Source organism: Telmatherina bonti (assembly GCF_933228915.1).
Source record: "Telmatherina bonti genome assembly, chromosome: 6".
Taxonomy (NCBI): domain Eukaryota; kingdom Metazoa; phylum Chordata; class Actinopteri; order Atheriniformes; family Telmatherinidae; genus Telmatherina; species Telmatherina bonti.
In genome coordinates, this window is record NC_136624.1 from 9,820,343 (window position 1) to 9,940,287 (window position 119,945).

The 119,945-nt window shown below is 41.0% G+C and overlaps 4 protein-coding genes across 4 annotated transcripts in view; all 4 read right to left on the minus strand.

The window, feature by feature from the left end:
- Positions 1-5,743: 5,743 nt before the first annotated feature.
- Positions 5,744-7,813, minus strand: golt1a (golgi transport 1A; the record flags this gene model as incomplete). The annotated part of the gene is made up of 5 exons (XM_079242860.1): positions 5,744-5,773; positions 5,851-5,914; positions 5,995-6,173; positions 7,152-7,243; positions 7,789-7,813. 5 exons carry the CDS (start codon positions 7,811-7,813, stop codon positions 5,744-5,746), a joined length of 390 nt encoding a protein of 129 aa, XP_079098986.1.
- A 6,642-nt stretch (positions 7,814-14,455) lies between these two features.
- On the minus strand, positions 14,456-83,882 carry plekha6 (pleckstrin homology domain containing, family A member 6; the record flags this gene model as incomplete). Its single annotated transcript, XM_079242861.1, has 26 exons — positions 14,456-14,553; positions 17,575-17,723; positions 19,700-19,833; positions 20,403-20,549; positions 20,661-20,813; positions 20,999-21,081; positions 23,669-23,735; positions 28,104-28,219; positions 28,294-28,405; positions 30,362-30,457; positions 30,547-30,696; positions 32,977-33,057; positions 33,988-34,059; positions 35,937-35,990; positions 36,417-36,503; positions 36,699-37,161; positions 37,263-37,736; positions 40,395-40,573; positions 55,921-56,021; positions 63,229-63,301; positions 67,032-67,136; positions 68,460-68,568; positions 69,089-69,206; positions 75,816-76,201; positions 80,446-80,529; positions 83,851-83,882. The coding sequence occupies 26 exons, from the start codon at positions 83,880-83,882 to the stop codon at positions 14,456-14,458; spliced, it is 3,723 nt and encodes a 1,240-aa protein (XP_079098987.1).
- Positions 83,883-109,959: 26,077 nt separating this feature from the next.
- Positions 109,960-111,126, minus strand: LOC306757736 (P2Y purinoceptor 1-like; the record flags this gene model as incomplete). Its single annotated transcript, XM_079242862.1, has 1 exon — positions 109,960-111,126. One exon carries the CDS (start codon positions 111,124-111,126, stop codon positions 109,960-109,962), a length of 1,167 nt encoding a protein of 388 aa, XP_079098988.1.
- A 2,506-nt stretch (positions 111,127-113,632) lies between these two features.
- Positions 113,633-119,945, minus strand: part of LOC306757309 (serine/threonine-protein kinase 35-like) — an 11,913-nt gene continuing 5,600 nt past the window's right edge. The window contains exon 3 of the mRNA XM_079242323.1: positions 113,633-114,595. The gene's annotated coding sequence lies outside the window, so the exon portion shown is untranslated. The remainder of the gene's footprint in view (positions 114,596-119,945) is intronic.

Here is a 119,945-nt window from a genome sequence, read left to right on the forward strand (position 1 = left end):
CAGCTTCTTCATGTACAGGAAATATTAGATAGAATTTACATATTATATATTTATTTATTACATAAATAAATAAATGAGTAGATGTACACACAGAAAGATATTTATGCTGAAAAACAGCAAACATCTATTTTTGTTTCAGCTGCTGAGTTTCTTCTCTCCGATCACAAACCTCATTTTATGTCTCCAAGCAAAGAACAAAAGTAATATCATCCCTCTGAATACCTACATGGATCAACCTGATTGGAATGTCACTCATCAAAACAAGAGGAGGATGAAGAGGAAGGCAATGTGAAGTGTGTGTGTGTGTGTGTGTGTGTGTGTGAACACTGCGTGGTGCGGCAGGGATGGTGACGCAAGCAATGTGAAGCTATAAATGATGCTGCTGTGGGGTCAGCAGCGTCATTCAGAGCATCACTTGGAGCTCAACATCAGCACAAAGGTAAGACCTGACTTCATGATCCAAAAACATCCCGCGTATCACTCGGTGTCGGTATCTGTAAGAGTTGGACCAAATCGGTATTTCGGATATTGGTAAAAACAGCCAATACAACCCATTGACGATCTGAGATTATATTTATTTGACTGTTTATCAACATATTTGAAAAGTTCATGCATTGGGTGGTCTCTGACCTTAGTACAAACCTGAATTCTCCACTTTTTAATGCCATGAAGTGAAATTAGAAAATGTTTGTGTCATTGAGCTGCAGTGGATTTTTTTCATTGGATTTCTGGATAGAAACTGTTTATTTATACTTTACATAAAGTTAAAAACATCTCCTGATCCAACAAATCACTGAAAACAGTTTTAATGGAAGGGTGTCTGTTATGCTACCTGGACTTTTCTGAGCGTTTCATAGTTTTATAGTGTTGTAGTGTGTTACAGTGTTGAACATTCATCAGAAATGTTTCTAATCACATAAACGCATGTTTTAGTTTTCCAGCACGTCTCGGTTGCCATGGTGCTGAAAAAGATTGTTTTTAGAGAGGTTTTTCTTCTTCGAGATTTTAGTGATGTCCCGGGGGCGGTGGACGGGACTCACTGATTGGTCATCTGCTCTAGGTTGTGCATGTTCACAAGGAGGGAGCCAAACCCACCTTCCCTGTAAGACGGAAACGGTGGGGGACACCAGGACATGTTGCAAAACTACATTTGTTCAGATTTCCGGATGAAACAACAAGAAGACATCAATGGATGGAGTTTGGGTTGGAAGCAGCCACAGCGTGGTGGGAACAGTGACTCCACCTGGAGAAACATCAGACATCTCCTCCCAGAAGACACCAGTCTGAAAACAGCAGGGTCCTCAAGCACCCTGGACTCTGGTAGAGGACCCGAGCTGGAGATGAGCAGCCCCCTCCCTGGCCAGAGGAGACGGGACTATATATGGCCAAGTCACATGTTTTTGGGTTGTTTTCAACAGTTTTGCCTCTTGCTCTTCTTTCTCTGGGAACACTGGTTGGACTCAGTTTTGAGATGATTGTTGTCTTTGGTCGGTCCTGTCCTCAGTCCTGCTGCTCTGATGTCCATCCACTTTCTGACAGATGTCTTTGGTGGTTCTAACAGGGTTTGAGACTTCTCTGTTGCTTAATTTAACACCCAGCATTTCATCATGCTGTGGTCCCAGTTCACCTGCATGCTCCTTACTGGGACACAGGCCTGAGTGGACCATCGGACCACCAGCCGACCACATCAGGGACTGGAAAACTGAGAGAAGCTGGAGACGTCTCAGTTTGAGTCTGAAAATACAAAACGCTTATCAGCTTTATCAGCTGATTCCCAGGAAACGAGGAGGAAACAACGGCGAAGACGTGCGCTGAAATATGAAAACAAGCTGAAAACTTTATTTACACATTTACTTCCACCCACTCGTTACCTAACTCCACCTTCCTCTCTCTGGTTGGGGTGGGGGTGGGTGGGCTGCTTTTCCTGCATTAGTGACACATGACATTTAACCTTGTTCTGATCTTTGTCTCTGTCTGCCTGCAGAGGAGTTCCAGTCGCCATCGTCTGTCATGATGTCCTCAGTCGTTGTTGCTCTGCTGATGGCTGCCGTGTCGGTGGGGGTCCACACCAGCAGCGCTTTAGAGTCCACCAGCTACAGTGAAGGTACGGTAAACCCTGACAAAGGAATTAAGATCTATAGCTATTGACCCTAAGTACGAATTGGAGGCTAAAACTGGCCCTTTAGAGGGTCCAGTCTAGATCTGAATCTGAATTTAGTTGTTTTTCCCCGGTAATCATGTTCCTCTGAAGAGTCATCACCACAGCGAATCATCGCACAGGTGAATCGTATTTTATGCCCTTCCTAACACAACCCTCTGCCTTTAGGCAGGCTTGGATCAGAGAACAACCATGCAGCAGCGTAGCGGAGCAGGACTCAAACCGGAGACCATCAGGTCACAAGACAAGCAGCTCCAACACCTGAACTACTGCCACCCTGAATCTAAATTCAGTAAATATCAAAATAATATAGTAAATCATATCTGTAATCTGCAATGAAAGTAACTTTAATTTCTTATTCATCCATTTTAGGTTTAAATATTTATTAATGTTTAAACCTAAAACATCTCCAAGGCAGGAGGATGACTAGTTCTATTATTCATGTCTTCTTACTGAAACGATCTGACTTTATTTTGTATTACATCCTGATTTCTATTATTAGACATAAAATTTCAAAAGTTGGGGCCATGACAGGAGTCTTTGTTCCTTTTCCTTTTTTTTCTTTTATTTATTCATTTATTTTTTAACTACAATTCAAAAATGTATTTATCTTAATAAGTAATGAGTACATTCAGGCCCACAACTGCATTTCTGCTTTTTTATTAGTTTCTCTGGTTGAATCATGATCTTATATGCTATTTTAAAGGTTTTCCATTAAATGAAACTTATGTTCCATTTAAATGAAAGGTTTTTTTTTATTTAAACTTTTGTTTTTCTCTCCTCCAGGCCATGTCACACACATAATATAAGTTTATAAGTTTTTTTTTTTTGTTTTTTTTTGCATGTTAATCTGATTTTGGTTCCAACATGATCTGACATGTCTGACGTGTCCAAACAGCAGTTGGAATTAGTGTGTTTAATTTTAACCACATTAGTTCAGTTTAATAGCCTGGTAAGCCGGACTCTTGCTGTACCAGCGTAGAGTCTGGGGACTCACTCGCATCAACGGATTTCTAGGGCTGGACACATAAACATGGAGTAAACCAATCAGAAAAATGGCGGACATGACAGCAGTAAAGTGGCTGCCTACAGTGTCCGGAAGTGTCCAGTAGAGCAAACGCAACATTAGAAAAAGAACATGGCGTGCAGTGCAGAAGACATAAATGACCTGTGTCGCTCTGTATTGAATATATAGAGCGCTCCAGTCTGGCGTGCTAGGCTTTCAGTTTCTGAATGTTTAACCGGTTCTGAAGGTCTGACAAGCTTTTAGTTGATCCTGATCTTTGGATCACATCATGCCAACATGAACAGAACAGCTTCTGCTTCAATCACATCAAGTCTCTGCGCCTTCAGGGAGATAAATGTTTGGGATGTATCTGAGCATTTTGGCCTGGAAATGATCCCGCTCTCCAGCCGCCACTTCACTCTCTCGCCTGCTGTGTTGTGGGAATATGACAGAGTGGGAGAAGACTCAGCGAGATATAAGTGACTCCTTTGGCCTTCCTGCAGTGTTGCAGGAACACTCAAAGCATCAAGCCTGTCACCCAGTGGAACGTGAAAAGGTTCAACAAAACAGAGTCGAAGTTGGATCCAAGTATATCTTCCCAAATAAGACTTTCCTTTCTGTCACTGGTTTTTCTGATTTGTTCTCCCAGATATTTGGAATAGGAAGTGGCTTTTTATGAATGAATTGGCGACAACATGAGGAAAAGTTTCCTTCTCCTTGTTTTTTGCTTTAGGTCACACCATACTAAAGGTCCTGCGAGAAATGAGCAATCAGTTCCCCTCAGCCGCGAAGTCGTGGAGTCCTCATGCAGGTGATGGAGGATGGTGGCTCGCCAAGATCTTCCCACAGACCAGGAACAAACGGCAACAAGTTTCCTCGTACAACCTCAACTCCTTTGGTCTACGTTATGGAAAATGACATGAGAGGGCCTTGGATGTTCCTGCTCTGTTGGACACAATGTGTCGTCCGCCTGGTTTTCTATGTTTATAGTTGAAGAAAAGCAAACTGTATTAAGAGTATTTTGTTTGTTTGTTGTAGAAACAAGTATCAAATATAGTAATAATATTTGTCAGGTCTTTGTTGCATCCTGTCTGAAATGATATCCCCAAAATACATAAAGCATATCTTCACAACTACAAGAGCAAGTGTGTGTAGTTGTGCTCTCAGTTGGTTACTGTGTCACTGGTAAATGGTCTGTTAGTTCAGTGGTTCCCAAACGTTTTCTGCAGGGCCCCCTTTTCATTGAAGTATACAAAGTCAAGCCCCCCCGCCTTGTTTGGCTTCAGAACATCTCATAATATTTTGACATGCCTGTCTTCATTACCTACTATTGATTGTTACTTGACCATTACCTGGTCAAGCCCAGGGACAGTTATGCTCCATCATACTTTCTCTCTGTAGCATTTCCTATTGGTGCTTTCACCAACTTGTCAGTGTCAAAACTCCATGTTTGTTTTACCTTGCTGTGCCACCCTGGGATAACTCTGGACCCCCCTCAGGGGCCCGCCCCCCAATTTGGGAACCACTGTGTTAGTTAATGCTGTTGATCCAAACGTGATGAAGTGAAAAGACGACATAAAGACAAGAAGGTGAACAAAAGAAAAACCTCTGAGAAATCCAACTACTGAAAAAAAGTTTGCTCTCAGTTAATGACCATCAAGTGCATGGAAACCTAATAAACGTGACCATTCTGTGGCACATGGCGTTTAGGACTTGGACAGCATAGCTGGGGGCTACCAGGTGTCAGATGAAACGTCTCTCACTTGCAGGTTTGTGGGACTTCTCTCCAAATCCATCCTGAGTTCCTCCATCAGCTCCAAATTCTGGGTAAGCCATATATTTAATGATTGTTTCCCAGTTCATCCCAAAAATATTCAGATGAGGGAGAAAAGCGAGTTCTCTGCGTCTCCTTCAATGATAAAACCGCAGTCAATGGCACACACACACAAACACACACACACTGTTTGCACGTCCTTCTGAACCATATGTTTCTATCAGCAACATTACTCTCAGGTTTGATAGATCAGATTGCAGGTGATAAATGAATTTTGTTACATTTTCTCCTCCCAACATACTCAGAACAGCGTGTGAATGTCCCATATTGCATATTCATTGTGGCAGATGTACTAAGTGGACGCAGACGGCTGTTCTGCACCCTCTTGTGTGTGCAGCGAGTTTCCGCACATTTTGGTACACACAAACCTTTAGTAGATCCAGGCTATGGAGTGTTGCTGCCTCCCCTCACACACACACACACATTAAGGACTTTTTCTGTATTTAAATATTTAATGAGTAAAAGTCTTTCTCTTAACAAGCTACTGGGACATTTAGATAGAAAATATTCAAACTGTTTTCAACACAGACTGGACCAGTCTTATCTGGAACATTATGGGGTGAGTCTATGTGTCTCCACCGCAGCAGTCTATAAGAACAAAAAGATGATGATGATGACGTTAGTTATAAAAAACACAACCAGAACCTCAGAGTTCTGTAGATGACCCGCTCGGTAAACACGTTAAATAGTCCACATCACAGCCTGCCACGTAGATGATGATGTTCTGCATCATCCGTCCGTCACCTCAGACCATGGACTGGCTGCTGGAGGCAAACTGACGGAAAAAACAACAAACATCACGTCTCTGAGCCCAAATCTGTGCTGTTCTTCAGGTTTCTGTAGCAAACTTACTGCACTGAGGAACGGGATGTTCACAGCAGACAGAACAAATCCTAAAGCCATGGGGAAGAAAGACCTGCAGAGGAAACAGGAATTGTTTTACACATATTGTTTGATATGACGCTGTGTTCTGCCGAGCTTCATCTCTCCTCTTACCTGAACAGAAGAACAAACCCATAACTCTCCACCAGCATTCCTATGATAGGCCAGCGACACAGAACCAGAGACACTCCTCCCAGAAAGAAGAAAGATCCGCGAAACTTGTGTCTCTGGAAGAAGAAGTGTGCCGTCCTCCTGAGGCCGATGATGAAGGTTAAACCAGCCAGGAAGAGAATCTGTACAGAGAGGAAATAAATCCTTCCTCTTCTGCTGCACAAAGTCTTCTCATATCACCGCGTTTTTACCAACATTAAAAGGATTTTTATCTCAGCATTTAACAAACCGTCAGCTCACCACAACAAGTTTCAGCGCGAGTTCTATCTGTAATCAGTGCTCATCAGGATACATCTGAAAATTAATGCTGGACAATGATGGAAATTTTAAATCACAATTAATCGCCATTCATCATTTTATATCATTTTAATTATTGCTTATTGTTTTACCCAAAATCCAGAAGAGAATCTAGAAAAATAGTGTATCGCACATAAATGTACTTATATGTGAGTTTAGCAAAATTTGTTTTTCAGACATTTTTCCTGCATGGGACAGTTCAGGAGATCTTTGACACAAATCGCTTGACTTAACGAACTGTTGAACACGTGCACAGGACAACTGGTCCATCATCTGAAAAAAACACATCTGTAATAATACTAATAAGAATAATTATTACATAAATTATACTATTTAGGTGTCGGTATGGTGTCGGTATGGAGGTTGTGAGGAGGGGTGTCAATCAGGACACACAGGACTCTCTGGGAAGGGCAACTCTCTTTACTTTCACTCAGAAACACAACATGAGGACAAATACAGTACCCTCCAGTGGTTTGTCTGGATGGATGGATGTGTAGATATGTGAGGTCTCTTAGCAACATAGTAGTGATATTTTTTCATGGTGAAAACATTATCATGGTTAAGTCCTTGTGGATTTACCATCTAGTCTGCGGTTGGATTGTAAACCTTCTGGACAGGATAAATACCTGGACAACCTCTTCAGATCACCTAAACTGCAAACTATCCATGACACTTTCCCCAAGTTAATGATGATTAAAGGGACTTTAAGGGTTCATTGTGTGTTAACATGACAAAAGCATGTTAGCAGACTCTGAGGAAAATATTCAGTCATGATATTGAAACCATGCAGTTAGAGAACTCACATTCCCAAAGGCCAGCAGGACGGAGTCGAAGTACAGCAGAACCCCAAAGAGCAGGAAAAACAGGCCGAATCCCATCAGACCCATACCAACCTCTGAAGGACAAAACAGACGGTGTCCTCACAAATTCAGCAAGAAGAAGAGTTATTTCTGCTCGTTTAGCTGAGCTATATATATATATGTATACATGTGTGTGTGTATGTATATATATATATGTACAGTGAGAAATTTTTAAAATCCCATTTTAAAATAAATTAGACTGAAATCTGCATAATAGAGACACTTAAAACTATCTTGTTACTGATGTGAAGCTCTGTCCATAAACCATTATTGAATGTATATTTTTAATTTTGCAATTTGAGAGGAGGGGTCTGTTTAACCCGGTTAGTTTGTGCGTGGTGTTGTGGACCTGTTACAGAAGTTATGAACACACGCAGCACAGCTCTCTGCTTTTTAACATTCGCCACATAGGTAGGAAACTTGATAAACTTTAATTACTGAGCTGACAGAAAACTTTGCTGTTAGGACTGTAAATCTGCCTCACAGAGGACGTTTAGCTTTCAGGCTCCCTGAAGGTAAACAGCTGCTCTGAACTCCACAAAGTGCTCGAGCAGAGAGAGGAACGATGTGAAAAACTTACTCTGGAAATCTGTGATGGTTGCCATGTTAGTTTCTCTGATCCTTTATTTGATGGAAGTGTTTCTTCCTGACAGTCAGGATTTCTTCCCTCCATGAACTGTGACCTTTGTGTGTTGACGTGATCATGTGTGAGGTGAACATTAACCAGAGCACCAGTCATTGTGTAAAAGGCGGAGTGTGCCAGCAAGATGCATGCTGGGAAGATCAACACCTCATGTATCCTTGCATTCAGGCAGATACTCTATTCTATTCTATTCTATTCTATTCTATTCTATTCTATTCTATTCTTTTCTACTGTGGCTTAGCAGATGCTAAGTTTCAGAACTGTGTTCCTCATCTATAAAACTCAAAGACTGTAAAGATGATGCGACGTTCTGTCTCTGTTTGTCAATGATAAAAAATATATAAATTGGCAAAAATAAAAGTTCACTAAAAGTGACTAAAGCCTGCAAGTTGGTAATTAACAACAGGATGTTGTGAGATAAACTCCCGATGGAGTGTAATCACGTTCAGCGAATCGGGGCCCAGTGGCCGTCACTCCCTACTGGACACTCAGGAGTTCACGCCGCCCGTTACGTGGCTTCTGGCTTCAATCATAACTAGAGTCATTTCTAACATCAACAACTAGATATGAACTTTGAAAACGAGCTAATTATAAAGTATTTTATCTGGCAGAGGAGGAAAGAAAGAAGAAAACTCTGTTGTGAGTTAAACATGGAGACGAAACCATCGCTGTTTTGGGGTTTTTATTGTCTTATGCAAGTATACTGCAGAAATCAACTGCAATGACAGAGGCAGAGGACTCTTAACGCCATTTTTGGAGTCCACTTCCTGTATTTTGTCCACTTGATACAGACTGAGACCTGGGTTTGTAGGCGGAACGAGTCCGCGTCTTTGGTCCGAATCAGAATTCATGTGGTGCAGTCACATTTCCCCAAACGAAACGGACTTTCCGAGCAAACGGACTCCGATTGGAATCAGAAAGGCTGATATGAATGTGTCCTAAACACACTGAAATATCAACCAGTAAACATGGGTGCAGCTGGAAACAACTAAGTGAAGAGGGATTCTGGTAACAACCCACCAACCTCTTGTCATCAATTCCACTCTAATCCGCACTGGATCCGGTTTGATGTGGAATAATCTGGGCTCTTTGCTTTCCACCTTTATTTGTTCAGTACAGTTTGGCAGAACAAAGGAAGCCTGTTATCTTACCTCAGGTCATTTGTGGCAGTGAAATTTATTACCAACAAGTGGATCTAAATGACAGGAGTCGAAACCATCGTTCCAGGCTGCAAGACATTACAAAAAAATGCATGGATTCATAAACATCTACACAAACACCTCATGTGAATACATTCTCTTTATTGCAAAATTATCTGAAAGCAGGCAAATCTTGCATAGTTCAAGCATTTAATTTAATGTGGCTTCCACGGAGTAGCAACAAATCTGATAGCAGAATGTGCTCCTGAAATGCAGATTATTATTTACACCCAACAAAGTCTATCATGTTTACAGCGGTGACTTCTTCATTCACACGTGCTACAGCGAGAACCACCACCTGCTAACTGATCTGTTTAACATCCATCCAACCATCCATCCAACCATCCAACCATCCATCCATCCATCCATCCATCCATCCATCCATCCAACCATCCATCCATCCATCCATCCATCCATCCAACCATCCATCCATCCATCCATCGAACCATCCAACCATCCATCCAATCTTATTAATCAATAAATGTTCAATGTATCATTTGCAGTAAAAATTGATCCCAAAACCGTTTTTTTTTCTGGATTCTGAACATTGAGTCTTGTAAAAACTAAACACCCTCCTCTTATCCTTCTGTGAAAAGACTTTGAAAGAAGAAAATAGAATTATTCTCCTAAATCCTTATTTTAATCGTCCACGATGGTGGCTTGAAAAACGGTTTTCATAAAAAGCTGCTTTCTGTGACACACTCTTTACACACACACACAGCTCACGTTGACATAAATAGCATACAGGAGACAACGGGGAGGCAGTTGTGGGCCATATGTCTGCTACATGGAGAGGGCACATCTGGAGAAACAAACTCCCATCGTGGAAGGCGTGAAACTCCAGATCAGACGGAGCGCGCTCACTGTGATTCGGATCCAGTTCCATTGTACATTTCAGGAATCTGCATCTGTAAATGGCGGGAAAACTTGGAAGACTTCTATAAAAAAAAAAAAGAAAAGGAGTTTCTACAGTTGTTCTGGCTTTCTGCGTCCACACTGTCTGACAGGGTTCTGCAGCATCTGGGTCTGTGGCCTGATGGTCTGCTGATGCTTCTGAACCTGCTACTGAGAACTAAACCTTTAGGCGAGTCTGCATCCAACTGAGCCCGTCTACTAACTGGACCACCTGTAGAGACAACCTAAAGCAGGTTTTTATGAATAACACAGTGTTCATAAAGTCTCTTTACAATTTAACGAATCTGTTAAAAAACATGTAAATAGATGGTTTTCTAATTAAAAAAAGAAGGAGCAGATATTTAAGTTTGTTTTGGTGCCATTTCATGGACCTCTACATCCACTCGTTCACTCCTCCTTTCATCCAACACCGTCCATGTCTGCGTACAGTTCTTGTGCCATGCACAAACTGAAGGACGTGATGGTGAATGTTGTCCACAGTTCCTCCTGACTGTGTGTATCCAGTTTAGTTTCCAACCTCTAAGGAGCAGCATGTTTCAGGGTTTTATCCAACAGAACCTGATAACCACTGAGTACATGGAAGTAATCCAATTAATACATCATCACTTGTCTTTGGGTTATGTCTTTAAATTATAAAGAGACTTTATGGACACATGGTATACTCTTTATTGATCCCTACTGGGAAATCAGTCTTTATTTAACTCTATTAGAGCTATGTGGGGGAGGGGGGGAGGGGGTTAAGGGCCTTTCTCAGGGCCACAACTCCCCCTTTATTTTCACTTCAGATGATCTGAGTAACCCGATGACATCCGAGAATTTTATCCTCCACAAACTTTGGAGAAAATAACAACAGAACCTTCTAACAGTGGAACACCCATGGTTGCCATGAGGACCGATTTGGAACTTGCATAATCAATAACTTTGTTCAATAAATATGTCTTGCTGGTTCCTGACTTTGCCTGAAAGCTTTTGTTGAAAGAAGTTTCAATGTTTAGAATGTAAAGCGTGAAGAACAGAGGAAATATGTTTATTTCTGCCCATTTCAGCCACAGGTGGTCATTTCCACCACTCAGGTCTGACTTTTAGCTTCCTGAGGGTCCGGATCAGACGACGTGGGAGATTTCTGTAAATGGCGTCATGCAGAGATTGTTGAATCTAAAACATACTGGATGCTGCAGCTTTCTGCAGCTGGAAGAGGAACGTCGTGCAGTTTGTGGATGAGAAACAGCCAGCAGGGCAGATGGAAAAAGGTGGACTGCAGCAGAGGTGCAGCAGACTCCTGATCGTAAATGTTCGTACCTTTATATAACTCTTGTCACTGACTTGTCACCTTGTCTGTTCTTTCTCACTTTATTCCACATTTGTTCATTTCCATTAATTACAGAAATATAGCCTGCATGAAGTGATATTTGTTTGTTTCTGTGATAAATTAAGCAACAATGTTTGCTTTATGGCTGATTTTGGAAAACACTCTATGATTATAATAAGTATTCTATTTGCTGATTATTTATGAAGGGAATGAACTGAAGAGGTCCGAATGGCTGCTGGTGGCCGTTTCAGTCTGAAAGGACAGACCCAATGGAGCAGGTCTGGATCATTGAGATCATTGAGACATTTTTACAGAGAATTAGTTGTGTTTACTTCAGGTTTACTGCACATTAAACACGTCCAGGTTTTAATGGCAACAGAACCGTAAAATCCCCACAACCTGTTTCCACCGGACCGGTTTCCAGTGACCAGGTGTTCCTCAGAACGGCGACTGAGTTCCCGCCTTTCAGTCTCTGTGTAACCTGTCTGGACCTTCCAGCAGTTCAGCTACCTGACTGAGGCATCATCAGAGGGACGATGATGACAACGACGACGATGATGATGGCCAACTTTGTGCTTCATGCATGAGTTACTGTAAACCATCACTGGTTAAATAATGGCTTTAAAATCAACTTTGATAACGCTTTCCATGTCTTTCTCCCATTCAGACACGCAGCATTCAAGGCGAAGATGAGGTATGGAGAGAATGGCATTCTGGGTAAACAGGCATCACAGTGAGTCCTTACAGTTGGACAGTGATGAGAGGTCAACCAGGTTCCTCTCTCCCATGAAGCTCATCTCTGGCAGGTTCACCATCTCCACTTCAGGAGTATCTGTGACTTAGTAGAACATGTCCTGAGTGAAATGAGACGGGAATATGACAAAGCGGGCCAGAAGGAGATCTGGAGCTTCCTTTGTGCTACAGGATTTACATCAGCAAGTGGTGATGATGATCTGGACTTTTGGCTGGTGAGTCCTCAGTTCTTAGCATCCACCCTTTGGCCTCCACCAGACAGCTGTGAGGGTTCCAGCCGCTTGAGATCAGCGGTTCCACAGAGCTCCAGCAATGATCAGATGTTCCCAAAGACCCTCAGAAAGAAGCTCCATCAAACTTCACAGCAGCCAGAGCCTGAACTGAGGAGGCAGACACAAAACAGTCAGTCAAACAGTTAAATACAGTCATCCATCCATCCATACATCCATCTGTCCATCCATCCTTCCATCCATCCGTCCATCCATACGTCCATCCGTCCATCCTTCCATCCATCCATCCGTCCATCCTTCCATCCATCCATCCATCCTTCCATCCATCCATCCATCCATACGTCCATCTGTCCATCCATCCTTCCATCCATCCATCCATCCATACGTCCATCTGTCCATCCATCCATACGTCCATCTGTCCATCCATCCTTCCATCCATCCGTCCATCCATCCATCCTTCCATCCATCCATCATCCATCCTTCCATCCATCCATCATCCATCCTTCCATCCATCCATCCATCCTTCCATCCATCCATCATCCATCCTTCCATCCATCCATCCATCCTTCCATCCATCCATCATCCATCCTTCCATCCATCCATCCATCCTTCCATCCATCCATCCATCCATCCATACGTCCATCTGTCCATCCATCCTTCCATCCATCCATCCATCCATACGTCCATCTGTCCATCCATCCTTCCATCCATCCGTCCATCCATCCATCCATCCATCCTTCCATCCATCCATCATCCATCCTTCCATCCATCCATCCATCCTTCCATCCATCCATCCATACATCCATCCATCAATACATCCAACCATCCATCCATCCATCCTTACATCCATCCTTCCATCCATCCATCCTTCCATCCATACATCCATCCATCCATCCTTACATCCTTCCATCCATCCATCTATCCATCCATCCATCCATCTGTCCATTCATCCATCCATCCATCCAACAATCCATCCATCCATCCTTCCATCCATCCATCCGTCCAACCATCCATCCATCCATCCATCCATCCATCCATCCATCCATCCATCCTGCATATCAGCGATCTCAGGCCGGCTGGGAGACAAAGTCCCTCTGGCATCCCATAAATCTTCTTTGGGTTCTCTTTCTGCTGGGATCTGGCTGGAACACCTAACCAGGGAGGCGTCTGGGAGGCATCCTAACCATATGCCTGAGTCTGGCTCCTCTGGGTGTGGAGGAGCAGCTGCTCTCCTCTGATCTCCTCCTGGAAGACCAAACTTCTCACCCTGTTTCTAAGGCTCAGTGCAGCCACACTGAGGATGAAACTCATTCATGATCTTGTTCTTTGGTCACTTCCGACAGCTGGTGGCCATAGATGAGGGAAGGTAGGAAGACTGACAGGCAAACTGCACCACGACAGACCATTGTAAAATCTGCATCACTGCACGATGGTGGAATCCCAGGTGCCAAAGCTTGGCCACCAGGTGCTCGGTAGTGATCCCCCCTCCCCTGGCCATCTCTGAGACGTTACCCCAGTTTTCATGTTATGGGTGAGCTATTAAATCTTTGTATCAACCCATTTAGTGTCTAAGAATCTTTCTTAGTCTGACCCCTTCCCTGAGCGTCCATGTTTCATCTGATCGGTCCCTCCACTGCTAGCCTGCAGACCCCTCCAGGTTCTCTTTCACGCTTCCTCTCACCATGAAACACCAGCAGTTTTACTGGTTAACCTTTTTTCTCCTCTTTTTACTTTCAGTCCTGGACGTATCTCACCAGTTTTCAAATCGAATCAAAGTTTATTTTAAAAAAGCACTTTTCATGCAAAAGCAACTCCAAGAGTTTCACATTATAAAACAAATTATGACTATATCTAAAACCTTCACACACTCAAGTATAAAACTTTCAAGTTCAAAACCTCACCTGATCATATTGTCATTGTCACACACACATCATCAGGCTCACAGCTACACAGCACACATATCCCCAACACACACACACACCCTTCTTTGCACAAACATAAGCTGTAACTTCTGAGATATAAACCGTTCTGTAATCCTTACACTGATTCTGTGTTTGGTGCTTTCTAAAAACTTACTTTTATTTGCCTTCAAGAAGAAAAAAAGCAAACCAGCTAGCTGTTTTTAATGTAGTGACATGTGGTCAGAGTGAGTGGACGGGAGCACGGGGAAAAGTGTGGGGTGGTGGACACTCACCTGGTCACACCTTCATGATGTGTGCAGAGTTGGGGAAGTCAGCAGAGGATGGTGGAGGGACCAGGCTGGTCGGGGACATGGGGGGACTGGAGGCACATTGGGCTGGGGGGAGAGGGAGTGTAGGGGTGGATAAAACAAAGAGTGAGAGGGAAAAGTTCAGTAAGAACGTGAGGAGGGAGTGGACTGTTTTCCTGAAAATACATGAAGGTCTTTTATGTCTAAGTTTCTTTTACATCTAAAAAATGTCTGAAATGTTTTATTTTTCTGCTTTTAGATCTCAGGATATGTATTTATGTCACTGAAAACCAAATGAGGAGGTCTCTTACGGATCACGAACACATATGGAGCCTTAATGGCTTTTTATGGATAAAAGACTTGCTGGACTACCTCTCTGGAATACCTTGATGATTGTTTTTGTAGCATCATCTGTTACTGTATCATTTGTTACATTTCACTCATGTGACCTTTACAAGCCAATCTGCTGCTGTTTGACACAACACAAATGTGAAACAGCTATGGTCAGTAAATCTGATCTAACTTTAACCTAATCTAGGCCGTATTAATTAGGATTCCATTTAAAATATTTATTACACTTTTACATTGTTCTCACATGGAAAATGTATTTTTTTTACATTTTAACCTTCCTTGACCTGCAGTGCAAACTACAGATAATTATGTTATTTATTAAAGACAGCCACAGCTCCACCTGGTCAGATATCGAGGCGCCGCTCATCTTAACACAAGATCGGTTGTGTTGCTTAAATCAACACTTCTCTGTTCTCTCAAGGCTGTTCCTGTATCAGACTTCAGACTTTTAGTCTTGCTATATGAGATGATTTGCTCTCAGTCTGAGAAAACTCATGTCCTTGCTGAGCCGTCGCGGAGCGTAGGGATGTGTGGAACATGCTTTGTCATCCCTTGTGTTTGTCACAACAAAGGGACATTAATCTGCATTGCAAGAATAATGACTGAGCCATTTTTAGTGTGGGGGTGTGAAATGAAAAGATGGTGCTGAACTATTCTAAGATCATGCAGTAGTAAATAAAAATATGGAGAGAAAATCAACTAAACTAGAAAGGAAGCATGTGCACACATGATTCCTGGAAACATGCAACAGCCTGAAACCTTGTGGTACTAGTAAACCGATCTGGGGGTGTAAGCGGTTTTGTCTGCGCATAGCAGGTGACTTGCAGACAGGTGTTTAATGATTTGTCTTTGCAGGCGTGTTTCAAACACAAAACTCTGATTTAAATTTGACATAGAAAGTAAACATTTGTGTTTTCAATATTAATGGGGACATGATCAAAAGTCACTTTTCTAATTCCTCAGAAGAATTTCCCGTGAGGTTTTATGTCACTAACAGACCAAAAACTCCATCTGGGATGCAATTAGGGTTAATTTCATGTCTTTGAAATGAAAATTTTCGAAAAGTCGACTAAAATTCTCCCCAGCTGCGACGTAGAAACTGCAGAAGTCCCTCCCCCTGCTTGACTTCAAGCTAACCCATGTTCGCACCAGCGTTAGGTTTAGGGTTAGCCAGCAGATAGCAGCAGGGACTGTGGCTAGCTGTACTGAACTCTGTAGTCCTGTAACCATGAACAGCTTGTTGGTGAAACCAAAACCTTCCATCATGAGGGTCCATACTGAAGTGTACAACTTGTTCTCATAGTTTTATATTTATTCTTAATGAACAGATCTTTTCCTGTTTTCTGTTCTCTGACTTCCAATAATAAAATCGGGTTGGCATATTATTCATGTGAAAGCGTTCATGCTAACAGCTAATGTTGATGCTAATAGCTAATGTCAATACTAGCAGTCTTTTAGTAAGTTATTACTCGGAACAGTTCATGCTACTGTTGCTTCAATTATTTTTAATTAGTGAGTTTTAGTTGAAAGTTTGAGTCTGAGAATCAGAAAACCTGCAGATGAAGAGAATATGAGTCCTATAATTCTCCCACTGCATGAATGCAGTGTTAGCAGCTTTGGTCAACTCAGCCCTAAGAGCGGTCAGTGTTAACCCGTAAAATCCCTAAAATGACTTTTGTTTTGTTTTACATTTGTATTATAAAACACAGAAGCAAATAATCATACTGATTATTACACAACAATGTTTAAAATCTTCTAATCCCTTCTATTTCAGGGCAATGAAGTTCTTCGCAGTGACCTGACTGAGAAGGAGGGTCTGAAGCGGAGCTTAGCTAGAAGCAGGTGGTGTGAAGCTTGATTGTATCGTCAGACTGTCACACTCGTATCCATAATAATATCACCTGCTGTACTACTGTTAGTGATAAAGTCCAAATTTCTGCAGCTGGATGTCTCTTGTTTACAATAAAATATGTTGAACAGGTTTGTTATTGAAAAGAGGACTGGTTTCACAAGGTGAATGTTTAAATGTATGAAACTTAACACAATGAATTTGATAACTGATAATGTCCGTAAACATGGCAGCTAAACGCTCTAAGCCTTTGCCTCTATGTGTTATAGCCTATGGCACAGATAAAATGACAGATTTTGGAGTTATACTCCAGGAGTGGCCTCATGCTTGGGGTCTGATTTGGGTTCATAAGGGTAGGGTTGCGGTGCAACGCGAGCTTGTTCATGGGCCATTTTCATGTGGCGCGTCGCTGTTAGTCAGGAGTAATAATGGAGGCAAAGTAAGGAGTAAAAGAGAAGGAGCCGTAAACTGTGTGAACCTTCTGTTAGGTTGTGTAACGAGAGGAATTTAGCAAAGCTGCTGCAACGTTCCACTATCTTTCAGTCTCCACGCCTTCAGACAGAACATAGCCTTGAGAAGTGCTCTCATGGGTTAGGTAAGAGCCTAAAGTATAAATTGAACTGATATATCAGATTGGGAAAAAAGTGCATTTTATGTCTCCTTTTATGTTTTTGCTATTTCTATTTGTTTCAAATTATTTTGTGTTATGTAATTTCTGGATATTTGTGTCTGCAAGAAGCTTAAAGGTATGGATAAAATAATTTACACGGCTTACAAGTCATGTATTCCACATGCACAGCAACATTGCATTGATTTTCTCTCCATATTGAATATCTTCATCTACATGCTGTGTGACCGAGATAGTGTCAGAGCAGATGTCCTGTCTGTGGTGTAGCCAGAGTCCTAACCAGACAGGAGGCGGCTCCGACGGGAGGCCTCAGCAGCCAGAGCGCAGGAGATCTCAATCCTCTTCTCCTGCTCCTGAAGCTGATGCTGGGAGCTGGCTGAAGCTCCACCCTCCACAGGACCGTCCAGGAGAGGAACCACGTTCTGCAAGCTGACACATGAAAATGGGGGTCAAAAATTACTTAACATCTCATTTGCTCTTTTTTAATTTCGTTTTAACAATAGCAGACCAATAACAGAACTTAACAAGACGGAGCAGGAAGCATTCAAAACCTGCAGGACAGCGGTTCTTGAGGACACCCTTAAACATGGAGAACCGTCCATCTATTTTCTGCTGCTTATCCGAGTCAGGTTGCAGAAGCAGCTGTCTAATCAAGGAAACCCAGACTTCCCTCTCCCAGCCACTTTCACCATCTCATCCTGGGGAATCCCAAGGCGTTCCCAGGACTGCCAACAGATATAATTCCTCCAGTGTGTCCTGGATCTTCCTACCAGAGGGACGTGCCTGGAGCACCTCATTAGGGAGACGTCCAGGAGGCATTCTAACCAGATGCCTGAACCATCTGGCTCTTCTTGATGTGGAGTACTCTGAGCCCCTCCCAGATAACTGAGCTTCTAAGCTTATCTCTAAGGGAGAGCCCGGCCACCTGAGCTGTGGCAGAGGAAACTCATTTCAGCCGCTTGTATTTGCAATCTTGTTCTTTTGGTCATCATCCACAGCTTGTGACCATAGATGGCAGTAGGAACGTAGAGCGTCCAATAAATCAAGACTTTGCCTTTTGGCTCAGCTCCTTCTTCGCTAAAGCTGAGTGACTGTGGAGTCCACACGACTGCAAAGGCTGCACCGGTCTGCTTCTCAATCTCCTGTTCCATCCCTCCCTCAAATGTGAAAAAGACCATGAGATACTTGAACTTCTCCACTTGTGGAAGGATTTTACTCCCAACCTGGAGAGGACACTCCACCCTTTTTCAGCATTTGCTCTTAGATTTGGAGGTGCTGATCCTCATCCCAACTGTTTTAATCTTGGTTGCAAATTGCTCAGGAAAACTGGAGATCATGGCCTGATGGAGCCAACAGATTCAGGTCAGTTGCAAAAAGCAGAGACCTGATCCTGAAGCCACCAAACCAGAAAACCTCAGAGCACCTAGAAATTCTGGTCATAAAAGTTATGAACCAAGCTCCGCAACAGGCCATACAGAGGCTGGAGAGCTCATAGAAGGAGTCCAGCACAGCTTGCTCACTGAGTACCTCCCACAGGAGTCGCTGGGGAACACAGCTGGATGCTCCTGGATCCAAGGTTCGACTAATCAGCTGAAAATTACTCAACACAAAACCATTACTGTTGATAGTTTTGCCACTTTTAAATATAGCATTAAAAGATTTTTTTTTTTGTATAAAGTCAAATAACTGAAGCCAATAGTGTTGTAACATGAATAAACTGCATTTCTCAGAAATACAAGTTTTTCTTTTTGTGCAATTTGTACATCAAAAATAGTTATTATTATGTCATTGGGAAGTTTATTATGTTAGGTTATGTTTTTGGTGCCTTCATCTGCCTGTCCGCTTGTTTGTTTGTTCTTTTGCAAATTTATGCAAAAATGACTTGGTGGATTTCTGTAATTTGCTTTCTACGAATGGGTCTTAGTCTAACTTAGATTCCTTACAATTTTATATGTGATCTGGAAGGAACTGTGGTCACCAGACTTTTTAAAATGATTCTTCACAATATGGGTGAAATTAGCTACATTGTGGAGGTCTTAGCTATCGAGTGCTTTTCTAGTATTATTTAAAATGTAAAAAGCTGTCAATTTATTGGCTTTATTGCATTTAAAATGACCAAAATGATCATTATGTTACAAAAATAATCAATTTTTGCATTTAAGAGGGACAATGTAAAATCCAAACTGTGATAAGACAGATCCAGCCAACGCAGACTGATGGCGATGATGAGATGTTCACCGTCCACAGATGACACTCGGAACATAACATTGGACCGATGGAGAGCGGGCCGTCACAGTAATGAACAACAAACGTGAATTGTGAGAACAGTTTTCAGAGGAGGCACCAGAACATCTCGTGATCCTGCAGAGACGAACTACAGGCGACACTAAGAGACCAAACCTTACTTGGATTTTGCAATTAGGGTCTTGATCCGGTCCAGTTTCTTCTGCTTCTCCTTCTGCTCCTCTGGGCTCAGCGGCGGCCTCTCCTCTGTTTCCAGGTAACGCTCTGGGATCACAACCTTTTCAGGGGCCATCAGCTGGAAAACATGAAACTCCTGTAAAGATGCTGGTCTGGAGGGCTGTAAAGGTTCAATCTAGTTTATTCCCTCATAATCTCAGGACACCACAACCAGTTCTGTCGTGCTTTTCTTCCCTTCCTGGTTTTATCAGCATTTAATAAATTCATGTATTATGTATTTTAATTTGTCACTGTAGCGTGGTTTCTGTGTGAAAACGTTTCTGGTTCCTGGCACTGAGAACCAACTGGTAGCTTTGTGAACTTTCTTTCTCTTTTCAAGAAAAATGGCCTCCATTGCAACAAGCATGTTTTATGGGAAGAGCAAAAGTGCATAAAACTTTTCTTTGTGCTGATTTTTACTTGAAATTTTGTAGTTATATTTTCATTGAATATCTTATAAACACATTAAATCGTTTCTTAGATAAATATAACTATATTTTACCACAGTATTTAAAAGTTTAAGCAATGTCCTCCGTAGTGGACATTTGTAGTTACACGTTTGTTTTCCTGGTAGTCAGGAGGAAATAAATAAACAACTCTTGCCTGAGTTTATGAGGAAATAAACCTGAATGTAATGTGACTTCCCACCTCTCTGCCGATGTCGTAGTGTTCTGGTTCCACCTGTAACCGTCTCAGACGAGCGATTTCTTCCCCTGGAGATTCCTGACCTTCACCCCGGACCGCTGCCTCCAAGTCTTTGATGTCAATTTCATGAGCTGTCAGCCGCCTGCGAACCTGCCCGCACACATGAGCGAAACTTACTGGTAAAACCAAGTTGTTCTGGTTTCCTCTCATCAGAAACCAGAACCAGGAACATGTGTGCCCATGGATCCAGATGGTTCGTACCACTTTGTAGTTGGCTGGAGACTGGCCAAGGTTCAGACTGCGCCTCTTGTCCCTCATGGAGCTACTCTGGTTCCTACGGATCCTCTCGTTCTGCTCCTCCACGCTCATCTTGGACTTGACCTCCGCAGTGAACACAGCACTCTTTGGACGCTCCTGTCAACACATTCGAGACACAAATCCTCCGTGATGGAAGCTACAGCCTGTTTCTGTCCAAACTCCAATCTGCCAATTCCGCTCTGGGTTCCCAGAGAGTACAACACACTCTTTTCGGTGTGTGTATGTTTGTGAGTGTGTGTGGTGTGTGTTAGTACCGTGAGGTGTGACTGGCTGGCACCTACCCTGGAGATGTGTCGGGAAGCTTCAGCAGAGTTTCTGGGAGACTCTTCGTTGGGGGATTTGGTTCTTGGAGGAACAATGCCAACTGATGTTGAAACAGAAAACAGAAGTTTGATCCAGAAGAGAAATCGTTCGCCTCAGAGAGGAAGATGAAGAAGCTTCAGTCGATCAATGATAAAAGCTCAGGAGCAGAAGTCAGCGACGCTAAACGATTAAAACGTCTGGACAAGCTCCGTTTTCTTCTGCCACCCGTCTAAAACGACACAACCTCAAAAAAACTTGAGTTTACCTTCAAAACTACAGGGAATGTGTGCGTAATATCGGCTTGAAAGAAAGATGACACATAGTGAGATCACCAGAGAAGCATCAGAGTCTGTCAGATTATATTCACATGGAACACAGGAGAAGATGTAAAGGTTATCGCCTCCTAACAGAAAACCACATTACTTTCAGTTAAACCCAGAAGATTGCAGCACAATTCGTCTCTGAATCAGTAAATTAATCCTAGGAATAAGTAGAGCATTCCTAGAAATGAATAGTTTTAGGAAAATGTAATGTAGTCCTTGGAATGACAAAAGTTGTCTTAAGAAATGGGAATGTAGTCCAAGTTGTTGTTAATGTAGTCCCTGGCATTGGAAACATAGACTTGGGAAGAAGGCCTATGAATTCTTTGGAACTGACCAAAGTATTGCTATAAAAACTGTAAAATGGTGCTAGGAATGTGTGGAACAGTCCAAGTCAGTAAGGAATCAGTAAGGAGTCTTAAGGCCTTTACACACTGGGACCAATGCAAACAAACAACATTAAAAATTGCAAATAACTCTGAAATAAATTATCAACGTTTCTGTCTGTGCAAACCAAGATGCGAAATTGCGAATAAATGATGAAAATTGCAAACTTGCAGCAGAAGAAAAGACAAAAAGAGGCACTGAGTTCATCCTGTTCTAGGAAAGAGAGGAGAACTTTGGGAGTTTCACTGTTTAATCCAGGATCTGAAGCTGGACCACGGCCGCTTCAGGTCGGACTTTAGGACGTCTCCAGGACAGTTGGAGGATCTGCTTTAGCAGCAGCTGCTCGCTTTAAGAAGCAGAGAAGAAATAATAAAGACGCTCGGCCATGATGATACAAAGTTTAAATAAAACAGCAGCCAAAGTGACAACTGTATCAGTCAACATGCCTTCTCTGATTGGTCGATTACATATCTGTGTGAATATTTAAAAAATCTCCCTAAGTTAAAAAAATAAAAAATCGCCAGACAGACTTTTGTTACTGATGTGACTTCACACTGATCCAATAAAAACCATTGCTGTACGAATCTTCAGACAAAATATTCGGAGTAGGTGTGTAAAGGCCTTTAGAGTTAGAAAAGTAGTCCGGCGAATTAGTAATGTCTCAAGAGGAACTAAAGGGAAAAAAGTGAACTGGAGCAGCTTTCCAGATGTTTTAACACACACTCTCAAAAATAGAGGTACAAGATAAGGACATTTCTGTACCTATAGGTACATTTTAAAGAAATGTTCTCTCAAAAGTACAATACTGGTCTTTAAGAGACCAGAAGCACCTTCAGAGTACGAAAAAGGGTTCAAAGTGACATAAAGTACAAATTTGTACCATTTCGACCATAAGGGAACCTGCAGCATTGAAAAATGTAATGTTAATGGCTGTAATGTTACAAACTAGAGCAGAGTTGAGTGATGACAGTAGTACTACTTAACAGTCATTTACTACACCAGACAATGAAGGTCAGATGCTGCAAACTAAGTGTATGTCTGGTCACTATTTTAGTTTTTGAAGATTATTTCTAGATTAAAGATAAGATAATATTGCTAAGTTGCATGGACCAGGTCTAATGCTGTGGAAAACATAAAAAACATAACTTGATAAGGTGAGGTTGAACTTGATAAGGTACAAAAATAGACCAGAACTGAAGGGTACAGAAATGTCTCTCAAAAGAGTACACCCCCAGCGACAAGCATTTGTACCTTTTTAGTTACAAGCTGGTACCTCTATTTTTGAGTGTGCAGGTAAAGATCACAGGAAGTTATCCAGCGACGCTGATGATGACCTCTACCTATTATCAGTCAGGTGGATGGAAGGACAGACCCTGAATTTACCCTGAAAAGCTCACGAGGATCCAGAAAGAAGTGAAGCTCAAGACAGTTCATGATGGAAAGATTAATACGTCATTATAAAACCCCTTCCCTTCATCTCCATGGAAACCACAGAGATCCTGATGATTCATTTAAAACAAAGTAAAAAGTTTAAAAAAAAAACTTTGGACCTCAAAAATATCAAAAGTAAAGCAGGATTTTGGATTCCTCCCTGCTACTTCACACAGTTTTTGTCTGACAGTGATGAGAGACATGTTTGGAATCTGCTTCCATGACATCTTGTTCGTGTGGTTTGCTTGAAGCTGAGAAATGATCAGAGGCTTTACATCGACAGTGTTGCTCATAGCTTTTTACATTCTCATGTAATAGATTAAGCTTTGGAGTGTGTTTGTCTTGGATGCCACTGGTCGGTGGAGTTTTTCCCGTCACTTAGAATACTACATGTTAGGATTGCTTCTCCTGGTGTTTGTACAACAATACTTCGTACTGCCCTCTCTATGGAGGGATGTTGTCAGTAAGGGGTTAAAAGCCTTATATAAGCTTCACATGAGGTGATGGTACCTTTATTTGTGTTGGACTGAAGCTGTTCCTGAACTTCTCTGGAGCTGCTCTGGTCTCCTCTCTTCATCTGTAAAACAGAAATATCATTTATCATGTCATGAAGCTGAAATCAAAGCTTAGCTGCTTCCTCACTTTATCTCTTTATGACGAAATCAGCTGCAGCTGCAAGCGCTGATAACAAGGTCCAAGCCTCTGAAGCTAAGCAACGGAAAGCCATTTTATCATTTTTTGCATTTTACAGCAGAAAATTTTAAATATTAGTTAAAAATACAAAGTTTACCTGAAAAAAAAAAAAAAAAAAAGAGTACAGATATTTCCCCTTGTTAGGGACTCCGTACGGAGTGCTGGGAATGTTTTGGCGCTCTTAAGATTGATATATATTTGGGAATCAAATTTTTAAAAAAAATTGATTATCTAGATTTTTTGCTTCACAATTTTATAATAAATGTTTTTCTTAAAAAAATCTATATTTTTCAAATAAAAAAAAAAATCCATTATTGAATTTTTGTTGGTTTTTTTATTGTTTTTATTGATGTTTTTTACTTGTCTTCTTGGGTTATAGCAGCAGAATGATGGTCTGGCTGCTGTGTTGTTTTTTTCCTGATTGAAATGAAGAAAAATGATGAGCAGAAACAGTTTTGTTTTTAATCTCTACAAAAATCAGCATTATCGAAGCATTGTGAGAATCGCAAATTAAATCGAATCGGTACCCCAGCCCTAATATTTACTAAATTAAAATCTGTAAATTTTTTGTGCATTTTATGACTCAAAAAAAAAAAAAAAAAAAATTTGAACAAGTTTGGTTCCAAAAGAGTAATCTGGTACGGAGAAGCACAAATTTACCTAATTTGCATTTTTCCTAAAGGAAGCGAAGTGTGAAGCATCTTGAGTTCCCGCTTGCTCCAAGACGTTCCTGCATTTATCTTTTGTTGTTGTTTTGGTTCAAACCTATTTTGCTAGTTTTAGCATCATAGTCAGATACCCATAACGTTGTAATAGAGCTAAATATTAAGATTTTAAAGGATAATTTGTTAAAGTAATGTCTATTTTTTCAGCTTAATTTTCACTATGACCGGGTGAAAGTCCTCAGACAGGTTAACGACAATATTTTGCTGTGTAAACCAGAAATATTTCTTCATAAACAAAGTCAATTAGAGCCATTTGAACTTGTGACTTTTGTTTTATGCCAAAACCTAAAGACTTTTGCCGTAGCGCCACCTCGTGGTTTACATGTGTGATTTTTTTTTCTGTGTGAGGTGCCATCCAGGTTTGGTTTCAGCCTTGTAGATGCTGTCTTCCATTCGCGTTTTGGCAGCACATATAGTTTTATGTACGGAAAAAAAATAACAAGAAGGGAAGAATAATAAAAAGCGGAGAAATGTTCCAGCACACCGGAGTGCTGAGAACTGCGATGTAGTGTATCACAGGGTCTTTACTTCTCCATGGGCTTGGACCACTAATAATCATCACTTTAATTCATCACAATACATAGTTACAGAGTTAATGGTACGTTACTTTCTTATTTTCTGTTTCTTTAATTAAAACAAAAAACAAAAAAAAAAAACACACACACACACAACCTAAGACATAACCCGGTTATGAATGTTGGACATGACACTGTCTCAACAAATCATTCATGTGAGAACTTTGTGAATGAAGATGAGCCACAAACATGGATCCCTTTCCAGCCACACCTGAACTCTGAGGTGATTTTCTAACTCATTCTTCATCTGCATGATGGTTTGAAAAATGGCCTACAAAACTTTCCAGCTTTAAAACTCTGCATTTCTGACTCATTTACTGACACAATGACATTTGTTGGGAACATATCTGGAGCCATCGCTGACCAGCAGCGACCCAAGGTCCAGAAACCAGACTGGACAACCTTTTCTTCCAGAGTGCAGCGTGACATTGCAGCTGGATTTAAATTATACCGATGAGGACAACAACATGGAGGGTGGGGTCATCATGATGACGGGAGAGCAGAAAGACCCAGATACCTTGTGTGTGATGTCTTCCTGGTCTGGGTAACCTTCATCCAAGCCCAAGCTGCGCAGCCATGCGGTGCTGTCTAAAGGCAGAGGGGGGATGGAGGGAGGGAAGGTGGTGGAGGGCTCCAAGGGGTAGTAGGACTTGGGGAGGGGGGGCCTTGGTGGTACACTTTCCTAGACCCCGGTTCGAGAGGCAGGAGGTGGGAAAGGAAGAGACGGAGAGAGAGAGAGGAAGGAAAAGCGTTCTGAACATCACAAGAAGAGCTGAGCAGTGGCTGTAACATGTAACCCGACACATACACCCCCACCAGACCGCTCACAACGTTTCATCAAGTTCCTGACCAGGGCTGTCAAACATGCAGCCAGAACAGAACCACCACAGGGTCCAGTCTGGCCAACAGGATGACTTTGGCAAATAGCAAGAAGATATTTATTGTAATCTGCGATGGAGTGGCGAGCTGTCCAGGATGTACCCTGCCTTTTGCCCAAAGACAGTTGGGATAGGCTCCAGCTTCCCTACGACCCTTCATTGGATTAAGCGGTTAGGAAAATTAATGAACGAATGACTGAATATTTATTGTAGTTTTCTAATAAAAATTACAAGAATTCCAAACTTGTCTACCGAAGGTTTTATATAAAAGTACAACATTTCCAAGGCAGGAGGACAGCTATCATTTCTCTCTGACTTAATAAATCTGACCAGTTTGTATGACGTGGATAGTGAGTTTAGATGGTCAGGATTACTACAACTGTGTGTGTATCTACACATATGTACATTTAAAATAACTTACTCTGATCATAATGTGAAATACCTCATTGTTCAATTCCACATATATGTGATGGAATATTTTGGGGTTTTGTTGATTCTGTAGATTGTAAAGCATGTGGAAATGAGTAAATATGTAAATGGTTAATGTTTAATATAAAATATGTAAATAAATATAAAAAAAATAAATACATTTAATTATCAATTAATATATCATTTTAAAAAACACACACCATTTTTATGGAGTTTATAAAAGTTATTCAAATAATTGTGATTTTTTTTTTTCAGTTTAGATTTATGAATAAAAATGTAACATAAAAAATGTATTTAATGCATATAAATAAAATTGAAATCAATAAATATAAATTGAAAAATACTTAAAAAGTTCTAAAAGTTTATTTTTAAAAGTATATAAATAGTATAGTATAGTATAGTATATAATTTATTAAATGTAAATTGTTTAATAATGGTGGTTAGCACTGTGGCCTCACAGCAAGAAGATTGCTGGTTAGGGCAGCATTTAAACTGTCTGTTTAGACTGTTTGCATGTTCTCCCTGTGTATGCGTGGGTTCTCTCCAGGTACTCTGGCTTCTTCCTACCATGTTAGGTTAATTAGTTTCTCTAAACTGCCCATAGGAGTGAGTTGTTGTTGTCTCTGTGTGGGCCTGCAATGGACTGGCGAGCTGTCCAGGGTGTACCCCGCCTTTCGCCTAAAGACTGCTGGGATAGGCTCCAGCTTCCCTGAAACCCTTCATCGGACTAAGCAGTTTGGATAATAAATGAGTGTAGGTCATTTTAGAAAAGGAAAAATGTGGATTTTTCATATTTATTGGCTTTTGTGCTGCTATTTTTCCAGAGTTTGACACCCCTCCTCTAACCTGTGATCAACCATCAGAACCAGAACGTACTGACACATCTGAGGATGGCAGGAAGGACAGGAAGGAAGAGGAACCAGAGGAGAGGTTGAATGACAGTACTGAACAGATCCAGCCTGATGCGAGTTGGTTCTCAGAATCTGAAAGTCGGGTTTGACTCAGCATGAAGACTTTCCCTGAATGCTGACTGGCCGAATCAAACTGGGATGTGACGTGGACCAGTGGGTCTGTGTTTTAGCTGTCTGAGCCACCAGACGGTGGAAGTAAATCTGTGCTGGACTCAGAATGGAAGAGGGAAACCAGTAGGCCACCACACCGGGTTTCAGGAGGTCTGGATGAAGGGAAGGAGGTTCTGGATCTGGGCTACATCATCTGTCCAGTCCTGAAGAAGGATCAGGGATTCAGGAAACGACCATCTGTCTCAGAACCTGACCAAGCCAGGACAAAACTGTTTTCTGACTCGGTGATGGTGACCAGCCATCTTCAAGGATGTTGGAACCAGTTTGGACTGGGTCAGGGGGGAGGACTGCATTAACAACCATGACACAGAAACCGATCTGTCCTGTTCTGGTCATGTCTGAATCTAGATTCTGATGGAGCTGTGAGCTGGCTCTGTCTGGATCCACCTCTGCATGGTCTGGCTAGAGACTCTGTGAGGACACACGCGCTCACAAACATAGCTGGGCTCAGGGTCCCAACTGGTTCTGGAGTCAGGGTTTTCATTTGGGTCAGACTGAAAGATCCACCTTCTACACACTGCAGGGGTTTCTGAGCCAGGTTCTGGGCAGAGTCCAGTTCTTACCTCTGGGCCCAGCTGCTTGGTGGGGGAGAAGGGGCTGAGCGGGCTAGTGAGGCTGATGGAGCTGAGGGGACTGGCAGGACTATTGGTGCTAAAGGAGCCCGAAGCAGCGCTGACCACTGTGGGAGGAGAGAGGTGCGGGTCAGATACGGCAGGAGCAGAACCAGAACCACGTCAGGACTCGGTGTGGTACCTCTGTGCTTGGCTGTGTCTGTGCCTCTGGATGAGTTGTTCTTGTGAAGACCCTCTAACACATCCTGGACTCTCCAGAACTCTTTCTGGATGTGTCGGCGGACTAATTCACTCTGAAAGGCAGAAGAAGACGGAGGAGGAGGAAGAGAGGTGAGAACAAACCCTCTGCACGGACATGACGGTGTTGTTGGTCCTCTGTCCTCCTACTCCCATCCCTCTGCAGGAACCTTGGGGTGATTTTTGACGGTATGTTTAAGTTTGACGAAACAAATCAGTTGTGACATTATGTAAAGCTTCTTTCAGATGAGACTTCTTTCAAAAATAAAGCCGTATCTCCCCTGGACTCTTTTTAAAAGAGCAATTCATAGTTTTGTCACAACACGACTAGTTTACAGTAACTTGCTTTACATCAGGTTGGACCAGGGTTCCCTCTAGTCCTTGCAGCATGTGCAGAATGCTGCAACCCACCTTTTAACAAAAACAAAGCAATGGGAGCCCATTACTCCTGTACTGGCCACCATTCACTGGCTCCCAGTGACTTTTAGAGTCCAATTTAAGGTTTTATGAATTGTTTTTGAATGTTTGAATTTTATGGCCCTGCCTTATTTAACTGAGCTTCGGCTGCCAAATGCTCCATCAAAAGCCCTAAGGTCTACAGAGCAGCTCCTGCTGGCAGTGCCTAAAACCAGGCTCAAAACTAGAGGAGACAGAGCTTTCTCAGTGGCAGCTCCTGTGGAACTGTGTATAAAGGCCAACTTCACTGCAGAAATAAACATGTTTACAGCCTGGTTCAAAAATCCATTTTAGGTTTATTAGGTCAGGTTTACCTTCATGACAACTGTGAGAGGAGTGAATTTTTTTTTCTAACTCGCCCGTTTAAAAGTAATTTAATCTCGAAATTTGGCACACTTCGGGGCGTGTCCTTTTGATTGACAGTTACCTGATCTCCCGCTTCAAGTAAGAAGAACGTAGAACAACCGCGGTTTTTAGCCGGTTAACAACGTGACTTAGCTTTAGCCCGCTTACCTCTATTAGCTGGTTAGCTCCTGTTAGCTCCGGGTTAGCTCAGTTAGCTCTTAGCTACAGGTGGCTCTGAGTTTGCTGATATCATCTACCTCCATGCTCACAACTCCCCTCTCAGCTCCACCTCTTTGCCCATATATGCCCATATATATACATATATATATATATATATATATATATATATATATATATATATATATATGTATATATATATATATATATATCTATATATATATATATAGATATATATATATATATATATATATATATATATATATATATATATATATATATATATATATATATATACATATATATATATATATATATATATATATATATATTTTCCTGGAGAAACGACACGCGTGACGTTGCCAAGATAGCGATGGTAGGAACTACCGAATGAGCTTGAATTCAGCTCTTCAGAAACCTAACGGTGACGTCAACGACGTGTCAACTATGGATGAGCTCGTCAGTAATAGTTCAGGAGGGAAGGAATACTTTGGCTCGCACATTTAGTGTCATGAACTGATGTACCATGATGAGTCAATCTGGTAATGGAAACACCAACAGTTCAGAAAACCTCTCAAATATCGGCAAAAAGTTTCTACGTACCCATGAGGTGCTTTTCCAGATGCTTCAAATTGAAGTATATTGCAAAAGCGTAACAATGGAAACACTTTTTACACATTTAAAGTCCCCCAGATGTAGCGTGTCGAATCAGGTGACCAGTTTATTTAAGGTAAAGATGGCGCAGTACTGATAAATGGAGGAGTAGACATTTTACATCCTCCATCTTTGACCGCAAACAGAAAGGGAAATGAGCACAAAAGCCTTGGAAAAGCCATGGCAAATTCTCCGCAGCAAGGGAAACTACGCAACACGGCTACGTGGTAAAAGCCACAATTCATCCCGCGGACGTTATTTTACAAGAATTGCAGCTTATCCACTAAACTCTATTCATTGTTAATACTTGTAAATTGCAACTGTAGCTTGTTGAAATTTTAGAAATATCACTTTAACTTTGCGAAAAACTAAAATATTACCTGTCCTCCAGCATTGAGCTGCTCCCACAGATCTCCGTGGATGGCATTGGCCTCGTCCTCCAGAGCTTCAAACTCCATCCGAATGGTGGTTAAAGCCTGACAGAGGAAAATATCCAGCAGTCTCACCCAGAGATGGATCTTAAAGATTTGTAAAGATGCAGTGCGAGCAGAAGAGAAATTCTTACACTGGAAGCCTGGGACAGCTCCCCTCTGATGTTGATGAGCTGGTTCTGCTGGGTCTCCTTCTTAAACTGCAGCTTCTCCAGGATTAAAGGCTGGTTGTGGTAGAGCTCCATCTCCTGATGAGTCGCTACCAGTGCCTCCTCTAGACTGTCCTGGAAGGAGTCAGAGCAGGAAGAAAGTGTTCACCTTTTTCTCAAACAAGGAAACATGTCGACAGATTCAGTTCAGCTGGTGTTGATTCATGTTTGGACTCAACAGATTTTACAACTTCATAAACTAATATTTTATTCACAACAGAAAATCCGTCGTATGATTAAAGGTACATATTTTCTCTTTAACTTTTAAAACTTGACACTATTTTCTGGTTATGGTTTGTTTCTACATATAAAAAGGCATGTGGAAACTCAGTATTACAGTATTTTTTCAGGACAACCTCGGCTGTGATGTAAAATAAATCTATCAACAGATAGATTCATTCATTCAAGCAACATAAAATTGAATAGATTTCAATTAGATTTTCAATTTTCAGTTTTTATTTTCACAATTAGCTGCTAACATGCTTCACTGTAAAAAGAACACCTTAGAAAGGCTGCCCCTTATAAAACACCACCACCCGGAGTTGTGTAGCTTTAGTTCAGCTTTATCAACAAACTAGTAATGTGATCAACCCAGTGTGAAGCTTCATATAATGGCTGTCTGTAAGTCAGGACTTGCGAAACATTTTAGCTCTCACAGAATAGTCACATATAAATATAAATTTTTTGAAAGTCCTAGCAGACATCTACGTACCCTTAGAGGAATACATATATGTAAATCTACCTGATGTGATAGTGTGTATCTTTCATGAATATGTCTTGATGAACTGTCATTTAGGGCAGCCCTACCTGCCACTCAGCAGAGCAAAGTCAACTTTGTACAAACACACCTGTTTGTACATTATCAGCTGATAAAAGACTTTCATGAATTTGGTTTCCATGCAGTTATTCCCTTACGTCACAAGTCATGAAATAGTACTGCTAATACTAATATTTTGTTATTTGTGCTATGAGTAACCTACTGTAACCTCCCCTGCGACACACACACACACACACACACACACACACACACCTGAACCATGCCAAGTCTCGTGGACTATACTGGTGTGAATGCACCCTTAGCAACACAATACTAATAGTGATCTTTTTTTATTCTAACAATGTGGTACATAATGCTGTTATCATGGATGATTGTAGATTTACTATACAGAGTCTCTGAATAAACTACTTTCTGCTGCTGGACTGTAAACGTTCTGATTTAAATACCTGGAAAAAATTCCCTTAATCATACAAAGACTAGATTATGCTTCACAATTTGCCCTACAGGCTGCACGGTGGCGCAGTGGTTAGCAATGTGGCCTCACAGCAAGAAGGTCACTTCGGTTCGATCCTTGGCTGTTTTGGTCAGTGGCCTTTCTGTGTGGAGTTTGCATGTTCTCCCCATGTATGCGTGGGTTCTCTCCGGGTACTCCGGCTTCCTCCCACCATCCAAAGACATGCATGATAGGTTAATTGGTCACTCTAAATTGCCCCTAGGAGTGAGTGTGAGCATGAGTGGTTGTTCATCTCTGTGTGTGTGGCCCTGCGATGGACTGGCAAGCTGTCCAGGGTGTACCCTGCCTGTCGCCCAAAGCCAGCTGGGATAGGCTCCAGCTTCCCCGCGACCCTGAATTGGAATAAGCGGTTCGGAAAATGAATGAATGAATGAATTTACCCTACACACTAGCTTTCCAGAGACTGTTAATGATAGAAGTGATGCCACTCAAGGGCAACGGAGACTTGTCGGAGTTTATAATATAAGATCAACTTGAAACATGTTTAATTGTAAACATTTGAAGGAACATGTTGCAGCTAATCCGGTTAATCATCAACAGCTCAGTAACATGAGCGGAGAGTCTCCTAGATGTATAGACGGTCAAAGACTCAGATATGTGGAAAATAAAAAAGGTTCCTGAATGTAAAAATCCTCATTTATCTACTGATTCAGTGAATCTGGATCTCTGAAGGGACAAAGGTTACCAGTTTAACTGGTTAGTAAGTTATATACTAGGAGTGTGACAATATGCTTTTGTCACAGTGTGACAACAAACTTTTTTTTTTTTTTGCTCATAAGTTTTCTTCATTTCAATGAGGAAAAAACAACACAGTAGCCAGACCATCATTCTGCTGCTATAATGCCCAAGCAAAAAAAATCAATAAAAGCAATAAAAATGACAAAAAAAATTTAGTGCATTGATTTTATTTATTTGAAAAAAATTGATTTTTTAACAAAAATATTGATTTTAAAATTGTGAAGAAAAAAATCCTGATTTCCAATTTTTTGATTTGATTTTCCCACCCCTATTAACTACACTGTAGTTCTGATCAGAGCTCTGCTGATACGGGCACATGACATACCTTGTCCATTCTCAGTCGATGAACCGCAGCCTCGTGGTCTTTCAAAGTTCGACTCTGCTCACACAGTCGCCCTAAAAGTTTCTGTATCAAACAACGATATGCGATCAGCTCATATGTTTTGGAAAACAACAGTATGACTAGATCCATGCAGAGTGAGACCAGGGGGATCTTAAGACCACCTGATGACTTCCTGAGTAAACCTCCACCTCCTTTGATGTTTTCATGCTTCATTTTGATGTAGCCACATGTTTAATACCACCTGTGTCACCATGGCAATCACCGAGACACAAAGGAAACTAACACATGGTGCCTACCCCTGCTGCTGAGATGAAGGCAGTTACATGGTGCTGCCATCACTGTGCCATGTAATTGGAATGATGCCACTAACCTAGTGAGAGACACCATCGTCCATGGACGACTTAGGCAAGTAGGTAGACACAAATGTTGGACTGTCGGACAAAAACATCAAAAGAACAAAGAAAACTAAAGTGGAAACACCAGAAAGATGGACAGACTGTCCTACTGAAACCAGACAACAGATACGACAGCGATGGTAAAACAACGTAAAGGACGTACTGATAACAGAACATGGAGAAGGTTTGGTGATCAGAAACCAAAAACCAGGTAACAGGAAGTAAATGATACAGAATCTACCGAAAGATAAACTGTCCTAAACAACAATAACACAGAAACAGACTCAACAGACAGAAATCTAACAAGAACTAAACCAAAGACAAGGAAGACCCCTTGACCGCGATACAGATCAAGGGGAGCCATCAGGATTTAGAAGGCCACATGTTTGGAGGATTCAGATTTCCCCTCAGTCTTAGTCCTGGTCCCAGGTGTTCTGGTGGAGCCGAAGTTGGTACCATCTCCAGTTCAGCAAAGTACTACTACACTGAGCTGGATGCTAAAACGTTGCCAAAGGGCTGTAGGAAGGGTGTGTTCAGATGGTAAACATATCTCTGGTCTTACTTTGCTGTGGAGGACAACATTTCTGAAGTTTCTTACACTAGTTTCAATCTCATTCAGCTTCAGGGTGGGATGTAGCTCTCTACTGTAGACGTCATGGAAGGGAGGAACCTGTGGAAGAAAGAAAACATCAATCAGACATTAATCGGACAAATAAGAGGCCAGCAACTTCACAGTTCGTTCCGTGTTCCAGACACGTTCCAAAGACCCAGCAGGTGCAGGACTAACTGAGTCCATGCTTTATGTAACTCCATTGGATCTTAAAGATCACAGAGTTGCAGATTTTCTTAACACATCACTCTCAGACTGCAGATTTATTAGTAGTTCCTAGAGGTTCTGAAAGTAAAATATCAGGAACCAGCTCCAGAGTTTTAGCTCATTGCTAACATTTATGTTAGCTGCTAACTAGTCAGTTAGCTTTATGAGATGATGAGTTTCTTCTTTGTCTGAAACTGAATCAGTCACAAATCAAGCGGCAACCTCCGGCAGTTAAAAGTGAAGCCTATGTGGAAGTGAAAAAATTGCAGTTCACCCCTCATCCACTAGGGACTACAAAACAGAGCAAATTTCTTTAGACTACCATGTTAAAAAGACCAACTTCACCATAAACATGTTTACAGCCTGGTACAAGAGATATTTTAGGTTTAATACGCCACGTTTATTTCATTAAACTGTGAAATTGCTGAATCTCAAAGCACAACCATGATCTTTAGCCAGCTGCTAATAACATGCATTAGTTTTAACCCGCCTACCTTGGTCAGCTGGTTAGCTTCTGTTAGCTCAAGGTTAGCTTAGTTAGCTCTAAGCTACAGTCAGGAAATAAATGATAGATGTCCATCATCGATCCCCTCTCAGCTCCACCTCTTTGCCTACTTTTGTATATTTTTGGGACCAATGGCACACATAACGCTGCCAAAATGGCGATAGTGGGAACTACCCAATGAGCTTCAATTTAGCCTTTCATAACCATATGGATAACATCACAAAGGTTTTTTCCATCTTTTTATATATAGTCTATGGTTACAACATGCTTCTTTTTAGGATGTTCGTGCATCGCCATCGTGCCGCCATAGAAGGAAAGTTCTACCTTACAGATTTTTTTGTAAAATTGCATTGAGGGTTGTGCCTTATGGATAATTTTGATCCATTCACAGCATTTTACAGCGTTTGTATCATGTTTGTTAAAAACCTTCAGGCTGACACAGGGTAGACTCAGGTAGGGTCTTTTCCAGCATGGTGCTGAACTGGGGGACTCTATGTGCTTTTGTTTCGGCTGACAGAAGAATGTGATTGTGTATAACATTGCTGCTTTGGTGTGTGTGTACTCAATGTTCTGGATGTGGACTAAATGTGCGTCTGGTTTTCAAAACGCATGTTGCCCACAAGGGAATTGCCATAATCCATGTCCAGACAGGCTTCCTGCAACAAGACCATTTCTGGCCCACAAAACACTTGCTGTAATCCACATCTAGGACAAAAACTGGCACCTGGAAAACATGTTGCCAACAAGAGACTTGCCATAATCCAAGCCAGGCTAGAAACTGACATCCGGTCCACTTTTGGCCCACACAACACTTGCCAGTGCCATAAAAGAGCCATAAGTGCCAAAAGTAGCCTGGACTCAGACCAAAAATCTCTCTGGGTTGTCTCATGTCATGTCAAGTGGTCAGACTGTAATGCACGCATGTTTTACATGGTTCACTTTGAAAGAAAGAAGACTGATACAAGCTTATCAATTCTACTGGTCCTCTTCTGGTCTTTCTTGGCTCCACAGAGCTTTAGTGATGAAAGTAAAGCTCAGAGACTGCTGATGTTTCCATAACTGGGTGACTTAACACCAACGTCACTGTTCAGTAAAGCTAACCAGATTCATTCACAGGTGAGGATAAACAACAAAGGACTTGATGATGAAGAGGTAAACAAGAAGGAGAGGATGGTCAGAGACACGCTGCTGGACAAACACGGCATGGCTGAAAGTGTCCTCCTACCTGCTGGTCAAGGTAGTCCAAATTTCGCTGGAGCTGAAGGTCCAACATGTCCTCCTGAACCAGCAGCATGGACAGACATGGAAATCACACAAATACAAACTGAACACACAGAAGACAACAGCTTCGCTGAAACACACACATTACACACTCCACTGACAGCTTCATCATTCATTCTTCGTCAGTCTTCCTGTCCGTAATCCAGGTCACATGATCACAGACTGGAGAAAAAGTCTCAGTCTACAGAAAGTAGGCTTACTGATGCTGCAGCTAACACATAAACAAGAACTGTCTGTCTGTCTGTCTGGATCCTGTATGTTGGTCCTGTCATCTTTTTTTCCATTCAGACCAACCAGCATTCTTCCACCTCACATGCACACACAGGTTGGGTTGGTACAGCTGTGAAAACGTGAACAGAGAAATGAAGGAGATCGTGTCCAGATGATGGTGGGGTCCACGGATCGGACGTGTGACAGAACGTACCGTTTTCATGTGGATGGAGGGGGACACGGGGTAACTGTGGTGGTAGAGTCCTTGACTGAAGGACCTCCTGTCACCAGGGTAGACATACTGAAAAGAGAAAGGAGCTCATGAGGAAAGGAGGAAGGGGCAAATGGAGGCAGGAATGAATGAAAGTTTGGAGATGAAGATTATTTTATTTGAAGAAACCAGAACATTTTCTTTTAATTTTCAGCTCCAGACTTTACGGATATTAATTTCAATGACAGTAAAGGACATTTCAAACAGTTTTTGACCTGGTCTAACCTTTGGAGAGCTGATGGACCTTCTAAGGCTATAGCTGAAGGGGTCTGCGTAGATGACATCCTCCCGCATCCGGCCAGGGAACCGCTCAAAGTATCCAGATGGAGAGCGAGCTGGAGAGGCAAAGCTGGGAGGGACTGGGGAGTAAGGTCCCCCTGACGACAAGGATGGTGACCTGGGCACCGACCTGGAGCGTGGCTGGATGGACAAGCGCCTCATTGACGTTTCCATCCCACCATATTGTGGTGGCCCCCATGGGTCCCTGAGCAACTGTGGCCCATCCCTCAGTGAGCGGCGCTCCACAGTCCAGTGTCGATCATAAGCCCCCACCGGAGAAATGGAGCAGATACTGTCCGGTCGCACTCCTGGGGGGTAGAGAGGAAACTCCTCCACATACTGGGAGCCACCGGAGTGCCTGTAGTAGTCGGATGGGGCCCCTCTGCTGACTGAGTAGTAATGAGCTGGGCTGGGGGAATAGGACACCAGGAGTGAGATATCACTTCCTGCTGTTTGACTGATTACTTCCTGTTGTCTGTTGTGTTACTGACTGCTGTCTGACTGACATACCTGTTGATGTCCTCCTGAGAGGCCGCACTCCTCCGCTGGTTGACCCACTGCTGCAGCTGAGCCATGGAGCTCTTCCTCTGGGCCACCCTCTCTGGTGTGGTCCTTGGTACGAACCCCCTCCTCAGCACCACATTCTCCTGCTGATCTTTGGGCCCATGTGACGAACCACGGTGCCCACTGGAGCTCCTGGAGGACGGTGCCTTGTCATTGTTGTTTTGGGCCTTGGTGCTTGGACCACCACAGCTACTCCAGTCGTCAGTATGGTGGTTAGGGTGGGGACTGTGGTCAGCTGAAGGGGCTCCTCTCTCATCTTCTGCAGCTCCTCCTGGCATATTATTACTCTTCTTTCCGTCCTGATGGGAGCTAAGGGTGTAGGCTGAACTCGTTTCAGAGCTCTCCACCCCGTTCAGATCGCTCGGTGGTTGGGGGTCGGGGCTCTTTGTCTCCACGCTGTGTGAGGCGTCTTCAGTGGTTCTGACATTAAAGAAAACAGAATATCTTAAGTTCTAGAAATGATTTTATTCCTTTTCTAAAGTTTTTTCTAACCAATGATGTGAGATAAATGTAAGGACCATGTTTCATCCACCTGTAATTTCCATTTTAATAGTGAGTAATAAACCCCCCGCCCAGCACCTCCAGTCCAACAGCCAACACACCCTCTCTGGCCCACAGCCTTCTGTCATCGTGCAGCTCAGTCATGAACATTAACACAGCCTCATCTCCTTTCACATGGGACATTAGTAAGACCTCTCAGTCTCTAGACAGTCTGTCTCCTGCAGTCAGGTGAAAAAGCAACTCAAGAGACTGAACCGGAACAAGGCTGCAGGCTCATTTGGTGTTGGCCCGAGAGTTCTGATGACCGACTCAGAACCACTATGTTAGGTTCTTCAGCACCTTTTCAAGACAAGTCTGAGTCAGAAGAGAGTCCTGTGTGTTTCTGAGATGGTGGTCAGCAGTGCAGCAGCACCACAACAAGGTCCACTTTCACCATTTCTCCACACACCTCAGACTTCCAAAACCTCTCTGAGTCCTGGCAAAGGCAGAAATACTCTGATTACTCTGCAGCTGTGAGGTATAGCAGAGATAGACAGGAAGCTTCGTAGAGAGAACCAGCCAGTCAGATGATATGGAGAGAAAACAATCATCTGATTTGTTTCTCTTCTTATTGCTCCTCAGGTGGCCCTGGCCATGCTTGTTGACCCTCTTTCCTGTCCTCTCCGAATCCAAACAGTCCAGGGAGATGACTGTCTGTCCTGGTTCTGGTGGAAGTTTTCTTCTCCACTGTCTCCTCTGGAGTGCACACAGTTATTATAAACTGACCTAATGTGGATCATATGGTTACAGTGAACTGGCTTGAACTGATTATGTCTACTGAAGTGCCTTGAGATGACTTTGTTTTGAACTTTACATATAAAAGTAGTGCATCCAATAACTGGAAGGTGAGTGGTTTGAATCCTGCGTGTTTGGGCGAGATACTTCAACCTCAGTGTTGCCACTGCCTGCATATGAATGTTTGGTGCACATGAAGCCAGTTTGAATGTATTGGGTGCCATGTCTTCATCTGTCTGCCCCAGTACAGCTGTAGTTATGCGTGTAGTTTACCATCACCATGTGAGCGAGGAGTGAATGAATAATGGATTCATTTTAAAGCATTTAGAGTATCTTGAAAAACGCTCTTTAAATATAATAACTTCCACCGAGGAAATGATGGAGATTATGTTTCTGGAGCCTTTAATCTGTTTGTTAGCAACTTTACTCAAAAGCTACTGGATGGAGTTTCACTTTTTTTTCTAAGAATGGGTCTTAGTCTAACTTAAGATTCCATCACAGTTTTGGACTGATCCAGGATCAGCATTTGGATCCAGGAAATTTTTGAAGGATTCTTCCTCATTGTCAGTATATCGACATTTAACTCCACAATAAATGGTGAGAAAATTCAGGAGAAGTTCCCAACAGGTTTTAAAAGATGTCAAAGACAGATGTTGATCAACATTCTGGATACTATCATCCAGAACAGGGAAAAGACGAGATCATTGGACTTTTCATGACAGAAAGAGAACAGATTGCAATATAGCCAACTTTATTTATAAAAGCACTTTCTGTCAAGCAAAGTGTTTCACATAAAATAACTTAGGTATTAAAACATTAAACAAGAAAATAAAATGAAACAATAAAACCAGTAATAACCAGTGAAAACAATAGAATGAAAACAACACAGCAATGAAAACAAACTCATACTGGGTAAAACGCTACTGAGAAGACGTGGGTCTTAAGAAGGGATTGGAAAGACACGGTGGATTCTCTATCAATGTATCTGGAATCTAATAGTGAATCCATATAAAATGAACGTAGGACTAGAACATCGGTTGGAAATCACTGCATGGTGGAAATGAGCTGCCTGGCGGAGATCTGCGCTCGCTGAGCGTTTTTGTAGATTATTATTATTTTTATTGAACTGGACTGTATCACTAAAGTACCCAGAATAGCTGTTGTTGTGAACTGGTGCCACACAGATAAGCTAGAAAAACTGGTCCAGAGGTTCTGGATCTGTTCTGGAGATTGATCTGTAACTCCTAGAGCTGATTGTTTAGAGAAGATCGCTGCACAAGCTGCAGATCATGATGGACAATTTTTCATATCCTCTACACAACACAGCGAGGAAGAAACAGACTGTGTTCAGTCAGAGACTTCTTCATGTCTACTGGAACACAGAAAGGTTCAGGAGATCATTCCTGCCAGAGGCATCGTCCTCTGGAACAAAGCATCATCCTTTAATGACCTAATATTAAAACTACCACAGCAATAGATTTCCTCTGGGATTTATTCTGTATTTTTCATTCATTTCATTTCCAGTCTTCATTCATACATTGTCATCAATGCTTATCAATAATCACATTGGAGTCTGGTTCACTCACTTCCTGTACCATAAACACACACAATGTTGTCATGATGTCATGTGGGTAAATTTTCCTGCTGACCTCACAGACGTGACATCATACAAGCAATGTTCATGTTCCACCACCAGATGGCAGCGGTGAGTCAGAGCACAGACACGCTATATTTGGGCAGCGATATGTGTGTGTGTGTGTGTGTGTGTGTGTGTGTGTGTGTGTGTGTGTGTGTGATGATCACCTCGGCGCTGTCTGGTCAGTGACCTCTGCAGCGTCACTCATAGCTCTGATCCAATCCTCCTGCTCCTCATGGCTGTCTGTGCTGAAGTAATACGTTCTGGTCCCGACGTGCTTGGCCTGCATGCAGAACACAAGAGGATCCTTCACCTCCCTTTCCTCCCCCTCTTCCTCCGAGCACACCTGCAAGTCAGACCAGTAGATCAGTGAGTTATCTTCATCATCATCAGCAGAGATGTCCATGTGATGCTACATGTACGCTGATCTACAACAGGGCTAACAAGACGGCCATGTTCCCAGAGCGGCGTTCCTAACAGACTGAAGAAAGGTGAGGTAACCCCTACCAACCCCCCCCCCCCCCCCCCCCCCAAATGGCTGAGCAACCTAAACACACTCAGACCAGGCTGAACTCGTCTCCAGGTAGCATGCAGACATGCAGCAGACATGCAGTAGAGCAGGAACTTCTCTACGTACCACCAGCAGACCAGCAGAGCTCATGGGGTGATGATGAGGAGGTCAGACGGTGAGGAAGGAGAGGGAGGATAAAACATCACTGCTGAGGTAGACTTTAATAACATCATAACATCAAACCATGATCCTGACACAGGCTGAGAATATACAGTGATGTCTCCAACGTCTGACAGAACTTTGTAGAAGTAACACACAGATGCACAGTGATCAAGCCTTTCCTCATCTGAGGAACAGAAACTTTACACATATTCACACTTTTTCCTCCTGCTGTTTAGGCTATTTACAGTTATTTAGGTTACTATTTACCCAATATCTTCAAAAAAAACACCTGAAGCTCAGCTGGTTTTTGGCGTCTTCTTGACTTTACTCCAGCCAGAGAGGACCATTATATTTGTTCTGTCCAGACACACACTGGACACTCTGCTCACTAGTTGGTCTTTGGCTGCTCCTGATTGGACATCCATCAATTTAAACTCTCTGATTGGTGGAAAGTTTGACAGGAATTAGTTTCATCGCCATTTCAGGTTGAAAATGGAGGTCTCCAGTAACATGATAGTGATAGCAATCTTTGTTATATGTCATCAGATTTCAATGTGAACAAAGTTTTAAGGGTTAAACTGCAGTGAATCTGAAGGAGGTTTTAGGAAATGTTTGTATTTGTTTGAAGTACAAATATCAAGTAGAAATAAAGCATTTTAAAATGTCTTTTAAAAAGAAAAAAAAAATCAATGACATGATGTTCACCTGTCTGATGAGATTTATCTACTTGGACTGGAATTTCATGAAAAGAAGCTTGTCGCTGACGATTTTATCTTCTGCTTTTCAGTAAAACTCTTAAACTGGTGGAGATAATAGATCAAACCCCCCATATGAGCAAATTCCATGTTTCATACCTAATTCTACTTCAATGGTAAATCCTGGAATTTCCTCCATGTTTTTTTTTTTTTTTATCACCCGAATCCATGTAGTTAAATCCACATGTTCCTGTGGAACATTTGACAGTAATAGATTCATCCTAATGAAAAACCACCCTATGAGCTGATCGTCTCCATCTCTAAGCAATATCTGGCTTGTCTGTGAAATCCTTAACCGTACTGGATTCCTGATGTTCGCCGCTCTTGTGAAGGCAGAATTTCCAACAATGCAACCAAAATGGTGATTAAAACATCTTTCTTTTCTCTGAGGAACAACTATGTGTGCCGACAGCAGTGATACACACAAGGACAACTCCTGAATGCAGATGACACTGAAATGTTGTTGTTTACAGGACTGATGAGAGAGACACAGACAGCTAAAACCATCATTTCTAAAATTATAGGTGATTAAATGCATGTTATGATGATGCATGCGTACTAAAACAAAGACAAAATGTGGAAATTTAATTTATTATAGGTCATTATTCTGTTATATTCCTGTTGAACTTGTAATAAATAGACTTGAGACACCCTGACATTATCCAACAAATGACTTCACCACTTCCAGATGCTTCAATTTTTAATCATATTCAGGATCGTCTCTGCAGCATCGGCCATCTGTCTGTCTGACCTGAATGAACTGGAGAGGGTCTGACTGATCCTGGATGATGTGGATCCACCTCTGGGATCATTGCTACTGAACGATGAGGAATTCAATCCTAAACACACCGTTCTGTGTATGTGTGAGAGGAAATGAGGTCACCGATAAACAAGAGTCACTTCCTTGCTAAGCTCCACCTCCAGCAGCTCTGGGAGACACTGTGATTGGTTGATGTATAGTCGGACAGATAGAGGCACCAGTAACCTAGCAACAGAGGCAGAGTGTGTGTGTGTGTGTGTGTGTGTGTGTGTGTGTGTGTGTGTGTTTGTGTGTGTGTGTGTGTGTGTGTGATTGTGTGTGTGTGTGTGTGTGTGTGTGTGTGATTGTGTGTGTGTGATTGTGTGTGTGTGTGTGTGTGTGTGTGTGTGTGTGTGCAGCTTCTTCCCTCTTTGTCCTTTCTTTGTTCATTCATTCAATGAGTCAGAGCGACGGAGGAACTGAGAGATGTGCAGCAACAGCACAACCTTATTATCAATCACAGAAACACAAAGAATATTTCATTCTTTTTTTAAGAGGGCAAAGAAAAAAGCAGTAAAAGACATAAAGTAGTTTAAAAAGGAGAGAAAGGAAGGAAGACAGATGCAGAAAAAAAAAAAAAAACAGAAAATGAACACGAGAAGACAAACAGATATGGTTCAGACGTGGACCAGAAATATGGAACAGTGATAAACAGAGGAAGCACAATATGTCCGCAGAGACAGAAAATAATGAAAAACACCAAACAGAAAAGAGTCTTCAACCTGTTTCTTCACAACTTTTTCCTTTAAGAATCTGTCCCAGATCATGATATACCTCCGCCGTGTTTCAGAGAGAGGAGAACCCGACTGCTCCGTCAAACATATTTCCTTTTATTTTTCTGTTTTCTCCACATTTCTCCATCTACAGATACAACTTATTGAAAGAGAACTATAACTAAACCTGGAACATTAACCTTCCAGCTGACTGAGGTTACTTGTGTCCTGCACATGCATACGCTACATAACGTAGAGATAATCAACATGTTCAGTCCAGAAAAACGATCTTATCAATATGTTTAGATTTCAGAACTTTTAGAAGACATTATGAACAGCGTGAAATTGATGTAACTGCAGTTTTAACAATATTTTCCCTGAGTTACACATTGAAACTATGACAACAGCAACTATTACTACAACGTCTACTACCAATCTACTACTACTAATAGTAATAATAATTTCAGATTTACTAAATTAATCTGTGGATCAGACTGCACACTCTGGCTTTGGTGTTTTGGCCTCTGTTTAACATCTCTGGTCGATCAACCTCTCAGCACACAGAGAACATGAACATCTTGTTTTTTTAGATTAAACACACTATAAGCGGTACATTTCTTAGTCTATTAGTTTTTTTTTAATGATCTTGCATTACAAACTGCTGCTCACCGGTTATTTGGATGCTTCTGTGTTCAAAGCTAGTCTGTTATTAAAGATATTTGTCAGAACAGGGTATAGATGTCATATGTTTACATTGCAACTTCTTCTGTTTACAGTTAAGAACAGGCCAATATGGTTCTTATCGGGGAAGATAATGATACTGACACTGATACTGATACTGATACCGATACTGTTATTGATTATTAGTCATTGGGAAAACTGATAACTGAAATTTAGAACCGATATTTATTTACAGTAAAACTTTACATTTTTCTGTGAAAATTTCAAATTTGACGCCTGATGTTAGACTGAAGAGAGTATACTGTCTGTTTTTGTACACTGAAAATCTGTTGTGGAAAAAAAGACCTTAGACTGTTGTAGAAAAACACAAAAACAAATGTTTTGTTATATAAAAACAAAAGTGTAGAGATCGCTTTAAGTTCAATGAAATAAATAAAATAAATTAAATAGCATTAGTAGTTTATAGATTAAAGATAAACTTTTAGTGGTTACCACATTTCTTTTTATTCAAGTAATTAAAATAATAATAATATGATATAAAAATAAATGTCCCATTTATTTTTTTATAGCAAAATTACTACTTTTACTTTAATACCAAGTAAATTTGATTGCTACTGTTCTATACTTTTTAGATGCAGGTCTTGAGTTTGTGCACAATAAAATGGATCGGCCTACAAATAAAAGATCTGTTTAGGTATTAATATGAGACAGCAGAGAGCCTTTCATTCAAAACCAGACACAATGCATTACTGGTAATTACTAACACCGGTAAATTGTGACTATAAATTCTTGTTTTCAAGGTTACACAATCTATGCAGCCCATTAGTGGATGGATGAACACAGACCTCATTACATCAGACCTGTTTTTACGGGAATAATTCATATAAAACCTGTATATATATATCTATGTGTTCTAATGGGTTTATTTTCCTACGTGAACACACCCAAGCAGCATCCTGCACGAACCACCAAATTGCATAAAGTGTTTGACCAAAAAAAAAACTGCAGAAAGAACCATTTCTCTGCATGCATCTATAGAGAGGAACACTGAGCCACAGAATGAAGATGGTGTGTTTATCCAGCTTAAAAAACTACATGAAAAATAATGTGAAGATTGACTCTGCTTGTGAAATTCAGCAGGTTCATCTCTCTTCATCTGTGGGCTCTTTGCTGTAACCACGCTGCTTCGTCTTTATGCTAATCAATACAGGAGCTCCGGGTCATGTTGACTTGATGCTGATTAGCCAACGTTGATTCTACTTATCTATTTTTTGAAGCCCCCAAGTTCCGCAGGGTAAAAATCAGGGGTGGGAAAATCGGATTGAAAAATAAAAAAATCTGGATTTCTTTTGCTTCACAATTTTGAAATCAATTTTTTGTTAAAAAAATCTTTTTTTTTTTTTTTTCAAATGAATAAAAAATAATCCATGACAAAATTTTTGTCATTTTTATTGTTATTAATGATGTTTTAACTTGTCTTCTTGAGCGTTATATAAGCAAAATGATAATCTGGCTACTGTGTTTTTTCCCAATTGAAAAAAGCAAAAAAAAAAGTTTTATACATTTTTTTGTTTGTTTTTAAATCTACAAAAAATAAACAATATCGAAGAATTGTCAAAATCGCAATTTAAACCGAATTGGCACCCAAAAACTCGGAATCGAATCGGGACAAAAGCATATTGTCACAGCCGTATTGAAAATATATTGCTGCTGGAAATCCATGCACATGGCTTGCAAAACAGTTCAATAATCCGTGCACGTGGAATACTACAGTCTGCATTTATTCATTCATTTTCTAAACCACTTAATCCAATTCAGGGTTGCAGGGAAGCTGGAGCCTATCCCAGCTGGCTTTGGGTGACAGGCAGGGTACACCCTGGACAGCTTGCCAGTCCACACTCACACTCATTCCTAGGGGCAATTTTAGAATAACCAATTGACCTAACATGGTGGGAGGAAGCTGGAGTACCTGGAGTACACAGGGAGAACATGCAAACTCCACACAGAAAGGCCACTGACCAAACCCCTCCCCAGCCAAGGATTGAACCAGTGACCTTCTTGCTGTGAGGCCACAGTGCTAACCACTGTGCCACTGTGCAGCCCACTGTGCAGTCTGCATTTATTTCTCAATAAAATATAAGAATAAAAATTTTAATAAACTTTTTAATAAAATGCTCAGAACTTTAGATTTACAGAGTATTTAGTGAATTACTAATATGAAAAACTGAAATAATAACTACAAAGCTGCTGAAAGCTCTGAGGAGTTCCTGCATTAAACCTGAACTAGTTCACTGAGCAGCTGGAACTGATAACAAGTCACTTTATAGACATTATGGAAGAGCAGGCAGAGGAGACCGTGGATATGAACCCTAAACTGAATCTAGATCACAGAGCAGTGGAAACTGTGTCAGGAGGCAGCCAGATTCAGTTCATGGACACACTACTGGTTTGTGAAACATACATTTTTGTAGGTATTCTGATGAAACGAGTTTCTGACATGAGAAGGGAGTGGAAGCTGGCTCTGTGACCTGTCAGGGTGTGTCAAACAAATGCTTTAAAAAGAAAATGAATAACTAAACTAATGACCCTCTAGGACCAATCTGAGGTGAGTCCTTTATCCTCACTGATACTATTTCAGATTGGGAGCTGGGAAAACAGATGCTTCCAACCCTGCAGCAGACAGCTGGAGCTTGTGGACCACCAGGGTCCACCAGGGACAAAACCAGACTATTGGTAGTTAAAGGAAAAATGGTTCTAAAACTAGTACTGGAACGGCTGTGATGAAAAAAAACCTAACTGAGACCTCCTCTGTCTCCATATTTATCCTGTCTGTCGCCTGAGTCCTCTGTATTCATATCTGGAGAGACCGAACCGGACCAAGGTGCAGTTCTAGTCATCCCTAGGTTCTGAAAACCAGCTCAGAACAATTATATTGGATCATTCAACACCAGTCTGAGTCAGAAAAGTTTCTGTGCTGTGTGTCTGGAAAGGCAGTCAGCAATACAGGAGCATTTTCAGTCAAAAGGTTCTTTTACTTGTTACAAGTATATTTATCTTTCTTATCTGTCCTTCTGATGCCATGTAGCGCTTCTAATTTCTCGAGGTCAGCTGCCCAGATCCAGTTAGTGCAGGGCTCCAGACCAACTTTTTGCATTGGTTGCACCAGTGTTCCCAACTTGTCCATTTGGGTGCACCAGCAGAAAGTTTAGATGTACCCTAATTTTTACAATGCCGTGCTCAGCAGCTTATCTTTTAATCAGAACACATAGACATTGTGTTATGATCAAGACATTTATGGCACGTCAGCTGCTCTGTGTCACTCTGCAAATTCCACCCTGATGACGGGGACATGGTGAAAAAACTCTTAAATTACTGAGTATAACAACCACATTAGCAATTTCCACCATATTCCACAAATCAATACTGTTGCTGTGATTGTCGTCTTTGTTGTTCTTTGCATGCAGGTATTAATTTCAAACCAACACGTAACATAATGTGCAGCTGTAGATCAGAGGTGCAGACCCCCCAGGAAGTATTTCATAATTGGTTGGACATTTAAGGTGGCCATGGTAAACGTGGAGAAGTTGCCACTTCTGCATTTCCGCTGACGGGAGGTTGAATGGATGAGCGAGGTGGTGAGAAAGTATAAAAATGTATGCTAAAAAATGATTCAAAGACACAGACACTACTACGAGCACAACCCTGACCTGCTAAGTTTTTCTTTAATTATGAAATAAACTGATCTCTCACTTGATAAAAGCTTACATCAATATTTGCCTAATTAAAATTGCTTACTTTTTAAAAGTTTTATAAAAAGTTATAACTGTTTGCTAACATTTTTGCAAATATTAATCAAACTCGATATACTTCCCAGCAACCACTGGGTCAAAGCCCTTAACAGGTTCATGAAAAAGTTTTTGCATATTTTGCTAAACAACATTAGAAAAACATTGTTTTAGACTGCCCAGACACTTTTTGAGCAGAATAAAAATAACAGGAATAACAATTTAAAAAAAAAAACTAAGTACAATAGAGAATGACTTAATGAATTGGATTAATTTGGACTGTCATTTCTGTCCTCGCAAACGGATGAAACTGAACAAAGTTATCCTGAAGTTCTGGTTCTGTTCTGGGGACTGATCTGGACCTCCCGGAGCTGATTGTCCAGAAAAGAGGGCTGCACAAGCTCGTGAACATGATAGACAATTCTTCACATCTATACAACAGTGAGGAAACAACAGAGTGTGTTCTGCCAGAGGCTGCTTCAGGTCCCGATAAAACAAGGGAAGATACAGGAGATCATCCAGCAGATATAACTGTTACAACCATTAATGGCTTTCTGGTTTTTCATGCTGCATCATTTTTTTCCCCTTTTTCAAGTTTTTTTTTTTTTTTTCAGATCATTCAGGTCTGGTTTACATTTTATGAAAAGTTCCGTTTTGAGCTCTGCATGAGTTGTAGTGTTGGGAGATGAATGGGACAAAGAACTGGGTGATCTGATACCTTAGCTCGGCTTTGCTGTCGGAAAATAGAGATTAAACTTCTACACAAAGATACAACAGAAAAAACCTACCTGTAGGTGAGGCACTCACTCAGACACATATAAGAACAATAAAACACCATTAATCTATCTCCATAATAGAGATGCCTGGTTAAACCTGCACACAGAGATGTGAGTTGTGTATGCCAAACCTACTTCTGGATACGGTTCTGCTTCTATACATGTCTCCAGGCTAAAACCACACCTTTCAGAATCAGGCTTTAAATCTCCTGGTAGAACAGGTTCCAACAATGAGCTGCTGACAGCATCTGCTCTGAGGAGCGGATATCATTTATCAGTTAGCTGATGTGTCAAGTTTTAGTCACACCAGCATCAGCAAGGGTACTACTGGATCCAATCAGAGGGGTTACCACTGGGTCCAGAGAGGGGGTGGGGGTCACCAATGGAACCAGACAGAAAAGGTATCACTGGGTCCATAGGTCCAGACAGAGGGAATACTACTGGGACCAGACAGACAGGGTCCCAATGGATCCAGAAAGGAGAGTTACCAATGGGTTCAAACAAAGGGTTTCCAAAGGGACCAGAGAGAGAGGGTACTACTGGGTCCAGACAGATGGAGTGCCTCTAGGAACAGACAGATAAGGTACCACTGGGTCCAGAAAAATGGGGTATCAATATTACCAATTGGAAAGGGTACAACTGGGACGAGACAGAGATAACTTAACTGAAAATAAAGAGTACGCCACTGGGATTTCGGGGAGTTAAAAAAAAAAAGTCTTTTGATACACTTGAACATGAGATATTGATTATAAGTATGGGGTGAGAGGAGGGACACTCAGCTGGCCTACAAGTTATCTAAATGAAAGAGAACAGTATGTGCAAAAATATGAGATTAAATAAAAATAATTGAGAGCAAAGTATCCAGTTCCACAAGGCTCAGTTTGGGGACTATTATTTATTTTGAATGTTAAAGTTTTAACTAGTGATACACACCTACTTTCCAGTAGGGATATTTTGGAAAAGCTTTGAGGATACAGTTGGAAAATAACTGTTTAACCATAAAAAATCCAGCCCATGAACAAAATGATCAGATATGTCCAATTTTCTAAATGTGAGGTCTTTATTTGTCCATTTAACAAAATGTAAAATAAAAAAGTACCAACATTTTTTCGAGATATTTACCATTTTTTACCATATGACATGTCACATTTTTATAGTGTAATTTTCTGCTTTCTGTTGTCCATTAAGGTGCAGAAGACAAACATAAGATTGTGTTTCATGGGATTTCAAGCAAAGTTTGTACCATTTAGGTATGCAAAATGTCTCAAAAATTATTTGTATAATATATGTCATACTGGGTTCTTATTCTAAACTAGAAAAAATGGTCTGATAAATTAGCTTTAAATTCAAATAAAATCAAGTATGTAATATTTCTCAATAAAGCAACCAGCACTATAGTTCTAACTTATTCTGTTAGCATTTGAGACAACAACAAAATAAAAAAAATAACTAAATCCACTTATTCAAAAGCAACAAACTCACTGTTAATAAAACTAAAAATACTGAAATGTGAAGACCTAGTTTTAGTATTGTTCAAATAATCAAAGTTATAAATGATCAACTACTAAAAAGTTTGAAAAGGTTTTCCAGTTGAGAGAGAGTGAAATTAGTTTGAGATAATGATAAAAACTAACAAACAGATGTGAGCACAATGCTAAATTTTACTTTAAGTTCACTACACCCAACAGCTGTAGTAAACACATAAAATCATGTTAAACAATAGGTAATTATAATCAAATAATGAAAAATGATATAATTAAACGATATTAAACAATCAATGAGGTTTACTGAAAATAATGCATACTGTGTATTATGATGAACAAAGGTTGGATATTGTTGTTATGTTTTATAGTTTCTGGTGTGCTTAATATCCCGATGAATTGTTGTGAAAGTGTCAGTATTTAAGAATCTTCATCGAAAAGGTTGGGATAAGCATTTTCTTTCATCCTATAACCCTTTTAAACTTTGAAAGGTTTGACTTTTTGTGAAACATTTATTTGTTTTGTTTAAACTTTAGCTTGTGATAAAATACAAATAGCACTCGTTTCAAATTGACCAAGCGTTCTCCACTATGAGGACTCACATGTATGGTCCACACTAAGCATTTCCACTTATACAGAAAATTTTCTTCATACAATTTGTCAACAGGGATGAAAGAACAAACTACAGTCATGTACTTTAGTTGTAATTTATTTTTTCAGCAAGTTAATGAAAACCTCAGCATTGACCCTCCCGTTGCAGAACTCCTGCAGACAGAACAGCTTAAAAAATGCATTCCTGCACTTTACTGGGTTTATATATGTTTGGACTGTCACCTGGAGGGAAACCGATAAGACAGCTGTGAAGTAGGCATGCTGGGACAGGACCACAGACACCGACACCCAGAAGGAGGCAGTCCAATCAGACAAACCATGACACTGCTTCATTTGGTCTTCCTTCACAGCAAATTCCAACCATGACAAAATATCTGAAGTACTTCCCACTTTTAATCTGAATATGTTCTCCTGGTTTGGCACCGGAGCTGTTTTGACCTGCAGTCTGCTGAGTGCTGCTGGACTTTCTGGACCTTTTACAGCCGGTTTGCTGCTAAACAGATCAAACTGTGTTTGACAGTAACTGTCGGCACCAAACTGCAGAGCAATAAAATACTCAGAAGGCTGAACATTTTTACAAATTACAAAAACATATGAAGATAGAAATAAATAAAGTAGAAATGATTTGGTGCAGCATCAGTACATTACAGAGAACCTTTATAATACCAAATACACACTTAATTTAAAAGAGATATCAAAGCAGATCATACAAAAACAAGAGTGCAAAAACACAGAATGACTCTGATGGAACTGAAACCATCACTGACAAGTGGAACCATCACTGTCGGATGGAAACATCATTGACTAGTGGGTAGTCCAGTAGGAGGTGGAGGATATCCCAGCGGGATACACCTCAATAAGTTAGAACATCAGCTTTGATTCAGGAAATCTTCCCACAAAAACTCTGACAAACTCTGGAGTGTGCTTCATTTATAAGCCCTTGTTCAGACGGCAGTGATGGTGAATTTCTGCCTTGATGAGCATCATCAGGTCTTTCAAAGCTCCTAAACAACTTGATTTGTTCATAACATGAAGATTTGCCTGCTCTCAGTGTATGCCAGTAAACCTGAATCCAGAAGAACCCATTGGTCTGAGCTTCTTCGTCTTTCTCTGGGAGTCGTCATGAAAACAGAAAAACCTTCATCTACTTTGCTGGGCTTCTCTTCAACTACTTGAAAACCATGAAAATCTGATTATGTTAGTTATTTCATGATGAAATGTTCAACTTTTTCTTTTACGGGAAAAGTTCACGAACTGTCAGAGTGTGTGTTTTTGCATTTGCACTCTGGGTGAATGAACTGGACTTTGAACTTGAGCAGAAAGAACTGTTTGCTCTCAAAGTGCAGATAAAGTGGACAGGAACCGTAATTGGCTGAAGCTGCACAACTTGCACCATCTTGTTTGTACTCAGCTCCAACACACACAGGATCCAGCTCTCTCTGTGGGATTCACTCAATTTGTTTGTATTAAACTGGTGCTGGTTCCTGATTATCTCCTGCTCGGGTTGTGGAGTACAGATAAATATGAGCTCATCCTATTACTGTTAATCCAGACATTACTGAAGCTGTTTATTCAAGCAGCTCCAGAAACCCTGAAAAAAGTCGAGTTGAGGCTAAAAAATTAACCTGAAACCTTAGCAATGTGGTGTCCAGCAGAAAATTCCTGAATGAGCTATATCCTAACATCTAGTCTACCTCAAGAACGACCAAACATCAACCCAATATCAGCAAGATCAACCAAACATCAATCCAATATCAGCAAGATCAACCTAACATCAATCCAATATCAGCAAGATCAACCAAACATCAATCCAATATCAGCAAGATCAACCTAACATCAATCCAATATCAGCAAGATCAACCTAACATCAATCCAATATCATCAACATCAACCAAACATTGACCCAATATCAGCAACATCAACCAAACATTGACCCAATATCAACAACATCAACCAAACATCAACCCAATATCAGCAACATCAACCAAACATTGACCCAATATCAGCAACATCAACCAAACATTGACCCAATATCAGCAACATCAACGAAACACTGACCCAATATCAGCAAGATCCACCTAACATCAACCCAATATCAGCAAGAGCAACCTAACATCAATCCAATATCAGCAACATCTACCAAACATTGACCCAATATCAGCAACATCAACCAAACACTGACCCAATATCAGCAAGAACCACCAAACATCAACCCAATCTCAGCAAGATCAACCTAACATTGACCAAATATCAGCAAGATCAACCAAACATCAACCCAATATCAGCAAGATCAACCTAACATCAATCCAATATCAGCAAGATCAACCAAACATTGACCCAATATCAGCAAGATCCACCAAACATCAACCCAATATCAGCAAGATCAACCTGACATCAATCCAATATCAGCAAGATCAACCTAACATCAATCCAATATCAGCAAGATCCACCTAACATCAACCCAATATCAGCAAGATCAACCTGACATCAATCCAATATCAGCAAGATCAACCTAACATTGACCCAATATCTGCAAGATCAACCAAACATCAACCCAATATCAGCAACATCAACCAAACATTGACCCAATATCAGCAACATCAACCAAACATTGACCCAATATCAGCAACATCAACCAAACATTGACCCAATATCAGCAACATCAACCAAACACTGACCCAATATCAGCAAGATCCACCAAACATCAACCCAATATCAGCAAGATCAACCTGACATCAATCCAATATCAGCAAGATCAACCTAACATTGACCCAATATCAGCAACATCAACCAAACACTGACCCAATATCAGCAAGATCCACCAAACATCAACCCAATATCAGCAAGATCAACCTCACATCAATCCAATATCAGCAAGATCAACCTAACATTGACCCAATATCAGCAACATCAACCTAACATCAATCCAATATCAGCAAGATCAACCTAACATTGACCCAATATCAGCAAGATCAACCTAATATCAATCCAATATCAGCAAGATCAACCAAACATTGACCCAATATCAGCAAGATCCACCAAACATCAACCCAATATGAGCAAGATCAACCTGACATCAATCCAATATCAGCAAGATCAACCTAACATTGACCCAATAACAGCAATATCAACATAGATCAAACCAACGTCAGCAAGATCAACCTAACATCAATCCAATATCAGCAAGATCAACCTAACATTGACCCAATATCAGCAACATCAACCTAACATCAATCCAATATCAGCAAGATCAACCTAACATTGACCCAATATCAGCAAGATCCACCAAACATTGACCCAATATCAGCAAGATCCACCTAACATCAATCCAATATCAGCAAGATCAACCTAACATCAATCCAATATCAGCAAGATCCACCTGACATCAATCCAATATCAGCAAGATCAACCTAACATTGACCCAATATCAGCAAGATCAACCTAATATCAATCCAATATCAGCAAGATCCACCAAACATCAACCCAATATCAGCAAGATCAACCTGACATCAATCCAATATCAGCAAGATCAACCTAACATTGACCCAATAACAGCAATATCAACTTAGATCAAACCAACGTCAGCAAGATCAACCTAACATCAATCCAATATCAGCAAGATCAACCTGACATCAATCCAATATCAGCAAGATCAACCTAACATTGACCCAATATCAGCATGATCCACCAAACATCAACCCAATATCAGCAAGATCAATCTAATATCAGCAAGATCAACCTAACATTGACCCAATAACAGCAATATCAACTTAGATCAAACCAACGTCAGCAAGATTGACCTAACATCAATCCAATATCAGCAAGATCAACCAAAAATTGACCCAATATCAGCAAGGTCAACGCAACATTAACTCAACGTCAGCCAGATTGACCTAACATAAACCCATTATCAGCTTAATCAATCTAAAATCAATCACAGCTAAATTAATCTAGGGATTGGTGAAGTGGTCCTAGAAACGTGTGAAGTTGTTTTAGGAATAAATGTCCATGTCATCATCAGAGAGTGCCAACCAGCTGGAAGTGGTTCCTGCAGCAGCTGCAATGGAATATCTAGCGGAGTTTATGAAGTGAAACAAGGAGCAGGGCAGGCAGAGCGACGTGGACTGCAGCAGAATCCAAATCTGCAGCAGACTTCTACCGTGATGCGGCACAGGTACGGAGAATTTGATGGAAAACTAGATAAATACAATTCCAACCCCGACATGCGCTGCTTAGCCATGTACCGGTGCACCTGCACGCTTCACCTGTAGGAGCAGAGACATAATCTGCTGGATAACTTCTGAATAGCTGATTGAAAATAGTGCTGATGTTCATGATAATATAAAAAAATCTATGACTGCCATCATATAGCCCAGCCCCTCCTTATGCCATGCTGTCTGTGAGTCACTTCAGGTTTTTATTTTACCAATGTTAGGGTTGCGCAAACTGGAGTTTGGACTTTGTTTCTGTGGCAAACAAGGCTATGATTATTGCTTTATACTTCCTTCAGTAAAACATTTGACTATTTGATTACATGTAGCCCAGTATTACTATAATATCACCAGATTGTACGGAAACATTGTTTTCCCAAAATCTAAATAATCTTCTATTTTCGTAACTAATTTCTTCTTTTACTTCGTGTATTAACGCGTATCACCTTCAGTCCAGGTGTGGTTTTTATTGGTTCGTCTTGGTAAAGTTACAGAATCCAACCATTCTAGTGTAAAATAATATTTCTTTTTTTTTTTTATTTTGCAGATGACTAGTGTGTTGTGTGTGTCCTCCTCATAACAACATGAGGAGGGTTTTCGCTGTCAGAAGCAGAACAGGATGAAACAGAAAATACCAGACGGTGCCGTATCATCATCTTCATCACAACTATGTGGTGTATCTTAATAAACTAGTTTAACCTGCAATAATATGTGAAGGCATACCTATTACTGTTTGTCAGTAAAACCAACAAACTAACAACGAAACTGTCCGCTAAATAGTTGCTAGCATTCCTTTCAACAAAACCAGCAGGCATTCTCAGACCGTCCCAAGTACATGAGCGTCTGTTTGTGTTTCGGTCTAACCCTAACCCTACATAGGTTGTGTGCATCTTAATGCTCGTCTTCCCACACTGCAGGAAGATGAGCTGCATACAGTCTGCAGGCTTCCACAAGGTTCAGAAAGTTATCATGTTGGCTTCAAAGGACTGAATTTGGAACATCATTAGGTATTCTGCTGTGGAATGGGCCGAAAACCAGCTGAGCCTCAGTGAGGGTTTCTTTAATGAATTCAGACAGCTGCAGAGTTTCTGAACACGTCTGTTAAGAGCTCCACCAAGCTTTCATCTTAGATACAACACGACAAAGACCCAAAAGCAGACAGCGCTTGTCTCCATTCACCCCGTCCCTCCACCAACATCTTACTCACCTTAAAGGCAAATCTGCGGGTGATGTTATCTAAAGGTTCCACTCTTCCAACACGGAAACTGAGCAGCGGCAAACTCCCCAGCACTGTGTCCTCCTTCTCATCTGTAAGAAAGAAAATTGAGATTTGAGTCAGAAGCTGTTAGGATGAATTCAACAATATGAGATGTGGAAGAGCTGAATCTTTTCCTCCAGCCAGCTGGAGAAGACATGAGGAATTACAGCTGCCCTCCCAGAACAGACGTCCATTATGGCCACTGGGAGGTTTCCGTTTACACAGAGAGAGAAGGTGAAGGAAAGAGGCATGCTGCTAAATAAAGGAAATAAGCATGAAAATTTGATCAGCAGGAGGAGAGATCAGCGTGTCGTCCTACCTGGAGGGAGCTGTGAGTTGCCGCTCCGCTCGCTGTTTGTTTTGGTGTGGGTGTGAGCAGAAAGAGAGAGAGAGAGAGAGAAAGAGAGAGAGAGAGAGATCTGAGGGAGGGGGAAGGGCCAGACCCAGCATACAATACAGATCCCTGATAATGATCAGCCCATGTGACTCAGTGTTGCAGGAATCTTGGCTCCCAGTCAAATGTACCTGCTGCTTGTCTGAACCAATCAGATAACAGCTGCATGTACACACTCGCTGTTTCGGCTGCTGTCAATAACGCACACACACAAGGAAGGATTCATTCATGCCTCCATGCTGGAACCAATAAAAACCACACCTGGACTGAAGGTGATACGCGTCAATACACGAGGTAAAAGAAGAAGTTAGTTACAAAAATAAAAGATTATTTAGATTTTGGGAAAATGATGTTTCCGTACAATCTGAAAAATTTGAGTAAAAAGCAGTTTAAGGATGAAAATCTATTCAGAGGTGACCACAATCAGATGTCCATATTTTCCCCAAAATGCACTTCTGCCTCAGACTGCAGGTTTACTTGTGGTTCAAATGGCACATTCACACCTGCTTTTTTAATTCAGTCCAAGGGCAGTGTGTCTCAGTTTCGGTCCTCAGGCCCCCCTGCCTTATCTGTTTTAGACATGATTCTCCTCCAAAGCACCTGAGTCAGACTACTGAACTTCCTAATCAAGTACTTTGCAGCCTGTTTTATCAGCTCTTTATTTCATTCAGGTGTGTTAAAGTAGGGTTGCCAATAAAACATGCAGGGCAGGGGGGCCTGAGGACCGGAATTGAGAAACACTGGTTAAGGGAATTGTGAATGTGCAAATGGACGCATGAAAAATACAAGAAACAGACTACAAAGTAGTGTTCACTGTGAGTAAAACAACCAAAACATGCGTGCATGTGGGATAACAGGCGCTTCTAGCCAGGAGAAATGGTTCCCAAAACTAGCCAAGTCCCCAAATGTACCACTGGAAGCAAATCCTTCAGCTATCAAACCCCTCTATGTAGAACCAGCGACTAAAAGAAGCTGAACAAACTGATCTAGAAGTTTTGGTTCTGTCCTGAAACTCCTGAAGCCAATAGTTCAGAGAAGATTCCTGCACAAACTTCTTCACATTTGATGAAACAACGGAGTATGTTCAGTCAGAGGCTTCTTCAGGTTGGCTGCAACAAAGAAAATTACAGGAAACCATTCCTGCCAGCACCAGGAACAAAAATGTGAATGACAATGATCCACACCAAAACAAAATTTTACGAAAACAAACAAAGAGCCTGCGATGGACTGGAAAGCTGTCCAGGGTGTACCCCGCCTTTCCCCCAAAGACTGCTGGGATAGGCTCCAGCTTCCCCGCGACCCTTCATCAGACTAAGCGGTTAGGATGATGAATGAATGAATGACAACAAAGAGCAGAAATATTCCAGTGCAGCCCACAGGTCAAGACATCTGGGCAGCTTGTTAAAGGCAGCGCAGGAGATCCTGGAAGAACAGGTTGAGCAAGCTACAGCATGAAAATACACAATTCAGAAGTCCAAACCCTTTTCTTAAGAATAAACATTGGAAGCCATGCCTCCAAAGCACAGAGACATGCAACGTTTGTACCTGAGGGTTAGACAGGGGAGGGACAGTGGCAGCTGAGTTTGATAGACATATTGCCATCTAATCGTTCTGAATGGTTGGATTGTGTTATTTCAGTCCTGTCCGTTCCAGGGGTGACTACATTTATTTATGCCTGCATTAGAGCATATAACTAACTGACTGCAGTTTGGGTTTGAAGGGGACTTTAAGCAATATAGTAAAAAAAAAAAAAAAAAAAAAAAAAAAGCTCCTGGAAAGCATCTCCTATCCTGCATTTAACCAGCTGAGTGTTTGTTGTCCTTCTCAGCTTCCTCTAATCTCAAAAAGATCTATGAAAAAAACGGTTCTTGCTCTCGAGCCCACAATTTTTTTTCTCTATCTGGCCAATTCACACTCTTAAGAAATAGGGTGTGTATCAATGCGGGCAGCAGTGTCTATGCTTTTATGTGCAATGAACATGTTTATTTTGTATTTAAAGAGGAACTTCATCTGCGGCATGGCGGGTTGTGCACATGTCCAGGTTCGTCTGTTTTAATGCAACGTGTTGCAGAAATGTTTGTACTTTTTCACCACCTCGATCAGCAGCTTTATCAGAACAATCTGTTTAACCTGCATCAGCTAAAATGCAGAAGCGGAAACTGTCCGCTTCATGCCTTTTTGTGTTAACCACACCCACTTCAAATATCCGACCAATCACAAAATACTTTTCAGAGTCCCAGGAGAAGAAAGTACTGCCAACCCTATGTGTCGAGAACCGTCTTCAACCAAGTCCACGAGAACAAAATCATCTCTTTTTATTCTTAGGGCCTCAAGAACAAGAACAATTCTTGCTTCTTGCAGATTACGTAGCAGGCTTAACTCCTGGTTTATTCTCGTCATATCAGACGTCGGTTGGAATGAAGCGCAGGTAAGGAATAGGAACAGAGTATAGCTGTTCAGTATGATGTGAGAACAGAAGCAGTTTCCTGTCCTCGGAGTCCTGGACGCCCGCCTGCTGCCTCATGCAGAACACTTTGGTTCTAGTTCACATCCATCCCGACCTACTTTGCTTCAGGTCCATGAAGCTACAGAAAAGACGTGACTTTTATTTCCTCACTTCTCTCAACAAATGATGCGTTCTAGTCGAGTACTTTCATACAATAAATACTAAGTTAAAGTAACTATCAACAAACTTATATTATACATATATACAGTTCTGCTCATATTTATTCATTTATTTATTATATTTATTACTTATTTCATTTAAGAAGGAAAAAAACAGCTGCCTGTAAAATAAGCTGAAATTGACTAAAGTGATAATAAATAAAAAAATTTTATGAAATTCATGACATTATTTTCTAATTCTGGTTCAATAGAAATTTTTTTTTTTTTTAAAAAAGCAAACAAATAAGATAATTTATTACATGTTACATCACTCATAAACTAATATTTAGTTGAACAATCCTTTAAAGTTTCCGCTCCAGTCAGGTGTTTTCTGTTCCTCTCAGTCAGACTTCTGCACCTGTTGACAGGTATTTTGTCCCACTGTTCAACAGAAAAGTGCTCTAATTTGTCCAGGACTGATTTGTTTGTTTGTTTTTCTTTCTTCAACTCAATTAAATGAAAAATCAGTGTCTTATATGAGTAAATTATATTTTTGCAAATTTTTAGTTATTGTTCCTTTTTTTAAGTCTCCAGTTATTTGAGTGACTGTTGTAAATTCAGCCTTTTCTTTAATGAAAGGGGATGAATACAACATTGGTGCTATATTTAGCAAAGTTTCAGAGTCTATTTAAAGACAAAGCGAGCATCAATAAGTCGAGCATCTTTTGTGGCGGTATCAGAGACTCTAGGTGAGTAACAGTAAAAGAATGTGTAGTTTTCTCTTCTCCGTTAGCAACAGCTGCGCAGTCCCCCCCCCTTCTTAAACGGCACACACAAAGCTTGGTCCTCACGCAGCATCCAGCTGCTGTCAGAGCAGGCGCTGATCACTCTGCTACATGACCAGACTGAAGTTGCCACTAGCTGATCCCACCTCGCTTTACTGTTAGATATTAACGTCTATTAATAAGGTTGTAATGAAATCTTGTGACAAATAAAAAAAACGACGAAGTAAAGTAAAAGTTGCACAAAACAAAGGTGGAAATAAAAAAAGGTTTTAAGGACACCAAGGGGCAGCTCATTCTAAGACCGATAAGTTTATATCAAAGAATTTTGTTTTATTATTTGTAACAATTTAACACACAAACATATAACACTACCCCCATCCCATCCCACCCCTCGGGACCAGTAGTCCCAGTAATCTTGACTGTGAAAGAAAGAAAACAGTACTGTACATACTACACACATCTATATCAGTGGGTCACTGGTTGATAAACATCAGATAACAATCGTGAATCAAAGCAGCTGACATGTTCTCAACAAAACCTATAAATGGCTGCTGGCAAGCGTGGAATTTTTCAACACATCCTCTGATGGTGAACGTTTTCTTTTCTAAGTGAAGTGGATCATCACATTTCTGATCCATTTGGGGTTGGGAGTCCTTCCATTCGGTGAGGATCAATTTTCTGTCCAGCAGAGAAGAATATGTAATCATAATTCCGAAACAACCTCCCTCTTTCTGAAAGGTCTGCTACGACTTTAAGTGGTTTTAGTCTCTCTCTCTTAAAAACTAATCTCTTTAAATTCGCTTTTAACCCCGAAGAGCAGGACTACTAGGCCCCCCTTTTTTTCGCCATATATTGTCTATTTAATTGTTTTTTATTCAAGCTTTTAAATGCTGATTTATTTTATTAACCTGTACAGCACTTTGCACACATTGTGGTTTATTAAAGTGCTTCATAAATAAAGTTTAGATTGATTGATTTGATTGAATCATGTTTGAATAAAGTTTGTTCTGGAGGTATTGTGAAGGTATTACACCAAAGAGCGCAATCAAAAGGGTTGGGTGGAGAGTTTGTCCTGTTATTTTGGAATTAGATTCAAAGATTGAGCTCCACAATCCAAGTAGCTGTGGACACGACCAGAAGGTGTGTATTAGTGAGGCTGTGGTCGTCTTACATCGGTCACATGTGGGGGGTCCAGGTCTTTTTTAATCCTTGACAGTTTATCCTTAGACCAGTGAGGGCGGTGCACAACTTTAAATTGTAAAACAGTGTCAGAAGCATATTGATGATGAGATCTTTTGAAGAATCTAGAGCCAAATGTTATTGGTTCTCCCAAGTCTCCTTTCTATCTCAGTGTACAGTTGTGCTCATATTTATTAATCCCCTTTCATTAAAGAAGGAAAAAAAAACAGCTGCCTGTAAAATAAGACGAAATTGACTAAAGTAATAATAAATAAGAATTTCATGAAAATCATGACATTATTTTCTAATTCTGGTTCAATAGAAATATTTTTTTTTTAAAAAGCAAACAAATAAGATAATTTATTACATATTACATCACTCATAAACTAATATTTAGTTGAACAATCCTTTAATGTTTCCGCTCCAGTCAGGTGTTTTCTGTTCCTCTCAGTCAGACTTCTGCACCTGTTGGCAGGTATTTTGTCCCACTGTTCAACAGAAAAGTCTCTAATTTGTCCAGGACTGATTTGTTTGTTTGTTTTTCTTTCTTTCTTCAACTCAATTAAATGAAAAATCAGTGTCTTATATGAGTAAATTATATTTTTGCAAATTTTTAGTTATTGTTCCTTTTTTATTATTATTGTTATTGTTGTTATTATTGTTCCAGTTATTTGAGTGACTGTTGTAAATTCAGCCTTTTCTTTAATGAAAGGGGATGAATACATATGAGCACAACTGTAAGCTCCGCTAGACTGCTCATGTTTTATTCATTAAGCATTGCATAAAATGTAGGACTCTTAGGTTTGATCGCCTCAACATACCGTCGCGGCGCTCTGACTTCATTTGAAAATAGAAGCTGAGAGATTGAAGATGTTCATTATAAAATGTGAATGGATGAAAGTAAGGCGGTATGGTCCAGCTCTGTGTACCAGTAAGAGATTCAGTGGTGGTTCGCAGTATCAGGAAGACTGGAGAGCGGCTGATTCAGAACCAATCTGCACTCTGGGTCACAAAAGAGATCTGCAGCGAACTACCTTGTTCAAAATTCATTTAAACTCATTCTGAATAGTGTCTGCGCTGTTTTAGTCCAAGCTGGACTAAAGCTCCAGCCAGGCGTCTCCCTCTCTTCCACAAGCCTCCTGCCCAGCTCCTTCCCCTCCCGTCTGAGAGAGTCCCGTGGTCTATGTACGTTTAATGTCTACGTTTGTTTGAAAACGCCCCGGTTATAATCAGTAGGAAAGTGAAAGCTGCGTTTTCTGTTGTTTCTTTGTATATTTGTTTAATTTTAATGACACAGAACTCAGAAAAAAACTGCTTATAGGCTAAAGACTGGAGAGTTTTCTGCTGCACATGCACTTCTTCAAAACACAATGGTTGCTATGGGGATCGGTGCGTTTGATTTATTGCACTGGGACGTTTTTTTTGGGGGGGGGGGGTTTGCTTTTACACTGATGTGAAGAAATGAGGGGTAATTCCACCTTGAGTTTTTGCTTGTGATCTCTCATGATCTTTTCTTAGACGCTTATATTCTGAATGTTTATGAATGTTTTTATGGAAGGAAATAGTTTAACATATAAAGCTTTTTCCATTCCCGCCCACTCCACAGACTTACACGTAGCCTACAGTAAAATACTGAAATGTTTTCATTTGTTTTGGTTTTGACTTTTCTATTTAAAAATGCACGAAACGAGAGAGAGATAAAGGTTTTAGCAATATTACTATTTAACTACTTCCCCCCCTGATGGTCTGGATTTGTTTTGGCTTCCATACCAAGATACAGGACATTCATTCTTTCTTTTTGTAGAGGAAAACCGTTATACTGTCCCATTGTTGCTGTCTTATTGTTTTCCATCAAATTTGTTATCTTTGTCAGGTGACTTTCTTCAGTTTTTATTTGGAATCGTGACTATTTCGTACCTTTAGCCCTGTATCGTAATTCGTATTGTATCGTGGGTTTAGCATTTTGTTACCCTTCAACGTATTAATGAAGAGTGCAGATTAAAAATTGCTCTAACATGTTGTAGACACCTAATTATATATAAGCAGCAGCTGCTAGTTAAAATATTTGAAACGACACTTTAACTTTGGATCAGTTTTATCAGGGATGTTTTCTATTTCTTCTTTACTGTTTTACAAGTTATAAGTACTTTTCCAAACATTAATAGAGCTGGAGTTTAGCTGGAGCAGGAGAACCCCTGTACTCTTTGGGGACCCCTCTAGGGTCAGGGATCTTGGCCTGAAGACCCCAGAACCACTTAAGACCCCAGCAAAACCTAAGTAAGGTGAAGAACTTACCTTTGTAGTAGAAGAGACATCTATCGGTGAGGACAAACCACCTTCTGTTCCACTGCTTCACTCCACTGCTGGCCTGTACAAACACACACACACACACACGTCATCTTCATTATTATTATTATTATTATTATTATTATTATTATTATTATTATTATTATTATTATTATTATTATTATTATTAAGCAGGCCAGCAGGAGATGGGTAAGTGGGTGTGGCGTCTCCTCCCTCCCAACACTGCGAGCCGCCCGGCTCGTCTGGAGTACTTTATTTGAATGCATGATTTTAACAGGAAATCCCACACATACAAATCTAGAAGAAGAAAAAAAAGAAACAAAAAAACAAAGCAGGAAGGATCCGAGAAGCTTGGTGTCCTTTGGCTGGGTGGGTTTGCGAGGTACTGTCCCCGCTCAGATGTTATCCTGTTTTTATATAAATCTCTGTATCTTAGGACAGGTGAAAATACAATAACAAGAAAACAAACAGTTTTTGTTATCATTACATCCATGTTGGCATAACCACGTCTTAATTATTTACAATCTTAATGTAAATGATTTATTAATCTTTTTTATTTTATTTTTCTTTTCCTTGTTTTATTTTTTACCATTTGAAGAACTGTGTGTGTGTGTGTGTGTGTGTGTGTAAGCTGTTTATATTCATCATTTTCTTAGACTTTCTCTCAACCATTGGCTTGCATGCCCTCTTTCTGTTTTGATTTGTTTTCCTCTCTAAGAGAGAGAGATTAACAAGGTAACTAAGATCTTCTCTTCCTGCACAAAATGCCATATCAATGTTTGGGTGATGAATTTATTGTATTCCAAAAGCCAAAACACGGATTAAGCATCCTCAAGTAACAAAAAACTGTTATGTTTACTCCAAGGTAAGATGCTAACGCCAACTAGCACACAGCAGTTAGCTACAAGACTATTATTATGTCTACTTTTAAAGTAAAGTAGACGTGCGGTAAGGTTTAACATATACAGTGGGGCTCCAAAGTTTGGGCACCCCTGGTAAAAATTTATTTTAATGTGCAAATAAGGAGCTTTAAAAAGATGGAAAATCTTGAAAAGGCATCAAAGTACAGTTTAGACATTCTTATAACATGTCAAAAAAAGTTACATCCTATTTCCATCATTTAAACCTTCAAAACAGAAACAAAATATGGTGTCTGTAAAAGTTTGGGCACCCTGCAGAGTTAGTACCTTGTACGCCCCCAATTTGACAACAGAGACCTGACAGTGTCCTGGATTGTTTACAGTTAGTGTCTGGAAAGACCAGGTGATGTCAATCTCAAAGGTTTTAAATGCTCAGACTCATCTGACCTTGCCTCAACAATCGGCACCATGAGTTCCTCTAAGCAGCTGTCAAGAACACTGAAACTGAAAATAGTTGATGCTCACAAAGCAGGAGAAGGGTGTAAGAAAATAGCAAAGTGTTTTCAGATGCTAATATCCTCTGTTCCGAATGTAATCAAGAAATGGCAGTCATTGGGAACAGTGGAAGTTAAAGCAAAATCTGGAAGACCAAGAAAATATCAGACAGAACAGCTCGCAAGATTGTAAGAAAAGCAAGTCAAAACCCAAGTTTGACTGCACAAGCCCTCCAGGGAGATCTGGCTGATACTGGAATCGTGGTGCACTTTTCCACTATAAAGAGGTACTTGTACAAATATGGCCTTCATGGAAGAGTCATCAGAAGGAAACTTCTTTTACGTCCTTACCACAAAAATCTGCATTTGAAGTTTGCAAAGGAACATATAGTCAAGCCTGGTGCCTTTTGGAAACAAGTTCTGTGGATTGATGAGGTTAAAATTGAACTTTTTGGCCGGAATGAGCACAGGTACGTTTGGAGAAGAAAGGGCACAGAATTTAATAAAAAGAACTCTATCTAACTGTTAAGCATGGGGGTGGATCAATCATGCTGTGGGGTTGTATTGCAGCCAGTGGCACAGGGAACATGTCACGAGTAGAAGGAAAAATGGATTCAATGGGATTTGAGCAAATTTTGGATGCTAACCTAATGCCATTTGTGAAAAAGCTGCAGTTAAAGAGAGGATGGCGTCTGCAAATGGATAATGATCCTAAAAACACCTCAAGATCCAGGGTGGATTACATCAAGAGGCATGAACTGAAGGTTTTGCCATGGCCTTCACAATCTCCTGACCTCAACATAATTGAAAGTCGATGGATAGACCTTAAAAGAGCAGTGTGTCACAGATGGTCCAGAAATCTCAAAGATCTGGAAGACTTTTGCAGGAAAGAATGGGTGAAGATACCTCAAACAAGATTAGAAAGACTATTGGCTGGCTATAAAAAGTTTTTAAAAGCTGTCATACTTACAAACGGGGGAATAGGTACTAACTATGCAGGGTGCCCAAACTTTTGCAGAGGCCATTTTTTGTTTTCTGTTATTTTAAAAGTTAAAATGATGGAAATAAGATCGAACTTTTTTTTTACATGTTATAAGAATGTCTAATCTGTAATTTGACGCCTTTTGGAGATGTTCCATCTTTTGTTAGCTTCTTTTTGGCACATTAAAATAAATTTTTACCAGGGGTGCCCAAACTTTGGAGCCCCACTGTATATCAGATAAACACCAGTAATGCTGGTTGCCAACATTTAAAAACCGGTTAAAACACAATACAAACATCTACAGGGAGTCACGCATTCAAGTTAGCTTAAAATAAAACAATATCTTGACTCATGCTGCAATAAAAAAAACATTGTTTTTCTTTTGTAAGTTTGTTCCTGGCATGAATAGTCAAGCCGTGCTTTCAGCGTTGATCCTCATATATTTTCTTTAATTTTCATAAAGTTTCCTTTAAAAATGCTTTAAAATTGTGTTGTGATTGGCTCTCATAAACATAGTTGTTCCTCAGACAACAACAGTTTCTTCTTCGGACCACTGAAAAGACACCAAAGCCCAGAACGATGTGATAACTGGTTATCAAGAGTCAGTGCCGATGGGACAACTTATTTCTCAGTTTTTCAGATCATTTAGTGACTGAAGACTAAAAACACTAATTGTGATGTTACTTTCAAACACATGGTTGTTTTTGTGTCGATACCAAAAATACCATGAAGTGGTTGGTAACCATAACAACATACGCCCTTGGGTGAAGTTCTCTATGATTCTTGCAGCTCCTTCACAAGGTGACAGAGGACAGGCGCATTCGTTCAGTCCTACTGCTTCTAGCTTCAACTTATATCTTTTTCTAGCCTTAACACTGAGGGCATCAATATTCCTGAATGACATTATGGTTAATTTTCCATCAAAAGCCAATGGACAAAAGTAAAAAAACTGAGAAAGGGTTGCACACTTCCACATGGATGCTGGTATGTGTGAGGTTTGTTTTCACTGGTAAGCTGTTTAGGTATAAACATTTTGTTGTGCATGGAGAGATAGGGACTACTTTATCCATGAGAGCATCTAACTCTAAAACAAACACTCACAGTCAGTGGCAGAAATAAAAAATAACTTTGGCTTGGTCGAGGTCTGCGACTCAAAGTGCTTCCAGTTCTTACTCTTCTCATTTGTTTTGTGATTATGCTATTTGTGTTTTCTTTTATGCTTCTTTTTGTTGGTTTTTACACCATCTGCAATGCTTTTAATGTTTCATGTAAAGCACTTTGAATTGTCTTGTGCATAAAAGGTGCTATTTTTCCTGCTTTTTGTAAAGAAATTATATATTTTTGCTTCATTTAGGAAGTAAAAAAAAAATTCAATAAATGCTAAAAATCTTTTTGCCCAAAGAGCATCTGGCATCAAAATAAAGATCAGTCATATCAAATGAGTAAAAGTCTTACTTGTTTGTACAGCCATCCTTGTTTGGAAACTTCTGCTTTGGGATTCCTGCGCATGGAGTTGGAGCGCTTCCCAAATGTAGCTGCTTTTCTGGGAGTACGAGACATCTGCAGGTAAGCAGAGAGCAGAGAAGGGGTCTGTATAATGGATATTATCTAGAAATAATTCATTTAGAAATCATTTATTCAGCATAAGGCATGAAGGAGCTGAAAACTAAAAGCTGAATGATTTAGACACATAAAAATAACTTCAACATGTGGGAAGTGCCGTCAGCTGAAGGTATGGCTGGGTGCTGAAAGTGTATGTTCCATAAAAACACTGAAATGTCACCTGCGATCGTCCTCCTTCACAAACCTATTCAGCAGCTTTTCTGCTGGTTATCTGCTTTAACCAACCGTCAACTCTATTAGTAAAGCACTTTAACACAAGAGCTGAAACAAAGTACTGGATATAAAAACATTTTTGATGCAACTAAAACTTTAAGAACATACAAGATACAGCAAAAGTACAAACCCTAACTCTACCTCAACTCGTTTAATTAGATATTGACATAATTATTTTCCGATAATGAGACTAAAATAATGCTAAATTATCAATCAAAACAGCACCATGGAGGCCAACCAAAATAAAACAAAGAAGAATTTATCACTAGCAGATATATATAGAAATAACACAGATCAACGGTAGCCAAGCATCTCAGCATTCTCTCACGTCTTTCAGGAGAAAAAAACAGCACTAAAACAAACACATAACAGACAATATTTACATGTTTACACTTTTCTTCCTCCAGCTGCTCTTTGCTGTTTAGTTATTTATGGTACTTTTTACCTACTATGCTCACAAAACCACCTCCAATCCAGCAGGATTTTGGTTCCACCGTCCCACAATAACATCTTGGCTTTCTCCCCGGCAAACTTTGGAAAGGAAGTAGCTTCATCATTATTTCCAGGTCAAAACAGATGTTTCTTTGCAACTTAGTAGTGATGCTGAGCTTGTTTTATGATGAAAATGTGATAAATAACGGCATTGTCACAGATCACTTTTTGGAGATTTCCATACAGAGTCTGTGAAAACATTTTGTTGCTGGGTTGTAAACCTCCTGGACAGGATGAAAATAAATAGAAAACTTCAGTCGATCATCTGAAAGGTAAGCCATCTGTCACAATTTACCCCACTGAGTTACACACTACAGTTCCTGAGAAACCGTTGAAGATACAAGGGAGAGCGTTCAGGGGATCTCGTGGCGTTTCACTGGTCAGAAGGGAGACGCGTTGTTAGCATCAAGGCTGAGCATTTCTGTCCTGGAACTTACAGAAGACTCGGGTCTATTGTCTTCCTGTGTGTGTGTGTGTGTGTGTGTGTGTGTGTGTGTGTGTGTGTGTGTGTGTGTTTGTTGTTATGTGTGAGTGTACGAGTGTGTGTGAGCTCACCCAAGTGTAAGACTGGGCTTCTGGAGACAGATCTGACACCATATTAGCTGTTTTGGAGTAAATGATCTTCCCAGCAGCAGCATTCAGCTTCCTATCCAAACCTAAGTTCCTGGACAAAACAGCAAAGGTGTGAATTTCATGTTATTTATATAGAAGTGTGTGTTTGGTTGTGTGTGTGTGTGTGTGTGTGTGTGCACATCCATCTTATACTTGACAAGACTCTAGAGCGCAACCAATAAGTTGTTTTCTATTGGTTACAGCGGTGCCGCTGGCATTTCTCAGGTGGGAGTGAAGGACTTTAAGGAGACATTCACACCAGGAGAGTCTAGTCTTGTTGCAGTTGGGCAAAGATTTCTGAAAAGCTCTACAGCTTCACAAACACAACTTCAGTTTGGTTTGTGTTCAAACTGCACTTAACTCAAGCGAACCAAACCGCCTGGGATTCATCACATAGTTGAAACAACTGCCTGCGACGCGGCGATGCTCTCACAGAAACATGGTGTTGCAGGTAAAAATGTCACCGATTACATATCATGCAGGTGGATATTTAGTTATTTTTCTTTGTCTCTTTTCTTATTTTTGTGGATATATGTTTGTTTTTGCTTTTCTTTATTGTCAGGCACCTTTACTGTGAAGCCCTGCCAAAGCTTGTGCTCATTGTGAGGAAAGTTCTCGCCACGCCGCTCAGCCCAGCCACTGAGGTATTTCTCTGCTGCTGGTTCTTTGATTCATGATCAGACAACACAGCTGGAAGCAGACATGGTGAATGATATCTGGCTCAACCACATGACTAAAGCCCCTAAACAGCAAAACAACAGGCTACAGGAAGGTGATCTACGGGTTCAGTGTGATATGATACAACTTCACTTCAGGCTGTATTTACTGTATTGTTGAAAACAAAGGTTGCACATGTGAGGTCATGTTTTTTTTTTTTATTGCAGACGGTTAAGTTTCAAAACCTAAAACCACGGTTATATATGTCCACATGCGGATGTTCTTTCAAGAACCTTCACTTTGGTTTGAGGTTTTTAAAAGAACCATTATTGAGTGTATAAATCTGCATTTCTGTATGGATGACGGGTCAAATCGGAGAAAAATATCTTTGTTTTGTGAGGTACCTGCTATGTGTAGACAAGGCCTTGTCTGTTAGTTGCTTTTCCCTGTGGTCTGTGAAATTATTAATATTCACAGCATTTTCCCCGCTTCACCAGCCTGTTTTTGGGTCCACTTCTCCACGCATCGTGGAAGTTTTGAGTTGAAATTAAGACGGACGAACATGAGATCACCGCTACGGTGAAGAACTACCATAGACTGTATATATAGATGGACAGAGCCTCCGTGATGTCACCCGTAGGTTTCTGAAGAGCTCATTTGAAGCTCGTTGGGCGGTTCCTACCTTCGTCATCTTGGCAGGGGCACCCGGAAAATACAAATATGGGCAAAGAGGTGGAGCTGAGAGGGGGGCTGTGAGCGTCATGGTGGGTGATTGACATCAAGTGATCTCTGAGCCTTCTGTAGCTAAGAGCTAACCCGGAGAAAACAGGAGCTAACCAGCTAACGGAGGTAAGCGGGCTAGAGCTAAGTCACGTTGTTAACCGGCTAAAAACTGCGGTTGTTCTACGTTCTTCTTACTTGAAGCCGGAGATTGGGTACCTGTCAATCAAAAGGACACGCCCCTAAATATGCCGAACTTCAAGATTAAATTACTTTTAAAAGGGCAAAAAAAATTCACTCCCCCCTCAGTGTCATGAAGGTAAACCTGACCTATTAAACGAAAATGGATTGTTGAACCAGGCTGTAAACATGTTTATTTCTGCTTTGAAGTTGGTCTTTTTAACATGGGAGTCTATGGGGATTTGCTCTGTTTTGCAGCCCCTAGTGGATGAAGGGGGAACTGCAGTTTTATGCAATTCGCATAGGCTTCACTTTTAACCGCAGGAGGCTCCGTCCAGCTTTCATATACGGTCTATGAGAACTAAACAAACGAGAAACTGGAATGTGCTGGAAAACATGCAGTATGGTGGAATTTGCTGTTATGTGGTTACATTTTCCATTCACTGATTTAAGTTTTTCACCTGCCTGAGCAAAACGAAGCAGAAAGCTGGATGAGAGTTAAACGTCTCTGCAGTGTGACGTCGCCTGCACTGAGTGGAACCAAGTCTCCCCAGAAGTTCAGTGGAGGCTTGATAATAAATACAATAAATAAATCCAACATTACGCAGCTGAAGAAAAACTGATAGAGGTGCATCAGTTTCTGGTGAAACATTGCAGTGAGAATATTCTGGCTGATAAACTTCGCCAGAAAACAAGAGCAGCCCCCATCAAACTCACTCTGTGTTTGAGCTTCAGCTGGATGCTCCCGAAAGACGATGTGTAGAAAATAAATAGGCCTATTAATCACAGTTGACAACGCTACTAATATGAGAGGCTGCTGTGTATAAAAAAAACCCAAAAACCCTGTTTCTGGATGTTTGGATATTTCCGGATTCCCGAGCAGCTAAAAACATAGGATATAATCAGAGCTGGCCCTAGTTTTTCTGGTGCCCTCGGCGATATTACACAGACACACACTCACACACACACACACACTATCCCAGACAGATACACAAAATAAACCTTTGAGGTTTGACTAATCATTGAACTTAAACACACGAAAAAAAAAAACATTAAATGACAGCCATTATAATTAAAACAAATGATTGTGAAACTGTCAGGAAACGTCCTACATGTGCTTTCTGATATTTACCAGGCCCACAATGTAAATAGGAATGTGTTGTTAATGTTTTGCCTGAAGGTTAAATTAATAATAAAAAAAAAAAAAGACTAATTCATTAATAATTTGATAATATTGCATTTAAGTGCTGGAAACAAACTGGAATGTGAGAGTAAGTTACACGTCATATGGTGTATTTTGCTGTCATGGTGACTTTATTGTCATAGTAAATTCAGATTTTTATAGTTTAATGTGTGGACAAAAACATCCCAGACAAACAGATCAGAGTAAGCTGCATGTGTGTCTAATGTAAATATTGTGACAGATGCGTTCTGAATATATGACAGAGTGTGGATCTATTTCAATACTAAAATAAAATAATAATAAAATAATAAAACACATTTCTGATCCAGATAATGGCGACAGAACAACAAAAAGTCTCATTACTTCAGTGTTTCTACTACAAATTGAACAAATAATATAGTTATATATACAGTATATAGTTACATTTCACAACTGCAGAAGACCGTTCTGGTGAAGAGGCTCTGAAGTGGAGCTGGCCTTCCCAGAGCACAAACTCTCAGATCAGATGATCCAAAACATTTGGGATTGCTCGCAGCTACAAACCCCCCCACCCACAGAGGAAATAGTGAGGACATGTTTCCCAGGGAGACAGTGGCTCCCAAAACTAAAAAATGAACTTTGTGTATACATGCTGACATTTTGCAGAAAAGCAAATGTTTATTTAACATTTTAAATAAATAACTGAATATTTAAAATTACTCGAGTTGTGAGAGGATGTCACTGGAAAATAGATCTTTTTTTTTTTTTTTAAAAATCCTTTTTAAAATTACAGGAAGCATATTTCCATTTAGATGAGAACATCTTTTTTTTTATAACTAGTCTTGTCCAACATAATATCATCAGAATGACAGTCTGTATGTTAGTACTGCTGGACCTGATGAGAGGAGTCAGAAAAGGATGGAAAGAAAACAGAACAGAAAAGAAAAATAGAAAATAAAGGAGAGACAAAGACAAACCCATAGAAAACAATCCAATCCAAAGAGATGCTACAACTTTCTACACCTGAGCAGAAACGCAACAAAGGACATCCCATGTTCCCTGAAGGAAGACAAAGTCAACAACTGTCAGGAGCACCGGAGATAAACAAGCTAAAAAGAAACCATGTATTTCAGTAAAAAACAGAAATACACAGAGAAAATTAACTGAAAAAGTCTGTTAGTGAGTAAACCTGCAGGACAACACAGCGACTGTAGCTGCATTTCCATTCCACTAGAACTGCACAAACACTGAATATCGCAATAAAAACAACACTAATGGAAACACCGACATTTAAATAAAAATTTCTCAAATATCACAAACGTTTTTACACTTTCATGTAGGGGTTTTTCAGACATTTTGATGTTGAAATATATCTGAAAAGTGCAATGGAAACACTTTCTGGGTGTGATGTGGAGGGTTGTGACCAGTTTATTTTTGGTAAAGATGGTGCGATTCGGAACAAACACCAGCTAATTTCAGGGCTTTAGAAAAAACAAAAAGGAGAAAAGCTCCAAAAAGCCACAGCAAATTCTCCGCAGCAAGTAAAAAATCCTAAAATAACACTACATGGCTACCCTAATCCTCATAAAATCTTGTCAGCCAAACGCTATTTTACAAGAACTGCACTAAACACTGTCCAACGGAAACCTTACAGATCAGTTTTTGTTTGTCAAAACATACAAATTTCACTTTTATTTTGCAACAAAAATGTAATGGAAGCGCAGCTTGTTTCAGCGTGCAGAACATACGGAGGGAAAAGTGGTGCAGAGTGATCGTGCCAATGCAACCTCGCCTTTACAAAGATCAGAAGCAGGCCAGGGGGACCTAGAGAACCTGGCTTCCCCACCCCAAAGACATTCCTGTGTCTGTCCAGGGGGCGGCAGAAGGAGACCCCAGTCAGAGCCCCCAGAGTTAGGGGCCACAGGCCACAATGGGCCAAGACCAGCAAAAGCAGGCTCTGCTGGGCACTAGCTGTCTAGGACGGACAGAGCGCAGTCCCTTGGGTCCCTAGAGCGTGAAAGAAGCCCCCACAGGTGGAGCAGCCACACACCACACAGGAGGACCAGGCCCTTCTATACAACTACTACCTAGGCGCCAGTTCACAACCCAGTACCCCATTCACACACCCCAAAAACGACCACTCTCCCTTTCCCCTCCCATTTACGTGCACTAAACTCCTCCTTCCTGCAGCCCACTTACCTCTATTCCGCCACCCTAAGCCCTCACTCACAGTCGACGTATTTAAATTTGCATGGAAGCTTGAGTCTATCCCAGCAACCATCAGGCGAGAGGCGGGGTACATCCTGGACAGGTCGCCAGTCCATCACAGATGAAGGTTTGTTTTTTCAAAGGACTTTGGAAAAGTGGGAGTCCAGTTGCTTCAACCAACTGGAGTATGGTTTGGTGGGTATCATTGTAAACAGATACTTAGCTTTAGATAAAGCCATCATTTCAGTGGTGTCAACTCTTCCCATAAGTGTTATGGGAAAGTACTTCCACCATGGGAGATCATCCTCTATTGTTTTTAATATCTGAATGTAATTTTACTTGATTAGTTCTGTTATCTGGGGAAAATGTTTATACCTAAGTATCTCATCTTTCCTGGCTGTACTGTGGTTTTGATAATGTTCTGTAAGTCAAATAATGAGCATAACTAATCTTAGACCTGTTGATGTGATAAAATGTGTTCATTTGTAAACATGTTGTTTTTTCTGTAATATATTGATCATAATAAAGGTGTTAAAAGTCCCACCCCTGGTTAGTATATAGTTACATTTCCAGAAACGGGGTCCAAGCCCGCAAGTGAGTCACAAGAGATTTTATGTGGGATGCTGACTTTTTCCTTCAGTCCACTGTTACTGATCTTGAGTGTCCAGGTTATTTATCAGCTACACCAGGAAGCTTATTAATTTTTCACCACACTCATGCTTACCAATTTTCCCAGAGCTTCAAAACCAAATGTTTGGAGTCTGGGCTGGTAGTGAATCAACTGTAATCTGTACTGGACATTTACTGTTAAACTTAATTGCTTCCTTTCCTCCAGTCGCTGTGTTGCTTCTCATCAACCACTCTTTCACCCGCGCACCCACTCACTTGTTTATATCCGGAGCTATGATACAGCTGGCTGGCAGGTCTAATAAGAAAAGGCGCTACTGGTTTACAGGTTAAACACTCTCTCCCAAACTGTTAGTATTATTATTTTTAAATGCATAAACAACAAAGTTATCACCCACACCATATGAAAATTCAAATGTGGCATTATCTTGGTGAGAGAAGATGATTCTGGGTATTTTAGAGGAAATTTTATAATTTATCTTCTCTCTTACAATCTTTTCTTACTGGTAGCTCTCTTTTAATATGCAACTCTGTGACAAAAAATACTTTCTCTTTCTTATTTATGATTATTTGAACCATTTTCAAGTTTTACATGTAGATTGTTTTGTATCATCAGATGTCCAAAAACCAAGATAATGCAGGTGGTATTTTAAAAGTCTAAACTTGGCATCATCTCGGGGAAAATAGCTTATTTTTGGCATATGGGTGCTTTGTCACATCTGTGAACACAATCCACCAAAAAAAAAAACTGTATCGTAATGATTTATAAGGATGCTGACAAATTTACATCATTACATTTCGAGAGGGGTAGCCCATTTGATATATTACACTGAACAATAAATCACTGGTGTTATTTTGGGATCACGGCTCAAAGACTTTGGGAACCACTGATTTAAAGAATAAAGTCAGTCCCTTGGTGCTGTACAATGGCAGTTTTGGCTTTTTATGATTTTGTATGTAAGTACACGGCGAGTTAAACCACTGTAATATCACTTTGTTACAGGAGTCACCACAGCAATGCGTTAATCAACTGATTCAGATCAGCTTTTGACAGGTGAATGAGAGAAACGTGCTGTAGCTTGACAGCGGCTGTAAAGCATAAAAAGTACATTGAGGCCAACATAAAACAGTTCCTATATTTTAGCATATTTGGCAAGTTTATTTAAAGACGAAATAAAAATCTGTAATCAAATGTTTACTGTGTGGGACCATGGTAAGTGGATTAAACAACTCAGATCCGTGCATTAGACGGTTACAATGCTGCGCGTCGTGGTGTTGTAGACTGTGCTGTGCATTATAACAGTCTAATGCACGGCTCCTCATTGTTCAATCCTTACTTGGCCGATGCAGAACTATGATTGAATGTGAGAGGAATACAAATCACTTAACTTAACCCCCCCCCACCACCACCCCATCCCGCCCTCAGTTCTGCTATAATGGTTACGCCCCTGTTCTGACCTGCAGCATCACATGGTTTACCTGTAGCCACGTTTTAGTGAATCCTGAAGAGACTCTTTGTTTTGGCCTGGAACAGGTGAGCTACCGACGGATCAAGGGCCAACCTGCTCCTTCGAACCCGATCGGAACCGGTCTATCTCCGGTCACACCTGCCTCACAACCGCATGCTGGTTTCTGGTTAGAGCTGCAGAGGCTAACCAGCGGTACTAACCTTGAAGATGAGGAGGAGGAGGAGGAGGAGGAGGAGGAGGAGGAGAAGGAGGAGGGATATTCCGGGCCAGCTTCACTCCCTCCTCCAAAGCTAAAAACAATCCGCTTCTTCTTGGCTTTCCTCCCGATTATCGATCCCAGGACGGAGAAGGTGGCGGCCAGGGCCTGATCATTCACCGGAGCGGCTGCACCTCGGCTCACCTCAGTGGAAGCTCGGATCCCGGCTGCAGCCTCAGCCTCCCTCCCCTGCCTCAGGATCCCCGAGTTGCTTTGTTCCGCAGAGCTAGCGGAGCTCAGATCCGAAAAGCGGTTAGGAAGGATTGATCGTGGATCATACGCAGACACGGAGTGGGATCTAGCAACAGCATCCACACTGTACGCCGGTGTGGAGCGGAGAAGGACGGAATGATCTCCTCCGCAGCTTCGCTCCAGCGGCTGTGAGTTAGGGACCGTCTGAAAATTACTGCGGGAAGGAAAGCGTCTCCGTGTTCACTGACGCACCGTGGAAATTCGCTTTTAGGTCTTCATGGACGTTTTTGTCATTTTCCCTTTTGTTTTGTTTAATTTGATTCAGGCTGTGTTTCTCTATGTAGATGATTTTTGTAAAAAAAAAATAAAAAAAAATTTAAAAAAACGAATTATTTAGAATATTTAGGTTAACATCACTAACAATTGTTTTCATCATTAAAAAAACATTCCAGATTTAGTTTCTATTTTTTCCTTTTCTTTTTGTTGTTTCTGTTTGTCCTCAGTCTAAAAATTTAAAACAAAAACAATGCACCAGACCTATTTTGATTCCTAATCTGTTGTAAAATTAAGAGACATGTTTTAATAAAATCCCCAGCCACCCAAAATCTGGAATGTGGAAAAGAAGTTTATTTGTTTGTTTTTTTTGTTTGGTTTTTTTTTTCATAAAAACAGTGATGCCCTATTATCCAACTAACATTAAAAGGGTTCAAATAATCTACAATCTGATGCACATAAAAAAAACATGCGTATAAATGGGGTAAACAACACATACACACTGCACTATCAGTTGTTTGCTGTGGTGGAACTTGTATGTTCCACCTTACTTATATTAATTTCATATGTTGTATTAACTTCATGCATTACTTAATAGTGCTCATTAGACCTCTTCAAATTCGACCTTTTTCATCAAACATATACAAACTGATATTATTCCCATTCTCCAAGGCCTAAATGAACTAAATATATAATTTACTTTGATCTTGGACCTTGGCTATGCCTGCCTCATGAGCTATGTTGTTTTATTTTTTACTTTTTTCAAAAACAATGCAAAATTTGGGATATTATGTCCTTGTTTTCATTGTAGCTTCCCAGAGGTTGATGCTTTAGCACTGAAAATGGTACCAAATGAAAGCTAATAAAATGTTCTTGCATATGGTTGTAAACACATTGACAGCAGTGTAAATTTGAACTAATTTTATTTAGGTGTCAGCAAGAGTAGTGAGCCAGTCACATTTCACTCCAAGAGCATCAAACAAAGTGAGACTCTGGGGCTACCAGGTGTGTAGCTGTGTTGAGGACAGGAGGTCCTCAACAGGGGGTTCATAAGCTGGAGGTGATGGATAGCTGTGTCAGCAGATAGCTGTATCAGATGTGATGGCTACACAGTGGCTGGTGGAGAATAGCTTTCATTTGGTACAACTTTCAGCATGAAAGCCTCTGGAAAGCTGTAACTCTAAGGTGTTTCTGACACCTGAGCTTCTCCTTTGCAGATTTAGTCATGCCATCATGTGAACTGAACAAGGTGAATGGCACCAGTTCCTGGGTCATACCAGCTACCATTTTCTGGAGAACCAATTCATAGTCCTACTGCTTGTATTATATTGCAGCATTCATTCATTCATTTTCTGAATCCAAGTAAGGGTCCCAGTCCCATGTCACTAGTCTATCACAGAGCCAACACAAACAGACAAACAACCATTCACAATATATAGTAATTGGTGGGAGGAAGCCAGAGTACCTTGAGAGAAGCACTGCTCATATTAAAGGTCTCACTCTTAAGCCATTCTTGAGGTTAGTATGTCACTTAATGCTGAGTATCTCCTGAGCACGACGCTTTGTCTGCACTATCTGTGTAATCTTTGTTCCCGACGTAAAGCATCTGTGTGCACTTTTGAGTCACAAAGTCGTAAAGCATGATGAGGTATACTACTAGTCAAAAGTTTGGAGACAATTTCCCATTTTATTTAATGGGAAACTGTCTCAGGTGCCAGACAGTCTCAGGTTTCATCCCGTCATAAAGCCATCTAGTGTTCAAAGAAAACATGGATGTACTATCAACACTGATGCTTTTCTCTCTAAGCTTGTATCTCCCTCTCAGATCTGAAGCCCTCCAGAGCACTATCTGATCTGACCGATTTCTAAACACTTAATTTTTACTTGTTTACTTAATATACTTAATTCATCTTTTTCCACTTCAGTCAGACTCCTCATACTTTGACTTTCAGAAGAGGGAAAATTCCCTCCCTCGTCTGCTTTGCTGCAGGGCACATCTGGGGCACATCATGGGCAGTGAGTGTGTCCCAACATAGATCATGTGCCTTACTGAAGGAAGATGTGAATTATTATTATTTAGTTTTGTCATTTTGGGACACACACACACACACAGGCTTTCACAGAACATACACATGCAAAAAAATAATGTGCAAATGTGAACTGGGTTTTACCATAAAGGTTTGTTTTTAGGTATTAGCAATGAACAAACCTGTGTGTCAGGTAGCCTTGAAATTGATGAGAACATCAAGGTAATTGGCCTCCTGCATTACAGGACCTGCAACACGACTGTTGCACACACGTACATTGCAATTACGATGCTAAAACCAAATATAGTGCAGATCCACTATAGTCTGTTATTTGGGGGTTTTTTTCATGTGATTTGGATAATTCTGCATAAACCAGATATCATCCACCATCCCTGGCTTCAAATGTGTTCTCTGATTCTGAATCACAGAACCAGCAGTGGATAAATGTGGAAAGCAGCTGTGGGAAAATATCTCCCCGGCTGCTCTGGACGCAGCATGGCGAGAACTTTCCTGAAATGAGCGCAAGGTTTGGAAATACTCTTGCAGGGCTTCACAATAAAGGCAATCCAGGTGCCTGATCAGAGAAATACTTGTCATATGCACAAAAACAAACAAACAAAAAAAAACAACAAAGACATCGTGCAACACTAAATAAATACCCATCTGCATGATATTTTACATTTTTGCGGTTGTTTATCTGTCTGTCTGTTAGCAACTTTCTGCAAAACCTTTGTAAAACATTCATGATTTTTTTTTTTTTTTTTTTACTGAGAATGGGTTTTGGTCCTACTTAAATTTCAATAAATGTTGGAAGTGATAAGATCTCAATCTGGATCCAAGAGTGTGTTTTTTTTATGATTTTTTTATTGTTGTGAGACAGGACCATTTTCAGTATATATGCATTTCACTTTACAATAAATGGTCAGAAAGTCCAGGAGAAGTTCCCAACTGGTTTTAAAGCATATCAAACATAGATCTGGATCCAGGCAAAATTCTAGACACTACCATCCCAGAACAGGGGAAAATGATGGGATCTTTGGATTTTTCATCACTGCAAGAGAATAAATTAAGATGGAAACATGCAACCAACACCACAATGTAGCCAAGACACTGTGGATCTATTATCAATGATTCCAGGAATCTAATAGTGCGTATATATTATGAATGAGGACTAGAATATCAGCTGGACATCACAACATGGGTGGATGAGCTGCTTGACGGAGACATTTTACCTGCAAAACTTTGCTTTTTGCATTAGCATCACCTCATAGTAAACAGCTGTTTTAACTATGTGACATTGCCATGGTGGTTTGGTCCCCTTGAGTTACGTGCAGCTTCAACTCAAACCGAACCAAAAGAAGGTGTGGTTTGCTAATCCCTACCCAATCAGACCGAGTTTCCTATCCTGGTATGAATGCCCCTAAAGAGGCAAACATCCTACGGTTAAGTGTGAGAGCAAATTTCACCAGCATTAGCTGCATCTGTAAGCAGACACCGTGCAAGCCAGCTTAAACCAGCGTGACTGAACTTTGTCAGATTTCTCACTCAGCTTGGTCTGATCATGTTTTCCAGCTGTAATCAGACTCTGGAACAACGTTGTTCTACTTGTTTCCATGAAATCTTAGTGGAGTTTTATCTGTAGGCTGCGAGCAGCTTTGTCTCCTGCAGCTCCAGTAAAAGTTCAGGTACTAAAATCAATGCTATGATTTCATGGTTAAGGACAGTGATGAGGCTTCACAGATGGAAGTGGATGATGGGGAGTACAGGAATGAAGGGGGTGATTTTTATACTGATTAATTTTTTGTACCAGAGGTATTTCTCTGCTGGGACTGATACCAGAATCTACACATAAATAGGGGTGTTATTTTCATCTTTGGACCCTGACCCACTTGAAGAAGTGAACATCTCAGCCATCAACCAGATTCTACTGACACACTTTTTCCATAGTGGTACACTGACTGAAAATGTCCTGAATACTATCTGCAGAGGATTCTGCTGTTTTCGTGTGTGTGTTTCTGTCTCCTTGTGGCTGAAAGCTGGTCTGGATGGAGGATGTGTAGCACCATGTGAAGGTGCGATGTCTGTTTATTGTGGTGGGTGTGAATAAACGTAGCTAATACACTGCAGAGATCACTGATTCTGATTAGAAGTGACTTACTGCAGATATGAGTGCACTGCTGTCGGATTTTCCAGCTGGATGGAGTTCAGTACTGCTCCAATAGGTCCACTGGGGTCACGCTGACTGGAAACAGAAAACAGATACTGAGTGGTTATGGACCAAGATGTCTGACTCCTGACACACAGAAGTTAAAAATGACACCTCGTTATCAGTTATAACTCATATTTCTTTGGTTTTTATTCTCAAAAATTAAAAGAATTGTCAGTTCAGATGTTTTCAAGTATGTTTCCCGACACAGATATGGTGGTCTCTCTGATGCTGACGCAGCAGTAAAGAAGTCAGGTATCGGTGTGGCACAATATGCTGCTTGTGCCAAAATTAAACATAACAGAATCTGTGTGTGGGCGGTTATTTGTACGAATGTCACTTCTGTGCCAAAAAATAAGCGCTCCCTAAGCATAAATGAAAAGTGTGACACATCGAGATGGGATTTTCCCTGTTTCCATTACTGGTCAATGATTTAGGCTCATCTTAGCATCATAGTTAGCATCATAGTTCGCATCATAGTTAGTGTCATAGTTAGAGTCTACATTAGAAAGGCTGTTAACATTCGTTATCATAATTTTAGTTTCATTGTCAACATCAATGTTAGCTTTATAGCATCAATATTAGGATAGCTGTTAGCATCAATATATAACATAATTTTTTGTAACATTGCTGGAGTCAATATAGGAAAAGCTGATTCATCAATATTAACAACTGTTTCAGTGTCATTGTTAGCGTAGTTAGCATCAGTATTAGAAAAGCTGTTAGCATCAATGTTAACATCAATTTTAGAATCAGTGTTAGCATCAATGTTAGCATCAAAGTTAGCATAGATACTAGGAAACTGTTAGGATCGGGGCTCTTAATTCTCACACATTTGGCGGTACATCAATCAAAGGCAAGCAGCGTGTGTCTTCCTAGCTTTTATGTAAGCAGAGCACCCTAAAGATCAGTGTTGTGCATTAACACAATCATGCAATATGTTCATTTTTCTGTGAACATTGAACTAAATGCAGCATCTGTGTAAATAAAGAACTTGAGCATCAACTTCCTTCGTGGTGAGCTTCTTTAACTTACACTGCCCACAATTTCCCTTACAACTCCACACTGTCACCCACCAGGCATTGTGCACTCTAACATAACAAACCAGTGCAGTCCCACTCTGAAATGGCAAGTGGAGGTGAAAGTTGAGAAGTTGAGAAGTTGCAGATTCAGTGTGTGCATCACATGCTTCACATGCTCGTGATTACTTAAGGGAATATTATGAAGATTCTAACAGTAAAAAGTCTGTTTCTATGCAAGTTATGTCTGCCTTCCTACAGGTTAGAACGTCATCCTCACGGCTTCTAATTTAAAGCAACGTGGAGTTGAGAAATCCATCCAGTTTGCGAGGATATCTGCAAGTACTCAACAATAAAAATAAATTAAAAAGAATAAAAAATGGTTTACCCAACAGAAGACTGCCTTTTTGCATTGCCATCATTGAATAGGGTAGCTGAATAGGGACAAACTTGTGACCCTTACGCATTTTAGCTGTGCAAACTTGTGTTTTTTTTAAAGGTGTGGGGATGATGCAAAAAAAGATGACCGTGGCTCATTTAACTTGTTATTTTCCATTAAAATGGAGGACCATTCATACTCTTTGCCCTGTGAGAAGGAGGAAAAAATAGCCAAGAAAAATAAGTAATAACTGAGAAAACAAGAGTGTAATATTCACTAGATGGAGAAAATTCATGAGGGAAAGAGTGTGTAGTCCAGCAGCTACTTTATCCTCCAGTTTGAGTTGGATCATTTACTGTTACTTGCTCTATAAAATGACAGAGATTTGTTAGTTAGCCTACAGTGAAAAAGATCCATCGCAACAGTTTTCAGTTGCTGTTACTCTTCACAGAAGTCGTACCAGCAGGCCACCGTATGCTTCTTTCAGATGTATTTTCCAAGAGTTGTTCCTCGTGTTTCATAATTTATTTTAGCTGATTTGTCAAAGTGGTGAGGTTTGATGTCCTCCCTCTGGTCCAGGGGTATTCAACTCGATTCTGTGAGGTCTTCAATCCAGTTGTATCATGTTGAAAGGATCTAACAGTGACATTAGCTATTAGCAGTAGCTTGGTACTCAATAGATGGAGGACATGCTTGTAACTTATTTGCATCAATATTGAAACAGAATTATGTATCGTTCTGTACCGCGAAACTTGTGCGAAATGTTGACATTTTCATTTATGACTCTTAGTGGCTTAGTGGTTAGTGGCAATAATGTGCTTAAACAGCAAGGTGCCAGAGAGCACTACTGTTGTTTGCATTCAGACATCGAAGCACTAGATGGGAGTAAATCTCGCACACTTGGGTTTCAAGTTCATACCGTTGTTTAGGGGCTGTGCGAAAATGCATTTTTCTTTGGAAAGCATAAGCAATTACAAGTTTTCCCAAACTTTTGAGCAATCTGTAGGAAGAAATGTATACTTTAGTCATATTTTTAAACATTTGGATTTTATACTTATATCTTTTTTTCTTTAGTTTATTTATACGTTTAATTTTTAGTAAATATTTGATATCGTCACAATATCAAAATAATGGCCTAAGATTTTTTTTTTTTCTAAAACCAGAAAAGATTGATTTCTAGTAGATATCTGTTTGAAGGTAGCAATATGTTATGATCATATTTATCAAATTTTCCTGTGAGCTAGAAGGTATACCCTTTGGTATGCTGGTTCTGGCTACTGGGCTGCATGTTTGACAGCCAGAAACGAACACAGCCCCAAAATGACAATATGGAACCTTGTTTTTCAGACTCAATGTCATCACTTTTAATGTCAGAAATATTTTCAACTTTGGAAAAAATGCTGAAAATAAGCATAAGACATAATTAGCCTGACTGAGCAACAGAAACCAGTTCACCAGCTGTTAAGTAGCATGAAAGACAAATGAAAAGACTGTAAAACGTGAGAAGAAGAGCAGAGTTCGAAGTGAAGCTGGACACGTTTGAATGTAAACAGGAAGTTTCTGAGGAGAAAACAGGAAGTTTGCGGTGAAACAAGAAAACCTGATCCGTTGTTGAAGACATGGAACATACTGGAACCAGCTCAGAACCAGAACTTAAGTTTAACACCAAACTCCAAACGTATTTTTTTTCTTAACCGTTGAGAAACTAAAATCTGCATGAGCATGAGATGAGAGATTATACTGTGGTCCAGAACCTGCAGAACCTGATCAGGAACCAACACCAGAGAAAACAAACAAACACTGTCCTCCATCTAGTAAACACCACAGCGGGGTCACTGGTCTCCTGCTGCCACTGCATTGCAGTCCTCTGTGACCTCCAAACCTCTGACCATTTAATGTGCATCAACCTCCACTCCTCATCTTCCTCCAACTCATGTTCCTCTCTCCTCCCCGACGTACCTGACTCTTCTGTCCACGCGGAACTTCAGCATCCTCCTCTGCACTGGTCATGAACCAGAAGTGGAGACGATAGAGATGGATAAAGCAACTCCGTCTGCCTCTTCCTAACTGTCCCACCCTCCCTCCCTTTTCCACACCTCCTCCTCTCTCTCTTTGTCCCTCTCTCGCTTCACACAGCTTCCTGGATGAGAACTGCATCCTCAGCTGATTCAGTCCCATCAGCCTGGAAGAAATCCACTCAGTCCAGTTGCTCCTCCCTTCACCTCCTCAGTCCTCATGAACCCATTTATCTTCACATTGACTCTGTGTCTTAGCTGACACAGCAGCTGGTGAAAACTTTATTTACCATGTCCCTTTTTAACAACAGACGGATTTCAGGGATTAGAAGTCTTTAATCACACTGTAGTGCAAATCAGGAGAAGGCTGTCTCAGACAAGACAGGGTAGAGTGGGAGGCAGAATCTTCACTTATCAGAACCAGTTTCCAGTTTGGCTTCAGGAAGCAGACACCCAATTCTACCTTTCAGATAAGTCCTTGAACTTTCCTTTCAGATTAATTTTATAGTTAGGTTTATTTTAGTGACGCTTATTCATCCCTTTAGTCCTATGATGCTACAACCCAGGGCTGCTGGGGAACAGCCTGTGACGCACCTCTACTCCCCTGTTAGTATTGAGACATAGCTTTTGACGTCACAAACATGCAGAGGTGTATAAAGTCCGGCAGCTCTTTCCAACCAGTCACTAAACCAGCTGAATGTAATCAGCTCAGATCCTCTGCAGGTAGACGAGCCTGTTAGTAAAAAAAAAAAAAAAACACCTGTTCTAAATGCATTGGGAGATCCAAAAACATGGCATGATTTTTACTTTATTTTTTATTCTACTTGTACTTTATTCACCTCTGCAGACGTGCTTCACCACATTCAAACGGTAGCCACAGCCTATTGAGTACCTACAGCAACTTGTTCAGGTTGTTGGGGACGCACACATATGTTGTGCAGTTAGGTTTGACAGAAAGAAAGGAGAACCAGATATTTCTATTTGTCAGTTACCCAAAAAAGAAGAATGTTGTCAGAGATGCTTTCACCGATTAGGAGGGCAAATTTCACGAAGCTGTCTGAGCAGCTCAGTGAGCTAGCATTAGCTACTGCTAACAGTTTTAAGTCTTCCACAAATTTTTCAGAAAATAAAGTGATTAAAGAGAGTTTGATTAAACATCTTGTGTAACAAATACATTTGATCCGCATTTATTATGAAGATCTTGCAACAGAGATAGCAGATGTTAGCTTAGCTTAGCTACTGGTTTACAGCAACACGTTTCTTTTCCTTGAGATGCCACATTTTGAGGTCAGTGAATCTGAATTCTTATTTTATTTATTTGTTTGTTAGTTTTGAATAAATGTTTGTTTTACAGAATTTACATAGTACTGCTGGATCTGACCGGAGGGGATAGAAATAGGATGGAAAGAGAACAAAGAGAAGATACACAGAGATACATCTATGTCAAAACACAACAAAGGACATCCCACGGTTCCCGCAGAAAGACAAAGACAGCAACTGTCAGAGGCAACAGAGATTTAAAAAGAAACCATGTATTTCAACTAAAACCAGAAACACACAAAGAAAATCAACTGAAAATGTCTGTTAGGGAGTAAAACAACAGGACAACGGCATGTCAAACTGTCAGCATGCAGAACATACGCAGTGGTTGATTCTCATGTATGAGGCAATGGGGAGCAGGCCGTCTGTGACACCAACTGTCCTCTTAGCCTCATCCAGCTGAGAGATGGCAATGACCACACCCCCTCCTGTGTAGGGGGGGCCTCCACCTCCACCCTGTCTACACCAAAAAGATGGCATGTTGACATGGTGGAGAACATGCTCAGTGCCCTAAAACAGAGTGACAGTGAATAACAAGGAGCACTTATGGAAATACAGAGAGTGCAACAATGGAGAGACGAGGCAAGGAAGAGAGAAGCAAGAGAGGCTGCAGAACAAAGAGATGCGTCACAACAAGCACACATTCAGACTCTATGAAATGATGATGATAATAATAATAACTAAAGTTTATGGTTTAAATGAATATCTCAAATGGAAATCAGCTTTGCTGAATCATTGAACAGTCTAACAGGTAACCTACCAGTTCCAGCCTTACAGTGGGAATATGACGCCTTATTTAAACATCACATGACCGCTAAACTCAACTGTGAAGTCATGTCGCATCTAAAATTCCTTTCAAACTAAAACATGGATCAATTTTCCACAAGTCACCAAAAGACAGCAATAAAGAAAAACAACCAAACATGAAAACAGTTCAACTCATCACATTATATTCAAACCTATTTCATTCAGTCATGTCAGTTCAGAACTCAGATAACGTGTTGATCTTCTTCAAACACACAAAGAATATTGGATCTATTTTCTAAAAAATATAAAACTTGTCTGATTTCCATCTTGTTGGTGCGTTTTTCCAGTACATGCTTCCTATCCGTGTTCACACATGTGCACATGTGAATCAGCTGTCGGTGTGTGCATGTATCAGTTATGCACAGGTTGATCCACATTGTGTGGTTGTGAGTAACTGGTAAAGTTAGTAAAGATGTTTTTTAATATATTCAGACGTTATACTTGCGACAGAGTCGGACGATTATTTCGTTATTTAAAAATCTTGTTTGGGGCGGATTCTGTGGCGCTGCGCCACACATTGGTCCATATATGAGAAACCTGCTTTCTCATCCCTGTTTGGCTCTGATCAGCTCTGCTAGGAGGATTTAGGAGGAATTGACTGAGATTATCTTCACTGGAGCCATGTGGCATTGAACTGCATGCTGCTAAATGACATGCAGACACACCCACAGGACTCATCTGTTTATACCCTGATAATGCTGCATGACCACCGTGCATACACAATATACAAATTATTTATCTATTTAGTTATTTTATTCATATATATATATATATATATATATATATATATATATATATATATATATATATATATATGAATAACTGTATATATCTATATATATATATATATATATATATATATATATATATATATATATATATATATATATATATATATATATATATATATATATATATACATATATATATATATATATATATATACATATATATATATAAATAAAAAGAAGAAGACAGAAACATCAGAAACACAGATAAATTAATCATCAGTATCACCACACTGGTTTTAAGTCAATGTAAGAGCCATGTTTTCTGTTAGTTAAATTGCTGAGAACCACTTGGGGGTTGTTTTTCTTTGTGTGTGTGTGTGTGTGTGTGTGTGTGTGTGTGTGTGTGTGTGTGTGTGTGTGTGTGTGTATGTGTGTTTTCCTACAGTGCAAGACAGAGTCCTGTTCGTGTAAACTGTAATCAGAATTTTTTGCTGTTGGTGACATCTATCACATTGTCTTGCACTTGCCAACTCAGACCTCATTTAACCTTTGGAAAGCACAATGGCAGAACTCCATGTTGTGTTTGTCTTGCTGCGACTTTTTCATTTATTTGTTTTGTTAAAGCAAAATCTGTTTCTGGTCTCATTTGCAGTTTCCCTTGCACCAATTCTGCTGCTGTGGAAATGTTTTTTTATTTAAAGTACGCAATGGAAACAGTTTGTCGTTTTGTGTTGAAACATTGGGGTGTAAACCGAACCTTGGTATATGATACCCCCGGTTGAAATCTGGCCCACCTCTAACACCTGATGTATAACCATTCATTCATTCGTTCATTATCGTAACAGTTTAATCTGATGAATGGTCGTGGGGAAGCTGGAGCCTATCCCAGCAGACTTTGGGCAAAAGGCAGGGTACACCCTGGACAGCTCACCAGTCCATCGCAGGGCCCATTTATAATGGTCTAAATTGTTCCAGATTGGTCAAGATTGATACAGATCAGTCCGTATCAATACTGATTGGTCCAAATCAGTTCAGTTAACTGAGGTTAAGAAATCTGACATTTTTTGCAAGGTGTACCAGTCAGATTTTCCAGTGCAGAAGATTTAATGACAGTGATAATCCCTCAGAGATAAACATAGAACATCATAAAGACATGAACAAGCAGCTGACCAGGTTTGCTTCACACACACATTTTCTGTTTAAGCTTCAAACACTGATTTATAGATAAAGTGCAGACTAATCTGAGCCTGTTACATAACAGAGGATACTCACCAGCCTTATGTAGAAGCTTGGTCAGTCTGGACATGTCTGCCACTGGTGGAGACACAACAGTCAAACACACCACAAGCTATCAAACAGTAGCGTTAGCCAACAACAGATCAGGACAGGTAGCCTCCTCCACTCGGATAACGCTGCATGAGAGGAGACGACAGAGCATGCCTGGCAGAAAATCCCTGGGTATTAAAACATCACATGACCTCGGCCGCTGCCAGTCACCAAGAGAGCAGAGGAGAGGAAACTGAAGGAGATAAAAAGGAGGGGGGCATCAGAGGCAGGGAGGCGTCTCAGTGCTGACATCGACAGCAGGAAACAGACAATACAACAGGAGTGGGGAAGACGATATTCATTCACACATAGATTACACAGGGAAACTCATTTAGAGGTTGTTTTTCCAGTTAAAATATCCCATTTCAGACTATTTTTCTGATATGTCCTGTATCATGGCTGGGATGGTCAGCTGGAAGCAGATAGGCATAAATATTCCTGAATTTCACCGTCCAGATTTGACATATTAATGATCATCAACACGCTGACATGCCCTGCGATGGACTGGCGAGCTGTCCAGGGTGTACCCTGCCTGTCGCCCAAAGCCGGCTGGGATAGGCTCCAGCTTCCCCGCGACCCTGAATTGGAATAAGCGGTTCGGAAAATGAATGAATGAATGAATGAACACGCTGACATGATACTTAGTTCAGTCTCTCCATCATCCTCACGGATGTTTGGAAAGAATGACCATGCAACCAGCTGCTGAACCAGCTAAAGAAGCTCTTCTGTTAAATGCGGTATTCAGGAGTAAAAGGAGTCTTTCAGCTGTCAGAGATGTGTGAGGGTCAACAGTTTAGTCTGGCCCTGAGGGTCCTGTATGTTAATGTCACATTGATTCTTATCAATCAGTTTGTACACCAGTTCCTACTGGTTTTTACATGTTGTGGTTTTAGCCTTGGTGTCTGTTTGAACTTTTTTTATTTAATGATTGTATTTTCTACTTTTATATTCTTTTATTGCTTGTTTTATAGTGGTTTTAGTAATATTACATACTGGATCAAAGTGAACTGATGAGAAGACTGATATCTGTGACACACCCACAGTGCATGATTGGTGCTGAGGACAGGGGATTGGATTATTTGATTGCAGACAGGTGAACAGGCCAGTAGGATGACAGTAGGCAGAGGAGCAGAGTTGGAGATTTCCTCCCATTAGAGAACGTGACGGTATGCAGGCCAACGCAGAACATTACGGCAAAAGGCCAGACGTGGAGGAGAGGATGAGCCAAGAAGTAAATATTTCCAGTTTCATGACTTAAACCCCTGTTTCACAGCTCATTTGAGAGTGCTGCCATCTGGTGGTTATTTGATGAACAGCAGTCCTGTGACATTTCACAGGCAGGCCATATGCCGTGGACCTGGAAATGTCACATCACATATAGGTGCATGTGTCATGTCAGAATCCCAAATTAGGTATTTCAAGGTCAGATTAAATGAATTTATAGTGAGAGTGGGATACTGTACCATTAAAGTAGGGATGTTCAAAGTCTGTATTCAAGGGCTGCTGTCCTGCAGCTTTTTAATATATCCCTGTTCTAACAACCTGGCTCACAATAAAGACATTCCGTAACTTTTTTACCTTAAAACTCCGTGTCCCAGACTTGTTTGACGACACAGTAACATCTATCATGTGCATTTCTAAAGCTACTGCTGCCTGGCAGCATCCTGAGGTAGAGAAGCATGACTATACAACTTTTACATCCAAGACATGATGTTGCGTCAGAGTTTCAGGTAGGCTATAATAAAAGGATCCAGCAGCCTATGAACAGCATAATGACAGATCTATCTATCTATCTATCTATCTATCTATCTATCTATCTATCTATCTATCTATCTATCTATCTATCTATCTATCTATCTATCTTTCTGTCTATCTATCTATCTATCTATCTATCTATCTATCTATCTATCTATCTATCTATCTATCTATCTATCTGACTGACTGACTGACTGTCTCTCTGTCTGTCTGTCTGTCTGTCTATCTATCATAGGTGGCAAACTATTGAGTGTCTTTCCAATTCTGATATAACTGGAAAATCCTATGAAAACCCAGATGACCATTTCCACCACCTAAATGCACCGTCCAGCATGAAACAGTGAGGCTCCCAGAAGCCTGAATTTACGGATTTGCGCCGACTTTTTCTTTTTCTTTTTTTTTTTTTTAAATAGAAACTATTAGATTTGAGAGGTTCAAGTTAAAGAAATTATTTGTGTGTAAGATAATGTTTGTACACCTTTTGCAGCGTGTAATTTTTGGTGAATGTAATTTCTAAAAAATGTGTGTGTGCATTTGAAAATATATTTTTAAACTACACAAAGTTACACCTAAATTAGTTTATGCAGCTGTCAAATCTGTATTGCACACACAATAACATTGAGTGGATTTTGTCTCCACAGCTACGGAAGCCAAAAGCGGTCCTGGTTGCTTTTTTTTTTTTTTTGACACCGTTACCTCGAGACCAACTTTGTTTTGCTGTGATAACGAGATAATCCCATGATCACAAGAAAACGCTCTTTGTCATCTCGAGATAACAAGAAAATTAAGTCATTATCTCGGGGTATCTACTGAAAAAAAAAAAAACAATAAGGAAAAATGTCCGCTCTCAGCTTTTGTAGGTAGCAGTCTGACCCGGTGTATTTTGACTGACATATTTCACTGCTGTGCCGCCTTCTTCCTATAACTCCTCCTCAGAGCAATGCGCTCTCTCGATTGATTAATGTGCCGTTATAATTACAGAATAAGCTCCTCTCTGTATTTGGCAGAGCTGTAACGCCATACAAATACATAAATTAGTAGTAAACAACAACATTTAGATAATGTGACAGAAGAAGAAATGCAGTTTATCTGAGTTTGTGGTGGATAAGAGTCAGTCTGGTGTCATTCTGAAGTCCATCCTGGATGACTGACTTCATCTTGTTTTGTTAGCTGGCTGAGCAGCTCCATCTGCTTGTATGAGGATGGTCCCTGGAAGTCCGTTCATCTTCAGACTGTGACCCATGTGATGTCCCAGATTCCTTCCTGTTTGCAGCACTGGCTCTGGCAGCTTTGCTTTACCATCTTGTTCGCAGATGAAACACATTTCCTATTTTATTTTTCAAGAGAAGTTGAGCATGTTGACTGTTGAACAACATCATACTTGGACTTGTTTTGACTCATATCAGTACAAGTTATATTGTCATTGTTATCATTAAAAATCTAGATCAAGTTTGATTGCATGCAAGCCTCACATAATATGGCAGCTAAATAAATTCTGGCGGCCAATCTTAATTGAATATGACAATTGTTGGCACCAGGGTCAGATTTGTTATGTCCCAGTATCCAGTTTTGTTCCCTGTGTATCTGTTAAGTTCCTATGAGCAGTTGTGATGTTATGTTGTCCATCTGGGTTACTGGCAGTCGGATCTGTAGGAACGGTGGATGAAACCAGAGGTAGCCTGCTGCTCCTTTAGGCCACTGGGTGGAGACACATCCCTGCTGTAATTTACGAGCAGCACAGATTTACTACCTCAGTGTGCACTGAAGAAACACACTTATTGTCAATAAAGAAAAGTTTAACATAAATTCTGATTTTAAGTCAAGTTTTAAGTGTTTTAATAAAATTACCTGCTGCTGTCATTAAAAGCGATAACAGTAGTTATAGCCTTGTTCTGCATTCATCATTATTCTACTAGTATACAGGCTCAACCTGTTTTCTGTGTTCATCACCGATACGTGGAGCTAATATTTTAAGAAATGACAGGAATGCATATGGGGAAGGGGTTGGTTTCTACATTTGAAGTCATATATTTGTTAAAGTTAGGCAGGATTCAATGTTACCAGATGTTGAAGTAACGTGGCTACAAGTCTGTTGGAAGCATCTTCGGTCGTGATGGGGTGTTGTTATAGACCTCCTCCATGCTTGGTATTTAGACTGAAGTATGTGGAATGCTGGATATAGTTAGTAATAAGCATAATGAAAATATATTTATAAGTAATTTAAACATAGACCTGAATTCCTTTACCTGTACAATGAGAATGCATCTGCAGCTTATCGGCTGTCTCAGGTTATTATTAAACCATTCATTCATTCATTCATTCATTGTCCTAACCGCTTAATTCAATTCAGGGTTGCGGGTATTAATAAACCAACAACAAGAATTTGTTTAAAGACTGATGGCAGTTGAGTAACTATAAATATATATAATGTTTATAAACACACCAGAGATTTGCTTTAACTCCACATCTGTGCCTGTAGGTTGTAGTGAGCATGATCTCGTTGCAGTTGTGAGGAACAAAGAAGTCCTTAAACTTGGTCCAAAAGTAACAGAGAAAAGATCATTTCAGTTTTAACCCTTTTATCCTTAGTGGCCATATAGTGGACGCGTAAAAACCTTCCTTTTTCATGATTCTTATAGTTAGGATATGAGCATCTCCTGAGTTGGAGTCTGCATGTACGGGACCCAACTGTCCAGGTTATGCTCACTGCTCTTATAGTTATGGGTAGTCTAGCCATCCATTACTTATGTAGCAATGGGGATGTTACCTGATGCACTGAGAAGTACCTCGCTCTATTTCTCTAATATATTAATGTGTAAATATAAGACAATATTGCTGTCTCTAACTTATTTCTCCTTTTTTTCGCAGGTCTTCCTGAATAAGTTCAGTTGTACATGTTGATCTGTCTTTCCTGTCGTCTCCACCCCAACCAGTCGAGGCAGATGGCTGCCCTCCCTGAGCCGGGTTCTGCCGGAGGTTTTCTTCCTGTTAAAGGGGAGTTTTTTCCTTCCCACTGTCGCTGTGTGCAGCTCAGGATGGGGGATTGGATCCAAGTCATGACTCAATGTAATCAGTTGGTTTCTATTATAGGATATGTATGAATTGGCTCGAAATAATGTGTATGTTGATCCGTGTATGACTCATCAGTTAATGTTCAGAAAATTAAAATGCTTTAGTTTTTCTCATCTGCTTTATTACAAATGAAAAGTTTTTAAGTGATGGAAAACAAATGGTGAACTTTAATGGAAGTTACTCTGATGCTAAATATATGAGACATGGTATTCCTAAAGGAAGCTGTCTTGAGACACTCCTGGACACAATTTTCCCTAATGCTTTTCCTTCAGTACAAAAAATGTCACGTATTTCAATGTATGCTGATGATTGAACAATATATATAGCAGAGGAAACAATTTGAATACAAATCTGGATCGGGAATTAAACTTGGTTGTAGATGAATCAAATGCAATAAACTTATTTTGAAAGTGTCTAAAACAACAAGTATTGTAAGACCCACTGTTTTAGCTGAGCTTTTAACTAAATTTTTGTTTATTTTTTGTTTTGTTTTGTTTGTTTTTGTTGAGCATTCATTCTTAACCACTTAGTTGGAGCCTATCCCAGCAACGACTGGGCAAGACTGGGCGAGAGGCAGAGTGAGAGGGTGTTCGTCACAAGGCCAACCCAACGAGACAAACAACACTCACGGACAATCTAAAGTAATCCATCAACGGCTTCATCATGCATGTCTTTGGATGTTGGGAGGAAGCCGGAGTACCTGGAGAGACCCCACGCATACACGGGGAGAACACACAGGAAGACCACCGTTTGAACCTCACCAGACGAGACTTGAACCAGTGACCTTCCTGCTCTGCTAACCACTACGCCACATGCAGCCCGCATCTTGTTTCATTTGATTTTATTACATTATCTTTATAAAGTTTGTTATTTGTTTTAACGTTGTAATACTTCTTCAAGGTGTACCATTACTACTGTAAGTCTGTTTTAGCTGTTGGATGAAAACTGACAACTTTGTTTTTCTATTCTTTCTCAGCTTTAGTTATTGACTGAGATTAAAGCTTTATCGCAGAAGTCTTCTGTTTCGCTCTATCTTTTTACCACACAAACAGATTAATATTCCTTCTTTCATTTATTTTCTCTTGTTTAGTTTCATGGATAAACTAAATTAAATAACATGACAAATCTATTTATATGGACTGAGTTGCTATAGACAGAATCATAAAAAAATATCAATCCATAAGCCATACCTTCTTCATGGTTCAGGTGTTGATGGCTGTTCAAGTCTGATAAGAGCTGAGAAAAGAGAAAAACGATCCATCATTCAGAGAACAAGGTTACTCTTCATGGCAGAGGGGAAGTTAAAGGAAGCATGTGGTTGAAAGTGTTTTCTTTCATTTAAGGCTGATAAACAAACTAAAGCCCTATCTCCGCAATCCTGAACTAGAGAAAGTCATCCACCTTCTCATTATGTCCCGCATGGATTATTGCAACTCTTTTTATTATTGGTATTGACCAGTTAACTTTGCACTGACTGCAGCTTGCCCAAAACGCTGTGGCTCAGTCGCTTACAAGATGTTGTCAGGTGTGTGTGACGCACACAAAACATGTGGTCCCAATTTTTGTTTCAGGTTTTTCGCACTGCATGGGGTAACAATATGTGTTCCAGTTTAGGCTTAGGATTTATCAGAGGTTTAGTGAATCCCATGTCAGTCCCTGTGGATTTGGGGTTATTTAGGTTGTAGTACCCATTTATGCCAGTAGCCGGCAGCAGGACACCTCTCAGCTTGCCGAAAATCGGCTTTTTGGCTGGGTTTTTTTTTGTTTGTTTGTTTGCTTTTTGTTTTTTGTTTTTTTTTGTCTCTCCGTGATAAAGAGTCGATGCAGCAACAGCGTGATGATGCCCTGTCTGCTCATTTAACCTGTTTTTTTTCTCAGAAACTGCTGTATGGTCGCGTGCTCAGGACCTGCAACGTCCCGTGAGAAGTTTTCCAATTTGTGTGCCTGTGTAGTCTAGCGCTTGGCAGAGTAATCATGTAGTAGGCTACTCTTCCATACCAGTGAGGCAGCAGCAGGCAGCTAGTTGCATTGTCCTTGGAGAAACGAGATTTAGTTTTGCATGGATGTAGCGGCAGGTGGCGTTGACAGTTACACTGACATTGATAGTGTGACTACTGTAAAAGTGGTGGATGGAAGTTTTGGAAGAGGAAAAATGTTGACTCTGAACTGGACCTCGGACAAAATTCGGACCCAGATGAAGGCCCTGGTATCAGTGGAGGTCAAAAGAAAGCAAATACATTGATGGCAAAGCGAGGCAATACAACAAAAGCTATCTTTCATTTGGGTTTACTTTTACTTGAGATGCAATGGCATCGATTCCAATGTGCATGGTATGTGGTGAAAAGCTCTCCAACAGCGCTGTGGTTCCAAGTAAGCTTAGACGCCATCTCAAAACAAAACACCCTTCACTTCAGAACAAGAATGTGGAGTATTTTGTTTGCCTGTGTGATCACATGGAGAAAAAAGAAACTTGAGAAAAACTGCAAAGGTAAGTGAGAGAGCCCTTAAAGCTAGCTACCACGTTGCTTAACATGTGGCTAAATCAAAAAAGCCCAACACTGTGGCCGAGCAACTAATACTTCCCGCATGTAAAGCCATTGTAAATGAGATGCTCAGACCTGAAGTAGCTAAAGAAATCTCTCTCAGATAACACCATTTTCAGATGTATTAATGAGATGTCTGCGGACATTGAAAGTGTGGTTTTGGTCAAGATCTGTATCAGTGATAAATTTACGTTGCAACTTGATGAATCTACCGATATAAGTGGAAATGCACAACTTTTGGCCAATGTACGTTTTGTGGATGGAGACGAACCATGCAACGAATTGTTGAGGAAGTCGACAACGTCGACAATGAATATTCATTTATGCAAAATTTCATTGATGACGCGTCGCATTATAAACTCCCATAACGGCTTTGCTAATAAAACGCTGCGCCAGACAACTTAACACCATTTACCAACCACGGCTTTTCAGACAGTATAAGAACTCTAAACACCAAGCAAACAACGCAAAGCACCACAGGAAGTACTGGGGGCAGTATTGTCATTTTGTGCAGCATCTTTGTTTAAACAACGAAGAACAAACTGATGGCGGCGCGACCTATTTCCATAGTTTGGGGATATTTCACGTTAAACAAAGTGTCAAACAGGTGAAATGTGTCGTCTGCCACGCAGAGTTGGCGTAACCACGGCAGGCAGACAGTCATGCATGAGCATCTGAAAGGAAAGCACCCCGGAGTCATGGTTTCCAGCGTTTCGGATGGCAAAGTTAGCGTTAGCAAGTAGCGATGTGCTGTTGTTACCTCTGCCAGAGAGCTTATGTTTTGATCAGTGTTGATATGTTTGTTTGTGTTCAATGTAACTCAAAACATTATGGAAAGATTTTCATGAAATTTTCAGGAGTTGTTAAAGGAAAAAGTGATTTAAGGATACACAATGTTTTTTTAAGGATTCTGGCCCTTGTTTACCTACAAAACAGGCTTTTTCAAGATGTAAATAATCATTTTAATGCAATTATACAGAAATTAAGATGTTAAAATATTTTATTTTCCTTTTGAATCAAATTCTGTTCAGCTAAGTTTGAATGTTTCAAAATAAATTAGTAGTAAGCTGTTAAGCTTAAATTTAATATTTAATCTTTTTCTGTTAACTTACTAAAGGACATTATGTTGTGACTGACTGGGAATCAGGGGGGCATTCATGTGATGCAAATGAAGAGAGTGGGGTAAAACATACTGGAGCCTGTAAAAAGAGCTGCATCAGCTGGAAGCACAGATGGTGGGCGTAACAGAAATAATCGTGATTAATCAACTAATTGAAAAATTATTTACAGATTAGTTGACTGAGAAAACAATCTGAGTTGCAGCCCTATTATTTTGCAAGACTTTGCCAGAAAAAACAACAGGAGGGGAAATTTTTTGGGTTACATCAGAATATCTGGAAAAAGGAGGACAAAGTGGGAAAACTGCACAAGTTTCTGTTCTGATGGAGCTGCAGACCTGGCCGGGCGCACTGAAGGCTTTGTAAGCAGAGTGAAGGAGAAAAAAAACCCAGATGTGTTCATTACGCACTGTTTGTTTTACACTGTGAGGCCCTCGTAGCCAAGACTTTACCAGTAGATCTCGTTCCTGTGTTGGATGATGTTATGCACTTGGTAAACCTTGTGAAGTCACGACCTGTGAAAAGTCACGTGTTTGTGTGAGGAAATGGGAGTGGACCATAAAGCCCTGCTCTTTCATAGGGAAGTCCGATGGTTGCTGCGTGGCAAGGTGCTGGCTCGTGTGTATGAGCTACGAGAGGAACTTAAAGTGTTTCCGACAAACCAGGGGTCAGATCAAGTGATGAGCGGTGTGCAAGGCTGGCATATTTTTCATCACCTGAATTAAGTATAAAAATGCAAGGCAGAAATGAAAACCTGCATACAAGTACAGATTAAAATGTTCCCACTCACCAAGAAATGACAAGATGTCAATACTGCGGCACTGTGTGAGATAATAGTGAAACATTTGACCATTTCTGAGGAGAAGATGTCATTTTATTTCTCTTTAGCCTCCACGGAGTGCCTTGACTGGGTTAGGGACTCATTTAGCTCAGCATCAGCTGAACATGACTTCAGAGGAGAAGGAGGAACTAACTGAATTGAGACAGATCGTGGTCTCAAGCTAAGCTTTGCTGATCTACCTTTGGAGAGTTTTTGGTTGGTAGCTACCAAGGAGTTCCGCATGTTGGCCAACAAAGCTATTTTAGCATTGCTCCCAAATTCCACAACATATCTGTGTGAGGTGGGATTTTCAAGCCTGACTGCTGTGAAAACTAAAAACAGAGAAAGACTGAGAGCTGTGAAGGAAGAGCTTCGTGTGTCTTTCATTGATTCCTGCCAGGATATCAGCTCTGTGTTCATCCAAACAGGCTCAGGTTTTTGCACTATATAAATATGAAAAGATTAGTATAAATATGAAAGATTAGAAAAAAATACCTTTTTTCTTTGTGTTTATTTGATTCCTATTCAAGACATTATAACATAATGTCATTCTTCAATGTTAAAGAACGCTAATATTAACAATAAAATACTTATATTGTTAATATAAGCTTTTTTTTTTTTAGCTGGTGGTGTGCCGCGGGATTTTTTCAATGAAAGAAATGTGCCTTAGCTCTAAAAAGGTTGAAAAACACTGGCTTACAGGGACAAGATTATGTGATCATATCAACTCTGTTATGGCCTCTTTGCATTGGCTTCCAGTTAGTTTTAGAAAGGCCCAGTGCAAGATTTTTAAAGCTTTAAATGGTTTGGCTCCCAGCGTTGCTTCATCAGCATGCTCCAGCCAGGACTCTGAGGTTCTCTTCACAGCTCTTACTGAATGTCCCGTTTAAGGTCCAGACTTAAATCCAGGTGTCAAAGAGCTTTCTCTGTTGCTGCCTTGTAGCTGTGAAAAAGCCTTCCACATCACATCAGAGCTGCTCTGTCCATCTCTGGTTTTAAGTCTCTAAAACCCACTTTTTTGACTGACATTTGATCAGAACTGAGCTTGCAGTTTGTGCTTTTTATTTTTAATTCTATTCTATTGTTTTTATCCTGGATTTTATCTATTTTTACTGAGCAGTGCTTCATTTTAAATTGTGGACTGTTTGTTGTTTTATTGTTCAGCACTTTGGGCAGCTGCTGTTGCTAAAATGTTCTATATAAATAAATTTGGGCTTGAACGGGAACAGTAGTGGCAGGGACATAGCACCAAATTTTGGGCCCTGTACACTCAATGTGAGTGGGCCCCTGTCCATGCCAGTGCACAAAGCACGTGAGCAAATGAAAAACAAGGGTATTTATTTAAAACAAAAAAAGCTTATAAAGCTACAATCATACAAGCTACGAGCTCAGATGTAGTGACCTGTGGGCCAGACATCATGCCGGCCAAAAAACATGAAAAGAAAAAAGAAAGAAGGCCGAATGAAGGGAGGCAGCTGTTGACTGCTGTCTTTCCCAAAGGTGAACTGAGGTTGCTTGTTATGCAAAGTACAATTAAAGTTAACGTAGTCCACTCCAGACATTTGCTGATGATGATTGCATGCCAACATAAAGTCTTCAGCTCAGCCAGCTGCCAACCAGGCTGCGTGCATCTGTAAGGATCAAGGCAGTTATGGGTCACCTAACGTTAGCTGTCATCATGAACCAGTTTCAGAAGCAAACGGTGGCGCTGGAGCAGCAGTGGCCAGACCTGGCAGCTAATCTGGAGATAAGGCTGAGTTAAGAGATGAGCCCCCCCCCTGCTTTTCAATATCAATAAAAAATAACTGTGATTATGATTTTTGCCATATATTTTGCCCTAGATAGATGGATAGATGAGAGAGAGATAGGTGTCTGGTGAGAACATAGAAAAACAATGAGCTATTCCTCTTAATGTGGCTGAATAACGGTTTAAAACATTTCTGCCTCTACAACTTGCTGACCACGATGAACACTGTGTGTTATAGCAAATAATTGTGAGTGTAAGCATTGATAGTAGGAAAGCAGATCTGATGTTTACATCATGTTTGACTGTTAATTAACATATTTGCAACCTTTCATCTGTACTTGTTCTACATCAGGGATCACCAATCCTGGTCCTCGAGGGCCGGTGTCCTGCAGGTTTTCCAAGTGTCCCAGCTGCAACACACCTGATTCAAATCAGTGTGTATTTAGCAAACATGAGTAGAACTCGTCTGAGTCTGAGACAGGAGTTTTGCAGCAGGGTCACTTGGAAAACCTGCAGGACACCGGCCCTCAACGACCAGGATTGATGATCTCTGTTCTAAATGGTAGATGCCAAGCGCTCTTTTGTAGATAATTACCAGTTATGACTGGTTGACGGCCTTAGAGCTCAGCCCATAACAACACAAAAATGAGCCCTATTGAAAAGAAAATCTGTTAACATAATAAGCAATGTTTGACCATATGGAATTTCAGTTTTCAAGCGTCTTCAAGATCTTCTGGTATTTTCCAGTCAATACTGCAGTCAGCGCAACACACACACACGCACACACGAGAGGAGAATGCGCCATTTCCTGTTGCAGCTGTAACTCAGTGCTGACGTGCTGATGTCGTAAGGCTGGGACATCTTCGTATATGGTCAGGGACACACTCGTGTTCTTCCACTTCCTCATTAGTTGACACGTGTTGAAATATGTGGCGCCACCATCGACTTATCGCTGAGTACTCACTAGTACTCCCAGAGATGTTCTGAAAAGTCTCAGTTCTCGTTGCAGTTAGGGTTCTGCTGAGAATCATACACAGAGATCGCATTTCTCCACTTTTATCTTCTCTCCATCGGCTCCTCATTAAACCCAGAACAGAACTTTTAACATTCTTCTCCTCGAATTTGAGGCTCTCAGCAACCGGGTTCTGCTGGATCCTAAAGGTCTCCGAGTTCCAGATTTACCCAACAGAGAACTTCACTCTCAGACTTGCAGGCGTGCTTTTGGTTCCTTGAGGTTCTAGCTGGAGGCAGAAGGTTCTAAAGGCTAGAGAGGGGTCTGTAGACGCCTCTACTGCCTCCAGATCAGACCTTTCTTACAGTTAGGTCGGGTTCTGTGGCCCGTCCCTTTGCTTGCTTTGCTCTCCATGCGACTGATGACGGTGTCATCAATCACATTTCTCTTTGTGTACATTCTCTCTTCTGTGCAGCTATCCCGCTCCAGACCGGGCTAATAGCCAGTTAGTAGACGCTGCAGTTGTTTAAAATAAAGGCCTTTATATTCTACATCCTCCTCAGTTGAAAAGACTCATTTTCACTTCCAGTTTCTGGATTCCGGGCCAGTTTCTTCAGGGTTTTCTGTAACAGTAGATGGACTCAATAAATGCCAGTAACTTGAGATTAGAAATAATCTGATTTATTATGGCAACAGAAAGTTATTTTGGGAGACCAGGTGATGCAGTCAGTGAGCCAGATGCAGGATCTCTAAAGATAAACATGTGGTTCATAACTGTGCAGGCACTGTTATGATGAAGGAGTCGGGATCCAGTGGTGGTGGGAAACACATGTCTAAGGGAAGTAATGACTTTAAACCCAAACCAACAAATATTACTCCAGATCCACTTCAGTGTCTGGCTTCAAAAAATAAATCCATATCCAAAATCCAATTCCTTAAATCCAGGTCCAAGTCCCAAACCAAAAACATTCAAAAATTGAGAAGAAAAAAAAAAACTTAGTTTTCAAGGGGAGGGGGTTGGTGGGGTCAGAAACAGAGGCCAGGGTCAGGGTCAAAACACAGGACATATCAGGGGAAAACTCCCAGGTATCAGGAAGCAACTTCACAGTGTTGACTGCAGACAATCTGGCAGGGATCTGAGGCAGGGACTGCTTCTTAAAGGGAAGAACACAGGTGAGGTTGATTATGGCAGCCTTCAGAAGGCGAGAAGGTATGAAACCAATCAGAACCGTGACATTTTCTCTTTTATTGTGGTATTAAGATCCACTTCATGCCGCCGAACCAGTTTTTGTGGATGTGATCTGTCATCTACATTGTGATCTTTTCAACACCTCCATGAACTCAGCAGACATCTGGCTTGACTTAGACACTATTTCCCAGCCTGGTTTGCCCTTCATGAAACCAGTTAAGCCAAGATGTTCTGACAAGGCACCTGGACGCCTCCCTGGTGAGGTGTTCCAGGCACGTCCCTGGGGGAGGAGGAAGCTCCAGGACACCCTGGAGGGATTATATCTCTCGGCTGGCCTGGAAACACCTCGGGATCCCCCTGAAGAGCTGGAAAATGGGAGTCTGGGCTTCCCGGCTAAGGCTAAGGCCTCGGATGAGCGGCAGAATATGGATGGATGGATGGATGGATGGATGGATGGATGGATGGATGGATGGATAGATGGATGGATGGATAGATAGATAGATAGATAGATAGATAGATAGATAGATAGATAGATAGATAGATAGATAGATAGATGGATGGATGGATGGATGGATGGATGGATGGATGGATGGATGGATGGATGGATGAATATATGGATGAATAGATGGATAGATGGATGGATGGATGAATATATGGATGAATAGATGGATGGATGGATGGATGGATGGATGGATGAATAGATGGATGGATGGATGGATGGATGGATGGATGGATGGATGAATGGATAGATGGATGGATGGATGGATGGATGGATGAATAGATGGATGGATGGATGAATGGATAGATGGATGGATGGATGGATGGATGGATGGATAGATGGATGGATGGATAGATGGATGGATGGATGGATGGATGGATGGATAGATAGATAGATAGATAGATAGATAGATAGATAGATAGATAGATAGATAGATAGATAGATAGATAGATAGATAGATAGATAGATAGATAGATAGATAGATAGATAGATAGATAGATAGATAGGTTGTGTGTGTGTCAGAAGAAAAGCCAGGAGAGAAACAACAGGGGGGAGACGGGAGGGGGCTCAACTCGCAACTGCAGAGGTTGTAGCAGGTTCATCTCACTCAGGCAAAGCGAGGAGGGGGGCGGGGGACATAATGAACTCTTATTATCCCCCCAACACACTACTGCTTCCAAATAAATTATATTTCATTAATAAAAGGAACATATGTATAATGTTACATTTATTGGGTTGCATGAAAATGTTTTTTTTTAAAAAAACAAAAAGAAAGAAAAAGAAAACAAATCTGCATCAACATAAATTTGTTGACATCATCACGAGACGTTCATCTTAACTCTGGGTATTTGACAGATGGGAAGGGGATGTTGTTAAAGTTAAAAGTGTGGTATCATGGACCAAAGACCAAAGAAACCATCAGGCGCCCAGTTCAAAAAGAGAAGGAAAAAAGAAGAGGAGAAAGGTATGCAGGTCTCTGTGAGTGGTGTTACTATACATGTACACTATTTATTATCCTCCTGCTACTTCACCACAGAAGACGACTGGATTTGGTTTTTAGCGTCCAGACAGATGGCCGTCCCTTCTGGCTCTGATTGAGGCTTTCTTCTCCACTGCTTCCTTGTGCACCTCTGGATGGAGGACTGAATCAAACAGGAGATTTGATCCAATCCACTGGTTTTCTTAGTGAGGTGATTTTTATCATGAATTACATATCAGGGGCGTCCAAAGTCGGTCCTCGAGTACCGCTGTCCTGCAGGGTTTCGATGTATCCCTGCTTTAACACAGCTGGCTTCCATTAAATGGATCCAACACCCAACAAGTGATGTGAGTTGGAGCATGGACAGAAAACCAGCAGGATTGTGGCCCTCGGGGACCGGGACTGGACACCCCTCCTTCATATGAACGCAGTCCTCGAGTTCGGTATCCTGCAGGTTTTTGTTGTCTCCATGCTCCAACACACCTGACAGAAACTGATAAATAGGTTGACAAGAAGCTGCTGGATCCATTTGATTTGAATCAGATGTGTTGGAAAAGGGAAACAACAAAACCCTGCCGGATACTGACCCTCGAGGACTGGAGTTTGACACCCCCTGCAGTAGAAACTGACTCATGTGGATCATGTGATGGATTCATTTAACTGCATGATAATAAAGGGGTTGAACTGGACTGGATCTGAGGATTATGTTGGGAACAGAGCTGAATGAGTAAAGCTGAACTGAACTGCGTCCGACATGTTGGAGATCCAGCAACACAACGAAGCCTTACAGGAATCCTAACTGGAACGTTTCCAGTTAGCGGTAAAGCCGATCGACATTCCTCAGCAGGCTGCAGCTCGTCCTCATCCTCACTCATCCAGACAGCCTTGATATTCCATCCCCGCCTTCCCAGAGTTCACAGAGCAGTAATGGAAAATCATCCTGACAATAATATTTAGTTCTTCTCAGTGACAGAAACATGCAGCGCTTCCAGAAAGTTTGAAGACGGGAGGCTGAGAACGCGTTGCATCGCATCCTGTTCTTTCACCTGGCAGACGTGATATCAGCTGCTGCAGGGGGGTTTGGAGGGCATGGAAGTACTTCACTCATTGTTTTGCTTCCTTCAGTCTAGCAGCTGAAAACGCTGCAAGCTTTTTAAGGGTCTGGGAATGATGGAAAGAGAAAACGTGTCCTCATTGTATCAGGCGTTCCTGTTTACAGTTCTGGTAAGTGGACTACATTCAGACCCCAGGCTTCCTTTAACCTGTCTGGATATAATCAGTCATACAGTGAAATTCTCATTAGATATCAGCCTCCAGCAGCCACGCAGTCCCCGACCTGGATGTCCGGCTTCATTAGCGCTCAGGAGGTGGGAAACATCGGGCACTGGGAAAGCTCATTTCATGTACAAGACAAAACAAAGAGCTTTAAATTAAAACATTCAACCTTACAGTGAGATGCAAATTAAAAACTTTCAAAAGAAAAAAAAGAAAGAGATGAGAGGAATAAAAATGCTTTAGAGCTAAAAAATTAACAATAATTTTGATAAAAGGCAGCAAATAAAAAAACGTTTTTAATATTCAGCAGACCTGCAGGTTTCTGGGAGCTTCTTCACATGTGAGGAGCTTAAAAACTCCATGTTTAGTTCTCACTTGGGGAAGAGAAAGTAGAGCTGATCCTGATCACCTCAGGGATCTGGTCGCTTCATAACAAACCAGAACATCCTGAACGACGACAATTCATTATTTGCTGATTCAGAAGACAAGTTCCACATAAACCGCCTTGAGGTCCTTCCAGTTCATGATATGATGCAGTTCTTAGATATTCTGCCAAACCTGGAGGAGAAGACCTGCTCTGAGTCCCGTTCTCCTGACTGGATCAGTGTTTGCCTCCATCCTGAAGATGTTACATGTGCAGGAAACACCGTCTCACACCTCTGACTGACCTGTGTGGCGGTTTTATGCAGCTGGTGAATCAAAACCCAGAAGTTTCCATTAGAGACACAGCGAGCGAAGGAGGAACTCACGCAGATCTCAGCTGGATCTGACGCCAGGACCACGGACCCTGTTGTCCAGCCTGATGATGTTCCAAAGTGCTGATCTGCTCAGACCTTTGGGACAGAAAATGTGCTGCTGAAGGAACATCTCTGACATGTTTTACTGTCCTGCAAGGAAATAGCTGTTTCATTATGTCATGTCCAGTCTGTGTGGCATCTCACGCCTTTCCTGGTTTCTCCTCCCTGTGTCCCTGCAGCTGCATCTGACCCTCATCACTCCATCAAACTCTACAGTCTAAAAACCTGGTTTATTTTCTCTTACAGCTACTCTTCCTGTTGGAAATGAGCCGGCGTCTGCTGCTGCTAAGATGAGCTTTCACTTTGCCAACACCGCGCTCTTTTTAGTTTGAAGAGCAGCCGAAGAGTCCTGACACAAAACCAGGAAAACACAGTTAACATGAAAAGATTCTGACTTCCATGCAGTAAAATAATGTACCAGTACAGGAAGATCATTACACTGGTAAGATTCCCTGGAATACGAGAACATCCTGACAAGTGGAAGTTACACTGAAACAAAAGGCGAAATACTCTTTCCAAGTTCTTTTATTAACCCTCTGAAGCATCAATTACTCAGACAAAATGCAACATTTATTCAGATTTTACATCTACAAACAACTGCATGGACTCTTTGTCTTGAATATTTTTGACCGTTTATCTAGCTTTTTATCTATTCTATAGAAATTTCATATATATATATATATATATATATATATATATATATATATATATATATATATATATATATATATATATATATATGTGTGTGTGTGTGTGTGTGTGTGTGTGTGTGTGTGTGTGTGTGTGTGTATTCATTAATCATTCACCTGTAAGGAAGTAAAGTGTGAAACTTTTTTAACCCTTTGATACAATGGAAACCCATTTAAAAGTTTTCTATTCATAAGAGAGGATGGAACATTTTCCATTTTTCTATTTCTGTGGACATTAGGAGAGTCGCCAACCCACTGCAACTCACTGAAGAATAAAAAATATAGTAAAATATTTCATATTCACACATGTAAATACCAACTTTACCGCAGTGACAAACAGGACAAGACAATTATTTGTCAATTTTTATAGAATATTTCATATTAATAAAACACATTATTATATCAATATTTCTATAGATAAAATAACCCCAGCAAAAACTCATATAATATCAAAGACAAAAAAGTGTCTCTTTCCGCGTCTGTAGAAGTAAAATATTGTATGTGTAAAAATGTCTCATTGTTTTCACTACTTCCTGCATCAGAGCATTAACCCCTTGTTGAAAAGTCTGGTTTTTCCACATGATTTGTTTGTTCATTTCATTTCATGTTCAAACAGAACAGAGTTTCAGTAACACATGAGAAGGAATTGCAATTCTGAAGAGAAATATTATCAACAGAGCAAAGTCTGAAGTCTTATCAGCAGCATCATTCCCCTTATGGAGATAAAACCCTGAGGACCCAGATATTCATACAGGAGTTAATGTTTAACCCATCAACACCCAACACATGAAAGATGTTTAGATAAGACCATTTTTTAATATGAAGTCTTTCTTCATTCTTTTAGAAAAAATAAAATGAAAAAGTGTCACATTTTAAAGGGATATTCATGATTTATAACCATTTAATATGTCAACATTTTTGTCGTTTATTCTCCTGCTTTCTGGTGTCCAATCAGGAGCTGACGACAAAAATCTGATTGTACCATAACGTGAAGCTAAATGTCTCAGAGACTGTATATAGAGTCCCGCTGGGTTCTTATGGGTTAAAGTTAAAAAGAAAACTGATCAATAGAAGTTATAAGATGAGAAAAAGTACATGACATGACAGGTTTTTTTTTTTTGTATTTTTTTAATCTTTATTTTTCTTAAGTGAAATTTTGATTAAAGAAAAAAAACTACTTGATTGTTTACATCATTATTTCTCTAAAAGTTTTATTAAATAAACTTCCTTTAATGTGCATTCTATAAGAAGGAAGAGATATGATTTTACTTCTGAACATGAATTTATCCACCGTTTCATTTCCAGAGAAGACACGACTGATTTAGGATGACAGTTAATGAAACAGGATTAAAATTATTTTTCAGCCCTTAAACTCACCTCATTCCGATTAATTTACTCCCACTTGTTCAGTTGCTCCTTCTTCCACACTTTTTTTTTTTAACCAACAAAATTAAAAGAAATATTTATCTTTTTTTTTCTTATACATTTCTAAGTCCTTTAATGATCAGAAATAGTAAATATTAAGTCTGATTCAGAATAACTACTAACAATGAATCTAAATAAATTTTGTTACTAATTTTTTGAATATTTAAGACTGATCTTTAAACAAAATCCAAACTTGTATAAATCTGTTGTGTAAAAAAATAATTATTTTGTTTTTCTTTTGATTAAAAAAAAACAGCATCAGTTTATGATCAAAGTGGTTTTTATATGGAAAAATTGAACATTTTACAAAATATTTTACATTTTATTTTTTATAGTTATTAAAGATGTATAAGTATTTATATATGTGTGTGTGTGTCTGTACACACACACACACACACACACACACACAATATGCAAGTCTGATACACTGAACATGCATCAGTTACCCAGTTAAAGTAAACATGCTTTTATACACATTTTATTTAACTTTCAGAATACACAACACATTAGTTAACAGAACAGCTGCGTAAAAAATTATTTTAAAAAAACACAAAGCTTACAAAATATGAATGTAGGCTACATTAGATGTTACACCAAGGCACTTTATTTATCTTTAAATGTTTTCATACTTACATGTTTACATGTAAACAACTAGTCCATAGAATAACTAATAAAATAAAAGCAATATTTTTGGTCACACACCTTCATGGTGGCTTAACAATTAAATTAATACCTAGGTAGTGACAACATAGCTCATATAGGCTACTTTTAGCAAGAGGCTAATAAACATGAATTCCCATCAGACTCTTTTCATTGCATGTATAATACTCAGCAGTAAACACCTTTATTTTTGTGCAGAAAGCTGACCTCGTGTACTGCGGTGTAATTTCTCCATCTCATGTTTGGTTCATTTTCAGAGTCCCTTTCTAAAATAAACTTCATTATTATTTTGCATATGCAACAAAATAACACGCAAAGAACCAGATGCATGACTTGCCTAACCCAGCTCCCTCCAAGCCTGCAGCCTCCAAGACAGGTGATGCTCCCAAGTGATGCAACTATTTGGAACACACACACCACCCAAGTAGCCTATACACACATCAGCTCACTAAACATGAAAATGACTTAATATGTCTCCTTTGCGGCTACTTCTCTTTTTCTTTCCTTCTCTTCCTGAACTGCACTCCAGGACTCGCTTTTTGTTTTATTTTTATTTCCCTTCCTTCATTCAGAACTTGACTCAACAACCTGGATTCTCTGACGTAATACGCTGCATGTTTAACATGTTGCAACAGGAAAAACCTGAACAGCCTAATAACTTTTTAACCATCAGCAAAAGAAACAGTAGCCAAGTATACATGTATAAAGCCAAAATTCTGATGAAATACGACTTATTAGGAAACATTTTCTGTCTATTAACTGCAAAACCACCACTGGCGTCACATCCTTCTGCACCACCAGCCCAAGTTCAGTCTTCTAAATCAACCATCCTGCAACTTTCACATGCAACCCTTCTCCAACACACCTGGATCAAATAAAAGGCTGGTTTCCTGGAGTCTACAGGGCTGGAGGACACTAAGAGGGAATTCTGCTAGATGACTCGGTATGTTGGACAAGGGTTGCATCTGAAAGTTACAGGATGGCAAACCTCAAGGCCCAAACTTGGACACCCTTACTTTACACATAACTGATGTGGTTGTTTATAGTCGTGGACCGAACCATATACATGGGGGTCCTAACGGAGCATGAAACATTCAGTCTAGAAACTCATTTGCTTTGCTGAGGTGAAGTTTTTTTATGACATTTATTTAAAAAAATAATGATAATACAAAAACCTCTTTTACTCCTGGTTTTCGGAGGGCCCCCTCCCCAGTAAATAATAATAAATAATAGCAAATCCCAGTCTGACTCCACAGCCTCATCATAAACATAATTCTTAGTTAACTTTATTTATAAAGCACTTTAACTGCAAAGCTTTAAAATAAACAGATGATCAAACATGTAAAGACGTAAACATAAATAAAACAATGTTTAAAAAAAAACAGTAATGAGATCACGATCAAAGTAAAATCGAGTGAATAAAAGGAGATGACCGAGGAGCTGGGGTCTTTGAAACTTCTGCCATGTCCTCAGCACGTCCAGGACCTGGTCCGCGGACCCACCAGGAGGGGTGGACATGCAGAGAGATGTGAGGCTGAAGACCAAACACACGAGTCCGGAAGCAGTCTCCATTCCACACAAACCCCTGCTGGCAGCTGGGATTAGCTTTCTGCGCACAGCTGGACCACACTGGTCCTGGTTTATCTGCTGTCTGACCTGACTGGGTGGTACCAGCAGAAAGTCAGATTCATGCAGATCTTAAGTTTCGTTTTACAACCTTTTTTTTAATTTTTTTTTACTCTAACTGTAACCATTCATTCATTTTCTGGACGGCTTGTTCCAAACAGGGTCGCACAGCAACTGGAGTCTTTCCCAGTAATCACTGGGCGAGAGGCAGGTCCAGTCCATCAGGGCGACTTTAAACCTGCTGGATTTTGCAAACAGCAGAAGAAACTCAAACAGTTTCTTCACCTCATCCCCGTCCTCACACTCTTCCTTTATTTCTTTCCTCACAACACGTGAACTGGGATGCCTATCTGGTCTGCAGACGGAGCATCATCCGGGTCAGTAGGCGACCTGGTCTACAGCTGCTTTCCTCCTGTATGATCCAGGACTTACACAAGACCAAATGCTCTGTGAGAGCAAGAGTTAGACTAAAAATACTTCCAGGTTCTGCATACTCCAGATCAGGTCGTCAGATAGCTGGAAGCAGAACTTTGATTAAAAGATCCTGATGGAAAAATAGAACTTTGTTCTTCTCTGACAGATCCGTGAATCTGTGGAAACCCCAAACAGGATCCGGGTTTAAATAATGATCTAACTGCACATTAAGAGCTCATTTGTTAAGAACCGGACCCGTGGTTCGGCAGTGTGATGGTGGGATGGTGATACCAGCGGCTTCCAGCTGGGTCAGACCAGGCGCGTCTCCGCTGGAGACCCTGAGATCACCTCCACGGGTTTCTGGTAGACCATCGCGCCCGTGAATCCGGCCAGAGATCTGCGCACGCGTTGTCTGAACACCTGGAGCCTCGTGAGAAAGTCGTCGTTCCCAACAATGTAGATGAGCGGGTTGATGGCGCTGTTGAGGCACACGAGCCCGCGCCCCACCTGGTGCGCCAGGTAGATGTTGTCAAAGCTGTGGTGGCACTTGCCGGCCTGCTTCATGATCCGGGTCTGCAGGTTGGCAATCCGGAACACGTGGTAAGGGATGAAGCAGACTGAGAAGAGGACGAGCAGCACCAGAACCAGTCGGAGACAGCGCTGCTTCAGGACCGGGTGGACGGTGGTCTTCCTGCAGAGGACCACCAGGATGTGTCCGTAGCACAGCAGGATGATGAGCAGCGGCAGCACAAAGCCCGTCACGGCCCAGCCCACGCTGTACGGCAGGTAGTCTCTGGTCAGGTTGCTGGAGGTCGTGTCGAAGCACGAGTTCGGTAACGTCTCGTCGTTCTTGTCGAAGAACATGTCGGGCAGGATCTGGATTAAGACCAGGACCCAGACCAAGACGCTGATGGCCGCGGAGTGGCGGCTCCGCAGCCTCCCCATCACCCTCATGGGGTGCACGATGCCCAGGTACCTGTACAGGCTGATGCACGTGAGGAAGCCGATGCTGCCGTACAGGTTCAGGTTGAAGCAGAAGCGCGTGAGTTTGCAGAAGGGCTGTCCGAACCGCCAATTGCTGCCATTCGCGTAGTAGTCCACGAGGAAGGGCAGCGTGGAGATGTAGAGCAGGTCGGCCACCCCCAGGTTCAGCATGAAGATGTTGATGTTCCCGATGTTCTTCCAGCTGCTGCGCATGCTCCACAGCCCCCACACGTTGGCCAGCGACCCCACCACGAACACGGTTACAAAGACCACCGGCAGGAAAGTTTGCGTGAATTTCAAGTTGATGCTCCGGCACTCGGAACTGTTTGAGGACATCTTTTCTGTCCCAGTGGTGTTGGACTGGGACAGACCTGGTGTTGGACTGTCAGAGGAGAGCTGGTAAAAAGCACCTCCCATTTCCCCACCGGTGTTCCGCCGAAACATGCAGCCGCAGGCGGAATTTCTGACTTTATCTGCGCTTCCAGACCGCATCTCAGGACACTGCTTACTTAAAAAAAATGTAATTCAGTTTTGTGCGATTAAAATTAGTTTATTTAATTAGCTAGCTTAAAATAATAAACCATGATTGTGGGTTAAGCGGTTAAAAAGAAAACACACACACACACACACACACAAAAGGAGAAAGGGGAAAACATTGTCTGAAATGGAGCCGGTATCGTGCCATTACTCTTTTCTGCTGAAACAGTTTCTTTGGTATGATGTTCTTATCTGCTAACAACATTCTGAAACGAAGCTACAAGCTACCTGGAGACAAACAAAGACGACCAGAGCCGAGGTGGAGGTGTTGCATGTTAGATTCCAACTCCGGTCATTTATTGATCTTATGGTGAGTTTTACAGGTGTTTTTTTTTTTAATGATAGATGAAGGGAACAACCAACATATATATATTTCTTTGTCCTGACCTCCACATAATTAAGAAGGTTTGGACACAACATTCATAAATCCAAATCTCCTCCTCCCATCTTTTCACCCAAAACGGTCAGATCTCTCCATCATCACCTCTTTCATCCTTCCAGTAAACTATCATCGTGTGGTTCTGACCACCTGAAAGTCTGTCACAGCTCAGAGGATATAAAACAGTGTAACTGAACGATGGGAACCGAGTCCCTGCAGAAAGCCGGTTCTGTACTTTGTTTTCCATGAGGAGCGTCATCTTGGCGTCTGGAGGAGTGTGTTGGAGCTGTGCGCATGCACTGTGCACGCATGTTATGCCAGTAGTTTCATGGCGAAACAAAAAAAAAAGGTCACGGACAGTTGAAGTGGGAGGAGTGTACTGAAGGTACGAAGAAAGGAAAGAAAGTTTATGAGAATGTAAACTGAACAGTACAGCGGAGAGGAGAGTGTGTGAGTGGCCGCGAGCCAGGCCTGCGCGAGAGAATGAGTCAAAGGAAAGGAAGTCTGGATGCAGTTTTAGAAGAAAAATGATTAAATGCAAAGTGGAGTGTTTGGAAAAAATGAAGAGTTGAGATCAACAAATAATTAACTTACCCTAAAACGTTTAAAATGACTTACACTGTCTGTTTGGACACACGTTCCCATTGGATTTAATGGGAAAGTGTGTCCAAACCTTTGATTAGTCATCCAAGCGTTATTATTATCATGATTATTGTTATTATTATTATTATAACAACAGTGCTCCATTAGAATGATGGAAAAAAGCAACAAGAAAAAAAAAGAACTTTTTGAAAGGTTCTTTGGGGCGATTGGCTCCCTCCCTGACACACTCCAGCCACATGTCCTGCATCAGAAGGAACCATATAAGGCCACATCAGGCAGCAGGACGTCTCCAGACTCTTTCATCTGTCATATGTTCTTAGTGTGAAGCTGCTCTCAACCATGAAGAGCACCAACGGCGATCTGCCAGTCCTGATACTCTTCCTGGCAAGTGCCAGCCAGGCTGCAGGGTGCTGGGCTGTGCACACAGGCCGAAGGTCCTCTCACTGCCTTCATGGAGGCGGTTTCTGACAGTCTGAGCAGCAACATGCACATTAGTGATCTGCTGGGGGGTTATTTTGCTCCACTTGTTCCTTCTTGCACAAAGGAGCAGATGGTGGTCCTGCTGCTGGGTTGTTGTCCTCCTATGGCCCCCTCAACGTCTCCTGGTCTCTCCTCCATGTGTTCCACACTGCTGGGAGACACAGCAAACCTTCCTACAGCGTGTAGTCGTGTGCCATCCTGAGTGGGCTGCAGTACCTCAGTACCAAGCCTCATGTTGATGCAAACATGATCTGTGGCCACCACCTGCAGGAATATTCCTTTTCTGGGTAATTCCTTCTCTTTTCTACCAGTACTTCATTTTATTTGCACAACAGCAGGAGAAATTGATTCACAACCAGTGTTTTTTGTTAACTGGACAGACTGGGACTCATTTGGAGTTACATACTAATACTTATGGTCTGTTTAGTTTTTAGAGCAGAGTGGATTTCTCCTGCTTCTGCTGTGACTGGCCTTACTGTGATCTGCTCCAGTCCTCAGGCTGGCAGCGCCCTCTGCTGGAGACAAGTCAAACTGCACAACTCAAGAGAAATTAGGTAAACCTGCAGACTTATCAGATGATATCTGATTTTTATTCAGTCTAAGGGGGTCAGTTTACTTTGAGTACATCACTGGACAGATTTTACCGACATCTGAAAATATGACTGAAGTTATAAATCTGTCCATACCACCCGAACACGTCCTGAAAAAGGTGCAAAGTCGGAGTTTGGCTGAGACTGAACTCACCAGACCGGTTTTCCAGAGAAACTTCCTGTTTGTGACCCAGAATGCAGGGAAAATATTCACCTCACATTGTGCTTTACAACCTGTAATTTCACCTTGTTGCTTGCCTCAATTATGTCCCTTTACTGTCTCTCCAAGGTGTGTGTGTTTAAATATAAATGTGTTACTCAGGCAAAACTTACTTTATCTTGAAATTTCAGTTTGTTTTCTAAAAAAGAAAAGTGCATTAAGCGTGAACTTCTACTTCTTTGCACTGAAACAATGAGAAAATGTTTATTATTTATGGGTTGTTTTACTGGTGTAATCCACTGGAAACCACTTTGTGCTGAACATAGAACCTGAACTACAACACATTTGACTCATTTTTTTTCCCCTGAACAAACATAATCCACATTTATACATCCAGATGCAGGAACAATGCAGGATTTACCGTGAAAAGGTTTAATCCCAGCTGCTTCCCTCCGTCCAAACACCAGGAGGTTCCACCACGTTACACAGATTCAAGGCATCTCCAAACTTTATTGAAACAGAGCTCTCATACATTAAAACAAACATGTCACCACCCAGACTGACGGCTCAGGAAGCATTTACGGGCTCAGATAAAGGTCATCCCAGTCCACAGGTCCAGTTCTGATCCAGTTCTGATCCCTCCACTCTGGGACCAGGAGTGTTGCATATAAAGCCAGCAGAGTTTGGACCGGAAGCATCCAGAGAGGAGAACGTTCAACCCGATGCTCCGTCAGCAAGTTCTGTTTACAGTGATGGATCAGGAGGAGAGAGAAGGGGGGGTGTTCTCCAACCAGATCATGTAAACCAGTGGAAACCAGTTTATACAAACAAACCAGAACCAAACCAGCATCCACGACTTCTCTGAGAAGATACCGAGGAAAGAAACAGGTCTTTTTTCTGCCAACAACTCAGGAGGGAGATCAGAGGAACTAACGTGAGGTAGAACAGGTAAAACAGGGACCCAGCCCCCCACCCCCATCCATCCATCCTCCCATTCTTAACATAAAGTGACAAAGTCCAGCAGGGAGCACAGCGGTGGTCCACCGTTGCAGACAGCATCCTCCATCAGAGGTGGACCTCAGCATCCAGGCTCTCCAGCGGTTTCCAGGCTCTCCAGCGGTTTCCAGGCTCTCCAGCGGTTTCCAGGCTCTCCAGCGGTTTCCAGGCTCTCCAGCGGTTTCCAGGCTTCAGGCGGTCGAGCAGCTGAATCATCTGCAGACAGAGGACAATCTGTGTTCAGCTGATCCAGGACCGTGTGCGAACGTCTTCATGCAGATCTGGTTTCTTCCTCAGATATGAAGAGTTTTTATAAACTAGACTGGATTTGTTTTTACTGGACCGCAGAGAACTGGTTTGGACTGATGATGGACATTCACATCAGGATAGTCCGCTAGACTCTGTTCAGTGTGTGTGTGTGTGTGTGTGTGTGTGTGTTCAGAAACAAATCAGAGCTTTTCACACGTTTCTTTCTCCACCAGAGGACATAAAACACGCAGCTGCATCGGATCAGTGGTCTGGTTTAGAACTTTGACCACATTCTTCCACACTTTCCCCGCCAGACATTCCCGTCCAGAGCCGCCACCATCCAACACACGTCTTTGTTTTGGTTGTGTTTAGCTGCGATGCCATGCACCAAACCCACAATGCACTTTGTTTTGTAGTCCGCTTCCTGTATTTGGTCCACTTGAAGTAGACAGAGACCAGCGTTGGACCGAGGCCGCTTCTCTAATCCGAATCAAAATTTTTTTGTGGATTCACATTACCCCAAATGAAGCGGACTTTCTGGGCAAACAGAGTCAGACTCGAACCAAAAAGGCTGATGTGTACGAGTCTTAAGTGTGTAAAACGACGGGAGGACACGTTGCTGTTGATTTGCTTGTATAAATAAAGCTGATTTGAATCGTTTTCAGCACCATTTTTACAGCATCTAAAAGCTGATTCACAAGCTGATTATCCACGTTTCCTCCCACCTAGGGGTGTGCAGACTCACTATTTAAAGGAGTGTTATGGTATTTGGAGTTTTCTGAGCTTTCTACAATGTTACAGTGTTGAATCCTCATCAGACATGTGAACGGCACTGTTTTTTATCACCTAAACGCATGTTTGAGTGAGTTCCAGCACTCTCTCCGTTCGGTTTCCATGGCAACGAAAAACGCGTCGTTTTAGAGTTTTTTCTACTTGGAAATCCTTGTGACGTCCCGGGGGATAAGGTTCGGTGATTGGTTACCTTCAACTGGTTAACAAGGGCATGTACAAATACATCAGGCGTGTGGAAAACGTGGGATAAAGTTATTTCCAACGATGGCTGGTGAGTTTACCAAAGAGAGACATCCTGCTGCATTCGTTGCTGTGGGTTGCTGTTTTCCACTTCGTTTTCAGGCTCTGATTCAGGTTCCAACATGTAGGGCTGTATGCTATGTGCTGACATTGTATTTTGTTTTTTTATTGAGTTCATATTAGCCTAATCCTTCTGTTTATGAGATGTTACAATGACGGCGAAAGCAGTTGTGGTGCGCGCTCCCGATGTAGTGCAGTGGCGGGAGGCGGGGCTTAATGCGGAAGAGTCTCAATCCACTCGTTTTGCCCACAGGCTGATCTGACAGCCTACGGAGAGGGTCGGTCTGAAGTAAATAAAGCCATTTGTGACAATAACTCCATCAATCCCAGCCCTTCTGGTCTCAGAAATAAAAATAAATTAGCCTGAAATGCACATAATAGTTCCACTTTAAACGATTCATCTTGATGTAACGTGTGCCGATTTAATAATGATTCATAAACAATTATGTTTTATGATAAACAACAAATGCGGCTATAAAATGTGTCGGGGAGCTAAAAGTCATGCTACTGGGGGGACAGACCACTCCGTCCTCCTAAAGTTCCCCACGGTTCACAAGGAAACAGTGATATTTATTTCCAGGCTGTCATACCGGCACACATCCACCCAAAGCCTCCAACAAGCACGGCCACTGAAAGACTTTAAAAACAAACAAACAAAAAAAAAAAAAAAATCATGAAACCTGTCTTAACATTATTGGTTTTTGGTTAAAAAAAAAAAAAAAAAAGAAAACTGACATTTTTCACATCATTTTGTACTTCTTCACTCAGATCCACTTGTGAAAAGCACAACCAGACCTCCATGTCATGTTCCTGGTGAAGGATGTCTGGTGGAGCCTTTATGCCACCTGGAAGGATGCATACAGGGCTGCAACAATTACTCGAGTAACTAGAGTACAAAAATTGATCGAGGCAAATTATTTGCCAATATTTTAATTTATGCACCATCGCGGCATTCTCAGACCACTGTGCTGTGCGGAGGGACCTCATCACTGTTTCAGTAAACATATAAAACATCTAAACATGTATAAGATCTATAAAACCAGAACCTGTGGCCTACGGTGTGTCTGTACAGTCTGACTGTTTCACTCGGACTGATGACGGACGTTTCAAACAGCAGCAGCGAGCGGTTTGCTTTCTGTCTGAAGATCCTCCTTGCTTTGGTCTCTAATGGCAGAGAATGAAGAAGAGGGGAGGAAAAGACCGAAAAAGTCGCAAGTGTGGGACCATTTCACACTGAAAAGGACAGAAAATGTAGTGCAGTGTGTTAATGTTGCTGCACCTGAAAGGAAACACCCCCCCCCACACTTCACCGCTCCAGGAGGAGATTCAGCTTCGTGATTTATATCAACAGCAGCAGCAACTGTTAAATGTACAGCGTTATAACCTGTGATATCAGTCAGCAGTGACGGCATGGCGAGGTGTCTGCTGCTAACGCACGTTAACCGTCTTGTAATCCATCCCTCATCTGTCTCTCCTGCACACGCAGAGTCAAAGCGCATGTTTTAGGCAGCGTGTGACGGCAGGCAGAGCCTCTGTCCCTGCAGCAAACTTTTATTCCGTATTAAACAGACACACCTTTAACAGGCGTGTCGTCCACCAAGACATCTGCTAGTTCTTACTGTGGACATGTTTACAAGGCAGTCCTCCTTTCTACGCAAATTCTTCTTTTAAATCTTTTAAAAGGCAGAATTTTGCGACAGGTTGAGATTTTTTACTCCACACATTGAGCGATGATACTATGATACTTCTAAAACATTTTCTTCATGCATTAGGTAGTAACAACACATGCAACAGCTTGACAAATATACATTTATCGATTTACTTTGGTTGAGTTTCTAGTATTTGTTTTACAAATTGTAAAAAAAAAATAAAATAAAGTAATAAAATGATAAATAAAATAGTACTCAATTACTCAAAGAAATAATCAACAGAGTACCCGATTCCAAAAGTACTCGATAGTTGCAGCTCTAGACGCAGAGCTAACGGTTGGTACGTAAAGCTCTGCTGTGTTTCGTGGTCTTATGAGGAAGCAGTTCCGTTGTGTAAATGCAAAGAAATAAACAAGCAAGGGAAACGTTTTTTTGTGGAAACGTTGTGGTGTAAACAGGGGAGGAAAGCTGCACCTGGCTGCAGTGACTCAGCAGGTAAAAACAGCTGACAGTGTCCCAGCATCAGCACTGCTGAGTCATCACGTGGAGGAATCACATGACAGGAAGCGGTTTCAGAAAACAGATTAATGAGGCGAGGAAAGGAGGAACGTAAACTCACACACAGTCATCCTGGGATTTTTCTCTGGACTCCACTTAAAAACAACCTCAGAATGAGACCTCCTTGATATCAGAACTTCATTACTGCAGCTCAGCGAACTGCTGCTCCACCCGGTCCACCACCTCACTGCCCCGGCAGGTTAAGAGTGACCCCCTGACTCGTCACACGTTTGATTCTGATGGAAGTGATTCAGACACATCAAGGACCTCAATTATCAAACTATGCGTAGCAACGCTGACTACAGGTGGCGTACGTACGGAAAACAGGAAATACGGCGCAAAAAAAACTTCACGATTTAATGAGCAGTGCGCACGCACGTCCCACGCCTGTTTCGCTGGACGTGTGTGCAAATAAAGTGGCCAGACAATAAAATGTAGGGAGAGAGCACATCTTGGTCCACAGGAGGAGGAAGGGGGGGCCGCTGCCCACTCCCACAGATTAGAAGCTGGTGGGGAAAATGAAGGAGTCCAGAGATAAGCTGGAACAAAATGCTCCAGATGATGCTGAAGTGGTTCATTTCTTTGTTTCATATTATAAAATGAACGTACATAAATGAGACGTCTCTGACTCCAGTTTATTTACTGGGAACATACTGGTGTTCCTGTGTGTCTCTGCTGGGTGCAGCGCTGCAGGTGTGGTCGGCGAGGGGGGGGGGGGGGGCAGTGATCCCACCTTGTACCCTAGCTGCGGTGTCCTCAGAGGACACAATAGTCACCATGAAGGAGGAGGTGCAGGAGATGTAGAGAAATAAACGCCACCCTGACAGAAATGAGACTAAAGATAAACTTGGGAATAAATGAGAATTCTCCACCTCTGATGTGTTGCATCACTTCTAGACATAAAGCAGCAGCGTTTGGTTCCAACATGAGAGGATGATTGACAACACAATCATTCAGATTGGATGATTGATCAGGTGAACGCAGGTGAAGCGCTGACGTCATTTAGTAGCATGTTATGTAGCGTCTCCACTATCTGCACACATCTGCAGCTGTACAACGGGTTTCCTCCTGGGCATGGAGGCACCGCCGCCTGCCTCCATCTGCCCGATGGCCGCTACACCACGGCGTGCTGGTTGTGGCGCACACAGTTCTGTTCGGTTGGGAAAAGGGGTGAACAGCCCCAGCTTGTCAGTCATTTCCCTTTGGAAGGTGCCAGGCTCGACTCCAGAGTCTCCAAGCTCCTCCGCAGGGACAGATAAGCCGCTGTGCGCCTTTACGCATTTGGGTGCATTTTATATCCAACCATCACTTCATGTTTTGTACATCTGCAGGTGGAGGAAACACCTGATCAGCCTAATGATCAGGTGTCATTTAATGCAATTATTCATTTAGAGTTTTATTATTATGGCAGCTTCTGTATGACTTATTAACTGTGTGAAATGGTCTTTATAACATGTAGAACTGCTTCGTTTCAGAACACATTTTAGTGGTTGATGTTTTACATGGTGGAGAAACAATATCAAATATGCGTTTTCCTATTTTCCTTTCTTTTTTTTTTTTTTTTGCAAATGCTGTTAATGTCCAACATTCTGTGTAAAAATTTATATTTGATTTTGAACAAAGGTCTTCAATTTCACAACATCTCTCTGTTTTTTTTTTCTGCCTTTGGTGTCGCAGTTTCTCCAGATGTTGTGCGTACGCCAGGGTCAGAGTTGGCGCCAAGTTGTGTTTTGATAAATCCCAAAAGTTGACTACAATTGGCGTACGCCGGGTTTTGTGCGTGCGACAGCTTCGTAAATGAGGCCTCAGGACAGGATTCAGTACGTCATTCTCCAACATTCATCACCCTGCAGTCTGCTCAGCTACACCGTACTGAGTGGCGTTCAGGGACCCTTCCATGTATGACAGGACTTTCACCCAGACTGAGTAAAATCTCCGGATCGTTAGCAGGTTTCTAGAATCTAAGCTCACTGGGACGGTTTCAGGAAAAGTTGACAGATTGCTGGGATGTTGCTAGA